Source organism: Psammomys obesus, unplaced genomic scaffold (genome assembly GCF_907164565.1).
Source record: "Psammomys obesus unplaced genomic scaffold, mPsaObe1.curated_primary_1811, whole genome shotgun sequence".
Classification (NCBI taxonomy): Eukaryota; Metazoa; Chordata; class Mammalia; order Rodentia; family Muridae; genus Psammomys; species Psammomys obesus.
Window position 1 is genome coordinate 3,274,295 of NW_026590905.1, and position 143,852 is coordinate 3,418,146.

The 143,852-nt window shown below is 47.5% G+C and overlaps 2 protein-coding genes across 4 annotated transcripts in view; one reads left to right on the forward strand and one right to left on the reverse strand.

Annotated features, from left to right (window-relative positions):
- Cracr2a (calcium release activated channel regulator 2A) overlaps positions 1–4,191 on the forward strand; it is an 89,486-nt gene extending 85,295 nt beyond the window's left edge. For both annotated transcript variants that reach the window (XM_055609469.1, XM_055609468.1), the window contains exon 18: positions 441–4,191. In XM_055609469.1, coding sequence (XP_055465444.1) covers positions 441–525 — 85 coding nt within the window. In that variant the 3' untranslated portion in view covers positions 526–4,191. The remainder of the gene's footprint in view (positions 1–440) is intronic.
- A 15,113-nt stretch (positions 4,192–19,304) lies between these two features.
- Positions 19,305–102,579, reverse strand: Prmt8 (protein arginine methyltransferase 8). 2 transcript variants are annotated; one of them, XM_055609462.1, is made up of 11 exons: positions 102,074–102,579; positions 89,700–89,756; positions 68,920–69,105; positions 61,820–61,975; positions 58,554–58,617; positions 44,733–44,875; positions 44,085–44,172; positions 36,925–37,040; positions 29,475–29,625; positions 20,903–21,024; positions 19,305–20,213 (listed from the first exon to the last, which is right to left on the reverse strand). In XM_055609462.1, exons 1-11 carry the CDS (start codon positions 102,146–102,148, stop codon positions 20,130–20,132), a joined length of 1,242 nt encoding a protein of 413 aa, XP_055465437.1. In that variant the 5' UTR covers positions 102,149–102,579; the 3' UTR covers positions 19,305–20,129. The 2 variants fall into 2 exon arrangements, with proteins under 2 accessions (XP_055465437.1, XP_055465438.1); XM_055609463.1 differs by lacking the exon at positions 89,700–89,756 and having other exon boundaries at positions 102,074–102,447.
- Positions 102,580–143,852: the final 41,273 nt, after the last annotated feature.

Below are 143,852 nucleotides of genomic sequence, written 5' to 3' on the forward strand. Positions count from 1 at the left end.
AGAAATGAAGCAAGCAGAGAACCCACATAAAGGCAAACTCGGTGCTGAAAGGACTAGTTACATAGACCCATTCCCCGAGAGCCTGCCTACACCAAAAATAAGAAATATCAAACCACACCAGGAGCCTTTTCAGTTCTCAAGCTTCTGTCCATCCCTCCATCCAGCAAGTACAGAATGCTGCCTGTATTAAACTCAGCACTCATTCGGGGGCATATGAAGATGTTTGACTTTGAGTGATTAAGATTCAAGAACAAGTCTTCTTTATATTAGAGAGCCTATGGGTTATGACATATACTGAGAGGGAAAGTTCTAGACCTTTCTCTGCCATTGACTCACTGACCACATTGGGAATGTAAGAAATCCAGGGCCAGCCCCGAGCCTAGCATTTTCTCTGCTGATGACACACCATCTTCTTTTTCCCCCAACCTCACTCTGCTCAGGTTCCTCAAGGAGCAGGAGGACACAGCGAGGAAGGACATCATTCAGGTTGGTCCCCCTGCCAAGAAGAAATCCTGCTGTGGCTGACAGTAGACCTCCTCAGCCTTCCTACCCATGCTCACGGTCACCTTCAGCCAAGAGTCCTCTGAAGCCCAAGGTCACGCGACTACTTGAACCAGCACTTGGGCTGCTATGCAGCAACACTCAGCAAAGCCCATCCTGCCTTGCCCTAGTTGGTCACTTGCCTCCCCTAATGGAAGGAAACACGTGCAGCCAGGAAGCCTACATTTTCTGTATCTTAAAATCTGCTCCCCCCTTCTCTTCTACACCCCAATACCCACTTCTGTTCTCCTTCCTCCAGTGTGATTCTCTGGAAGAAAGGAGCAGATGGGCTTTTCCAGAAAAGTCACCACGTGCCTTCTCCACCTCCCTTCTCCTCTTTCCATGCCCTCAGGAGTCTCTGTACTGTGGTTGCCATGGCAACCATACAGGGGCAACTTGCTGCTTCTTGAAGGCCCAAGATGTGCCATTTGAGTGATGCTGGCGTAGCCTGTCTTGTGTCAGCCCCTGTTCTCCAGAAACCAGAGAGCTGCTCTTGCCACAATGTCGCGGACCATGAGACATTCCAGTGTCTGCTCCAGCTCCCAGGGCTCTCTCTGCTTCTCCCTGAGTCCCTGAATAACAAGCTTCACAGCCTCTCCCAGAAACCACTGTGCCCCCTGGATCTGTGCCTGTGGGTCTCTGCAGGGTACTTCCTAATGACCCTGCAACCCTGACTCCAGGGTTAACAGTGGGTGACAACTCCATGCCTGGAGTTACACTGCAGACGTACTTCATACTTGAGTTTGACAAAGAAAACCTTAAAGGGAGGCCATCTATGGCTAAAAAATGGTAGCCAGTCCTGGAGGTTCTAAATAAGACGTGTTTCACACATGAAAGACATTTTCTGAGGGTTTCTCCAAATACCTCTTGGGAAAATCACACTTGATTATTGACGGAGTACATTGACAGGCAGGTGTGGAAGGGGGTTGTCCAACACTAAGTTTATAACTATTGGCTTCTTTTTATTTCATTTGTCTTTAATCCCAGGAGCTTATACTGTTTTTAAAGATGTCACTGATATTGACAGTTTGGTAGTGCTTGAGAAATGAGCTGCGTGCAGCTGCTGGCTTCAGCAGAGGGCGCTTGGATTCAGGGCATGACCTGAATCCTGCAAGAGCCTGTTTCCTGCTCCTGGCCAGCACTGAATGGCTGGCTGGGTCCTAGAAGGGACATTCTTATCCTAGACAAAAGATAAGATAAAAAAAGATCACAAAGGTTGCTTTTGACGAATGACTGATGTTCAGAGTGTGTAGTAGAGGAGACAGGCACCAGCTCCAGGGAATGTAGGTGGCCTACACCCAAGAAGTGAAGCTTACTAAGAGGGCAGGATTTTAGGGAAAACCTCCACTCTGCCAAAAACAGAAGGAGAAACAGCGAGCCAGAGTTTCTAGGTAGGCTTTACAGCCTCTTCTCCTAGCCCCTTAAAGAACAAGAGGCCCATAGTTACCAGGCACATACCTACCTGCTTTTGGCACGCTCTTCTTTTTTTCTGATCTAGCATTTGCAGGGGGCCGAGAACCAGTGGAGAATGCTTAATAGAATCCACCCCTGCATGCCTTGAGGAAGTTCACAATCTCCCGCAGGCCTGCTCCCATCCCATCAGTTAAAGATGGGGTGGAGTCATTGTCCTTCGAAGGCTGGCTCCTGAATCAGATCGGAGAACGTTCTTAAGAAAAAACTTTCCGTAGGGGAAGGGCGATGGTGGTAGTTACATTTGTGCTTTGAAGCATGCAAAATCTGTATAGAAGCCACTCAGACTTGTTGCTTACTCCGTGTGTTGGGGGGTGGGCCGGGCAGGTACAAGGTAGGATGGATGGCCATGGAAAGGGTGGCCAGCTCCTCTGTTTCTCAGCAAACAAGAGATGGGACTGGAATTCATAGAGCAAGCAGGCCCTACCTGTATCTCCTGGGTCTGCAGATGCCTTAATGCCCAGAACTGTCTCTACTAAGGATATCATTCCTATTCAAAAACAAAGTGCCTTGATGAGTTTGGAGGAGGGAGGGAGAACACTGATGCCTTTGGACATGTGTCCATGATTCTTCAGAGGCCCAGGAGTAGGTAGGAAACAGGCACAAGGAGACTTCGGTTGCCTCTTTCTAGAGCCCCACTATGAAGGAAAGAGAAGAATGTGGGCTTCAGTGGGCCCCTGGGAGTCCCTTGTCCCCATCTCTCAGCTTCCCCTCTTCCCATTTTGTTTTGTTTAAATACTGTGTGGATCTGAGCCATCCTCAAGGGCTCCCTCTGGCCCAGAGCCTGGCAGAGTATTCAGAAGAACCTCTGTTTCCATCCCATTTGCATCCCTGTTGATTACCCAGCTTTCTTTGCTCATTTATCATAGACTGAAAGTTCCCATGTCTTGCAATGGCTGTGAAGAACTCAGCACAGTCCCCAGTACTTGACAGATCTTGGCTAACCGGAGCCTCGTTTCATTGGTAGCGTGGCCAGCCCACTTTCCAGTCTTCTGCCCTGAGTGGGCACAATTACTGGCACCAGCTCATTTGAACATCTCTCTGCTCAGGCCGTTGCCTCGATTCCAGGTCAGAGCTGACTTTGCTCTTGACCTTACAATCATGTGTTCCCATGGACTCCCAGGAGTCCTGGGTTTCTTGCCAGGGCCTATATCCCAGCAGTGGCCCTTGCTGATTCCAGGCACCAGGCTCTCCCTCTTGTTTCATTTTCCATGATGGGGACAGTGACTGAGACCTGGGGCCAGCTCCTGTCTGTTTACCTATGTGTGACCCTGGCTCATGCAGTCCCGAAGCTCCTGCACCCTCTTGCCCTTAGCTGACTCATGCTGCTTTGAGTCTCTGCCACCCAAAACCCCAGGTTGCCAAAGCAGGAGGTCCAGCACCAAACCAGTGTTGCATGTGATTCGTTCCTGCTTAAGGTTTGAATCTTTCAGCCTTTGGGATATTTGGCGTTCCCCTGTGACAAGCTGTCTCTCCCTTCTCACCTTTCACAATCTCTCAGTCCCATTCTTTCCCCAATTCTGGACTCCTCACTCTCCCAGGAGCTCTCTCTAGCCATGCCTATTAACTTTGCCAAATGGCTCAACTGTCTCGGCAGTGAGCAGTGCCCCGAAGGGTCTAAGACCAGCCTCAAGTAAGGTGCTAACGAAAGTGGTGGCTCTGGGGCTCCCACTTCCTTTAACAAAGGGCTCCAAGAGAGGTAGTGCTTCCTGTCAAACAAATGAGCTGCTAGCGGTAGAATTATAAGCCCCTCTAGGGTTGTGGGGGTCATATATTTGAGACCATGCTGCCTTTCTCTCTGCTTCTCTCAGAGATCTGTTTGCCTCGTGCATTGAGAGCTCCACTGTGGGTTGAAATATATTTGAACCGTGGCATCTTCAGTATGCAGTGGCTTCCTTTGTCTTCAGTAACAAATTTTTGTCTTAAGGTCTGTTTTGTGGTCCCTCTTTTGTATTCAGTGTAATAATAGAAAAGAAAAAAATATTTAAAAGAAAAATACATGGTGTATTTTTCTTTCACCTTCCAACCTGTGTATCTCTAAAGAGAGTCTCTGAAACACACCCTATAGTTGGCTCATTTTTTTTAAATTATATTTTCCAGGATTTTTATTGGAAATTTTAGTTTTGATCTATAAGAAAGGATTATGTCTGCATATATATCTATATGCAATTTCTTTGTTTTTCCATCAGTACCTTCTTTTCTATTAAATGGATATTTTATCCTTCATCATTTAATTATCTTACCTGAATTATTTTAAAAATAAATCTTCTTGGTATTTGCAATGAGGGTTATCATGAACATTTCAACTTGTAACAATATATTTGGATCAATAGCAACTTAATTATAATAAGATATAAAACTCTGATTTTGTATAAATCTGTTCTCATCTCCTTTATGTTGATATATATTATCAGCAATTATATTTTTATACCTTCTGAATCTGTCATGCAGATTTATAAGTATTGCTTTATGCATTCATCCTTTAGTTTGTCCTTTAGCGGTCGTTATAAGTGGTCAAAGTGCAGAGAATATATGTCAATGGAATGCTCATTTATAAAAGGGATGTCTGTATCTCACCCTGACCCCAAATTCAAGGACCATCACAGAAGAGAGGATGATAAGATTGTAAGAGCCAGAGGTTGGGGAGGGCTGGGTCAAAACAGCATCTTCTGAACATGGCAGGACCACTTCACTCATGAACTCACAGCAGCTGTGGTTGCCTGTACAAGACCTGCACAAGATCAAGCAAGTCAACCTCCCAGCATAGGGCTGGGGGTGCTCATGAGCACCTGCCCTCAGCTAGGAGCCACTGTTGGCTTCTGGGGAGGGAGAATCAGTTTTCTTAAGGGTGTGGCCCCTGGAGGGTCAACCATGCTCCAGTGGAGGGCCTACATCCGTGAATTTATGAGTGATAATAATCAGACTCAGTTATTAAAAACACAAAAAGGACAAGAAGTTGGGAGAGAGTATTGAGAGTGGGGAATGGGTTTGGGGGAAGTTGGGGGAGGAATGGAGGTGAATTTGATTAAAAACATATGTATGTACGAAATCAAAGAATAAAAATATTTTATAATTAAAAGTGCATTTATATTCTTTCCTATTTAACTGTATAATTTTACCAGTGTCCTTTATTCCGTCATGTTTATTCATATTATTTGGCTTTCTCATGTTCTCCTGAAGACTCCCTTTACTGCTTCTCAGAGGAACATACCTACTAGAATGGAACTCTTTCCGTTTCTATTTATCTGGAAATATATTAATTTACCCTTAGTTTGGGGGGTATAGTTTTGCCAGATACAGATTTTTAGTTGACTTTCTTTTCTCCTTCAGCACTGTGGCTATGGCATCCCACTGCTTCTGGTGCCCATGGTTTCTGGTATGAAATTAGCTTAGTCTCACTGAGGATCCCCTGTTTGTGCTTTCAAAGTTCTTCCATCTTTTATGGTTGGATTCTGATGTCCGACCATGGATCTCTTTCAGTACATCCTGCCTGCATGCTGTTGAGGTTCTTGGGTTGTTGACTAGGTTGGTGATTTTCGTAAGTTTGAGAAGGTTTCTGCCACTGTTTCTTCACATGTCTTCTGTGCTTCAGGAGCTCCCATTATGCAGAGTTGGTAGTTCTTGATAGTTCCATAGGTCTTTGAAGTTCCATTCATTTCTCTTCATCCCATTTTCTTTGCGTTCCTCAGTCTGGAGAACTTCAATTGGCCTGTCTTCAACATCACTGATTCTTTTTCTGCCTAATCAACTAAAGATTTTATGTGCATTTTGTGTACATTTTATGTACAGTTACCTCCATGTCTTGGTTGACTTCCTTTGCTTAGTAAGGTATGACTCACCCTTTCTTCTAGTTCCTTGGGCATAGCTTCCCCTAGGTCATTTGGGCATAATTAAAATGGCTTACATTTAGGGTGGCAAGATGGCTTAGTAGATAAAAGCACCTGCCACAAAGTTTTGATGATTTGAGTTTGAGCCCAGGAACCCATGGTGCAAGGAAAGAACCAGCTCCTGGAAGTTATCCTCTGACCTCCATACGCATGTGTGGCATTTGTGCGCTCCAGATACACACACACACACACACACACACACACACACACACACACACAGGCAATGGATAATAATAATAATAATAATGCATAAATATTTTTAAAAACAGCTTAGATTTAAAGTCTCAAATCTAAGTCTGCAAAAAAAAAAATCCTTCCTTCTCTACAGTGCATGTATATATAATACAGTAGGAATCTGGTCTCTTCAGCTCCACCTCTGGGCTCGTGCCCAGAGTATCTCCTCTCTTCCGCATTGAACAAGGGAAGCTAGCACTCTGACATGTGAAACTTTGTGCTCCAACTGAAGCACAAAGTTGTGCTCCTGGAAGCCCTTGGTGAGGTGAGCTCCCCAAGGAAGTATTCAGTCCCTTGGGTAGGAGAAGGGCCGCTGGTGGCCTCACACTGCCCTGTGCCCCCTGCATCAGAGACCACGCCAAGCTCTGCTAGGAGAGGACAGGTGTAGAAAGGCCAAAAATCCGATCTGAAGTTTGAAGAATAAAAGTCAGTTTACTGCAAAATAATGAAAGTAGCATCTACAAGCGTGCTGAGTCTCATTCTTAAGTGGCTGTTGCTTAGAATCAAAGCCCCTTACCTGGCTTCTGGGTCTGGCCTTGCCCCTCAGAGCATGGCACCTCTCTGCTCTTCGTGCTCAGCCAGGATCCACAGGATTTGACTTTGTCAGTTAGCCCCTTCCTCCTGGATGGATGAGATGATGCAAGAGCTGCCTGAGAGTCTCCAGCACTCCTACCTTGCCACCTCTGTTGGTGTTTCTGTTAGCAGACATGCTCATTACCACACTGAAGAACCTCCCGCTTGATTCAGTGGGGCCAATTTAATCAAAATGTCCTACTTAGGAGAACATTGCTGGGAATGTTAGGATTTTGGGAAACCATATGGTGCTTGGCAGAGGACCCGAAATCAATGCGGAATCCAAGGAGCCCAGGTGAGGTGTTGCCATTTATCATCCTGGCTGAATCGGGCCCAATAACTGACCCTTGTTTCTAGCTGGGACTTCATCAGGGCTGTGGCTCAGATCCAGAGGGGGTATGCGCAGGCACTTGTCATAGTACCAGGAAGCGCCTCTCCCTACAAATGAGGACTCTGAGGACCAGTGAGGCCTGTGCCATCATGATGAATTATAGCTGGCTCCATCTGACCTATAAAAACTACCACTCATAAAAACGCTGCACTACTAAGCAAAAAATACCCGAAGACTACAGACACGGGAATGGGATTACCACTTTTAATATGGAAACAAGGACTGGAATACACAAGTACGCTATGGGTTTCATTGTGGAGTTTGGAAATGTGGTTATGGAAAAGTGATTCATTAAGCAGGTACACTAGGCCAAGTGCAGTGTTAGGTTGTGCTTCAACGTGCATGGACTCTCTCATCCCCTCCGTAATGCTGCTAGTCAAACGGCTAACCACTCTGTATGATGCTCATTCACACGCTGACCGCGGGGCTCTGGAGAATGGCTGTCATGGGACTGGGCCTCAAGGGCAGGGCTATCCATCTTTGCAGCCTCAGTGTGGTCTACATGAGCTTTTGAGAGCAAAGCATCATTTCCTCAGAACAAGCCCCATTCCCGGAGGATTGGCTGTGCTGGAGGCCCAGGCTCTACAGGCGGGGCAACTCAGTCTAGGCAGACTCAGCTGGTTCAAATGAGGTACTCCTCCTGGCTCTAAAACAACATGCTGGGGAGCATTCCAGCTGCTGTGATTCGATTGCCTTTCAGACGGTGTGGTGCCCGTCAGAGTGTTCTCTCTCATCCCCCACAGCCACCTCAGCTGCTAGTGGCAATCCATTACCCCTGGGCAGCCCAACAGCTCAATTGCCTTGGGCTCGATGCCCTGTGCCTAGCAGATGCTTCCCTGCCTAGCTCCCCTTCATCCTCCCAGTATGAAACCAGCCCTTCTTACCCCACTGTGCCCATCCTGAAAGCTTTCTCTAGCTCCCAGTGGGCCTTCAGAATAAGGCTCCACATACAAGTTTATGTGGCCTTGGACTGCTGCTGGCATGGCTCTCAGGCCACCTACACATCTGTAGTGAAACAACTCTTTCATCCAATGTGGCCGAGGGGGAGAGGCAAATGGAAACTCAGGGGGAAGGTCTAGTCAATGGAATGGCTCCAAGCGAGTCGTAGTTACTACATCTCCCAGGCAAGGGACAAAAGTGTGGTACAATAGAGGGCTGGAAAAACATCCTTCTGAATAACTAAGAGCTGTGGGGGCCAGAGGTGAAAGCACCTCCTGTTACTTCTTGGAGAATTAACGGTGCTTCTTCAAGCCCTGAACATTCATCTAAGCGCACAGTGTTTCTTTCTGCTGTGTTTTGAGGCTAAGCAGGACTGGTGTCATAGATTGCAAGGCGTCCACAGCAGAATTCTGGTCTCCTTCAGTTCTGTATTTACCAGGGTGTGGTACAGAGGAGATTCTGGGTAGGTGGATGGACTAGAAAATACTTGAGACAGCACGCTCCTAAATGGACCACCTTTATATACGTGGTGGGTAGAACACTTTCACACTGGGGTGATGAGAAAGTTCTAGAACTGGAGAGTGGGAATGGCTCCATGTGATATTATAAATGTACTGAAAGGTATTGAATTTTAAAATGCTTTAAACTGTAAATTTTGTGCCTATTTTCATCACAATTTAAGAAAAAAGAACATTTTTAGAAGCCTTTGTCTATATGACATGAAGAAAGGATTGATTTTCTTCCATCTGTATGTAAGTGAAGCCCAAGGGTGCTCATGCTTGGCCTTGGGGTACGTGAGGAGCTGAGGGGGTGAAGAGGGAAACAAACAGAGTTCCTGCCCTAATAGCCCCAAGGCCCATGAGGGGAAGACACCCTAAAACCCCACAAGGAACATGCCACGCACATGCCTCAGTGGCACCCACCTTCTCCCCACCCCAAGGACCTTGTCCAATACCTAGACTCTCCACTCCTCCCTGGACCCTGAAGCGGAAGGCCCTCAGAGCTCTTGGCAAACATGTTATCCATGTACAAGCTTCTGTTTGTGCATTTGCCTCCACCATTTCAGGGTAAGTGCCCCATCAGTGGGACCCTGAACCCTACATGCCAACAGGAGCATCTAAGGGCCCCGGAGTAGATACAAGAGAGTGTAACAAGACCTGAAGGGAGTCTTTTTGCTCCTGGAAGTCTACTGCATCTACCACGGTGGAAATGCATTCATAGGCACCCAGGAATGCCTGAGCTTTGAAGAGACTTTCATTTAGGCCATTACTGGCAAAGAAAGGCTGGAGAGGGAGAGGGAAGCTCATGCTCCAGGGACAGGAGCAGGGTTTGGCATTAAGCTTGTTCTGAGCAGCTCCAGAGGTTGGGTTAGAGCCAGGGAACAGAGCATAAGGCTGAAATATCTCCCATGGGAGTGGACCTCTCAGAGCACTGATCAGCCACAGAATACGCACTCCTGCTACTCTGCTCCTAGCAATGGGAGCAATGGACAGGATGAATACCAGGGCCCACACCCCTGCTATACCCATCCTGAGGCCCGATGAAGAGAAAGGCGGCACCCACTTCTTCCCTGTCACCCAGGGCCTCTCCTTCCATCTTCTGTCCCCTCCTTCCTGTGGCTCCCATCTTGCAGAGGGAAGCACCTGGCCCTGAGTGTCCCCCAGGAAACTCTACAGCATTTCTAGTGTGGGCAGAGGTGCTGAATCCCCACCGGGGCCCTGTTAGCCTCTCTGTTGTAGCAAGTGGCATTACCAGCTTCACACCGTGGGTCTATTTAAATCAGCCTTTCACATCTGATGGATTTAAAAATATGCTAGAAGTTGGCGTCTTGCGTGCAGAAGAAGAAGAAGAAAAAAAAACCTCACAAACAAGCAGATGAGGCCTCCCTCCTTCCTTCTTGCCTTTCCACCCCTAACTCTTTCTCCCTTCTCCACCATGCCAGCTCCCAAAAGAGTTTGCATTTGTAGGATCCATGACCCTATTTCTGCCCATCCTTCTCCTCTCAGGCACGGGAGATCTGCACACTAGGGGCTTCAGAGTGAAAGCCAGGATCTGACTCCTACCCATTACTCAACAGGAGCCACTGTAGTCTCCTCACTACTGTTATTTTCAAGTGAAGATGCAGATGATCTGCCCTCATCAGCTCCTTCAGGTCATGGAGACTGTGACCATGTCCTGTGAGCAAGAAGAGGGAACCAGCCCAGGCTGCTATGTCAGTGAGCAGCTACTGGCTCTGGCCCACTGCTCTTGCCATCCTCAGTCTTCCAGAGCCTTCATTTGGTGTTCCAGCCAAACGGTGGTGGTGCACCACGCCCAGAAGACACTCACAGCGAGTGTCACCCCTACCATCCCTTGTAAAGCACCTGTCAGTGTTCCATAGCTCCCCACAGTGTCATTGTCACTCTGTTCCCTTATCTCCAAGGATTGTATTCACTGGGAACCCTCCTAGGGCCTTGATCCACTTTACTCAGCCTAAGCCAGTTTTCACTTGCCATAAATTAAACCATGTACCCTCGGAGCCTGAGTATCATCTACGTGAGGTTTGGTGAGTGACTCCATTCCATGCCCTATGTCTGTGATGGCCACCAATGACCCAGCTAGTGCTGCTGACATTGAAATCGGGAAATGTGACCTCATCTGGACAAAACATTACTGACTCCAGTCAGCCTGCACTGTGCTTCCACAGCTCCGTCGCTTCCAGCCTGCACTGAGTCCCTTGCCTGCCTAGCCTAGGCCATGGTTCTTAGCTCTGCTTCTCAGCCTCGAGCTTATGCTCAAATCATCGGGATTTTTAACTAGTTTAGTTTTATGATACTTTTGATAGCTTTACTTAATTAAAAAGATCAATCCTTGTCATTGCCCACACCTAGAGATTCTTACTTAATTAGATGTTGGAAGAATGCCCCAGCATGATGGGGCATTCCTGTAATCCTAACATCTAGGAGGCTGAGGCAGGGGGTTAAAAAGTTCAGCTCCTGTCTGCAACTGAATAGCTAGAATCTGCCTCAAAAGGAGGCAAACCAACAAGCTGGGGCCGGGCACGGTGTCATGGGCCTGTAATCCTAGCCACTTAGGAGGCTGAGGGAGGATGACCACAAGTTTAAGATGCGCACAGGCTACAAAGTCAGTTCAGGGTCATCCTGGGAAACATAGTGGCACCCTGCCTCCAATTTTAAAATATTTAAGACTGAGAGAGTAGCACAGCGATAGAGGGCTTGCCTATATGTCTACGGTCCCAAGTTCCATCTTCAAGGATCATGCAAAAGTAAAGAAACACAGCTTGAACAGATTTATCAAGCAATATCAGTGTTGCTTTATCAAGCAGCAACAATAACAGAACGGACTAGGAGAAAATGAAAGGTCTCAAAAGCATGTGAATGTCTCCTTGACCTTGAATCTACTCTTTGATATTACTGCCCTTGTCTAGCCAGGTCTAGACCAATGGGTCTTCACTCTTTAAGAGAACATTGGTGACTCCTCTGTGAAGTACAGCAGGCGGTTAGTAGAGTAGATGCCCAGAGGGTCCTCTGCCTCCCCACACCTGCCTTGCCCACTTCATGATCAGGCGGGGGGGGGGGGGGAGGCAGTTCATTCTGACTGTGCACCTACAGGAAGGAGAGCTCAGTGCCTGCCCTGAGCTGTGGGTGCACCACACTCATTGCTGAAAGCACATGCCGGCTGCCCTTCTCATCATGAGGTGATGTCAGGCCACAGGTGTTCAGACAAATTGAATTCTGTATCACCTCTCACATGAAGGGTCTCAGGTCACCGTGTCCTGCATAGAGCTGAAGGATAGAAGCTAGCTGTGGCTTGTGCACTGGGTGGATGACAGGAAGCTCAGGTGCCTTCCACCCTGCAGATTGTTGGGTGTTGCTGCAGCATTGTGTGGGAAATCAAGGCCTGGGGAGAGGAAGGCCCTTCCCCAAAGGGAGGGTAGTGACTCTCATGTCCAGTCTTCTGTGTTGCCATGTGCACTCCACATCTAGACCCATCTTGCCTGGACCAAGTGTCCCTAACTATGCCTTCCCCTTACTCTGAACACCTTCTCAGTCTTCTGCCCTCACAGAGCCCTTGAAACTGTATCACAAGGGACCATCTCAATGGAAACTCTTGGCAGAATGACACATGAATAGCATCTAATCAGATAGGCAACATGAGCAGACACAAATTAACTCCCCACAGAGGAATCACCAAGCCCTGGCCAGCCAGCAGCCAGCATTCTTAACTCCATTTCCTCTTGGTTATTAAAATGATTTTCTCCCAGATAGCTTATCTCCATGGAGTCCAGACTAATAAGCAAAAGTCAAGGCCAGAAGAAGACTAGCATGCTAACCCATCACCATTTCCTGTAGCTATGCATCAAAACACCTCCAGGATGCCCTCTAGCAGCCCTGGAAGAAACTCCTTTCAATCTTTGAATCTTTATTGATCACCCATTCCCAGAAGAAGAAGAGGAAGAGGAAGAGGAAGAGGAAGAAGAAGAAGAAAAAGATGAAGAAGAAGAAGAAGAAGAAGAAGAAGAAGAAGAAGAAGAAGAAGAAGAAGAAGAAGAAGAAGAAGAAGAAGAACAGGAGGAGGAGGAAGAGGAAGCTCAAGATCCAAGAATCCAACATACTCCCTCAAAGTAGGATTTTTGGTAGGGACCTAGAGATCACTCCACGTTACCCCTTCATTCTCATGAATGAGAAAACAGAGGCTAATATGGTGAGTGAATAATTCAAGGTCATATAGTGGGTCCCTAGGAGAATAAGACTATGGATATAGTGGCATAGATGTCATGGTGACAATCCATCTTCTGGTTATTCAACAATATTTGAATGAACCAAGATGTGTTCAATCCTGAAAGGCAAACATAAATAAGACAGTCTGACTTGTAGAGGGAAGACAGACATAAAAACATTCCAGTGAGACAACATGGAAAATGTGGGCACAGGGGTACGGGGGCTCAGAGGGGACTCAAACCCCTGTATGGCTCAGAGGAGCAACCTGTAACGAGAGAGTAGCCACTGCATGATTGCTTAGCTTCTCATTCAGTCCTTTCCCGTACCACTATGAGATGAACAGCAGGGTCACCACTAGCTGACAAGAAAACTGAAGCAGAGTGAAGCTGTGCGGTTTGCTAGTAGTTATACAACCTCAAGTGGGGAGGACCTAAACTCAGCCTTCTCACTCTATATTCCTAACTTCCCCGTGTCCCTTACTCTGAACTGTCCAAGGTTTGCCAAGAAACCTGCCTAGTGCCTGATGGTACTAGGTGTCCCTCGTCCCAGCTCTGAACTGTGTTTGATAACCTCACATTTCCTCAACTCTGGGCCTGCTTTGAACTCCTCCAGGGCTGCAATTGAGGAACCTTCAAGGCCACCTTCAGAACTGTTTCCAAGTGGCAGAGGGTGACATGCCTTCTAGCTTCGCTCACAGCCTTTGTAGGAAGAGGCTTTCTCTATCTTGGAGCTGGCAGCTCCTCCCTCTTTTGCTGAGAGAGCCTTGAGCATCTGATTGTACCTTCTCACCTGAAGCTTCGCTTACGGTAACAGGGAGAGTTCCAGTCTATATGCAGCTGTTGTGAGCCACTCAACACATAGGGAGTGTCACTGTGCCCTCTCTTCATGCTGTATCATTTGGTACATTTGTAACAACTCCTGGAGAAAAGGGTTATGATCATTCCCATTCAACAGGGCAAGAATCCATGCAGGAGCAGACATAAAAAGCCAAGGAACTCGCTGCAGGTCTCACAGCCATGCACTGGAAGGGCCAGGCTTCTACCTCAGAACTGTCTACCTCCAAGGATGGCAGGAGTTCAACTCCTCATCCATGACCGTTAAGCTGAGCTGTGAGTCTCTGGTGCCTCTGTGCTTTGGCTACAAGCACAATGTGCTATCCAGTTGAGCTAACTGACCGTGACCGGAAAGCAGTTGTCACTGTATCGGAAACCCATTATGACCTGCAGAGCTCCTGAAAGATGCTTCAAGAATAGGTTCTGTTGGTTGAACGTGATGCCAAGCATCAGGCCTCTTTGGAAACAGCTGCCCAGGGCTTGAAGACAGCCCAGCAGTCCCCAAATGCAGATCCAGCCTGTACAGTCCCATCTGACCAACCTCCTTCTGCCTCACAGACAATAATGTCCTCTGAGCCCAGGGGAAGCTGTCCTTTCAGAAAGAACAGAGTAATGTGACACTAGAAAGGACAATGCAAGTGAAGGCATACAAATTGGCCCATCACAGATTTCCTCTTTGTAAACCAGGCAATCCTAAAATGAACCCATCTGGAAGCCATTTTCAACCCCAGTAATCAAAGGCAGCCTGGGTTGCCTCCCTCCACAGAGCCTCCGAGGTTTAGCAGCTGCTCAGTGCTCCCTTTCCACGAGTCCATTTTCTCAAGTCGGCAACGGGTTAAGCCTAGTACCAATTTCCAGGGGAAACGGCTGCAAATTGAGCTCATTAGATGGAGTGCATGTGTGGCATGCAAATCTTTTACTGTCGCATTCCTGATTAAAAACCCTTCAGTGTCTTCCTGTTGCCTAAGGAAAAAGTGTCCTTGACGTGCTTTGCAAGGCCCTTGACCTTGAAGCTCACACTGCTTCACTCACTTCTCTTGGCTCTGCTTCTGGCCTTCTGCTTGAGCCAATATGAATTGTTCCCAACATGCTAGGCCTGGGCTGGGCCTTGGCACATGTTTGCAATGGGTGTTTCTTCTCCCCCCACGTCCAACCCTGCTCTCTTTTATTCATTTTTTTGTTTGTTTGTTTTGTTTTTTTGTTTTTTGGAGTCTCAGATTAAAGCTGTGTCCTCAGGGATGCTCTCTTGATCTTATACTAGGACTCACAGCTTCATGTTCCCTCTGCCTTTGTACTTTCCTCTTTCATGATTTTTATCTGATCACTCAAGTTTCGGGTCTGTTTCCAGGACATGGGGAATCCCACGTTTCCTGGATTGTCCAAAGCTATATCTACTGCACAGGATAGAGTCTTCTACAAAGACATAGTTCAAGAAAGAGGATACTGGGAGAGATCCTTTAGTCCCCTTGATTCCAACCGAGACCGAAAACACACCATAGTGTTCAAGATAGAATAGGGCCATATGCTTTACCTGAGAGTTTGACCTACATCCCTGGGGTGAACAGCAAGAGTACTTCCCTCCTACCTCCAACTAGATCTATGCTTCCTGGTGACACTACTCCCAGGCCATCAGGCTCTATGAACAGCTCCTCTGTGGTTTAGATCTGGAGAATCCTTTCCAAAGGCCCATATGTTAAAGGCTTGGTCTTTAGCCTGTGTCGCTGTTGTGGGGAGTAGCAGAACCTTTAAGGGTGGGGTATAATGGAAGAAAGGCAGATTATTAGGGGTGTGGCTGAGGGAGAATATGGGGGCCCATTTCTCTTCCTGTCTCTATTTCTAGGCACCATAGGCAAGCAGCCTGCTCTGTCTTGTACTCCTCACCTTAGCATACTGTTTCACTACATACTGGTCCAAAGACAATAGGACCAAGCAACCATGAACCAAAACCTTAGAAACTAGGAGTCAAAAATAACCTTTTATCTTAGTAAGTTGATTGTCTCGGGTATTTTGTCACAGTGTCAGTTAGTTGTCATAGTACTATGTTAATATCACCAGGCCTTTTTTCTCTTGTACATATGTTTTCAGGAGGCTCACTCCAACCTTCCTGGCCTCCATAAGCCTTCCCGGATCATAGAGAAGACCACTGTGGTTCTGGTCTTCAGGTCTTCTGATTGCTATGTAGATGTGCCTTTGTTACAGCAATTTATGGCAGTTGGAAATTGACTGGTTATTTCCCATTAAAACTGGACAAATGTGTCTCAAGGGCTTCCGTGGTTTGGTATGACCAATCAGAATTAAGTTCTCACCTGGGTCCCTGCCCTGCTCCAAGCGATGATTTCCAGAATGGACTGCTGAGCCACTAACGCTGGGCATCAAAAAGCACAAGTAGCCTGTGTATACAAACTCCATACATTATTAACTGAAACTAAATATGCCTAGGGGAAAAAATTCCCCTGGGAAGAGCTGCCTCCTCTGAATTCCAAAGCTAAATGGTGTTTCAACACTCCTGCTCTTCACTCTAAATGACTGGGCCTCACCCCAAGGTTCTGTGACACTGGAAGTGGGCAAGAAGCCTGGTGAAAGGCTATCCTAGTCCACAGGGTCTGTGGAGGAGGACTGAGGCAGAGGCATGTCTTTTTGAAAAGGAAAGACATAGGTCTGTGGAAGCCAATCAACCCCCCACACACAGGAGGCAGGGAAGTGCGTTTTAAGACCTCTGCAAGCTTGTCAAATACTAACGGAGCAAAGCCACAAAGCAGGCCACTTCTTCTCAGGGCTCTGGTTCACTCCATAATGCTGCTCCCAACTCTAGGTCAAGACAGCAGGTCTGGGACCACAACTGCTACTGACTGAAGTTCTGCAATGCCTACTGCCCTTCCGGACCCCATGAGCCCAGGCCTCCGGACCAGTGTCCAAGGTGTATCTTACACTTGTAACATCTCTATCAGGACAGTGATAGGGACTCCTGGAGTTTCCTTTGCCTTTGAAGCTCCAGAAATGCTTTATGTCATCTCTTTTGCCAATGGTAAAGCTATTGAGCAGTGGTTCTCAACATGTGGGTCGTAACCACTTTGGGGGGGGGGTCAGTTCACAGGGGTCACCTAAGACCATTGGAAAACACGGATATTTATATTACAACTCACAACAGTAGCAAAATCACAGTTATAAAGTAGCAGCAAAAATAATTTTATGGTGTGTGTGAGAGGGTGGTCACCACGACATGGGGAACTGTATTAAAGGGTCATGGCATTAGGGAGGTTGAGGACCGCTGCTCTAGGGACTCACAGGTAAATGGTGACTTTCTAGAAACCACCTCCCCAACCAGGATCAGTGCAGGAATTTTGCTTGGTCCTTTGACTCATGTTCTGGACAGGATTGTCCTGGCTAGCATCAAAAAAGAGGCAGCAGAGTGCGTCCAGGGACTACCACACAGGGAGGATTGTCTGTCCTGCTTTCTCTGGCTGTCCAGCGGTGGGGACTAAGCCTGACAAAGGCTTCAGATCTGCTCGTAGTCTCCAGGGAAAACGGCCTCCACAGACCGTCTTATTTATGAAAGTAAAGAAAATGTCAGCATCTCAAGGGACTAGAAGGCCAACATCCTGGACAAGCCCATGAGGATATTGCATGGAGTGAGGGTCTGCTGTTGTCCTGATCCCTCTCCCCACCTCCCCGACCCTGATCTGCACTCTTCACAAATGTCTCATCCAAGGAGCCTGTAGTCTAGTTGGGGGAGGACAGACCTTTCAAACCTGAACTTCAGAGTGTGCCCAGGGGTCCTCGTTCAACCACATCCACCACACACAATGGCAGAAGACACACTGGGGATCCATGCTTATGGATCTATGAGAAGTTCTCTATAAGAATGATAGGAGAGAAAGTCACTAACCGGTTCTATGTAGCCTCAGCAACAAGAAAAGCGATGAGCTGAGGTGAGAGGTGATGAAGTGATGTCATTTTTACTGCACCTCTGCTATCACACTAGGACTATATATTATACACGTTCAAAATAGATATGGTTTACTTTTCACTGAATCAGAAAACACAACCACAACAACAACCAAACCAAACCAAACCAAACCAAACCGAAAACCCAGACAGTTCCCATTGGGGTCTTCCAGTAGCAGGAGGGAAAACAGCTGTCATTTTAATCCTTTGTGGAGAGAGTAATGGCTATGAGACAGGATCTATGGCAATCCCAGGAGGCTGAAAATGAGGACTGGGGAGGTCCCTTGGATGGCTCTCTTCCCTGACAGCAGGAAAGAATAGGAGAGTGTCATGGATACCTGTAACTCCCACAAGACGGTTTCCTGTTAGCGCCTATGAGTTCTGGCAACAATGGACTTTCCCCTGTTGGCTGGCATTTTCCCTCAAGTGGGATTCATCCGCACTCAAGGCTAGGCCCCTTGAAGTAAGCAGAACACAAGACCTCTCCAAGTGCCTTGGCAATGGAAGCTCACTAATAGGTTTCCCACCAATGTCCTCAGAATGCCCCTTTTCAATTAAGTTTCTTTTTCTGACTCAAGGTTTTATATTTTATCCCCTCTTAAATTTCTCCGTTTTTCTTGCCTGGCATATGCAGATTAAATGACTACATAATTCTCACTGATGTTTTTTCTAAAGACACTGAGAGTCTCATTTTTTAGATCAAAACTCTAAAGAATCAGCCTAGGGCAAGGAAGGGCAGGTGGAAGTGGTCTTGAGCCTGCTCCAGCTCGTACTAACTCTGTGACTCCTCACTAGACCCCGATATAAGTCAGCTACAAAGTGGATGATGAGGCTTTTGCATCTGTCTTCCAAGGCTTTAGGGAAGTTGACAAAATTGCTAACAGAGAGCTCAAGAAACCAAAGAGACACTGCCATTGGATTTGGTTGTCATGGGAGGACTCTCCATAGACTTTATGCAGGTTCGTTCCTGTCTAGGGTAAATAGCCTGTGCATTGGTTTTATGAAAGTAGAGAAAAGTGATAAATCCCTCCTGGAAGAAAACTCAAGGGACTGGAGTCTGGTGTCCTGGAGAGGGTTGTGGGAGACTTTTATAGAGTCAGGCTGTGCTGGGATATGCTGTTCCCGACCCCCTGTAGCCCATTCTATTCAGGTAGCCCCACCTTGAGCAATTCATCACAGGCATGCCTCTCCCATGCACAGTCAAGGCCCTCCTCTGCAGTGACTCCTCCTGGGCTCTGTCACTGGTCAATGAGCTCCATCTTTCAATGGATCCCTTCTCCCCAACACTTGGAATGTCTCTCCCATAGCAGGTGAGACTAACAGTCCAGAGGCCAAAGAATAATCCAGACGACTAAGCACTCCAGCAAGCCTGACAAAGCACATCCTGTGTTTTGTCTTTTCATCTTTCCATCCTGTGGAAATTGTTTCCATACTCAGACCAGGGCCGGAAGCTTCTCTCTAGGTCTTCAAACTACAAGTAGCTTCCGGTCTACATATACAGCACTATGGGTGAGTTCCTGCCCCCCTCTCCAGCACCCCCAACTTCACAGCTCCAGGACCCTCTTGCCCTCTCAAGGCAGGACCTATGGAATCTGCAGAAAGGTATGTTCAGGCTGACTCAGCTTCCCAGCTGCTTCTCCCATGGAACAAACTTTAAAGATAAGCAGGAGCTGCACTACATGATTTTCTGCCCCGTTGAGGCCTTTCGCTACCCACTCCCCCCCACCACCACCCTTATACTGCAGAGCATCAGAAACACAGGTGTCCCACATAGCTTCTCTCACGTGTGTTTATTGAGCGCCCACAGAGCCCGTGGTACTGTGCTCAGGATTCAGAGCCACAGTCTAGTCAAAACGAGACCAGAGCTAGTACAGAGAGTGTTTTCATAGCTGCGGAACATCTGTTAAGGGATCAGGATGGGGAAAACTAATCACAAAACAAACTCCTATTCAAAAGCAACAGGACCTCCTCTGAGAGTAATATAGATTCTAGGCGCACACACTCACGCTCACACATACACACACGCGCGCACACACCCACACACACCCCCTCTTCGGAATGAACACCCAAGTATGCCCAAGAAACTGTATATGTATGAATATACAGATGTTTGTGGGCAAGTAAATTAATATATATATGTATATGCTGTACGAACACACACACACGCGCATACTCACACACACACCACCGCACAGACAGAAAATCTGGCTTATGCTATCAAAGACACTATGCCTCCAGGTTCTAGCACTAGTAACCTGTCCTAGATGTCTGCAGCATGCAAAACTTGGAAGATCCGGAAAGTCAGTTTAGGAGGACAACGGGGGCACATGGGTATGCTTCCAGCCTTAGAGCCCAGCCCCAGCACGGCAGGCAACAACATAGCCTTTGAGAAGGGCTCCGGGGGCAGAGCAGAAGATTTGGAGGCTCTTTGTCATGGTGGGGCTCGGGAGAGCCCCGGGCAAGTTCACCAATCTTCAAGGCAGAGTGGAAAGCTCTGGTTGTCGACTGTGGTCCTCCTAACAGTATCCCTTGGGGCAGCGTGGCAGGCTCAAGTGAGTGCCTCTTCTCGCTTGCTCTCTGCAACTTCCCACGTGTGCTAGCGCATTTTGTAGTCATTAGATACAGATGTTTCACACAGCTGTCCCTTAAAATCCAAGTCTACTGTAAAATCGAGGTCTCGCTGTGGGGAAAGAACAAAGGGTCACAGTAAGAGTCAGGGTAGGAAATCATAGCCCTTCCCAGGCATAGGACTTCTCCTGGTGCTATGGGGACAGGCAGCCATGGGTTATTTCTAGCTAAGGGGCTTCCATGGCCAGTCCTCAGGAATCCATTTCGGTGCCCCATTATCCTCGCAGGACAGGCTCTAAGCCTTCCTGTCCTCACATGAAAGCAGTCCTGAGGTCAGTGGGTTTTTCCTGACCTTGCCCTCAGTCACCCCACAGACCTTCAGCATCTGCGCAGATACTGGGGCTTCTCAGAAAGGCCCCGCCAGGCCAGCTGGAGAAATGCCCCATGAACACTTCCCGCTATACCAGACACTTGCTTTTCCTGGCCCAGCTCACCCTAAATGAGGCAGAGCCCATTTATACAGCAGCTATTCCCAAAGGTTCTCCTGGGAGTTTCTGGGAGCTGTCCTCAAGGTCAAGTTCAGAGTCCAGAAAGCCTCTAGCCTCCAGGGGTTTGGAAGATTGAAGGTAGAGGTCACCCAATTAGGCCCTGCCACATGCAAATGCAGCTACTGTCTGCCTCCCCCAGAAGTTTTCTGTGTGTACACAAGGCATTAGACTGGACGGGTGACTTCTGAGAGCTCCTCAGGAGGCAACTCCATGTCACCCCGGCCCTAGCCATGCAGGGGCTCCTCAGACTCACCACATTTTTGGCATTTGGTTTCATGGATATGGTCCCATAGATTTCCTCCCCCCTCCGGACAGTGAGGTAATCTTCCAAGTAGAAGACAGTCTGTTTCCAGTGGGTGTAGGGGGCATCAGGGGCTGGGGACAGACATGAGAGAGGGAAGAAGAAAGAGTCAGAGGCGAACAAGGGTTGGCTAAGGCCCCAGGACCCACACAGAGGTCCCAAGCTTTCTGTGGGTCTCACTGATTGCTGTCTGTACCCCAGCACTCAAGGGGTTGGGTTCAAACCCCAAAACTCCTGACTCAGCCCAATGCCCTCCCTCCCATCCCAGACCCACATCCACAGAGCTGGTGACCTTAGTGAGGGGTCAGAAGAGAGGCAGCTGGTGCACCTCACCAACTAAGCTGATTAGCATAAGTGATCCTCCTCTCCATGCTTCTGTGTTAGTGCAGTGAGGACTCAGTGTGAGAGGTGTAGAGCAGACCATCCAATCTCCATCATTTATAGATTTACACAAACTCAACAGCCCAAAACCAGTTTCCCATCTTTACCAATACCCCTCCATCCTTTCAAACAGCTTCTCTTGCCTGTAAGTCTGCTCCATTGTTGTACCCAGCCACCCTGAGGTAGGATTTCAGCCTTGCCTTCCAAACAGTACCAGAAAGAAACAAGGGCATAGACCATAGACCAACCCCCTGCATAGTTCAAGGTCATCATGATGGGTGAACTTCCCTGGTATTTCTCATTAAATTCCATGTAGTCTCCAGCTAACTGAGAGGATCCCTGTGTGCCCGGATGCAGTGACTGCCTCTGGAGTGCTCCTCCCTCCCCTGCTTACTACATCCTCATCCTCCAAGGCCAAGCTTCCTGGACCACTCCATCCAAGAGCATCCATAATTGATGTCATCACACTGTCTAGCGTGCTTCAGAGTGAACTTTCTCCCTCGCTCCTTTACATCCTTTGCAGGCTCCTAGGGAGTGGGGCCAGGCCAGCCTTGCCTAGCACTGCTTAGTTCCCACCACAATTCAATCTAGAAGTGCCAAGTGAACACTGATGGTCGGACAGTGATGAAACCTGTGGGCTACAGAAGCCTTGTTCCTCTTGACTTAGAACTCTGTTTCCCTCTCTCTGGTGGACTTTCTTGGTTGTTTAAAACCAAAAGCAAACAGCAACAAGACTTGGAAAGTATATAAGGGCCTTTCACACATCCAAGACTGTTGCATGGGACTCTTACATGTGCCTTACATGTGGCTTTGGGAATGACTAGGACTCAGCCATGCAACAGAACTGGAGCTGTTTGCCAGTCACAGGAGTTACTGGTTCCTCCCCAGGTGTCGAGGACACCACTCAAAATGAGTTCAATTGTTATGCACCAAGTCAGACAGGGTGACCTCAAAGATCTTTCAAAACCCCAAGATCTATTTTAATGATGGCAAAGAGGCCCTTTCCCCTCCTTTGTTGTTTGTAATGAGCTGGCTTGATCAAATGTCAGTGGTCAGGTAGAGACTAAAGCAGCTTTTGGTGTGTGCACTTGGAAATCAATGAAAACTCAAGGTCACAGGAGAAAGCACAGCTTGAGCATCTGGAGGAGATGTGGGACCAAGATACCACAGCCTGTGCCTTCCAGACCCCAAGGCCTCAAGCCCACCCAACACCCAGCCTGCCAGGCACGCTGCTGCCTGCAGACCACCTGCTCTCAGCACGCTTCCTGCCAATTACCTCTAAATAAACTGTCAAAAGACAAGTTCTGGCTGTGTACGCAGAATGCTGGAGTGGGACTGACAGCACTCTCGCCCCCATCTCCACCTCCACCCACTCAGGCAGGTGTCTCTTCGTTCCTAAAGACCTTCAGTTAAGGGGACTCAAGCTGCTTCCTCTACCATCCGATCAGAGACCTTTGAGGACCTGAACTTCCCTGGCTTAAATCTGCAGGCCAGTGAGGGCAGTCTGCCTCCGGCGAATGGCCCCAAAGCATGCATGCCAACCTGAGTAGAAGGAACATTGTTTCAAAACATTAATAGCTTCTCCAAACATATCATTTCCATATTGAGCCAGTAGGCCTAACTGTCTTACGGTTTCTTATCTGGGTTTTCCACTGTGTCCAGTAGGACCAGCAGAAATTAAGAGGCTTGGCTCTGCTTTGTTTTGCATTTTTGATTCAGCAATTCTGGGAAGGTGGGACACAGAGGGGGGGATACACATGCCGAGACATAATATCTGCCCCATGGCTAAAGTGGCTGTCTTCTCTTGCATTCTCCTGGGTCGATGTTGTGGGAAGGACCATAAGCCCAGACCCTAGATTCTTCTTTGCCACAGGTTTGTACTTGTACCATGACCCTGAAAATCCCGTGGCACCATGTGGAATATAGGTGATGATATCTATCCCCTGAGATGTTGTACGGGTGAGATGGATAGTGAAGAGTGGCCATACATCCCTCTGTGCCTAGGAACATGGTTTCTGTCTGTTCACCCGACACAATCATCACTAGATTTCCCCTCTGCTTGCCAAAGCAACCCGAATTAAAAGCTGAATCATATGGACACCCCACTTGCAACCTATTAGTTATAACAAAACCACACTAGGGGACTTGTAAGCCATGGCAGCTGGTGGTGAGTCATTACATGAACTGGTGTGTGAGTATCCATCTGTAAGCTGAGGGATACCTGCAAAGACACACCGCCTGACGCTGGTGCTCTAGAATGCCCGGGGTGTCTGGAATGCTATAGTGCAAGGGGTAGCACTCAGTGTTACACCGCGCAGATGAGGCTATGAATGATGTCTACAGCTCTCTTTATCAGTGATTAAGCTTTCCTCCCTCCCCAGACCCAACCCACAACCCAGGATGGCACAGCTTTCGGTTGTTATGAGGATGAGTTGTTCTTGGGAAGATTCTGGACCCATGTGTCAGCCCAGCCACCTTGCTTGTAGATTACTGACGACTTTCACTCTACCTTTTGGGATGACTGTGACCAATACTGTTTGCAATGCTTTAAATATCAGAACATATATTCAAAGGTCTTTGGCTTAGGATATCTGTCATAGGCCAGGTATGGCTCTGAATTTGTCCAACAATGCCTAAGATGAACACAGCTTTGCATTCCCTTTCTGCAGATCCTGTACCCTTAGAAGACTTGCAGGAAGTAGTGGACAGTGCAAGCAGAACAGTGGGAGCTACGGTCTTGGGTGAGGAGTAGAAACTAGGGAGCCATGGGAGTCGATGGGATCGGCCTCTAACAAGATTATCTTCCTGTGTTTTGAGGAAAAGAATTCAGCTTCCTGCTTCACTTCCTAGTGGTTAAGTAATTAGTATTTCTTTGTAAGCTATAATAATTTTTCTAGCTGTATATTTAGAGCTGCTTTGTCTAGTGAGCTGTTTTTGGAAATTAAAGACTGTGTACTGAGAGGCTTTTTTGACCTGGAAAATGAGTCAGTGCCACAGGATGGCAAATCCGGAAAGAGGCTGCCTGAGAACCAGAAAGTCTCCAGCTCAAGGTCGTTTCTGGCGATTATCACCCTACCTTGGAAAAACTAATATTTGAAGCCAGCTTCTCTTAGGGCCGCTGCCTTCCACCCACCTCACAGCTTTCCTGGATTGCACAGCTACATCAAATCTCCTCCTATACCCACAAAGGATGAGTTCAAGGGGACAGGGACAGCTGTGCCCTGGCTGGCAGAGCCCGGAGCCTTGGGTGCTTCTGCCCGTTTGAGATAGCTTCTGCTGGGTGCTGTAAAGCAGCCAGAACCATTAGCAGGCATCATTTCCAAGCTACTGTGTATGTGATTTCCTTCTTTGAGTGGGTCTCCCAAAGCTGGCTGCACTCAGTCTGAGATGAGAAACTCAGTGGGCAATCAGCAGGGAGGTGCACATGCCAGAGAGGGGAGGAATGCTTCCACAAACTCCCATGACCAATATCTTGATTTTGCACATGCATGATTTGTGTTAAAACTCTTTTTTTTTTCCATAGCCAGGACATAGGATGGCTAGAAGTGGGACGCTTAGATAAAAAAAAAAAAAAAAAAAAAAGCAATGATCTTGATAGCATCTAAGCCTCTAAGCCTCTAAGTTCTAAGACAGGCTCACAGGGACTCCTTCCATGAAATGAATTAGTTCATTTACATTTATTAATTATAAATATAACCATGTATCATTTATTCATCCATTTTAGCTGATATTTATATTTTAATTACATTTTGCTCAACAACTCGCACACTTATATTCCAACAGAAATAATAATAAATTTATTTCTAGATACTCTTTGCATTGCAGTTAATTATTTAGTTCTATCCTAGTTAATAATTCACCTCCACCTTAGTTGTCAAGTTAGGTGGTGGGTTCATGAGTACTCATTACATTAATAAACAAGTAAGCCAGAAGTGAATCATGCATGTGTGGTTCAACTGTGATAGCACATCTTGAGCTAAACATTGGGATTTATCAAATTGTATGTGATCCTGAAAGCCAAATGAGATTACTCTGCCAGTGGCCAGGTTGAGGACTCTGAGTAGAGTCCACTGCCAAGTCCAGATGGTCTAGTAAAGAAGTCTTTGACGTATCAGATAAGGAAGCTGGGGCTAACCTCCCAAGAGGGCTAACTGTCCACATTGTTTCCTCCAGCTTTCAGCAAGAAGGATCAGAGTGTACGAGAGGTCTGAAGACTCAGTGAGTGCAGGTGCTCATCTTGCTGAGGAGATAGGCTTGCCATGCTGGAAGGGAGTCAGGCTCAGCTGAGCTCTTACTGTCTAGTTCAAGTTAGTCTTGCAGGAGGGCAGTGCCTCTCAAACTCAGGTAGGAGCCATGGCCACCTGGAGGTTTTGCACAGGTGGCTGGGACACCTTCCTTGACCTTGAGGGCTGCTGAAGCTATTGTCCACAGACTACACTTTGAGGGTCAGTACACAAGACACAGGAATCAAAGACATACAGGGCTACAAGCATCCTCCTTGAGCCCAGCTTTATGGAGTTCTGCACAAACAAGAGGGGCTATGGCTTGCTGATGTCTCCACCTGGATACGCTTCCCCCTAGGTTTACCATGGCTTTCAGCATGAGTGGGGTAACAGTAGGGGGATAGTCAGCAGACAGAGGGGACTGAGCCTGGTTTCAGGGATCCCAGAGGCAACAGCATTGAGTCTGAGCTGAGCTTTAACCAAGCCTCCTGCTCATGGAGCCATTAGAATGTCAAACCTACTTCCACAGAAGTTCAGTAGACAGAGAAGCCTTAGTAAGAGTCATGGGGCTGGACTCTGGCTTTAGATACCCAAAGTTTTTCCCAGAGTGCCCCTGCTACTGATTCTCTCATCACCCACAGGGTAGGCTCTGAGCTATCATCATCTGAAGATGGGAGAGACAAAGCTGGGTGGTTGTGGCTCCTGCACCATCAACCATCTCTCTTCGTTGCAAGAATGAGTCTTCTTTATCCCTCAAGTTCAAGGAGAATCTTACTTCTCCTCTCCAGGCTGCTCCCACCCACTGGGAAAAAGAGCTCAGCTCACCTACTTATTGGTGAAGGAGGGCAACCCTTAGCAATGGCCCAGATCAGGAAGATCTCTAGTTTTTCCAAGGGTAAGAGAGCACTAGTGCTGGCCTAGTTGATAGATCCCAGGAGACCTTGGTAGCCTTGGTAGTCAAAGGAAACAAAATCCAGAACAAGATTTTCTGAAATTGGTCAGGATTTGTTTGTTTGTTTTGAGAAAAGGTCTCACTATGTATCCCTGGCTGGCCTGGATCTCACTATGCAGACCAGGCTAACCTCAGACTTACAGAGATTCACCTGTTTCTGCCTCCCAAGTGTTGGGATTGAAGGTGTGCACCACCACACCTGGTATTGGATACTAGGACTCGTCTGCCTCCTATCCACAGGTGAAACATGAATCTCCACCCCGACAGATCTAAGAAATAAGTGTTACATCTGATAGAACATTCCTTCTGCCACTAGCACAACCTACTCTTCTCCTAAAGGCACACTCACTGTTTCCAGGAACTCATATGGAAGATACTGCACCTGTGGACCTTTGTCCTGGCAGCTCAAGCAAACTGTCACAGAAAGAAAGGGGTTTCAAGAGCCCTCTGAGAAAAGAACCCCCTCTTCCTGGATCACATCCAAAATGAACATGCAGAAGCAATGGCCCAGTGATGAAGAAGTCTCCTGAGCCCAAGGCATGGTGGGAGGGAGCTCAGAGAAGCTGTCCTGTGAGTGAGAGTGATAGGAAGAAGCTCAGGTATACACAGCAAGAAGTCTGAGGGCCCAGTGGAGGGCTAGGGACAAACCATGGAGCTCTCCTGTGCTAGGCCCAAAGGCAATGAGGCACCTCTCGAGGCAGACAAGGCAGAGGACATGGTTTGAATATGTCTGCCAAAACTTGTGTGTTGGAAACGTGATCTTCAGTGAGCGCATTAATGATGAGAGCTGAAATCTTTGGGAGTGGGGGTGATTGGTCTTGGGGTTCTAGCCTCATAGATAAACAAATCCAATCATGGGTGGATGGAGCTATGGGTTATTTCGTGTCTTAGTTACTGCTCTGTTGCTGTCAAGAGACACCATGACCAAGACAACTCTTACAAAAGGAAGCATTTAATTGGGGCCTTGCTTACAGTTTCAGAGGGTTAGTCCATGATCATCATGGTAGGAAGCAGACAGGCATGGTGCCGGAGCAGTGGCAGAGCTGTGCAACCTGATCTACAGATAGCAGACAGGGAAAGAGAGACTGGTCCTGGTACAGGATTTTGAAAGCTCAGAGCCCACTCTCAGTGACATGCTTCCTCCAACAAGACCACACCTCCTAATCCTTCCCCAAAAGTTCCACTCCCTGGTAATTAAGCAGTCAAATACATGAGTCAACAGGGGCCATTCTTAATAAAGCCACCACATCACACGAGTATGCTGTTATGTAGGAAAGCTCTCACTCATTCTCTCTCTCTGCCTCCCTCTCTTCCTCTTCCCCTTTGGTACCTTCTATCATGTCAAGATGTAGCATAGAAGCCTCATTTGATGCCATACCAATGCAAGCACCATGTTTTTGGGCTTGCCAACTTCCAGAACCATGAGCCAAATAAATGTGTACTCTTCATAAGTTATTCGGACTCAGATGTTTTGTTATGGCAACAAAAAGCAGACAAAGACAGTGGAAGTGATCTTCTGGGAACACAACCACGGACTTAATGAAGAATGGATGCAGGTGGAAAAAGCAGGAAGGAAAGAAAGAGGTCAGTTTATAGCCCGGTGAGAGCTATGTGTTGTCTTCCATAGAGGCCATCATCTCTGCACACATCTCCCACTTGTGCATATAGGCTGTCCTAGGGCCAGAAGGGGCTAACATCAGAGGCTCTATTCTGTGCTTACCCCTCACACAGAATCTTCTCAATAAATGCTAATCAGACAAACATAGAATTGTTTGAAGAATTTCCAGAGGACATGAACAGTGAGATGGATCAGCAAAGATGCTTGCCACATAAGCCTGAAGACCTGCATTTGACCCCTGGAACCCACATAAAGGCAGAAGGAGAGAATCAACTCTGCAGTGATGTCTTCTCACCGCCCCATGTACATGCATGCCACAACACACCTGCCCTCACCCAGTCCATGTCTCCTGTCTTGCCCCCACCCAGTGTTGGAGGTGAATGGGATGAGCCCTCCCTCCTACTCAGCAGCTTGTTAATGCAGAAGCTGAAACAGCAGGACTTGGGTCAAAACAAAGCAATCTAAGTCTATCTCTGGCCCCAGGTAGAGACATGACATTCTGAAATGCCAGGGACTGCCTCCATCAGATTGGCCTGTGGGTGTGTCTATGAGGCACATTCTTGATTGCTAACTGCTGTGGGAAGACTCAGCCACATCAATTAACCCTAGGCAGGTGTATCTGGGATGTACAAAAAAGGAGGTGAATGTGAACCTTCGAGCAAGCCAGCAAGCAGTGTCCTTTGAGTTCCTGTCTGTGTTCTTGCTTTGGCTTCCCTCCACGGTAAATAATAAGCTGTAGGATTAAATAGATACTTTTCCCCTCAGGTTGTTTTTGGCCATGTTGTTTACCTCAGCAACAGAAAGCAAACTAGGATGGCCTCCATACTCATGTGCTTACCCAAGTGCGCCCAGATGAGCACTCAGACACAAGATACTGTTAAGATTAATGTGAGCGTGTAAGTCAGCACAGGGATCTGTCTGCCCAGGCTTACTCCTCCAGAGTGTTTTCCTTCACAATGGTCCCATTGGTCACTGTCCATTCTCATCCTCAAAACTACCTCATGTTGTTTTATCACAGGCTGAGTCTGTATTCTGGGACTATACTATGTCTCACAGCAAGTCGTTCTTTCTTTAGAGACCACAAGGACAAAAGAGCTAAGGAGAGGCCAGAGTGCATCCCTGGGGGCACCCATGCCAGCTCTCAGCAATGTAAACTCTACCTTTGTCATGTTTACCTTGGGAAGCTGAGAGTGTGGGGGCTGTATCCTCTCCCCAGGTGGAGAAAGCTTGTGAGATGTCAAGTCAGAGTCCAAACTGATGTCTGGACAAGTTAAAGCCAGACCTGGTTTCTACTCATAAGCCTTAAGGAAGCACAGAGGGAAGGTTCTAGAAAACCAGTAGAGAGCTCACCTGTAGAAAAACCCATTTTCTTGTGGCACTTGGTAAATTCAATATTAAAATAGGTGACGAGGGCATGGACGTAGTCGTTTCGCTGTATCTGCAGGCAGAAGGCAGATGTGAAGGACAGCTCTTCCGTCTTCACAGTGTAAATGTCCACTTCCTGCAGCCCAGGGGAGAGAGAAGCCAGAGGCTTACAACCTCTGCCATGTCGAGGCCCAGTGGCCTCACCCCTAGAGAAAAGGGTTACCCACTGCTTTGGGGTAACTCCCGGGTATACCCACCGCCCTTCCAACTACCTCCTTCATCCTTTCTAAGGTAGAGGATACTTGAAGAATGGTGCAAGTGAAACTGAATCTAAATCTGAGCGGAACAGAACCAGGAAGGTCCATGTGCTGGGGGAGGAGGCCGGAGGAGCTGAAGCCTGAGACAAGCGTGAACTAGGAGACCACAGGTCACCAAAGCAAGTTGGAGTGGATTCCAGTGCCCAAACAAGCATTGCTACCTTCTCTTAGTCATTCACAAAGTGTGGGTCTTCCATGGCCAGCATCTTTATTACCTGGGAGAAAACTTTGGGAGGGGCAAAGAAGAGTCACCACAGACCTACTCAATCAAAACAGGAGGAGCATCCAGGTCTCCCATGAATCAAAGGACCCATTCCCTGACCCTGACCATTTTCCTTTTTTTGTGAACACTAAGTGTTGCCTCTGAGGGAAGTTCTGCTGACCATTTATAACAAAGTTGACCAGGTTTTAAAAAGTAAATAAAGGGGGAAAACAGGAGGCGAGAAGTCTCAGTGTGGACTGGGGAAAGCAGAACACAAAGAACTAATAATTCTTGCAAGTTCAGCGGGGGAGTGACTGAAAATCAATGTTGCACGGGGAGCGAGTATAATGGAGAGATGGTTCTCCGTGTGCTGTTCTTCCGTGTATGAAGGATGCTGACTGACCTGCTGTTGATTGGCTGTCCTGAGACAGGAAAACCTACTGGGGGCTTAAGAGGCATCCAGACAGATGCCAGTGAAACTCAAAGAAGGCCTTTCCTCGTGTTGGTGGGTGTGGCAAGAAACAGCATTTGGGGGACTCTCGAAAAGACAGCCACACACCTGTGTGTCTGGTGACTCCAGACAGCGCTCCAGAGACCCAGCAACAAGACTCATGAAGACACAAAATGGCATTGGGTAAAGTGCTACCATCACTCTGTGTTTTTAAAATCATTTAAAAAAAAAAGTGTCATAGGACTTGTGAAGAGGAAACAGAGTCACAGGAATGAAGCAGATCTCAGTCTTGATGGGGGCTGAGTGAGCCACCATGCCCCCTGGGGGTGGGCAAGCACTCTCAGATTTCCCAGGAAGAGCGCAGATGCAGGCTTAGAAAGTGAAGTTCTCTAGTAGTGGAAGGGAGAGGCTGGGCTTCAGGGTCAGGTGGAGCCTTCTGTGAGGTGGACACTGCATAGTTTCTAAAGCCCAAAGTTAGAGAGTGAGAACTACCAAAGAGTGAGCCTTGGTCCAGAGGGGCCATCATAGATGGTATAAAACTTCCTATTCGTCCTGATAAGTGACATCCTGTCCTGTGTGACAGCCCAGGGATGCTGGTCCTCTTCCCACCATAGAGTCCACCTCCCACGTCCAGGCGTCTTCAGAATCGGTGGAGAGTTTCCCACACCTGCTGCCCTGACCTCCTCCCACAGGGAAAACTGAGTGTCTGCCCCAGCTGGCATGGACCCTGTAACCTTCTCCATAGTGTGGGCTGCTCCCAGCTTCCTGTGTTTCTCTCATCATGATTTCTGGCCCCTTATCACCCTAACTTTTCTAAACCAAGTGTTCTAAACCTGGTCACACCAGGCTCTTCACCCTCCTGTTGGGAATCACAGTGCTGCAGGGTTCTGATTGCATTCAAGGCTTATCCCTACTCCATCCTGTCAGCAGAGACCCAGCCTGGGGGGAGGGGCTGCTCCATGGTAGGAAACCACTTCAGAGGACGTGTCTGACAAACTTTCTCAGGGTTCAGGGTTCCTCCAAGCCACACCTCATTGTAAGTTCGCTGTAGCTCAGGGGGAACTGAGCAGTGATTACTGGTGTGTGCAAGCACTTGGTGACTCTCCTGCCTCCTTCTCATCCAGGTCCTTTCAAAGTGTCTGCATCTTTCTCTTTTGATCCTCAGCCACCAGCCCAGCTTAACCTTCTGCTCTTCTGTAGGGGTCCTGTCGCCTCCATCCTCAGCCCCTGCCACCAGAATGGATCCTTCAGGGGACAGAAGCTGGATCTCATTGTCTGTGTGCCCTTGGTATGTAATTCAGCATCCGCAGGCATGGTGCTCAGCATACTCCCAGAACAGATCTCCCTGCCTGGAGCCTTTGCTTCCTTCCTGGCCTTTCTTTCATAGCCACCCACCCACTCAAATTGTGTCATTCTTGGTCTACAACCTCCAATGACTCCCTATGACTTACACCCAGATCTTGTAAATTTCTACATCTATTACTTTCATTTCTTTTTTTGTCACTTTTCACATGAACACATGTGTACACATGCACACATATGCATACATGAATGCAGACACACATAGATACACATACAGACGCAAACACACACACACACACACACACACACGTTACTTAGGGAAACTTATATAAGCTTTTACCTCCACACCTTCTAGGCGTTTCCGAAGTCATTAATTTGGGAAACTATGTAGGGATCAATGTGTTACTGGTTTCACACTGGCTCTGCTGTGACACTCTGAATGAAGCCACCCTGCTGTGTGAAAATCGCATTTCACTATCTAGTCTGACTACACTTGCCTGTGTCTGGCCCTCTTGGTAAAGGGGTTTTTCTCTATCCCCCAGGGTCTTCCAGCAAAGTAGCCCCTTTGCCATCTTTCCCATTTTTTTTGGAAAGATGTTTTCTATATAATTATAATTAGATGCAGAATTCACTACTCCTGGAAAAGGGAATTCAGAAATAGGAAGTCATAGATTTGTTGTGTTTGGATTGGTTTTTGTTCTTGAGACAGAGTCTCACAAAGACTGGGCTGGTCTCCAATTCACTGTGTAGATGAAACTGGCCTTGAACCCTGATCTCGTGTCTCTACCTCCTGAGTGCTGGAATTACAGGTGTCCCCCACCAGGCCTAGCAGAAAAGTTTTAATCAATAACTTTGCTTTAGGCGTGCAGAACCCAAAGTAGCCAGCGACCACAGTGAGCAGCAACCACAATACAGAGAAGACCACTAGTGATTTGTATACTGAAGTCCACGTACCTCAAAATTATGTTCATGGTTACACACACACACACACACACACACACACACACACACACACAAATCATCTAGCAGGAATCACATCTCCAGACAGTCTCTTAGACTATCCATCAACCAAATGTCAGCTGTCAAGACTTGTGTTAGCTGACAGTGTTCCAAGGGTCCTAGAGACATTTGCATCTTAATGGGGCCTCTGAGGGAACAAAAGGCTTCCAGGCAAAGGGCAAAGAAGCAAAGAAGCCATGCATTGAAGTGACAACAGAGAGGCAGATGGGTCCCATTTGTGGGAAATGAATCATACCAGGCTGGGCTCTGGGGACACAAAGGCCCAGGGCTCAGGTGCTTGCTCTGGTCCACAGCTCAGCCACAGTTATCCCCAGTGATGCCCCAGAGCTCAAGCACTATTACTGGAAGGGTTCTTTGTTTCTCATTTGTACCCTTGAGACCTCAAGGAAATTCACTGCCTTGGCCTTAGGCAACCCCAGATAGAACAAGGATCCTCAGGGAATAAGCTTCAGAGGAGCTCCTGGCCTCTGCTACCCCACCTCTCAATAATGTCACAAATAGATGTCTCCAGGCAGAAGTCTGGTCAAAACAGAGTCCTAATTATAATAAAGTGTCACACTCGGCAGTGTTAATAGCTATGAAAACAGCAATTAAGTGTGTGAAGAAGGGCAAGTGTTTTCCCAGAAGGCTCAGTGAGATGCTACAGAGAAAGAAGGCGGTGTGGGGAGAAAGAGCACTGCCTGCGGGGGCAAACATTCTCCCTGCTATCTCAGAAAACACGAATAGGAAGAAGGGCCACAGGGCAGCAGTGAAAGTGGGCAACGGGCATCGTGGCAGAGTGGAGTCCCGTAGCCCCAAGATATATTCAAAGCACTTCTGAGTTTGCAGGGGGAGCAGATGTGACCCCAGCCTCCTTCATAGTCTAGTCTGGCTGCTTGGCACAGGGATACACCCAGGTACAGCCATGGCCAAGGATCTTGCTGGTACCCTCTTGGAGAAGGGAAAAGGAGAAGGAGGAAAGAGATGCATTGGGGCTGAGAGTAGGGGGAAAAACTAGCCAATTTGTGAGGCCACAAATTGCAGGTGACATACAGAAACACCAGGGCCACACTGTGATGGGACTATGTCAAGAGCAGAAGCCACCTAGTACCCCAGAGCACTGACAGGTTTTATCTCCAACCTAAAGCTGTCTCACAAAGGTTCCCAATGGCAGCTTTGACGGCTACTGAGTTGTTTGGGGAAAATCGATAGCACTAGTTGACAGCTACATATTCTGAAATTAATCTGTTTGTCTGCCTGCCTGTCTGTTGTTTGTTTGTGGTCCTGGGGATTGAACTCTGAGCCTGGCACATGATGGGCAAGTGGTCTACCTCTAAGCTACTGTATGAATTCTTCCCTTCTTGTTTTGCTGTTGAGATGGAGTCAAATCAGGATGTTGATGATGGCCCTGGGTTCTCTATCCTTCTAGAATACAGAATCTAAAGACCTGAGCCCCAAGGCTCAGCTCCGCTTCTAAATTTTGAGGGGCATATCTTGCTTTGACAGTCAGATTCTCCCATTTTCCTTGTTCTTGTTCAGAGTTCCGAGAGGGAAAGCCTCAGAGGTAGGTGCAGGGTTTATAGGAAGTGGTGGCCATATTTCCTCACCATGGTTCTAGCCAGTACCAAGCAGAGAAGAGATGAGAAAGGAGTACTGTGAGCCTGGAGATGAGAGGCCAAGACTCAGATCTGAAGCCAAACCTCTTGGGCAGAATATCCTAAAGTGAGGATGATCAGGTGGCCCTTCCCAGTACCACTGGGATGGACAGTACCAAGGGCTGAAGTGGATCCTGTGTTTAGAAAAAAAAAAAAAAAGAAAAAAGAAAAAAAAGGGAGTCCTCTTGGGCAGACTTTGGAAACTTTCCCTCAACTTTGGAGCCTGTGAACTGGTCTCCTTTCTTCTGCTAGAAGTGCTTCAAGCCACCGGTCTCAGCCTTCCAGAAGGAAAGGGAGGACTAGGGGCATAGAGCAGGCAAAGATGCCCCAGCAGAAAGACAGAGACTGGTGGGCTGATGAGGCCTATAAGGAGCCATGGGTTTACACCAGAAAATGAACTTGCACCTTATGAAATGGGTGTCCTTGAACGTAAAAACATAGTAATAGTAGTGTCTGGTCACATGTCCATTGTGTCGCTTTCAATATACAACAGTAGCACACAGGAGTGCTAAAACACAAAAGGGGGACTGCTGGGAGCCAGAGCTATTTACTGAAGCCAAAGTCAAATAGTGAGCCAAAGCTGTTTAGTGGAGTCAAAGCTATTTATTGAAGCCAAAGCCAAATAGTGAGCAAAGGTCATTTAGTGGAGACCTAAAACTATTTAGTGAAAGAGTTACCTTGGACCCTAAGTCATGGGTGATAGATTTGTGAGGACATCCATCTGTTAGTTTTAGAGCATCCGTGAGATATCTTAAGAAAAGTGGTGGGATCTAGAAAAGATCATTCTAAGTGAAGTATCCCAGAAGGAGAAAGACAAACTTGGTATATACTCGCTTATATAGACCTACAAGATATGATAAACATAATGAAATCTACACACCTAAAGAAGATAATCAAGAAAGTGGACACAGGCGAAGGTGATTAATCCTCATTTAGAAAGACAAATGGGATGTGCATTGAACTTATGACAGGAGTCTACCACAAAAGGCATCTGAAAGACTCTACCTAGCAGTGTTTCAAAGCAGACACTAAGACTCATAACCAAACCCTCGGCAGAGTGCAGGGAATCATATGAAAGAAGGGAAGTTAGTATGATATGGAAAGGATAGGAGCTCTACAAGGACCAAATATATCCGGGCACAGGGTCTTTTCTGAGACTGACACTCAACCAAGGACCATCTATGGATATAACCTAGAACTTCTGCTCGGATGTGGCCCGTGGTAGCTCAGTAACCAAGTAGTTTTCCAAAGTAAGGGGAACACGGACTATTTCTAACAGGATCTCAAGGGCAGGCTGTTTGACACCCTCCCCCCCCAGGGGAGGAGCAGTCTGTTAGGCCACAGAGGAGGACTTTGCAGCCAGCCCTGAAGATACCTGATAAAACAGGGTCAGATGAAAGGGGAGGAGGTCCTCCCCTATCAGTGGACTTGGAAAGGGGCAGGGAGGAGACCAGGGAGGGAGTGTGGGGTTGGGGAGGGAATGAGGGAGCGGGATACAGCTGGGACACAGAGTTAACAAAATGTAACTAAAAAGAAAAATAAAATTAAAAAAAAATATTAAGAATTACAAATAGAAAAAAAAAAAGAAAGAAAAGAAAACATCCTTACGATATCTTGCAGGTGCAATATTCAAGCCTTGAAAGCACTCTTCTTATCTCCTGCAGCAGTAATTTAGCCTTCCCCCTTTTCCTGCCTTCTCCCTATATAAGCTGGGTAAAAATTTCTAATAAATGAGGCCTTGATCAGACAAACAGACTTGGCTTCTTTCCTTGTGTCTCTTGTCCTCCCCTATTCTTTACACCCCCACTTCCCCCTCTACAGGAACCCGTTGAACTCTTCAGGGGACTGAAGAGATCCATCTGGCCTTGAGCAGTGACAGCTCCTGGGATGAGCTGAGGTGAGAAAAGTGATGGGGGTGGGTTCAAAGTTTATTGTTACTCTTCCTAATTAGGCATGTTTGGGCTTTTAATAAGAAGAATGGATTAAGGGACCAGTGTAGCACAGATACTGACCAGCTAGTAATCTGCACTGAAGAAAACCTTGTAAGAAAAGATGTTCAGAGCACACACAAAGGAGAAGGCTCTAGGATGGAGCTGCAGGCTCTGTCTGTGCGAGCTAACGTGTGGCAGCATCATGAGGTCTGGGAGGTCCTACACCACATAGACAGACACTCAGCCCTGAATTGCCCTGCTATCCTGAGTCTCCATATCTGTCCTGCCTCCCAGCAGTTTGGTCTCTGACACTCCTCCCCTCAGCCTCACTCATACCACCAGGAACACTATTTTGGGAGCCCACCCCCACCCCTGCTCCTAGTAGTGCCACCCTGGAGTCACCTCAGCAGTTCTGCTTAGTAAGACTGCCAGGTTTTCACTTGTTAACCAGGCTCTAAATGAAGTGGCCATGGTGTCCTCAGTGGGGAGCCATGCAGGAACTGACATTCCTTGACTTTCCAGAGTGGCACAGCTGGGTCCTTAGCATACCCACGCCCAACCCAGATGAGTCTCCAGACCTTTATTAAACAGGCATTGGTCACCACTTGCTTTGGGTCCACGATGTCCACCAGGGGCTCCTTCATGGCAACATCCCGAATACAGGTCATGTCAAAGCCATAGACGTTCTCCCACCCTGAGGAAACAGATTGAGACATGAAGGAAGACACAGGACCCTCAAGCTCACCTAAGGTCTTGTGTGCTACAGCACAACCTGCCTAAGACAAGGTAGCAGGGTGAAACCCCTGTTCCTGTCAATCAAAATACTGCAAGCATCACTCACCGGCAAGGGGAACCTTGCAGTGAACAAAGCTCATTCACACCTCTAGAAAATGCAAATCCCAACCTGGTCAGAGAGGTCAAGTAGGCTGTGTACTCTTGAAGTTCACACATCTATAAAGCAAAAAGGCTAAAGCCATTGCCCTCAAGACATGTGAATTTTTCTGGCATGTGCTTGCTGCCTTCTCTCCAGGCCGTTTACTTTCCTATGTCTGGGCCTTTGCTCAAGCTTCCTGTTCCCTAAAGGTCCATCTGAACCTTTAATGCAGTCAAGAGAAACATGTGCTCTTCAATGAAACAGGCTCATGTTTGAGTACTGGCACCATAGCTTAATCTCTGAGCACTGGATAGACTCCCTCTCCTTCTGGTCTCTCAGAAGCCCAGCTCTCTCAGCACCTGGATTCAAGAGGGACCTCACCCTACCACACCCCCACACCATGCCATCAGCCTGAAAAGCACTCATGAGGGCTTGTACCATTAAAAAAAAAAAAAAAACATTTTGTATGGGTGGCAATCATTCTTACAGGGCTCCGGGCCACTTTGACCTCTCATGAAATGTTTCCGGTAGGAGGAAGACTTAGGGTGTTGGAGTGAGTATGTGAATTTGAGCCTGGGGGCCTCACCACCCTCCAGTGACGATGCTAATTGCTATTGCTGATTAGTCACTTTTGCCTAATGTACACAACAGCCCCCCCGAGGGTGCCAGGCTACAGATGAAAAAACTAGCCTGGGGAAATTGGCATCTGGCTCAAGTGCAAACCTCGACCCAAAGTCACACACCAGCCCAGGGACAACAACATGGAGCTAGGAATAGAACCACACTGACCCTTAAACCTCCAGCTGTGTCCCAGTGCAACAACATCCCAGCATGCAAAGTTCTCTCTGCCAAGAGGAGGGCCCAGGCAGGGGCTCTGGCCATAAGCAAGCTGGATCTCATTTATCTGTTTATTCTGAGGGGGTTAGAAATGCTTTGAAGTAAAGATGCTTTTGTCTAAAATCTTATTAAATGTAAATTTTCTTTTAGTGTTCATCACACAAATGGTGCCTTAGGGAACTCAGGTCCCTGTGTGTTCTGAAGAGAGTGGGTGTGGAAGAGGAGGTGTGAATGGCCAGCAAAAGAACTTCATTCCTTTCAAAGGTACACAAAGATCTTTGGGGTGGTGGGGGAAGCAGTCAGGGAGAACAATCATTTCCCAGAGGGTGAGCACTGCTGAGTTCCTGCTTTCAGGGAAGAGGCCAGTCGTGGTCCATTCAATCACAGGAGGCTGGTGCCAAATTCCAATGTGTGTTGAAACCCACATTGTGGGGGCTGGGGAGGCGGCTCATCTGTTAGAGTGTTTGCCTGGCATGATGAAGCCCTGGGTTCCAGCACCAGCACTGCATGAAACAAGGTGTGGTGGTACACGCCTCTGACCCTCATGCTCAGAGGTGGAGGTGGGAGAATCAAGAGTTTAAGGTCAGTCTTGGTTCTGTAGTGAGTTGGAAGCCAACCTGACTTTATGAGACACTGTCTTCAAAATAGACAGATAGAAGATAGATGATAGATAGATAGATAGATAGATAGATAGATAGATAGATAGATTATAGATAGAGGGATAGATGATAGATAGATGAATAGGTTATAGATAGATGATAGATGAATAGATGAAAGATAGATAGATAGATAGATAGATAGATAGATAGATAGATAGATACATACATACATACATACATACATACATACATACATACATACATACATACGTAAAATCCACCTTGTGGGAAAGAAGCCATCCAGTGGGCAACACAGTAGGCCTCAGAGCAAAACACTTTGGAGAATCTGAAGGCAATTATCCATCCTCTTCCCAGATGAATGACACATATATACCGAGACACACTACCTTAGATTTAAACACCTCCTTGAACAGCTGTGTACCTGTCCTTTCAGTCCATTACTCCGTCCCTCCAGGAAAATTTCTAAGTAAGTGGTCAGATAAATAAAAACCTTGGAGATGTCACGTGTAGGGGGTGATGGCCTGGGTGTTTGGAATTCAAACCTGAGTTCTTCCGCTTATCTGCTGTGAAACTTTACGCAAGTATGAGACGCCTCTGTGCCCTACTCTCTTCTTCTTTAAAATGAAGCTGTTGGTGATAATCCTCCAGGGCCCTTCTGAGCATTGATGGGTCACTATATGCAAATTGCTTGCGACAGTGCCAGGCACAAAGAAAGTCCTTGGCGTGTGGCAGTTGTCGTTATGTGGTTTGAGCACCAAGCTGAGCAGCCCTGTGTAGATCGAACCTCTTCCCCAGTCTTATGAGTAAGAGGGAAGATTTGGTTCAGTGGCTATGTGTTCTAGAATCATCTGCAATGCTTCTTAAAGTGCAGGTCCTGGGCTCTGAACTGTCCCACTGGACCAGAATCTCCAGATGGGAGACTCAAGAAGCTGGACTTCACAGACAGGATTGTTCCACCCAGAGTTTAGAAACCTCCATGCTGCTTGGTCTTTGAGGTCTTCTCAAGTCCTGAAGCCATGGACTTAAGGTTCCAGGACCTTTGTGACCCCCCCTTCCAGTTACTGTGGGCCCTTTCATGTCCTTGGGAGCCACAACATCTGGCACAGCACAGGCCTGCAGCTGACGCTTTTCAAGCTGCAGGTATTCATAAAGAGAATGCTGGCATCTTTCTTGGCAAGTGCCTGGTCTCGTCCTCTAGTTACCTTTACTGAGGTTAAATAATGCCTTATGTCTCTGGCTAGACTGTCTCACTCCAGTCATTCAGGGGGGAGTACCCAGCACCTTCAGAAACTCATTTTCCTGGTTCTGCTGACCATTTGTTCCCTACTAGCCTCTTTTGGTGGACATGAAGCAGAGACGGGAGAATTGAATCAGGTGTGTTAACTTTCTATCGAAACAATTTACTGTCTATTGGAGTATGAGATAATTCCTTATCTAAGTAACATTAGAGGGGTCTGAGGATCTTTTGTTGATGGATTAACATTAATTCTGAAACAGACCATGATACCTCATAATAAGTGCTGTTAAGGCAACATCAAAGCCTGTGACTACAGGCCTGTTGACTTGAGGCCCTATTCCAAAAGCCTGTCAGAAGAGAAAGTCTCTTTTCTGGGTTCAAATATCCCTCATCTCTCTGCATTGCTGTGTAATACACAGTGCCCAGCATCTGTGAAGAATTACAAGACACTGAAAGGGGTAAAATATGATCTAATATCCAAAGGGAAAGAATAGGCCAGACTCAGCTATAGCTCAGGCATTGGGATTGCCCAACAGAGACTGTAAAGTAACTGTAACAAACACATTAAGGAATCCAGTGGGAAAGGTAAAGGATGTGTAATAGATGGGGAGAAAACTTCATCAGTGAGAGGGAAACGGTGTCTTTAAAGGCCAGCAAAATTCTCCAAACCAGAATCTTGCTGTCAGAGAAGAGGAATTCCTGTAATCAGCTTGGTAGTGGAGTAGACGGAAACATTGAGGAAATAATCAATAAACCTGAAACCAGTTCAATAAAAATAACCCAAACTTAAACACAGTGAGAAAAAAAAATCCAACATCCACAGTATAATGTCAAACACATTTATAATGAAACTCCCTAAAGATGGGAAAGACCAGACAGAGAAAAATACACATATGTATAGTTAAATTTGTTCCAGATTAATGAGATAATCAACCTACAAATCCAAGCATTGTATATAACCCCAATCAGGATGCATGCAAGGAAAAACACACCCAGATAAATCAAAGTAAAACTTGAGAGAGGAGGTGGAAAGATGAGAGGGGGGACGAAGAGAGAACAAGACACCTTGTCCAGAGAGACACATACCCAGAAAGAGATGACGTCTTAAAAACAGCCAAAGAAACGTAAATACAAATTCCTGGTAAACAAACAGAATGCTTATTGGAAAGCAAGGCAAGTTACTCCTTCTCTTTCTCTGACAGGAATGATCTGAGTTCTTCTGTGAGGGCTGAGGCCAGGGCTGCTGGCCCAGAATGCCACCAGGGGGAAACAGGGGTTCTTCAAGGCTCCATTTACAGCGTCTCTATGCCTAATGGGAGGTGTTTATGGTATCCTCATGCATTTTAGGCTGCCAGGAGCAAAGTGAGCAATGGGGGAAAATTCTTCATATAAAAATGTATAGGTCCAAGAGCAGAGCTCTGGATGTAAGGAGCAGAGAGTAGAAAAACCAAACAGCCTCCTCAAAGAGTTTACCTGGCAGCCTTCCAACCACAGTGTAGGTGTCTCTACACTGATTCTGGTTCTCCACCCTCTGGCCCTCAGCTGGTTGCAGAGTCTAGCACTGGGCGATTTGTGACGGGAGTGAAATGGAATAGATGACCCAAATTTGAGACTCCGTACGTAAGCCTCTGAAAGAGGGGACTGTTTTTTACTGATTGTTCCTGTCTCTGATTCAAACACATTCCCATAATGGGTGATTATTTATTTTATCCCACAAACCACACATCCCCTGAGCCACTGCAGGCCAGGTACCCGGCTCTCTCTGCCCAGTTCCCCTTTAGCTGGTCAATAAAGTAAGGGTGAGGCCTATATTTTGTTGTATGAGCATGGCTGAGAAAGGGAAGGAGTGGGGAGAGTAAGAGAGGCGAGGGCAGAACACGGAGAGGGGATGGGGAAAAGCTTTGGTCCTCAACAGTTTCTTTAGGGTGGACAAGCCCTACTCTTCTGCCCCACACTTACATTGTCTCATGTGAAATTTGTCTGTGACTGTTCCCTTGGCAACCAGCAACCGGAAGCTGTTGTTTAAAAACACATTTACCTAGATGGTCCTGTTTTCTTTAACAACAACAACAACAACAACAACAAAAAAGTGTCTTAAAAATAAAAAAAAAATAAAAAAAAAACATTTAAGTAAAATACTTAGCTGTAGACCAAATAAAATTTAAATGTTAGAATCTTGTTCTTTAGGGATTTAGGGTTTTGTTGTTGTTCGTTATTGTTTTTGTTCTTTGTTGTGATGCTGGTGGTTGAAGCTAGGTAAGTACTCTACCACAGAACTTTAGTCAGCCTTTTAAAACAGACGCTCCGAAGTAAATGCTTTAAAAGAAAAAAAAAGGGGGGGGGGCTTGACTTTTGGTTTTGTTCGTTAGTTGTTGGTTTGGTCTATTTGTTTGTTTTTCTCCTTCCCAGAGCTGCAAACGCAGCGATAGGAACTGCAAGAATAAATTACATATTCTCCAGTTCTGGGCTGGCGCCTGAGTGGCAGACACTGTCCCTTCCTCTGGCAGGTTCAGAACGGCTCATTGCAATGTGCCTGCTCCAAGGGCTCCCAATGGGTTCCAGGGAAGGACGTGGGGAGGAGGTGAGTTTGCTCTGTAAACTACAAGGCAGCTCCATACAGAGCTGTCCTAGATGGTCAATAAATATTTAAGTAGATAGGAGTGCAGAATGGTCCTGACTGTTCTCTCCACATGCTGCCCAGTGCAATTATGCCTCACGAGCCCCAAAATATGGTTCCAGGGTGATCTGCATTCATTTGCACACACATCTGACCACTGTTCACCTCTCAGTGGCTTCTTCAGTCTTTGTAGAGAAGATGCATGGCCCAAATTCCAAGCCACCAGAGCCCAGCCGGCTTGGCAGGGTTCAGAGAAGAATAAGATGAAAGTTTGTTCCTTCTGAGGCTAAGCCTGGCCTATTCCTACACACGCAGCAAACTGTGGTGTTCTTTGGCATATATGGTCTGATTTAGTCCTGGTGAATCATTGAGATTGACGGCATCACCTCTCACTGGGGCTCAAAGTCAGGTAACTCACTCAAGGTTACTCAGTCAGTAAATGGCAAAGCCCACATTTAAAACTCTGGGGTTGGCAGGTATCAAAGCATTCACCCTAAGTCACCCACATCTCCTGAATTTCATTCAGGGAGCCGTGTCCCTCCCTTCTTGAGGTCAAATATTAGAAATGGCAGTGACATGGGAGGTTTCTGGGGCATGGATCTTCAAGCCAATCCTTCATTTCTACCTCCTGAACTTTGACTGTAAACATCACCCTTTGACCTTCAGCTTCCACAAGGGTGTGTGAACAGGCTGTGAACCCTCCACAGCCATCTTGCCCAGCAGGTGCAAGCAGCCTGTGGGTGGGAATCCTGGACATACTGGCTGCTGTGCATCTTAGAGCTCCTTCCTCCAGCTTCTGTTTTGAATGCTGGTGTGTTGGGCTGTTTAAACGGCTCTATGCTCCTTTGTCACATGCAAGTTCCAGGTGACATGGCCAGGTCTCACCTGACATAAATATACTGGGTACCATTCCACCAAATACAAGGTCCATATCACCAAGAAATATAATATTTTAAATGAAATAGAATAAAGTAGTCCTTTAGAACAGATAAAATACTGGCAAAGGTCTTTTTAAATTTGTTTTTGTTTTTACCAACATGCAGAGCTATTTTGCCTGAAAGAAGTCACTATTCTAACTTGTAAGACATTATGGATACATATTTACACGAGCTCCTACCCCATAGACATACACACATATATACAAACACACTCTCTGATCCTATGTATCCTTAAAGGAACCTAATGGAAGAATCCATATTTTACCTAATGTGATGAGGACTCAAGGTGATTTTGACCAATTCGACTGGCATGGAGGCAGGATTCAAAAGGACTGGCTTGATGTGAGACCTGCTAATTATGGCATGACACTCCCAACCACCTGCCCCACTGTTCTCTGCACAAACACAACTCTCACCACCCCAGTTCCGCACTCCTTCTCACCTCCAAGAGATGTTATATTTTACAAGCTGCATTGAAATAAAAAATAGAACTCCAAAGAAGAATCCAGAAAGGGTCATAGAAAAACTCTCCCAGGACAAGGACTACCCACCCTGAAGTTTCTCTCACACCCAGTACACGATGGAAGTAAGACAGAGACCCAGAATGTGACTTACAGTGGATTTTGAAGTCCTTGTACTGTCTGTCTTCAATTGCTACCACGTACAAAGCTGCCCGGTCTGGAAACATAAGCCCTCCAGGTTTCTGTTGATGAATTGTGGGGAAATGGGTCTCGTAATCTATTCACCTGACAAAGACATCACATTTTGAACTGCACATAGAGTCGCCAGACAGGCACCCCCTTGCCAGCATTTCTCACTCAGTGGCCTGACAGCTTCGCTGGACGTGGCAGTAATGGCCCATGCTGGGTTTGGAGCAGGGAGAATCTGAGGGGCTGTGGTGGAGCTGAGAGGACAAGTGATGTGCCGAAGGCAAACCAAAGAGGGACGGAAAACCAGCCTTGTGGCTCGGAGAAGCCATGGCAAACAGTAGGTACCCCCAGTTCTCTGGCAGTCTAAACAAGAGCAAATGAGCTTCTGCTCTAACCAGAGAGGACAAAGTTAGACCTACTATGGTTCTGCATTCTGACAGCAGCTGTGTTGGACCAGAGTTGATCGCTCCCCTGAGGCAGTAGTGCTTTGAAGAGAGGGCCACGAGACAGGTGATCATCTAGCCCATTCCTCTCTGAAATTCTTAGATCGCCCCCCCAGGCTGTGGCGAGCCAACCCTCAGAGCAGTTCAGGGACAGCATGCGGACCACTTACCAACCACTTGTCCCTGGCAAAGATCACGGTGTTGAGCATGGATTCATAGAACAGGCAGTAGCCCATCCACTCGCTGATGATGATGTCCACTTTGTCCACGGGCAGCTCCACCTCCTCCACTTTCCCCTTAAATATGGTGATGACTAGAAAACAAGAAGCCGGAGCCATGCTGTGCAAGGGCCCATGCTGCTTTTAGGATGTGACTTAACCTTATACGTCACCAGAGGAATTTAATCGTTGAAAAGTGACTAAAGGCTACTTGACTGTGCCTCTCATCAAAGATACCGGACAGTTACTGTGTGTCCAACTCTGTGTAATCTGCCTTAAGAATTAAGCATGTTATTATTATCATCTTCTCTTACAGCTAAGGAAACAGAGGTATGGAGGTGAGATGGTGGCAGTAGCCACAGAGTCCAGATAGAACAGGCCTGCTGTGCAGCCCCCATGCTTCGTGTGAGAGCACTATGACAGCTCAGGTCCAAACTGATCAAAGGACACTGAATGGGCTGCTCTTGCATCTGCACACAGCCGAGGCCCCGCACTCAGTGGGTGTCCATCTAGGGTCTGTGAAGGAAGCAAATTGGTGTTTTGACAAGACCATGGACTCAGCAGACAGAGAAACCCGGGGTTAAATGCTGGCTCTTCTAATTAGCTGTCTGATTTTACACACATCACTTGGCCATGCAATTCCCATCCATTTCCCCGAAGAATACCAGAGAGCAGAGAGCAGAGAGCATGAGGTCCTTGCCGGGGTGGGGGTGGGGGACTGGTATTGAGGAAATGAAACAACACCTAGGCAGCGCCAGGCCTGAGGCTAAGGCTCAAGAGAAAGTAAAAGAAACATTCCTTATTTAACAATAGATGGAGGAGAGAAAGAGATAAGCACCCACCCCATCCCCCCACCCCGGAAGAAGTGAATCCTACTGCAAGCAGGAGAGGGAGCTTTGTTGGGTTTTTGATAAATGGACACAGAAGGACACATGGTCACGTGTTCTTTGATGCAGAGATGGAGAGAAAAGGTGACCACAGTGTGTGCCGTGACACTGGAAGGGTGTCATGCCAATTGCCTGGTGGTCCCTTCTGAACATCTCTGCTGAAAGGCCACACACTTTCACGCTCTGAAACCCTCCTTCTGTGACAACCCCCAGGCAAATTACACAATACCCGACCATTGCTAACACAGCCGGACGGAAGCCCAGACTCCAGAGCCACAGACCAATTACACCACATCTGTCTTGAACTCACTGCAGTTATTTGGGCCTTGAGGATCCTCTGTAGAAAGGGCGCACAGGTCGAGGCTTTTGTGTGGTGTCTCCAGAGTTGAGGGTGTCATTGGCCACCTGAGGCTAGCTCCTTCTCCACCTCACGGTTAATCAAGACTTAATCGGACTTTATAGTGCCTGACACTGCTCAGAGCCATCCACCCTCACTGCTCAGTAGGTACACCTGTGTGCCCTACCTGGTCACCACTGTGAGCCCTATCCCTAAGAAGGAAGAGCAAGTGTTGAGCCTGTGGTTCTTTGGGGTCCTAAGACCCCGAAGTGCCACACAGTCCCTAATTTTTTCTTGTTCTGAAAAAGAATCAACAAGCACACTCTTGACTTTCTGCCTAACTATTAGCTTGCAAAGCCTGGCTTGCTTTTTTTTTTTTGTCAATAGTTTCGCAGTGTTCAATAGCCTTCCTTTTTGGTTTTGCATTGTTTGCTTGTTTGTTTGTTTTTCCTTACGAACCTTTCCTCATGTTTATATGCAGATGTAAAGCTTTGGGTCATCTTGTTGCCTTGGAATATAGCATGGTCTCCTTATAGCCAAGGATAAGACCCCCTATCTGCCTCTGGGATCCTACACCTCCACTCTGGGTGCTTAAAGGCAAAGCTCTATCTATGATGACCTCAGAGATACTTAAAGGAGGAAAGTGTACTTAAAGAGGGATACTTAAAGGGGGAAAAAGGGTTTATTTTTGGCTCACAGCTTGAGAACATAGTCCATTGGCGGGGAAGTCATGACGGCAGACACACGAGGCAGCCGGTTACTCTGCATCTACAATCAGGAGTCAGAGATGAATGCTGGTTCTTAGTTCCCTTTCTCTTTTTATTCAGTCTTGGATTCTAGCCCCTGGGATGGTGCTGCCCACAGGTAGGATGGGCTTTCCACATCAGTTAGTCTAATATAGAAACTCCCTCAAAGATGTGCCTGGAGACTATCCCCCAAGTCAAGTTGACAGTCAGTAGAACCATCACCCATGTATGTCTGTATATAATAAATGTATTATCTATGTATCTATCCATCTGTCTGTCTACCTATCTGTATACTTATCTATTATAACCCCATACTGATCAGAAAATAGTTACTAATGAGTCAGCACAGGGAACAGGGGAGACACCCAAGCAATATCCCGTCACATGCATCTGTCAGGCTACACTAAAATCATACATAGTCTGTTTCCACAGCTCCATCACCTGCTTGATTTAGAATCAAGAACTGTGCCTCCTGATGCGTCTATAAGGATGTTCCAGAAATAGTTAAGGGAAGAGGGAAGACCAACCTGGATGTTGGCAGTGTATCCTAGGACTAGGTACCCTAATAGATGAAAGGGGGAGTGAACACCAGCATTCATCTCCCTCTGCTTCCTGACTACAGATACAACATGACCTCTTCTTTATTCCACCACCATGCCTTCTCAACCAGGACCGAGGTGACCCTCAAACTGATTGCCATAAACTCTTTCCTCCTCCTTAAGTTTGCTTGTATCAGCTATGAGGAAAGTAAATAGACCCAAACAGAATTCACCAGAGACACTCTCTTGATGTCCACGGCCAACACCTGTAACACCTCAACATCCATGTTTAGTTTCACAAGCTGTAAGGTGTGGCCGCCTGGGACAGGGCACATGTTGGCTGCTTGGGGGCTACTGGCTCTCACAGAGCATGTGGCTGGCCTTCTCTGCAGAGAGACTTTTTGAGGGGTGAATGCTGGTGCCCCCAAGGCTAAGAACAGCTAGGCTGCAGAACCCCTTGCCCAGTCTAGACCCCACATCACCGGGGCAGCATCCGTTCAAGGTGGCTTTGAGGTCACTGTCTGGAGCTGTGTTTCCAGGCCATAAGTATGATGGAAATTTTGTTCGACTAGCTGCGACAGGACCCCGGCTCATAAATTTTACAGTGATTAATCATAGCTAAATGTACCGTGGGGAGCCATCAGCTCTAACTTGGGAGCTTTTACCCTGTGGCTTCAGTTGGAAAATTAGAAAACCAGAATTTAGTCGTTGTTGCTTTTTTTTTTTTTTAATTTTATTTTTCTTTTTAGTTACATTTTGTTAACTCTGTGTCCCAGCTGTATCCTGTTCCCTCATTCCCTCCCCAACCCCACACTCCCTCCCTGGTCTCCTCCCTGCCCCTTTCCAAGTCCACTGATAGGGGAGGACCTCCTCCCCTTTCATCGTTGTTGCTTTTAATGGGATCTTTCTTTCTTTTTTATTTGAGTGATTATTACAAAGTAAATCAGGCTAGCCTAACCTTGTTTGGGATTTCAATGTATCCATCAAAATCAGATGGCCCCATGAGGCCTGGGGTTCATGGTCTGCCATTTAATTTTAATTATCTATTTGTGTTTATTTTTATTTACTTACAGTTTGAGATATGCTCTCATCCTGCAGCCCAGGCTGGCCTGAAACTCACTATGTATCCTGGACTGGATTTGAATTTATAGGGAACCTCCTCCCTCAGCCTCGCAAGTACTAGATTGTAGGAATGAGCAACCTGCCCATCAAAGAGCTAATTCTATCCCATAGAAAAGTGACCAATAAGTCACATTGCTCAGGACAGAAAACCCATTATGATTCATGAAGCTCCCATACCTGTCACTATAACCACCACAAAAATCCCTCTTCGTTCGCTCTGTGCACTTTGCTTGATCTCCTTTTTTGGTGACACCTACAGTCACCACAATGTTCTTTAGGCATGAGCCCATGACTAAAATAGTTGCCTATTTTAGCTCCTGTTTCTAATACCTAGCAGAGTACTTGACTCTCCACAAACATTCTAAACTTCTTATGTGGAAAGGTAGATGACCAAACAATTAAAAAACAACAACAAAAAAACCCCTGAAGATCTACAAACCAGTCCTAGGTCTATGAGGAAAACATTATCAGCATTTGGAAAAGCAGCTTGAAGAGTGATTTCACAGGTATTCACTTAACCATCCTCCAAGAGACAATGTGGCTGCTTTCACATGCCTACTAAGAAAACTGGAGTTTAGAAGAGTCAGTCAAGTTATAGAGACAAAACCTGGCCCACTGAGTCACCTGAGAAACTCACACAGCCTCAGTGAGGCTCCCTTCCCTACCTCCCGAATGAGGACCACCGTTTCCAGGTGATCCCATCACCTGGGATCATTGTGCACATCCAGCAAGTACATGAAAGGCAGAAAGGACAGAAGCTGAAGAAGGGAAGGACTGTCCTGTCCTTCTCAAGGCTGCTCATGTAAGCCATGGAAGGAAAGACAGAGCAATGGCAGGCAGCTAGGCTTGGCCAGAACTACCATCTTGGCATCAACCCATACCTTGCCTCTGTGCCCTGTGTTCTCCAGGGCCCAGGTATGCAATAAATCTCTCTCACAGAATCAGAGCCTGCACACTACAGGGCGCTGGTAACAGAGTAAAGAAACCATCAGTTTTTATCTTTACCCAACACACTCCATTACAAGTGGCGTAGGTGGGCCTTGGTGTACTGCATACGGCAAAATGGTACTCTCTCCTGGTCCAAATCCCTATTCAGCTGAGAACTGGGAAGTTGAGATTCCACCCCTCCCCCAGGGCATGCTTCCTGTCCTAAACAGCTTTGGATCCCTGCAGGATTTGGGGAACCAGTCTGCTAAACTGGGGCTCCAAAGACCTATTGACCTTGGCCAGAGGTGTTTTCTAACGGAGACAGCACCCACCATGTATCTTACTTGAAGTTTTGGCTGTATTAAATACTCTCTCCGACAAAGCCATCTGAGGACTCCTACCCACCCCAAGCCATCCATGAACACTGAAAAGCACTGGCTGGCTCTAATCTGCTTAACACTGAACACAACTGGCCAAGGGCAGATGACTCTGCAGGCCTGGCCCTCATGGATATTAAGAAAGAAATTACACTGCACAGAATGCCTTCTGCTAGGCTCAAGTGCCCAGAATATCACCCCCCCCCCCAGGGCTTATTCTTACCCTCTAACCAGACCAGAAGCCTACAAGGGACAGAAAAAAAAATGTCCCTCACTTCAGGGGATTTACACAGAGGGCCCTCCACCGTAGGCTTTGCATCCACAGATTGGACCACCCAGGAATCAAGAAGAACTGAAAAGTAGGTGGTTGTCTGTGCTGAGCTGTGTTTGTTGTCTTTATTCCCTAGGAGGCATCGGCTAACAACTATTTACATAGTGTTTCCATGGCGTTAGATGTTCTAAGGAATGTGGAGAGGATTTAAAATATGTAGAGGGTAGGCACAGGTAACATTCAAAATCCACATACATACTTACATACATACATACATACTATGCCACTTTATTAAAGGGACTTGAGCACGATTGGTTCCTGCTATCCTCAGGGGGTCCCCGGAACCAATCCTACATGGGCATTGAGGAACAACTGTACATTAGTTCCCCTATATAAAATGCTTGTCCTGTTCCTTCAACATGGCTGGCCTCTGCTCTCTCTCTCTCAAGCCTCTGCCTCAAGGCCCTTTCTTTAAAACAGTGTTCCTTTACCACCAGTGCTTGTTGATACTTAACATGGAAGGGATCATGGAAGGGAAGCAGGAACACAGGGAGAGCGGGGATGTGGCTAGGGGGCGGGTGGAGAGTTGAGAAAGAAAGAAGCACTAACCTATCTATCTGCTAATGCAATAGATATGCATGATGACTAGGTTGTAAACCTTTCCCCTGCAGCTGACTGGGGACAGGCGACCACTCGGGCAGAGTTAAGAGAGGCTGTCTGAAGCAGGCCCCTGAGCTGCTCCCACACACCTGCATGACTGTCCATGCTTATGTACACAGGAACACGTGTCCCCCCCCCAACTTCCTCACTTGTTCTCTCTAAGCACATTCACGACCTCTAACTACACAGTAGTCTGTGTTCCCTGCTTTTGTGACCACGCATCTTTGTGAGGCTAGAAGCTTCGTGACAGCAATGATTTTTGTTTTCCTAGTCACATGGTTAACTCCTTTAATACCTATCACGGGGCCTGGCATATGGGACGATAATGTTTGAAGGGATGAATCAATAAAATTACTAATGGATCGTTTCTCTGCAGTTAGGAAAAGGAGAGGCAATTGCCTGAAGCTATTGGTACAGGTTCATTCAAAACAGTTTTACGTGATTAATCTCATTTCTTCTTTTGACAGCATTATTTGTCAAGCTAATAAATGAGGTGATAATACTAAGAATGGCTAACAGATACTGGCTTCTGCCTGCCCACCAGCGCTGTTCTCTTTCATACAGTGGTGTGCTAGAGACATTTGACTGGATCTCCAAGGAATAAAAATGGGGTCCTTAGAATTTGACAGTATGGGTGGTGGAAACGCATAAGGACCAATTCCCAGGCACTGAAGTGACTGCACCTTTTCCTCAGGTCTGTTGTTTATGGCTTTACAGGGTCTCGTATAGAGCTGCTATGGGCTTTGTCAGCTTTATAGCAGTAACTGCTTGGTGACACCATGAGGTCTGAATCGCCATTACATGTTCCCATTTCACAGAAGAAACTGAGGCTCACACAGTGACTCATCTTAGATGCCTAGCTGCACTCTCCCAGATGGATGTGAGTCAGAAATAGCTCATGCGGTGTCCCAACATGGGGAAAGGTAAGTATCAACTCAATGGCATTCAAATGGAGTCAACAGCAAGTTATCATGCAGGCTCATAACCAGTCTCATATTCCATTCCAGAGTTGATCACTATGGAGATGACTGTAGCTATCCTGCAAAAACTTCCATGTTTCCTATGGGATGCCACCAAACATGCAGCTAGCATGCTGTGGGGGCCAGGACCCCAGGGAAGGGATGAATGAGAATCTTGCTGGTTTGTAGTGGAGACTAAATTGAACAACTCAGACGTTTAAATGAATGGAAAGTATGTCTCTCAGTAAGCCTTCCACCTAACCGAGCATCCAGTAGGTAGGAGACATCCAGTAGGTAGGAGACAATTCCTGGCAGCAGCCTGTGAGGAGCCCCCCTCACACACACACACACACACACACACACACACACACACACACACACACACACACAGCCATTGATCACCAGCTGGTAACCATTTGACACAGACTCTGCCAAAGTGCCAGTGGGAACTACAGAGCACAGTCTGTCTGACCCAGAAGAAAGGGGCTCAGCCAAGGCCCAGTGACGCACAGCCAGGGAAAAAGTAGGATAAATAGCCTGAGGATGTGGGGGAAGGGAACTCTTGGCTTGTGTGGTCCAAGAGAAAAGAAACAGAACTTTAGGAGGACAACAGGGAGGTAGAATCCACCTCAGTGGACCACTTTTCGATGACCAGCAGCAGCCCAGGTGCCCGACAGGGGGGTCTTGTCAATAGAATCATCCCAAGATTGCACACGCGCCGAACTCAGAACTGACTCACAGTTACAGCAGGATCAGCTCTGTACCTTATCAATTTGAAAACCACACAGCTAACATTTGCTGAGTACCTGATATATGCAAAGTCAGGTACTTGACATTTGACCTGCCTCATTGTTCCTCTCTTAACAACCCTTTACTGTGCCTCAATATACCCACTCTACAAAGCAGTTAGCTCTGTGGTGTGAAATGATGCAGGAAAGTCCTCACAGTTAGATTGCAGAGACCCTTGTATCCACTGCCACAGTGTTGTACCAGCTATCCTAAGATCTCTTCCATCTGTGACAAGTATCTTAGGCACATGCCCAAGGTGAAGAAAACAGAGAGGTACCTTCGGTTTTATGGAGAGTAAACGGATTATTCTTTTGTTACTGTTTTTTTTTTTTTTAAATTATTATTTGTTTGTTTTTGTTCACAGAATTATCCCTGCCCTGAGGTCAATCTTCACAAATGAGGGAATTTTCAGAAGTGCTTCTTCAGCCACACAGTTTCTGTGGTGAAGGAGATAATAATTCGCTAGCGTTTAAGTCAGAGGATAGTGACATGAGCCACGTGTGGATGGAGACACGTGAAGGTGGCCTATCTGTGCCAGTGGCTTCCTGTAGGTGTGTCTCCATGTGAATAAGCCCACCCCAGGAGCCCCGCAGAAGTGGTGCGGGAGCAGGTATTTTGTGTGAGTGTTGTTATTTATGGCCTACCGCCCACACTGCTGACACTCATACAACGGGTGGCGGCGGCATGTCTAACTCATCTCCATGGAAGCACTCATGCAGTCAAGCTGTCCTCTGTAGAGGACGCACGCCAAGGCTGAGTAAGCTGATGTAGGGGGCATGGCCTGCTGCGATGCCACCAGCCCCGCCTACATGTTCTAGAAAAGAAAGAAAAGCAATGAAGGCCACTGGGCCCAGGTTCGCTTGTTGGTGCCGTGTATATGCGGCATAACCCTGAGACATAGGGACGGTGACAATGTACTTTTGGTGACAGCAGTCTAGCTTTCATAGACCTTTGCTTTAGTTAAGCATTAGACCAAACAGAACCAAGCATGAGCCATAAAAATCCAGAGCATGAAATGGATGAGCTGGGGCTGAGCAAAGTACATGTCCGTGATGCTGGGGAAGGGGGAGGTAGAGACGTTGCAGGGCTCAGCATGGACTGCGGAAGCCTGATTTGGGAGACAGTGACCCAGCCTGGCCAGCCTGGCCATCCAACACTGAGCTGGAGAGGACGATATTCCTCAGAGGACTCTACTGGGTGAGACAGTGGTGCCCTACAGCGGAAGAGGGCCCTTTAAGGTGGAGGAGGAGGGTGAGAGTGGGGAAGAAGTACAAGGAGCTGGATTTAAGATGCTTTCAGGGACCCAATCAGGGATGACTAGAGTATCAAAATAAGTAGTGATAGCCAGGTAGAACCCACTAAGTACAATATGGGTGCACAGTAAAAGTGTTAATAGAAAATAAATAATTATAAAAAGACATGATAACAAGATGATAGATGAAGGACAGATAGATGATAGAAATGATCATAGATGGCTGATAGATTATAGCCATAGACAGCAAAAATAATATATACAGAAATAATAGATAGATACAGATGGTAGATGAAAGATACATGGTAGAGTTATATGATGTATAGATGATACATGATAAAGATGATAGATAGATAGATAGATAGATAGATAGATAGATAGATAGATAGATAGGCAGATAGACAGATAGATAGGGAGATAGATACAACAAACGGGGAATGGAATGTTTACAGGATTTCAAAGTATCTCCCCAAGAACTAACTTGCTCCAAATATGTTGTGACAATATTAAGAACAATAATCAATTCAACCAGCAGCAAAAAAAAAAAAAAAAAAAAAAAAAAAAAAAAAAAAAAAAAAAAAAGAAGAAAAAAAAAAAAAAAAAAAAAAAAAAAAAAAAAAAAGGAGGGGGGAATACAGGGGGAAAGGCAGTTCCCAGAGGTTGGGAGTTACCGTACAAGGAAGTCTACAGAGGGCTAATTTAGTCAAAGTGGAAGGCTCCTGGAGCCAAGGAATGAGCCAGTATCCCTGACAGCAAATCTGAGTCTGCTTCTGTCTAACCTCACCCCGTTCCCACTTCCAGGACTGTGGGTGCTGAGAGAGCTCCACATCCACACACAGAGTGCAGGACCAAGAGTTCAGGCTAGTGTTCTGCCCTGACCTTCCTTGGCCCTCACTGCCCCCTGCCTTACTTTCCACATCCATTAACTGGGAGGAATCACTTGCCTATTTCAGAAGAATGAAGAAGGGATGGGGGAGGGGGAGGACAAGAGAATGGCAGGCTGCATCACCCTTATACAGAAAGAGTGGACTGGCTTCCTTTCTCCATACTCAGCAGGTAGACAAGACACTTGTCCTCCCTCTGTCCAGGTCAACCGCTTTTCAGAAGAGACTTGTCCCCATCCCTGCTCAGGGAGCTAAGAGATGCTAGACACCAAGCCAGAGGTCAGAGGTCCCAATGTCTAAACGACATTTGCCCTGCTCAGTCTGAGGTCATTGCTAATGGCTATGACACTTACTGCTCATACAGTGCCCCAGCCTTGGCCCCGTTGCCAACATCTCCCTTCCCTTCGCTCTGCTTCCTTATAGAAGGAAGATTCTTTAAGGAAGAATCTAGATTCCGCCACAACTTGAAAATGGCTGATGTTTCCCCAAATGCCCATGTGTCAAAGGCTTGGTCCCCAGGGTGGCATTAATGTAATGTCCTTTAAGTGGACAGCCTTAGGTCACTGGAGGCATCAGCTACTTCTCTTGGACCTCTGGGTTCTTGCAAAATGAGTGTCTCAAAAGGAGGGAGGCTGGCCCCATGCGTCCTTCCCTTCTGCTTCCTCATTCTTATTTTTAACCTCTAAAATTGAACTACAAACATCTTCATAAATAGTTGGTCTCCATATTTCATAGCAGAAACATAAGCTGACAGAAACAGACTGTGTCATCAATTTGTTATCATTGTTTTCTGGATGCTCTCTCACTCTGCCTTGTCTTCTCATCAAAGCCAGGCAACCTTCAGTGCCTCACATAGGAACCAGTGAGTGTAGAAAAGAAAAACGCCACAGAACAATGAGGGCTGGGCTCTCTGCACAGCGGGGTCCACAGCTCTCTAAGAGAAAAGCACACTTCCCAGCAGCCCTCACTACCCAAGCAAGCCCTCCAAAGAGCACCCCAGCCTTTCTTCTCTCCCTTCCCTCCCTCTGTATCTTCTCTGCCTAAAACAGCATTCACATCATGGAGCAAATAGAAACAACAAACTAGAGGCCTTGGGCCACCAACCACCTCCATCTAGATGGCCCCCTTACTATGTCTAAACTGTCCCTACTCCATGACAAAGGTCACTGTCTTCCTATAATCCGCAGCTAGTCCTTCAAGGTTGATGTCTCACACAGCTCTTCCTGTATTCCTGTTGAATCACACACATATTCCCAGCTCCTTTCCCTTCCTTGATCCCTATAGCCTCCATAGCTACTATTCCATTTTTTCCACTGCCTGTTACTGGAAAAAAAATAGTTCTGTGATCCCCACATCATAGCCTCCCCTAATCCTACTCCAACTGGACTCTGGACCCTGCGACACTGAGTACTCATTGGTAATGCCTATCCCGACTGTGTGGCCAAATCCAACTGCTGCTTCTCTAGCATTATCCTGCCTCACCTCTTAGCATTCCCTGGGATGCTCTTGAATATTCACCCACCTCCCAGGTAGCATCTCCTCTGCTTCTTTGCTGGCCCTTCCTCCCCTGCAGAATGTCCAAATGATGCGTGGTCCTTCAGCCGTATCCTTGTCTTTCCTCCTAAATCGTTTGAGTAACATCACCATGTTGATGACCTCAAATGGAAGTCTCCTCCAGTGACTCCCCCTGGAGCCCTAGACACATAAATCCAAGTCTTCCCCAACATACCCACTTGGATACCCAAGGTGGGCCACCTCAAGCCCATCACCGGCAAAATGAGCTCTTGGTTTCCCTCTCACTCCTGCTGCCCCTGTGAGCCCTCTGCTTGCAGACAGCCTCCTTCGGTGTGGTCTGTTGCTCCCCACACGGTCTCTCCAGCTCAGCAGCAGCATTTGGCCTCTGCTTCTGAGGCTATGACAGAGCTCATCTCTCTCCACCTCTGCGGCTTCCTCTCACGCCACACACCTCTCTCTGGAGCCTCTGCAATATGTGTTTGTGTTACTTGTGTCTGCATCCCATCCCAATGTGTCCACCATCAGCAAGACTCCTCCTCTGCTTAAAGACCCTCCAACATGATCTCCTGGCCCGCAGAAAGAAATCCAGCCATGTCTGAGCTGGATCACTCTGCCTCCCTCTCTCTTCCCTTCCCTCTCCATGTTGTGACCATGGGCCTTTTTGTTCCCTGAGCATGGCCAGTTCAATCCTGCACAAAGTTCTTCTCCTCTGAACTTGGTAGTTTGGGTCGAGCATGGCCTCAAATGTTTATGTGCAGGATCCTTGATTTCTGAGTATGACAGTGTTAGGACATGGGGCCCAGCAGAATGTCAGGTGATGGGAACAGACTACCAACAAATGGATTAGTACTATTCTCAAGGGAAGTATCAGTCATGCTGAGAACAGACCTCTTTGCCCTCCCACATTTCCACTGTGAGTTGAAACATTACAAGTCCCTTACCAGGTACAGCCAGCCACTCTGGGACTTCCAAGCATTCAGAATGGTGAGCCAAATTAAACATCTTTCCTTTATAAATTTCCCAGTCTCAGATATTCTGTTATAGCCACAGAAAACAGACAGTTGGTCAGCCTGTTTCCTAGCATGCCCTACAAACTTGAACTTGAATGTGCTGCCTCAGAGGGCAGATAGCCTAACATGAGTGGCAGGTCCCCAGAGACCCTACCACCCAAATGATCAGAAGAGCATTGTTACCGTGTGCTTTTTCTCTGACCGGTCACTGCTCTCTTTAGCATGTGTAATTCTGCTCCCCACTGGAAGCAGACTCAGCAAGGTCAGGGACCTCAGCTCTCCTATTCCTTGCCCTGTCCCCAGAGCCAGGCTCATGGTGACACATGGAGAAGCTTGTGGAACGAATAATGCTCCCATCTTTAGTGGAGTCTGCAGCAACTGGGTCAAGCAGCAAACAGCACAGGTGGCGGGCTGAAGCCACACTGAAGTAGGCCTGTGACCTACTTCAAAGTAGTGTGTCGTGAAAGCAGTCCTGGTCTCTCAGGTCAGCCCCTTAGGGACATTTCGCACCCTATGGGAGGGCAGAAGAATTCTGGGATCCATCAGGGCTCTGTCCTTGGTCTTTCAGGATAGGAAGCTTAGGCTAGCCAACTCCTCATTACCCAGGCTCCCAGCCTCTTATTCCACCCTGCTTCCAGGCCTGCCAAGGATCCCAAACTACTTTTCTCAGAAATGCCCATCCCTCCATGATCCTAATTTCTTGACCTTGCCCCAGATGCTGCACCCCAGTACCATAACCCCCCTGCCCCTGCCAGCCTGGCCTCTGTTCCAACCCACTCCTCACAATGTGGCTCCTGATCTACCTGCCGCTCCCCTCCTCCACCTGCACCCAGCACCAGGTACGCTCCTATAATGGCGAGCACACTGTAGCTCAGCGCTGAGCATGGGGCCTGGCAACTGTCATCAGTCCTGCTGGTGGAGAAAAATTGCAAGGAGGTGGCCTGGTCAGGGACTATTGCAGGTCTGAAGATGGGTCACTGAGAGAGGAGGCTGGGAATGACACAGGTCATGGGAAGGGAAGGGAACACGTCTCTCCTTGTAAACAGAGTCTAGCCTAAGCAAAGCCTCACTCCCCAGCACAATCTAATGGACAACAAAGCTGTCAATACCCAGGTTTGTGGCAGACATTCTGGACAAAATCCCTGGTACAGGTGACAGAGGAGGATGAAGGGGAGTGTGGAGAGCACAGAAGAAAAAGAACATCAACTGCCACTTTACAGACTTGCCAGCCTACAGCTGGCTCCAGCAGAAGGCATGATGGCCGGAACTCAGTCACAGACAAGGCTAGCTCAGGTGGGACAGGTGTAACCTGACTAGCATGACAGGGGCTTGCCACACTCCAGGAACAGGTTCTGTGAGCTGGAGTTTCAGTGTAAGGTGTACCTCCTGCAAACCACATGGTCTGTGCTCGCCCCTCCTGTGCCCACCAGTGCTGCCTGAACTGGAGAGCGCAAGCCACTAACCCACCAATGTGGAAAGGCTCAGAGGTGGGCCTTACCATTGTCCAGGTGGTTGGCCTTAATGATCTTCTCTGAGTAGTCAGAAATGCTGGAACATTCGATCTAGAAAGGACACAGAACAAAAGAGACAGGGATTTTAAAAAGTACAGCTGCCTGCTACACTCTGAGCCTTTCAAGTCCCCAAAGATCCATGTGTTGAAAGCTAGGAAAAATTCCAGTACCTGGCATTCCTGGGAAACAATGGCATTTAGTAAGAGGAAGTTAGGTAATTGTAGACATGTCTTTGAGTGGGAATATGGAGACCTCAGTTTCTCCTCTTCTTCCTCTCTTTGCTTTCTGGCCTCCATGAGAGAAGTGGCTTTGCTTCACCAAATGATCCTACAACGATATGCTGCCTCACCACAGGCCTGGAGCAACAGGGCCAATGACCATGTACCAAGAACTCTAAAACTGAGTCAAAATAAACCTCTCTACCTTTTAAGTTGATTATCTCAGGTATATTTGCCACAGTACTGGCAATCTGACACAACACCCAGAACCAACTGAATAGATGGAAAAGTTGATGTCCAGAGAGACGCATGGTCTTGGCCACAGCCACACAATAAATATGTGGTAGCTACAAAACTAAAATCTGGCCCTCTGATTTTAGTGGCTGGTGTCATGTTACAAAATTGACCACTTTGCCTAGAGACCTAAATCCAGCTGTGGAGACCCTATGTCTATGCTGGAGACTAAGGAGTAGTAGCTGACTGTTCTCACCACACTTCAGAGAGAGGGATGGGAAAAGGGAGGACAGACTAAGGTCCTGAGGAGGGGTGGAGGCAGGGCTAAGCCTCCCTCTACACCCCATCACTAAGGCCTGCCTGGGTAAAGTGGGCACATTCTTGGACAGGAAGTTCAGGACAGTTCTCTGGGCTGGTCCTAAGGTTCCCCTCTACTAAGGCAGGCACGCAGGCACACACACACACACACACACACACACACACACACACACACACACAAGCTAACTCTGAACAGTGAGCAGATTTGGACAAGTGTTCCCTAAAGGTCCTTGTGTTGACAGATCAGCCCTCAGACTGTTGGTGCTGCTGGCACTGATGAAAGCTTTATGAGGTGGAACTTGGTTGGGAGGAACTTAGGTCATTAGATTCCTGTCCTTGGGTGTGACATTAGGATTATATGCCCTTCATCTTCTTATTTCCTCTTTTGTTTCCCACCAGAAGTGAAGCCTTCCTTCATCAATTGCTCTCATCACAGTCTCAAACCAAGGAACCAACTGACCATGAATTAGAACCTTTGAAACTGTGAACCAAACAAAACCTTCCATCTTTTGAAATTGATTGCCTCCAGCCTGGAGAGATGGCTCAGAAGTTAAGAACACTGGCTGTTCTTCCAAAGGTCCTGAGTTCAATTCCCAGCAACTGCATGGTGGCTCACTACCATTTATAATGAGATCTGGTGACCTCTTCTGGCACACAGACACACATGTAGGCAGAATGTTGCAGAAATAATAGATAGATAGATAGATAGATAGATAGATAGATAGATAGATAGATAGATAGATAGATCTGATTCTTAAAACAGTTTAAAAAAAAAGAAATCGATTTTCTCAGTTATTTTCCTACAGTAACTAAAGCTGACTCACACAACCCTGCTGTGAACTCTTCTTTTTGACAGAATCTATTCCCTTCTGCATAGAAGTCTTTTCAGGGTCCCAGAATCTCTCAGAAAGGACAAAAGTATTTGAGAAATAAATTTATCATCAACTGAGAGCAGGACTTCATGAGAATGGTTGGAGTCCAAGACCCATCCCAGGGGCTTAGGCTGTGTTGTCAGAGGAGCAGAGGAGCATTTCTCAAGACCTTTCTGCTGCTTTGTCTGGCTCTCTGACAAAGAGCTGGGGATAAGGCCCTGGGGCTCAGGAAGAGTCAGCTCTCTTGAGAGATTGCTGCAAAGGGTCACTGAGGGTTAACCTGATGGTCTCTGCCAATGTCTACCTTTGGGACAGGAAATAAGTAAGTGATATATAAGTGATAACTAAGGGGACGGGTGCCACTGGCTGTGCCCTGAATGGACTGACCCTTCCTCGGTTGGCAGGCCCTTGGCTTCCAGGTTCCATTCCCTGTGGGTGGGCTTCCTGTCTTCTTCGTGCTACCCTGGTACCCCATGCACACATGGCTCCTGATGCTAGCATCGAAGAACACATTAGCATCTTCAGACAGACAGCTGGTCACATCCTAACTGCCTCCCAGGCCTCTTGCAACAGGCTGCGGCCCCTTTAAGGTAGTTGGATGACTGACAGTGAGCTGAGTCCAGGGATATCATGCGTGGAGACCACCTACCCTGGGGAACCAACTGGCTAGACTGTGGTCCTCTTCTTTACTCTTGGACATCACCCTTTCCTCCTCCTCCTCTGTTTCTAGTCTCACTGCTCACTTCATTCTTTACTTTCTACTTCATTTTCTTTCTTCTAGCTTTCCTCCAGGTCTCTCTAGCTTCGGTTTCTCACCTCAAATCCACCTAATCCTGTGTTTTTTTTTTACAGCTAATCCCTGACCATGGCTTCCAATGTTCCCCACAACATCCCTCCCTCCTCAGAGGAGTGGACTGTGGACAGAGGAGGAGCCTGGAACAGGAGCAACTGAAATGAGCTATTGGGAAAGAAACAGGTTAAACCTGGCAGGGCCAGAGCCAGTTATGGCAGACAGACTATGACAAGTCAGCACTGGGAATTACCAAGCAGAGCCCTGGCAGAAACTGAGCTGTATCCCTTGATGACACAGGTACCAGGGACAGTGTGTTGCTGTCCCCTGCTGAGCCTCACTGAGGCTGGCACTAACTTGGCTCTCAGCCATACAAGGGACAATATAGGGTCACCAGATGGACTAAAAGTCACTGGGATTCATGGCACTGGGGTTCCATGCTGATGAGGAGGTTTGAGAGAAGCAAGCCTGAAACAAGGAAGGCTTGTAGCAGTGATGGTCCTGGTGTTGCTGTTGATAGTGATGATGGTGATGATGATGAGAGTGATGGTGGTGATGATGACAGTTGTGATTGTATTGGAACTGTACTGTGATTGATTTTCTTTGATCCTCTAGTAAGAGAGATGGACTAAGGCTGGGGAGGTGGCTTGGTGGTACAGCACTTCCCTAACATGCACAAGGCTCCAGGTTCCATCCCAGCATACCACAAAAATAGAAAATGAGGTGGCGGGCCAGGATGGGTCTTTGTAGAAAGGTCCTGAGAAAGCCAGCGGCAGGGGCAACTCTGCAGAAGCCAACACAAAAGAGGGTGACATGCTTACCCCAAACACCTTCTTGGCCCCTGCTTTGGCAGCAAACATGGAGAGGATCCCTGTGCCACTCCCAACATCCAGCACCACTTTGTCCTTGAACACATGCTTATTATGGTACATGGAGTTCCGGTACGTGAGTGTCCTCACCTCATCCTTCAGCATTTCCTGCAGGGAAAGAAAGACAAAGATGCAGTAAAGGGGCTCAGGGCATTCGGGAACACATCTGGGTCGCTGGAGCACATCTGGATAATAGGCAACTGAGTCATCCCAGCAACGTCTTCTGGAACTACTGACGTTGCTGGGCAGTTAATGAGGATACTGTGGTATGCACAGGTCACCTGCCTCATGCCAAACGAAGCAGGTTTCAAGTCCGCTTGAAAGACAGCTGACAATTACAAGAAAAGACGTTCATGTCCAAACCTGCTCAGGCCTGCCTAAAACCACGGGGAAGATCAGCATAGCACAGCACAAGAGATCCAAGAAGGAATCGTTAAACTCATGTCCTCCTTAAGCTTTCATCAACTCCGTTGGCTGACAGCCTTTCACATCTGAGAAACTTAGTGTCTTGGGTCTTTTTATTTGTAGCAATTTTAGTGCATAGGATCCAACAACATTGTGGTTTCAATTTGTATTTCTTGTATGATTCCTGGTATAAATCACTTTTTCCCTGGTTCTCTCTCTCTCTCTCTCCTTCTCACTTGTTCTCACTTTCTCACTCTTGCTCTCTCTCTTCCTCCCTTCCTCCTTCTTAAATAGTCTAGGTTAGTGTTATTAATTTAATGTTAATTTAATTTGTCTTTGAAAACTAACTTTTGAGTGACATACAGCAAACTTATTGCCATAGTATGTTGGATAGGGAAATTAAAAATTTTTCCTCTAAAACTCGAGAATAAGCCCAGAACGATATCTTCTTCGCACTTATTCAGAATGATGCTTGAAATCTCAGCTAGAGCAGTAAGGAGAGAGGAAATATAAAAAGGAACAAAAATAAGAAAGGAAAAAGTCAAACTATCCCCATCTGTGGAAGCCATGATCCTCTTACTGAAAGATGGTAAAAACTACAAAAATCTTTTCCCTGACAAACACGTTCAGAGTGTAAAATCAATGTACAAAAATAGGTAGCTTTTTTAGACAGCAATCATGAATATGAAATGCAAAAAACAATATCATTCACAATAGCCTTAAGAAAAAAGTATGTAAGGAAGAACTTGACCATGGACGTAAATGACATCTGCAATGGAATCTACAAAATACTGGGAAGAAATCCAGGGAAACACCCAGAAAATAAAAATATTCTCATGGGATAACAACTGTGAACGTGGCCACATTAAAGTAACCAACAAATTTAATACAACTCCCATTAAAATCCCCATGACAATCAAAAAACCAGAAAAACAAAAACCTAAAAGTCCCTGTAACAGCACAAAAATAAATCCAGAATGCAGAGTAATCTTGAGCAAAAGAGACAATGCTGAAGGGATCACATAGCTTATCTTACGCTACACCAAAGAGCCACAGCGACCAAAACAGCACTGTGCTAGTACAAAACCCAACACGCTGACCAAAGGAATAGAACAGAGAACCCAGAAATCCATGACGCTCTGTAAAGTGAGAAAAGAGATGTTGGCGAAAAGATAGCTCTTTCAACAAACAGTGCTAGGAAAACTGGATATTCGCATGTAGACGAATGTAACTTGATCCCTATCTCTCACCCCGTACAAAATCTAACCTAAAATGGATCAAAGATCTTAATGTGTAAGACCTGAAACTTTGAAAAGAACACTTCAAGGCTTAGGCACAGGCGAAGACTTGCTAGCGGGGCTTCCGGAATGCGGGAATGGCAGCTAAACTTGACAAATGAGATCGCATGAAATTAAAAAGCTTCTCAGAGCAAAGGAAGCAGTAGAGTGAGAGGAAGTTCTTGCCAGCTATACATCTGGCAGGAGATTAATATTCAGAATATATAAATAGCTATGAAAATGAAAGCCAAGAGTACAAATAATCCAATCAATAAATGGGCAAATGAACTGAACAGACACTTCTCAAAGAAGAAAGACAAAATGTCCAACGAATTTAAGGCAAAAGAAAGAAAACCAACATTCTTAGCAATCAGGGAAATGCGTATTAAAATCCTCACCAGTCTGAATGACTATTGTCAGGAAAACAAGAAACAAAACAAACAATGCTGGTGAGGGTGGGGAGGAAAGCTGGTGAGAATGGAAAGCAATGCTGTCACTACAGTCATCAGTACTGAGATGTCTCCAAAACCTGCAAGTAAAACTGACATAGGATCCTGCCACCCAATTCCTGAGCATATGCCTACACAATGGAGCACTACTAGCGCAAAAACAAGAAGAAAGCACATCGCAGGAGGGAAACTGGAAGGAATCAGAGGTCACCATGTTAAGCACAATAAGCCAGACCGAATAAGAAAGACATGCATACTTTCCCTCATAGGCAGAACCCAGTCGTCTATAGAGACGTGGAAGAAGAAAAGGGGAGGTTTGGAGAGATCAAGGTGGGCACAAAAGTGGGTGGCTGGGATAAATGAGATCAAAACGAACAACACTCACTGTGAAAATGTCACGGTGAAATCAGTTACTTTATATAGTTACTGTGCACTGCCAAATTCAAAACTTTGGGCTTTTATGGTTTCCGCTATCACTGAGATATCGCTTCTGTTTCGGCAATGGGCTCTCATGTGTGCCGTTTGTTTTCTTTGACTTGAGTTTGTGTTCTATTTTTCTCTGCTTTTGTGAGGTGAAAGCTTTGATCTTGGTTCTTGTTTTTTTTTTTTTTTTTTTTTGTAAGATTTGTACCTAATAGAAGCATTTAAAGCTATAAATTTCCTGCTCAAATCAGTGATTCTCAATCTTCCTAATGCTGTAACCCTTCAATATACAGTTCTTCGTGTTGTGGTGACCCCTAACAGTAAGTTATTTTATTGCTACTTCATAACTGTACTTTTGCCTCTGTTATGAATAAGACTGTAAATATCTGAGATGCGGGATATCTGACACACAACCCCCAAAGGGGTCATGACCTACAGGCTAAGAATCATTGTAAATACTACTTAAACTGCACCCCACACATTTTGATGGGTCGGTCTTTTACAGTCATGTAATCTGGAATGCTTTCCAATTTCACTTGTGTTTTCTTTTCTGTATGTGGATTGTAAAGAATAATAGTTTAATCTCTGACCACTTGAGGGCTTTTTGCATAAATTGTGTTAGGTTTTTTATTTTGTTTGTTTCTGTTCTGGGGTTGACTCTATGGCCTCACACAGGTTAGATAACCACCAACGCTGGCTTTTTCTACTCCCTTTCTTTCCTACCCTTTATTATGAGGCAAGGTCTTACCAGCTTGTGCAGGTTGACCTGGAATTCACTGTAGCCCAGGCTGGCCTTGAACTTTTGACCCTCTTTCCTGGGCCTCAGGAGTAGCTATGTTAGGTGTGAGCCTCCAGGTCTGGCTCTAATTTACTTTCATGAGTAGTCGCTGTGATTTCTGTCTTTTGCTGTTGATTGAGATTTGTTGAGTGATGGCACGTTCAGGTCTTGAGGGTTTCCAAAGACTGCTGTGTTGAAGGTTGGACCCTAGACAGTGGTACTAGTGAAGACAGTAGAACCTTTAAAAGGTGGAGCCTAGTAGAAGGAAGTTGGGTCAACAAGGGTGTCTCTAGAAGGGACAATTTGGGACTTTTATCCCTTCCTAGTTCTTCATTTCCTGGCCATTCTGAGGCCAGCATCTGTCCCTTCATGCACTCTTACCAGGACTACTACCTCCTTGAGAGCCCAGATTCTTAGATTACACACTTACAAACCACAGCCTCTAAAATCTGAGCTTTTTCCTTCTAAGTTGACTTTCTTGGGCATTTTGTCACAGTAATGTAAAGCGAATAAATCCTGCACAGGATGTATCTCAACGACTATTTTCACGTGTACTTGAAATGCGTACATCTCCCGTAGCTTAGGGATACAATTCTCCACAAGTAACAAACTAGGTCAGATGGTTTGTGGGTTGAAAACTACGGATATCCTCATTAGCTTTTAAATATATTTCTGTTCTCAATTAGCAAGTGTCAAAGTATTTGACTATGATTGGCCCTGTGTCCTCTTGTCTATTTAGTCCTGCTGGTCTCTACCCATCCTCTAAGAGCTCTGTGCACAGGTACTGTAGCGATGTACCCCCTTGGCTAGGCTGTACAGTTTTGCCTGTGTTTCTTTCTCCTGTGTTTTTATTTACATTAGATCAGAGAAAAATACGCTCTTGAGATGTGGAAGGCAAAAGGAATCAAGAAACACTCTGAAGCTCAGCTGCCACATCCTCTGCTGCCCCAAGGTTGGCGGCTCCAGTGCCATCAAGTCAGGCTTTACTTGGACCGAGTTCCTTTCTGGCTTTTACTTTGAGTTGAAACCTCCCTCTGCAGGAGACCCCCTAAACCCCAGTGTCTCAAGTGTGCAAGGTCCCATCCCCAGAACAGGCAAGAGTACTCTAGACATGCTCAACGAACCAGAAGACAGCAGAGTAGAGCATATGGCCATGCACACAGGTGCTGAAGCCTCAACCCCTGCCTTCACACCACTGTTGCTAAGCTCTCTGATCCAGTCCTGCACCGTGTGTCCTCTACCTCAGCTTCAGTGTGCAAAACAGTACCATGAGTGCACCTACTTTCTAGAGCTGATGTGATGATTAAGTAAATGCAGAAAGTTTCACAAAAGTGTCAGGGATAGGCTAATGGGGTAAAGTTGGATTCCCCAAAACTGCCTATTATAGAACCTGTGGAAGGCATTTAGCACACAAGTACTGGCCAGCTGTCAGGCCTCATAGGCAGGGACTCTCTTTCAGGCTGCTGTCCCAGACCCACCGCTGACCAGCAAACAGATGCTGAGATTCCTGCTGGCTCTTACGGACCTGGAAGATGCCCTCCCCTTTGAAGGCCTCAGTACCAATTCTGGGTTCTGTTGGAAGGTCATGGTTATCTTCCCCTGGACACTCCCTGAGTCCTCTTTAAGTGAAATCATGGATGGAAAGAACCTAAAGGTCCAGGATCATCTCTTTCAGAGAGGGTCTCTCTCTCTCTCTCTCTCTCTCTCTCTCTCTCTCTCTCTCTCTCGCACACACACACAAACACACACAGTTTTGAATTAGATATGAACTCTCAGTTACTGGTCTAGCATCGTGCCTGTCTGCTTCCTGCCATGATGACCATGGATTAACCCTCTGAAACTCTAAAGTCTCCAGTTAAATGCCTTCTTTTAAAAGTTGCCTTGGCCATGGTGGCTCTTGACAGCAGTAGCATAGTAAACTAAGACAGCACGTGTCAGCGGAAGCGGGAACCAGAGCTACAGGCTCTAAGAGTCTGCCACATAGGTGTGCCCTTTCTCTGGGATGGAGGAGTCTCTTCTGCACAGAATCTACATAGCCCTAGCTTGTGTTATTGCTGGATGGGAAATCCAGCAAAGGATGATGCAAAAGAACAGCAGCATTCCTGAGTAGACATCTCCCTTTCTGGGACCAGGACCCTTGGAAAAGAGGACTGATCCTCGTCCTCCCTACAAGCCCAGACTCACCACAGAGAACCTCCAACCTCCTTAGACTGGGCAACACTAAGCCCCTGATCTTAAAAAAAGGGGAGAGGGCAGAGAGTCCTCCTCCTCTACTCTCTGCCTCTGTGAGTTCTGCCAAGGATCTAGCAGAAGCAACTGAGACCACTCAACCCACAAGATTTCTGTGGGGGTCAGGAAGCAGGGAGGAAAGAAACACTCCAAAAGGCATGTGACAGGACAGTTAGGCATGAAATCCCTGAGCCCAAATGGAAAGGTTGATTTTCTAGCTGTCTTCACTAGCTTCTAGTCTTATGCAAAACTACGATTAGGACAAGGGTTGGGCCGGTTTAACGCCCTGGATCACCTGTGAACACAATAGCAGCAGCAGTATAGGGTTAAGCTGAGGAGCAGATGAGCCAATGATGCAAAATGCTTGGAACGACACCCAGAACACAATAAGCATATCACAACTAAAAACCGCTGACTACTCATGTTAGAAACCTCCCCAGCAGCAGCCTGGCAGACCTTCCAGCACCATTTCATCGCCAGGGAGCCACAGGAGCTGGTTTGCAGAGACATCGTCACAGCCAGGGAGCCAGAGCCAGTAAGCATTCGCTCCCTCCGAGGTACTTCCCTCACTCTGTTTAGGGATGATGGGCAAGCCTTCCTCATAGGGTTCTTAAGAGGATCAAGCAGAAATGATACATATGACGTGCCTAGAATTGTGCCCAGCACTTGGCAAGCAGCAGGCAATGCTAACTGCATTGGGGTCAGTTAGACAATGGTAGGGAATTACACAATGAGGTGTGGCATGGGGCTGGGTTCTGTACCCACAAAAGCCCAGAGGCTTGCTTCTGTCCTGGGGCTGATGCAAGGTTTCCCTCTTGGGAAGGGGCCTGGGCATTCACCTGAGGACTTCCAAAGATGGAATCAGAGTATCAGAGGGGTTCCTGTCTGCAATGTCCCACTCTTAGCCCTTGGACAAATGATTAGGCATCACAACCTCCAGGAGAGACGAGATCAGCCTCAGCGCATTGGCTCTGAGCATTGCAACTCTTTGCCAGTAGCAGTGACGTGCAGGCTACCCAGGGTGTCTGGGACTGGTGGTTAGAGATGGACACAGGACCGGAAGGTGAAAACAAAGAACCCCAAAGCGCTCCTTGGTCACTCCCCTCCCCCTCCATTTCTTGCCGTTCATTTGTTTTGAATAGAAGTTCACTTTGTAGTCCGGTCTGACCAGGAATCCACTAGGTGTCCTGGGCTGGTTTCAAACTCTCAGCAGTTCTCTGACCTCACCTTAAATTCTCAAGGGCTGGGATTATAGACAGAATACACAAACACCCACCTCTACCTACTCACCTGTTCCAGGCCCTGCCTTAGCCATGACTGTTCCAAAGGCAACTACATGATAGAGAGAGGGTCAGGGTTTAGGGGTCTCAGAAGGGGTCACTTTGAGGAAGTACGAAGTTGGACATACGTGCTTTGCCACCCCTGAAAACAAGAATGAAATGGCCGGGCTACACCTGTCCCACTTGCTTGCCCCCAGCCTGGATGTGTTACCTCGTGGATCCCAAAGTGAGCATACGAGTCGAAATAGTAATCTCTCGATGTCATCTCCTCAGGATTCAGCAGCTTGGACATCTTGCCCCGTCCTGGGCAGCTGGGCTGTGTGGACACGTGGTGGACACATTGCACAGGCTTGGCTGGGACAATAGGCTGAGGGGGCTGAGGGGGGGCACTGCTCACCTAAAGGGAGAGAGAGGGCCCAAATTAGTCCTGCTTTGGAGCTTTCCGTTCTTCTCCCCCTTCCCTCTCCCACCAGCCCAGCACTGATTGGCAGTGGCTTCCTGACCGCGTGACTGACAGCAGGCGACTGATGCTCCAAACAGACCCTGATTGACCTCAGCTCCAGCTCTTACAAACTGAGTCATCGAAACTGATATAGGCCTCAGTTTCCATATCTGTCAAGTTAGGAAAACAGTATCTTCCTTTAGTGGGTCCAGAAGAAAACACTCAACAAAGGGAGGTATGGACACGTGGGGAAGGTAGAAGGTTGCATTGGCTCTCAAATAGCAGGGGTTTTGGTTTGGCTTATTCATGAAGGGCTCACATGTTTAAGGCTTGCTCTGCATTGTCATGAGGTGGGAGGCAGAGGTAGAGTGGCCAGGTCACTGGGAACATGCCCATGAAAGTCATTAACCTCATTGTCTCATGGGGAGCTGATTAGTCCTCAAGAGGATCTTTATGAATAACCTCTTTCTCTCTCTCTCTCTCTCTCTCTCTCCCTCTCTCTCTCTCTCCCTCTTCCTCTCCCCCTCCTTTTCTTTTCCTCTTTCTCTCTCTCTTTGTAACCAGGCTGGCCTCAAACTCAGAGATCTGTGTAGTGAGAATGTTCGTTTCTTTAAAAACCCAGTTGTGTGAATATGTTTTTGTTTTAATCCCAGATGTGGGATATGGGGCTGCTTCAGATTGTCCACAGCTGTAGGCTATGATTGTCTCATGCTCTAGGAGAGGCGTGGTTTCTGCCAGCTGCAGATGGTTAACATTTGAAATCCTGGGGCACTCTTGAGAGGGTATAAATGGGAGCATCATGAGAGGTCCAGTGTCGGCTGCTGCTCCACAGTTGCTGTTGTTGTGGTGTGTCAAGTGTTTGTGAGCAAAGAGATGAGAAGAAGAAATTGGATGTCCTGACAAGGAAGATTGGACTTGCCCCAAGGAACTCAATGCCCCTAATCAGCAGGAAGTAGTCTAATAAGATAGATGCCCTCTTTCCCCTTCTAACCTTCTTTCTCTCTTACCTAGTGTTGGAGGTTGGAAGGGATAGGGGTGGAGTAGGGTGGAAAGCATGTAGAGCAAAAGAACCCAGTGAAGTAGCCCTAAAGAAGAATGCCTACAGTCTGCCTGCCTCTGCCTCCCAAATGCTCGGGTTAAAGGCGTGAGTCACCACCAACCGCTGTGCTCTTTTTCAAACATGTGTGTTTCTGCTGTCAAGAGGCTTTCATCAGAGCAGAAGACAACATCATGCCCTTGAACCTTCAGAACCATAAGCAAAAGAAATCTTTTTCTTTGTAAATTACCCAGCCTTGAGTGTTTTATTACAGTAGTGGAAAATGACTACTACATTAGTTATACAATGTCAGGCAACGTTATTAACCACTCCAGTCTGTGCCAAAATTCCCCACCACCAAAAGGAGAATAAAGCTTAGGAAATGAAGCCCCTGGGCATCTCTTACCCACAATATCTCACTAACTTACGCTCAGACCTGCTGTCCTCAAATATGGGTCTCTTGTGTTCGGCTATGCTAGGGCTGTTCTCTCAGCCCCTGGATTCTGATTCTCATTTTACCTTGAATGAGCCCCACATTGGCTTACCTCTTGCCTGGACACTGCCAACCACTGCTTCTCTGGGTCTCCATCCTGACAGCTAGCCCAGCCCTAAGCCCCTACTGCAGCTAACTTGGCCTTCATTCCTCAGGCTGAGGTGGGGCACAGGGAGTGAGGGGAAGATGGAGGCCAGAGGTCATCCAAATGATGCACAGTAATGCCAGAGGATTGCCTGTCTCTAGAATGTGTAGACCTCGATGCTGGGCCCAGAAAAGTCCTCAAAGCGAGGCACACATTAAAAACTATGGAGACCAACAGCCAAGTGGGTTTCTCCAAAGGCTGGTTTTCTTCAGCTGGGAATTGGGGCTCCAGGATGCACTCCTAACTCCTGGCTGTGTGACCTTGGGAAGTTATATGTCACCATGACTTCTCTGTTCCCCCCCTTGATAAATACAGAGCCTAATGAAACCTTGCAAGGAGCTGGCAAGATAGCTCAGTGAATAAAGGGCTTTTAGGGCAAGCGTGAGCTCAGTCCCTATTGTACATTACATTTAATGAATGTGAAAATGTAGGCATAATCCTAGCACCAGGAGGTGGAAACAAGAGAATTCCTGAGCCTACTGGCCAGAGAGTGTAGCCTAATAGATGAGCCCCAGCACCCAGTGGGAAACCCTGCCTCAAAAACAAGGCAGATGGCTCCTGAGGAATGACTCTGACCTCCAAACATATGTACACACATATATACATAAAATGCATATATGAGAGAGAGAGAGAGAGAGAGAGAGAGAGAGAGAGGAGAGAGAGAGAGAGAGAACCTCTCTGAAAGAATAGCCAAGGTACCAAAATCACTTTCTCTTAGCACTGGATGTCAGCATGGTGAATACACAATAAGGGGCTCATTATTATTGCTAATAGCATTACTACCATCTGAAACACATGCACACACATCCCTGCACTGTCTTAATTTGCCCCTCCATGCACTGAATCAGCTTAGACTTACAGTCTAGGGGAAAGGTGGCCCCTGGGATAGAGCAGAGGGTGAAATACAAGCAACACTATCCCTCTCTCCCACCTCAGGCATAGCCTCAAGACTGCCCTGTGCCTGAGGCTAGACAGGACTGAGCAGCGTGGAGCCAGGGGTGATGTCCCATTCTCCTGGTGCCTCTGGGCTGCTGCCTCTGGGAAATAGCAGACTTCCCAGTTTAGCAAGCCAGGCCTTCGGGTCAAGGAGAGGCCAGGCTGGCTGGCAAGCGGGGCTGCCTCATCATAATGCGGCAGGTGTGGCCACCCTCTGCTTGGGATGTTGGTCACGGTCTCTGGGAGGCTAAAAATAGATGGTGTCAAAGGCACACTCCCGTGCAGGCTGCAGTCACCTCCACAGCTAAAGACTGCTGTGCACACAGTTGACCCCAGTATTGACTCCATTTAAATACATTAAGGAGGCTGGTCCAGGCGCTTGAGTGTCAAGGTCATAGGGTTCCTAGTGCCCTTCAGCTATCATTCAATTCTGAGTCCCAGGATTTGTTTTCCTCGGAACTCCCTGGCTTTCTATCAACAGTCAACTTGTGAGGTAACTTCCACATGTCACACATTGCATGAGGCGATGGGATGGATGATTTGGCCAAGGACAAGGGAAGGGCGTTGGATTAAATAGCCACGAGTCATGAGGACAAAGGGGCTATCGTGGCTCGTGCTTAGTCCCAAAGGTCACTCATCAGCCCAGCTCAGCCTTTTGCAAAGGACCCTTGTACTCTGCCCCGAGACTGGCAACTATGCCCCTCTCATGGTAGCCTTGAGTTCACAAGCATTAAACTACATGAGGGCTGCTTTGAATTTGAGAGACAGCTGCCAAACACCTGCTGCTGTGAGGCACTGTGTAGAAGAAACAGTCCTGAGGGGAGGAGTCCCCCAGAGATTCTGCTTTCTAGACTCTGAGACCTTTAGAAACCTCAGCAGAAGCGTCAAGAAAGCACACTCTACAAAAAAGGCCTAAACACAAAAGAGGTGAATTCCCTTCAACTGGGAGTCAAGAAATCCTAGCTGAGTGGGCCATGCCATGATCAGGGAGCTTTGTTGACAGGTTTTTGAAAGGTCCAGGTGACAGGAGTGAATCTTAAGAGGAAGGGATGGTTTGAGCAGAAAGGATAGGGGGGCGGGAAGGTGGTGAACTGCTAAGAGAGCCAAAAAGGTCATGATCGGGCTCGGAGGTTTGAACTAAACCCGGAAGACAATGGAGAGCTGTTTTCAGGGCCCCATGTTTGAGTACTGCTGAATGTGAACAGAGAGTGCAAGAGGGGGGCAAGGAAGAAAAAGGTGTCCATGCAGGAATTTAGGAGGCTATTTTCAAAGTCCAGTCGAGAAATAATGAGTGTCTGAACCCCTGGGGTGTTGGAGGGGCTGCCTGCCAGCACAGTACAGAAATAGAACCTATAGGGGTTGGCAACCGGCAGAACATGGGGGAGGAGACAGAGCCAGAAGCCGAGATGCTGTCCACATTTCAAGCCTGGATGAGTAGGAAAATAGTGGTGACATTAACAGAAATAAGCAAGTCAGCAGGAAGAGCAGGCTGGGGTGGGGGAAATAATGAATCTCAATTTGGATATGTGGAGTTTGAAATGCCATCGAGCCATACAAGAAAAGATGTCAACCAAGCGGATATGAAGGCAGTCCTAGTCAATAAACACCTTCTACAAGACTGAAAGGCACACCCTAACATATGCGGCGAGGAAAGGTTAATGCGTGCTTACATGCTTACGGAGAGGGCTCTAGCAAGCCAGTGAAAAACAGGTAAACATCTTTAATGGGGTAAAGAGGCTTCTCATCTGTTCATGTGCAAATAAAGACCAACGGCAAATTACCACACGGTGTAAATGTTGGGCGTTCAAAGTAGAATAAAACCTCATCTTATCCCCCAAAATGATCAATCTCTGCATTTGCAAGATTTGAAGGGATAGGGGAGGGGACTGAAGGAAGGAGAAGAGGTACTTTTGTTCATGTCTTGTGGAAATGTAATTAAGTCCAAGACTTTTTAGAAAGCGGTCTGGTAAAAATTCATTAAACGCATTAAAAAGCACAAATCTTTTAACCCACAATTGCTTTCTTGAAATTTAAGCATCAGGAGAGAGCCGTTTATCATACTAAGTATGTAGCTCTCTGAATTTCATGGTAACCAAAGCAGGAGTCAATAGATACTTCGCAAAACAGAACTGATTACAATTTATGGCAAGCATCTTGCCCTAGAATGCTGTGTAGCCCCTAAAAAAAAAAAAAAAAAAAAAAAAAAAACTGTAGGAAAAGTGTTTAGTGTTTAAGACCACAAGCATGTGAGCACAATACATGGTTGGTTGAGGAGGAAACACAGGAGAACAGACTGTGTGGCTGTATCTTAATTAAAACCTGTTCATGCTGGTGCATGGAGAGAGGACACTGAGGGAAGGCACTAGAACTGGCAGCAACTGTCACTGGGTACTGGGTCGTGAATAATTAATTCTTTCTGGTGCCGCTTTTGCAAATAGCAAAAGCTAATATTACAGATGACTATGAAGTGCAATTCCAGACCCATAGAGGAAAACTGAGGCTGGGAGTCTGTCTTGCAAGCCATTGGAAGGACTGGGTGAAGTAAGGGCTTGCATGGGAGAGACCACAGGGAGGCTTAGGAGAAAAGCCATAGTCACCACCATTTGAGGACCCGAGTGGTCTCCGGGGACCCAAGGAGACAAGCATGGAAACAGGGAGGCAATGGAGAGAGAAGATGTGTCTTCAGTCTGCTCTTGTTCTGGAGACATGTGACCCAAGCAGTGACTTCAAGGAGGGGACTCTAAAGCAAAGCCTTCTTTCCTGCAGCCTGGCAGGGCCCTCATCTACCCAGAATGATAATGAGTTCAGAGGGCAGCCTTGAGTCAACCCCAAAACTCAAGGAGCCCCTATCCAACCAGCTGTCCCCAATATTGACCATATTTAAATACAGTTAAAAGAGAGACAACTCCTAGCTTGTTCGAGCATTACACCTAGTCAAGGCTCTGTTTCAGGAGGCTCCCTGAATCTCTTTCCCCAACAACCAGGTATTTGTCATGTGCGAGCCCCCAGTGTACTCCTGAGACAAAGGAATTCATGAGTGACTACAGTGGGTTAGCTCTGGTTCTGAAAGCTGCCAGCCTCCTGCCGAGAAGACCTGCATTCAGCCTGTGGGTCAAGAGGAGGTGCGTCCTCTTCCAGGAGGCTGAGGGTTAGTGGGCATATGGGGTGTAGCTTCGCCTTCCACAGCTGCCTGCTGAGCTACAGTGTGTGTGCTTGGAAAGAAACGTGACAGAGGGGTCAATGGAGGAATGCAGACATCCGGTCTAGAAAGATGGTTCAGCCACAAATGAGGGCTCGCTCTGGGAGCTTGGTCAGGGAGCAGGCTCACTTGCTTGCTTATGTGGCTCTGGAAACATGGAAGACAACATGCCATTGATTGTGGTAGTTACTTCCGTAGGGTCAGAAGGCCTGACTCCTCCCTAGGAAGGAGGCTCAAAGAGGCTCCGGAGAATCCTCCCAACTATTTAGTAGAATATATGGCTGAGAAGTCAGGAGGAGGATTTGTGGGTACACTGGGGTGTGAATGCTAGCTAACCCCCAACTTCAGCACATCCGTCTCCCATCGCTGTGGCCATTAAGCTCCAGTGTACCTCCTTACCCAAATCCGTTTCCCATACATTACTCCAGTAGGGATGGAACCCAATCTATCCTCCGGTCCTGGCCTTATCTGTTCGAAATGGCTGTCTTGCTCAGGGATAAAAACCTCTGCACAAGTGGCCCTCATCTGGTCCTGCCCACGGCTGAGCCCCAGAGCATACAAAGAGCCCTGAACTGCCTATTTCAGCTTCTTCCAAGATGCTCAGGGTACCAGTATTTCCTGAGAGTCTCTCCACACAGCTTATGAGCCTAATGTGCTAAAAACCATGCCCACTGTCTGCTAAGGCCAAGGAGAAAATGGCTTCTGGAGAAGAGGTTTTGAGCTGGTCCTTCAAGTGAGAGTAGGATACAATTCCCCATGTGGGATGGGGGCATTTCAACCTAATCCTATCTCCACCTAGAAAGGGAGGAAGGTGGCAGGCGTTTGGGGGATGATGGTTAGCTCTGATCGAGGGCTCATTCTGCTCAGCACGTTGCAAACATTGCTAGGTGGTGGTATATCAGCTCAACAAGGTGCTGAAATGCAAAACCAAACCTAAATCTCTCAAGCTCTAGTTACTGGTGAGAGTCAGTAGACCAGTATCTGCAATGATGCTAGAGTCCATGCTGTCAGTACTGGTGTCACAGCAAGCTTGGTTCAGCCGTGCCTAACCCAGCAGCCGCCTAAACCAAGTCAGGTTAGCCCAGGAAGGAAGACAGGACTGAGTGCAGAAACAAATCAAAGGCAGTGATCAAAGGCAGCTCTGGGAACATGCTTCAGGAGAGCTAGGTAGACACTTCTCCATGGTTTCTGGGTTTAAAGAGAATCCATGGCAGTTTTAGGTTATAGATGGAGAAACTGAGGCCCACATAAGGACAGGAATCTGTCTAGGGTGACCTGGAACTGGAACTGTGAGAAGCAGAAAAGGCAAGGAGAGAGGACAAAGAAAAACACATGATGGGAACAGGAAGAGGAAGGAGGCTGCAGGACAGAGGACTGTCCATGTCTTCTGCATCTGGCGGTCAAAGCTGACCTGCGCCCTTTGGGCTATAAATGATTCCTCCTGGCACAGGCCAAGCTTTCAAACAGTCCCTGAAAACAGAGGCCCACTATAAGATCTGCCTCCTGCTATAGGCCAAGAGAGTTTCTAGCATCACATTCCAAATGGCCTACATGGTGTGTGGTTGCCACCAAAGGAAGGGGTAGACTGTGGAAGACACGACCCTATAGGTCATCCAGTCTTCTCTCTCAGTTGTCTTTGCCTCACCCTCCTTGCCCATCCCCTCACTAGCCCTGCCACCATAATCACCCCTAGATGTCCTTTGCACCCTTCTGCCATTCCATACACACTTCTGAGGCTACGGTCTAAGCTGTGACCGACTTGTTGATAATGGCATAAACAGCTGTGCTGGCACCATTGCCATCATTATAGGGGTACCAGAGTTTCACATGGAGAGAGAACATTCTCACGGTGAGCTTCTGGACTGCTCCTGCTTCCTAAGATCATACCAGAAACGGGGAGCTTTCCAGACCACACAGAGGCATCCAGAGTGCATTCCCCATGAGCTAGCCTGCGTCCATGTTTCCTGACAGCTGGACTACAAGATAGAGCTCTTCATGCCGGTAGAGAAACCTTGTGGTCTGTGAGCCTGGAGGGAGTAACGTTTCAGTAGGTTGGTTTCACTGGCTGCCAGAACCCCAAGAGTCAGGGGCTGTGGCTGGAGTGGCGACGTACAGGGGCTACAAGCCTCTGAATATGGGTCCCATACCACCAGTACAGGAGCTTATAAGAAGCACTTCCCCATACGATCCAGCATGTTACGGAACAGTGACTCTCAGAAAAAGAAAATAAAATCCATAGTCAAGCGTAACTGAGCAAATAACCTAAGGAGAGCTCTTTGTGATGTTTGTAAGCCTTTAATTCACTACAGTGAACTGTCACTCGCTGAGAAAGAGGGTAGGATGTCCATGGGCACCGAATGCTCTTTTCCCAAGAGGTGAGTCAGCCTGGTTCTGAGGGAGCCAACTTGGGCTGTGATTTAGATTAGTCTCTAGGTACCAGCCCTGTGGACTCTCACAGGCAGGTCACACTCAGGCCCCGATGCATGGAAGCAGAACTCACGGGGTGAGCCCTACGGTCTTCAAGCATGCCACACCCCCAGGTGATAATGCTCATGAAAGCGGGCACTGACCGTGGAGAGTATGGCTACCTGCTTTCTCTGAGCTCCTCAGATCCTACACGGCCCTCAACACCGAAGCTGTGCACCACCTGGGAGCTACTGGAATTGACACAAGGCAAGAGCAGGCCACAGACCTCTGGGAGACAGACAGTTGAAGGTTCTAGAAAAGCACATTAACTCTGCAGCAGGCGATTGGAGATTGGATGGGTTCCATCACGTTTGGGCTGTGTGGCCCGGACTGACCCCTGACTGACTCACAGTCACCACGAGAACCCCTTACAGTGCAACTGCAAGGCTGTGGTGCTGCTGTGCGCTGTCCTGGTGCTTCCTGTCAGCCCCTGGCTGTCTCTTTGTGGCATAACAGCAATGCCTGCCTCAAATCAAAACCACACTGCTCCCACACAGCACTCCCTCTGTCTCCTGGATCAGGAACCGCTGGAAAAGCATCGCCTGGATTTGTTGGGCCTGACCTATTTTTTTTTTAAATAAACTGGGGCTGTTTTCCATTCTTAGTCACTTTTCTCCCAAGCCTCCACCTATTAAATTCTCTTCTTATATCCTCAGATATTTGGGCTGCAAACAATGTCAGGTTAATTGGATGCTTGGTCCTGGTTCTTCCTCTTCAACGGGCTCGTAAAGTAGATTTCCCAGGCTAGCATCCCTACTCCTCCCTCTCCCCTCCCGAGGGTAACAGGATCCTCCCTCTGCTGTGGCTGGAATGAAACTGCTGCTCACCTGCCTTCTCCTCTGCTACTATGGGCAAATGGACACCTACAAGGACAGTCTCCTCTCACCCTTCTCCCTGACAGGGTTAGGAAGCCCCTTCACCTCCAGACTTCAGTCACACCATCCCTGTAAGATCTACACTGGGCTCCTGACTCTGTTCCTCCCGGCCTGGGGTGTCAGCAAAGGGGTCTGTTCTGTGTCCTCTTTCTGTTCACGCAGACGCGACACCTATGGATTCTTTCATGTCACTATGCCAAAGCTGTTTCCAAGCCGTACCCTTCCCTTCCCCTTCTTTGTCATTATAATGCATTCTGCCTCTCCCCTGGGGCCACTAGGGTGACTAAAATACTCTGAATGTGCCAACAGTTAGAGGAAATTCTCGAGTGTGACATGGGAACATGAGATAGCCAGTTCTGGCCACCTGATTCCATACTGTGGTGATATTTTTGTATGTTCCCTGGGCCCTTCAGAGGCACTAGGCACAATGTCCCTGGCTGCTTTTTGTGTGCTATTGTGACAACTATTTCACACACACACACACACACACACACACACACACACACGCACACACTGTCTGCACTCTGAACATTCATTCCATTCTCCATCCTACTTCTCACCGCCCTCTGAACTTCATGAGTTCTGTGGGGCAGATCGCCATTTGACTCCATTTGAAACAGACCTTTCTCTCTCCCATTCCTGGGATACCTGCACTTCACCAGCTTCCACCCCGAAACCCCAAGGCAGCCACTGGCCCAAAGCTACGACTGTGCCATGACTGTAGCTGTCACTTCTCCAAGGAGGAACGCCTTCAGATGTTCAGACCTATTTCATGTCTCTGGTTCCCTTGCCACACTGGACACGATGTGTTGGTGGTCCCTCCCTTCCACTAGTCAGTCAGCATGGCTATTCATCAGTGAGACCTCCAGACCCAGCCCTTCTATTAACTGAGATCCATGAGCTCTGCCTGGTCCGAAGAGAGTGGAGGGGGCTTCCCCTCCCTCCTGTAACCAGACAGCACATACTCCTTGAAAAGGTGGCGGGGTGGTTGGAAGAGAGACGAAACTGAGCATCGCTGAAATGAGGCCAGCGATGCACTCGAATCCCTTCAGAGGATCCACGGCACTCAGGTGTTCTTACCACAAGTGTCCAGGGGAAGAAAATATCTCAAAGATACAGCTAGCTTTGACTAAGACTCCTAACTCCATCCGTGGAGACTGCAAGTGTCCTCAAGTGCAGACTCAAGTGCATCTGTTAGGCAGATTCCCAGCCATCTTTTCACACTCCAGTAGCACAGGCAAAGAGTCACTGCCTGCCGGCTCAGCCCGGGAACTGGCTCCTCACACCCCTCAGGCCCGACCATTTGGGTGTTACTCTGATAGCTTGGATTTTACTTTCTTTAGGTGCAGGGCTTTTGTTTTGATTTCTGGTTTATATTTAGAGACAAGATCTGAGTACATGTCCCTGGCTGGCCTGAAACTCCTTATGTAGATCAAGCTGCCCTTACGCTTACAGAGATCTGCCTCCCGAGTGCTGGGGTTAAAGGTACGCCATGACACCCCTGGCCAATTAATTTTTATCACATTTTAGTCTGTGTGTGTGTGTGTGTGTGTGTGTGTGTGTGTGTGTGTGTGTGTGTCTGTCTGCTGAGAAGCTGACAGTGAATAAGAAGAGACCAGAATTACTGAAGTAAAATCCAGGATTCTTTCCTCAGGTTTAGCACACAGACATTATGTCCCAAAGGGTCTTGGGGAGCAGCTGAGGTTTGGCACTGTGAGACACCATTGACGGAAAAGCAGCCTCAGTATCAACTGAAGGCTTCCAGGATTGAAAGGGTCATGGAGATACACTGTAGCAGGACTGGCATCCCTAAAGAGAGCCCAGTAGAAGCTAGTCCAAAGGAGAAGCTCAGCAGCAATGGAGAAGCAGCATTTTGAAGATGTCAGTACCATGAGGCCACCACCAAGGACAGCAGCAGGTGTAGAGAGGAGCCGTTCTAGGCCCATGAGGTGAGCTGCACGTGCTGTAGATGGCATAACTGAGGAAGAACCAGCTAGGCCCTTTGGAGCCTGAAGGATTGTGAGTGGGTCGTAGAGGTCAGATACTGAGTTTTGCACTGTTAAACTTTGGTTTTGCTTTGATTTAATTGAGACTGTGCCCCGGTTATTCCCTCTTGGAGTAAGAACGTATATAACTTCTTTGATTTTTAGAGGAGTCAAGAGATTCAGAGTTTTAGAGATACTTTGAATTTTTAAAGTCTTTGGAGTTTGGAGGGAAACTTTGGATATTTTGGAGACTTTGGTTTTTTAGAGAGGCTTTGAACTTTAAAAAGGACTTTGGATGTTTTAAAACAACTTTAGACTTTTAAGTGTTGAAATTTTAGACTTTGGGATTTTTGAAACTCAGGAAATTTTATATTGTGATAGTGGTGTTAATATGAGACCTTGATGACAAACAAGAAAACAAAGGTTACAGCTAAATAGTGATGTGCTTGTGTGTCAAGTTGACAAGGGGTCAATTGTCCTCATTGGGTTTGTTTGTTTGTCAACCCGACAGAGTGGTAATTATCTGAGAAGTGAGAAAATGCTTCTACAAAATTGACCTAGGCAAGCCACTGGGCTATATTTTCTTGATTAGTGATTGATATAGGAAGGCCCATATGTATATGTATACACACACATACACAGAGAGAGAGAGAGACATATACTCTGTGGAAATCAGTAAGAAGTTTTTTTCCTGTGGCTTCTGCTTCCATTCCTGCTTTCAGGTACCTGCCTTGAGTTCCTATCCTGACTTCCCTCAGTGATGGAAAGGGGCAGCTCAGACCTGAGAGCTGTAAACTAAAATAAACTTTCTTTCCTAAGTTGCTTTTGATCATTGATGTTTTATCACAGCAATAGAAACCCTAAGACAACAGTGAACCCTAAAATGACATGCTATAAAAGTAAATAGTTATATTAGGTAGATAAACAGTCTCCCCAAAAGGCAGAAAAGGGAGAATTGGGGTAGCAAAGAAGCAAACAGCAAGGTAATAACTTAAACCTAATTACATCAACAATTACATTAAACATAAATGGTTGAAACAGCTCTATTAAAAGGCAGAGGTTAGCATAATGGATTTTTAAAAACAACCAAATGCCTCCCTGTTTGAAGTGCATATTCTAATGTAAAAATATGTTAAAAATGACGGGATGAAGAAGTTATGCCACGCTGATGCCAACGAGAGGAAAGCAGCCATTCTAATAGCAACACATACTTCAGACCAAACAGCATCATGAAGAAATAAAACCGTTTCATAGTGAACACTTTATCAAGAGGACAAAGCAGTTCTACACATCTATCTAAAAAATGTTGCAAAAGACATAAAAAAAAAAAAAAAACCAAACCTGACATGATCATTTAGATGAATGTGAATTGAAATGCAGCAGGGGCTGGGAGTGCATTTCAGGGGTCCGGAACTCCAATAGCGTGAGCAAGGTCCTGGGGTTCACCCCCAGCACTAGCAAAATAAACAGCAGTGAGTTACCCTCTTGCAATGGAGACAGCAGGCAGTAAGGAGCCTGGGAAGAAAACCTAGTGTGCTGCTGGTGAGGAAGGAAGATGGTATTGCTACCATGGAGAACAGTGTAGTGGGTCCTCAAAAAATTAAAAATACAAGTATGTATAATGCAGTGATTCACTTCTGGGCGTGCACTCAAAATAACTGAAAGCTGGTTCTGAATGAGGCATCTATGCATCCATGTTCCTTTTAGCATCATTCACAATGGCTAAAATGTAAAAACCAACTAAGGGCCTGCTCATGCGTGCGCACAAGCACACACACACACACACACACACACACACACACACACACACACAGTGGAATATTATTCAGCTTTTAAAAGAAAGGGAGTCCTATCCAGGGAATCCTGTGTGGCTCAGTAGCAGAGGGCTTACCTGGTATGGAACATGCCCTGAGTTCAACCTCCAGCACCATTAAAGGCAAAACCAGGGTAATCAGAAAGGAAACCTCAATGCATGCCACAACACAGAGGAATTTTGAGCACACTTGTGGTCTGCCAACGGTCACATATGCCAAGCACTGTACCAGGCCACCAGTCTGGGTAATTGGAGTAATCAATATTATAAAGACAGACAGGAAGACAGTGGCTGCCAGGGGCTGGGCAGAAGTGAGATGTGTGGTGTCAGGGGTACGATGCTCCTGTTTTGCAAGATGAAGAAGGTTCTAGGGAGAGATGTCAGTGATGGCTGCAGAGGAAGATGAGTGAGCTTGGTGCTGGGGTGCCCCAAAAGTGACAAAGATGGTGAATGCAGTGGCCATGGGTACTTCACCAAAACAGAAAAAATGTAGAGACAAAGTCTGATGGAACAGCAAGGAAAGGTAGAGCAATCCCATTACCACAGTGGTGACTTAAAGACACTTAAATATGCCAGTCTTGGACAAGCGCCTATGAGCTAGCATCACCCTTTCTATCACTCCCAAGCTCCTCAATTTAAGCTCTTCTTAATAAACACCTCAGTGGGACCTCACTCATCAGGTCTCTTTTCTGAACAGAGTGGGGAAAGAGACCAATTTCAAAGACCGTTTTTCTCAAGGAATGGCTCAGCTCCTGAAGGGTGGGGAAGTCATAGGAAGTGAAGTAAAGCCAGTGCTGAAAAGACTTAGGTAGGTCAGAAGCCTGTGACAAGCCTTGGAGTGCTGAAACCCTAACTGCCTACCCAAACTCCTGTATCCTCTACAAAAATCTTAGGTGCTCCATCCTCTTCAGCCCTCCGGGGCTTTTGGCCTTTGTTACCCTGACCTGCCTGCTCAGTCTCACACACGACAGACTTGTCCTCCCCCAAGGGCTGAGTACCAGCTACTGTTCACCCACTGAACAGTTCACCTCGCATTCCACTTGGGTGCCTGTTCAGATGCCACCTCTGTAAACACTGTCTCCACACCGCCCTGTCTGCAAACACGGCCACCTCCAACTCTGCCGCTTCCCAGATCTGTTCTGTTTTCCTCAAAACTCCTTTTGGTTCCTGACACTGTTTCATGCACTTGTTTGTTGTCTGTCTCCCCCGTAAAAATGAAAGTTCTGTGCTGCCAGTACCAGGCTCTTGTACCTTCACACCGGTGCTGAGTGCTGTGCCTTGTACTGAGTGGGTGTTTGATAAATCCCTGGGAGATTCATGGATGGATGAGGGGATTCCTTCACCGACTGCCAAGGAAGATGGTGCAGAGAGGAGCTGGAAGAGAATCCTAGAGACATGTTCTCGGCGTCAATAGGAGGAAAAAGGAGTCTCTTCCATGCCCAAGCTAGACTAAGCCCTGCCTCAACACAGCCACCCAAGCTAGGCTGACCCTCATCCCAGCAGAGCCACATCCATGAGGTCAGAGACGAAGCTAAACCCATGAAAAACCCACAAGCAAAGTTTAAGTTCATTAGCAAAGATTGTAAGCTGGCTCCCACCTGCTCCCCAAGTTCTTTTGCAGGCTTATTCTTTCCCCAGAGGCATGCCTTTGGCTTTCTTCTTCCCAGACACAGGTCTCAGGAAACGAAGTCTGACTTTAAAGTTTCTGAGTCTTTTTTTTTTCCTCCTAAGTTTTTGAGACAGAGTGGCTTGGAGTCCAGGCTGGTTTTGAACTTACTAGGTAGCCAAAGCTAGCCTTGAAGTCTTGATTTTCCTACCTCTGTCTCATGATGGCTAGGATTAAACATGTACATCACCAAGCTAGGCTCAGTTCTGAGTCTGATGTTTTTCCCCTCTCTCAGCTCTCTTCTTATGTGTTTTGCAATTCCCCTGAGACTGATGATCTCCTTACCAAGCCATCTAGGCCCTCCTAAAAGCATATGCTTTCCAAAGGCAAGAAACAACAGATGTGGTAGCACACATCTATAATCCCAGCAGTTGGAAGACGGAGGCAGGAGAGTTGTCCTGAGTTTGAAGCCAGCCTGGGTTGCAGAGTAAGTTGCAGGTTAGCCTGGACTATAGAATGAGCCTATCTCAAACACACAAGCATGCATGTACACACACACACACACACACACACACACACACACACAGTTGGGGAGGCAGGACCTTGTCTTCATTTTGATTGCGTCCTCTCATCTTCATAAGTGGCACGGGACTAGCAGCCGAAAATTCCATTTGTTGAGTACACAAATGGGTGAGTGGACACATAGCCCTGAGGACGTGGCTAAGACTCTGAGGTCTAAGTGCTTTCACCCTGAATCCCTCTTCTTCACAATCTACCACCCTTCTGTCCCTCATTCCCTGGGCATTGTCGCAGAGAGCAGGAGCTGAGATTCTGCTCTTTGCTCTCTTTGGGCTTACTGTTAGCTTGGGAACTGGAGCTGCTTTTCAGGTTTCATAGAAGAGGCAAGCATTTAGCCACTCTCAACAACTGTCACCACTACAACCCGAATGTCAGCCCACCCTTCTTTGAGCAGCCCCTGTGCTAAAGGCTTTGTTAATGTTTCTTTCTTTGATTCTCATATAAATTTTTTTTTAAGAAGAGGGAAGATGAGATCCAGAGAAAAGAACTAACTAACTCATAGAGTTAAAAGATAGGAGAACTCAGACTCCATCTTTAAGAAACCACCCTCCCGTATTTGACTGAGACATAGATGCCAGGGCTGTTCAAAGGTCATAGGCATAAGTGGTCAATGACGACAGCCTCCTGCCTGGAGCACTTCCCACCAAGGTTCCCTTTAGACCCTTACAGTAGTGTTCTGGGCTCTTCATTAAGTACCTCCCTGCTCTCCTAATTGGACACAAACTTTTGACCTTGTGCATGAATCACAGCATCCATGATCACGAGAAAACCTTCGTTAGTTGGACTCATAAAAGATCTTAAAGAAAGCTTCTACTTGGGCTGTTCTAGGGTCTCTGGCACAGAGATCTTCAGCCTCAAGACCATATTGGGCCGGGGTCTCATTTCTAGTCTCAGCTTGGCCCCTGACTCTGTTAGTGTCCTTGAATCTACCTTCTTTCTCACTGGGCTTGGCTTCCTATCTATTGAAATAGAAGGGACAAGGTTAGCTACTGTTATGCATAAAGATCAAACAAAGCATTTCCAAGGGTGACATGAATGCAGTGAGAGGCGGAGGTGATGCCATCCACTTTTGGCAAGTAGGGTGACTGGCAAGATGGGCCCTGCCTCTATGAGGTGGGCAATGACCCACACTTTTATCTTCTGATCACACACCAGTTGATTTTTAAATGGTAGCTTCCATGAGACCAAATGAAACATGTGTGGGTAGGCTTGACCCATGCCTCCCCATTGTCTAGCACCATTGCCTTCATAATTAAGGAGAAAGCCAGTGAGAGACACATCTACGGGCAAAAAAGGCACACAGTTCTAAGAAGCCAACCACAGGAACAGCCCAGGCTCCTGGATAAACCCAAGTTTCAAGAAACTGCCAACGCCAAAAAGCTGGACCTTTAGGACAGCTTGTTCCCTTCAGTAGGCTAGGAAATGCTATAGGCCCTGATCAATGGGCTAGGAGCCAGTGGCTTCCTGTGAAGTCTAATGATAGTTGCTGATAGGCGGCAGTTCAGTGTCCTAGGCTGACTGTCAAGTGGCCATAAGAACCACTTTCAGAGAGTACTGACCCCACCTCTAGAGCTTTTGAATCCAATAGGTCTGCTCTGGGGAAGCTTACGATTCTACAAGCTCCAGAAGTGCTGCTGTGACTGATACGGGGGATGCCAGGGCAACCAGGGGTTCTAGAAGGTGACTGGTTCTCCTGAAACCAACCATGTAGCTGCCAGACCTTGAGAAATTGCCTGAACCTGTCTGGGTCACAGCTTCATCCTCTTCTGTAAACTGGGACTGAGATGCATAGCCGCTCGGGATTATTTAATAAAGATTTAATCTGGATGAGCCCCACAGGCGCTTTGAAAGGTGACTGCTCCCAGCACACAGTGTCCTAACATGGCTTAATGGAAGCCACAGCTGTAGGAGATCCACAGTGACCCCTGGGTCTCACGTGAGAAGAGAGAAGTTGCCCACATGCCTTGGGGAGAGAGCTAGGTGGCAACTTCAGTTCATAAAAGGAGCCTTGGTCTGCAGGGACCCCACAGAGAAGGAACAGAGGGATGCATGGTTGACTGTACTCTCCTCCTTCCCTGATGCTGTCCCTTCCCCAGGCCAGACTTGGGCTGTCAGGGGCCAGCTCTCCACAGGAAGTTTCACAGAATGTCTTGGGACAGATGGAGGGTAACCAGAGAGCAGGCTTAAGATTCCCAACCTGCTTCATTTCTTTCAGTGAAAAAAAAAAAAAAAAAAAAAAACCATAGTCAGAGAGTTGCCAATGGCCTGGCCAGCAAACTGTCCCCATTCTGCAGCAGCAACAGCCAGTGCCAGGCTGTTCCCTGGCATTCCTGGCACCTCTGGCAAGATGAGCCAAGAAGGTCCTGGGCCATAGCCAGCTCCAACACTAAGCCAACCAGCTGCCAGCCCCTTTGTTCCTCAGGAAGGGACAAGCCACCTCCTTGCAAGGAGCAATAAGGCAGGGTGAGTCCAGGGGAGCCTGGAAGATGAACACAGCTCCTGAAACAAGGCCCCAAAGCCAACTATCCAACTCAGATAGGACAATATGTCATCAAGGGACAATCATGTCCACCTGCCCCTTCTCCATCCAGACCTTCTTTGTCCTCTGGACAGAAGCTGAAGAAAGATCTCAAGATCCACTAAGTCACTTTAGGCTTCTTAGAGAAAAGCACTAGAGCAACACAATACAGTGCGGTATTCATTATCTGACGCTGGATGGAATAAAAGCCTTTTGAAAGCTATACGATGGGACGCGGGTCTATGGGAGCCAGAAACAGGACTAAACTCACCGCCATTATTAAACATATTCCCAAAGCTGCTGCCATTTGATGCTCTCTTTCTTCAGACTCCAGCTCCCTTTGTCAGAGTGCTTGAAAGGGACTGACAAGTGGGGAAATGGCATGCAAGAAGCCCAGAGCTGGATTTCCAAAGATATCTGGGAAAAATGAAGTACAGGCGATCTGGTAGCTGTATCAAGAAGAGATGGCTGCTCTACGGGGGTTTTAGTTGGAGTCACCAAAAACTGTATTTGGAAGAAGAGATTAATAAATGGGAACTACAGAAAGGACCTCCAAAAACCATGGGACCCATCCCTTGCTCCTGGGTGAGATGATAAACATGACTATGGGATGAAAAGTTTCTTCACCTGCCGAAATGTAAGGGAACTTAACCAGTACAGAGGACACATGCTCTACTGGGCACTGAGGTAGCACCAGAGCTGTGATGGCCACCATGACCCCTGGCTTCATGGCACCTGGAGGACAAACAGTCTCAGCAAAGGCCTGCCAGACAGCACAGCAGTTGCTGAGTGAGACCCTAACTCCAAATTTTGAATCCCGGGAACTTCATCCTAAATTTATTTAATTCCCATGAAGGCTTTAGGAGCTGGAGCACACTGATCTCCCATGAGGGCACCCTTTCAAACCGTTCTGACACCATTGTGCCTGGCTATTAAAGGGTCCCTCCGCAGAGCAGGATGGATAGGAATCTCCTTGCCTGCTTTATACAGAAAAGCCACCACGGTCCCCGGCCGCTAGCCTCCAACAACAAAATCCAGGCCACCAGACCACAGCTTCTGCATCTAAGTTGGTTGGTTCTCTTCTTTGACTACAATATCTGGTATACGGGGACTCTAGAAACTGGAATGAATGAACAAGGAAAGGGGAGGCAATCCATTCTTGTGGCTGTCAGGGCAGGTCCCCACTGACCTCACCAGATCACGTGGCTTACTTTGTGGCAGTATGCAGGCTCAACAAAGCCTCTGAGTCAAGCCACCAGTGGCCTGCGGCAAGAATCAGTGCTCTGCAGTGCTATCTGCCCACGCAGTTTGGGTCTCTTTCCATTGGAGAGTAGCAAGTATCTATTTTTAACTGTGCAGATAAAAGAGTGAAAGGCAACGCTGAAGCAGGAGCAGGTGTGCATCAAAGGAGCATGGACCAAAGCAGAAGCAGAAGTCCGATGGCTTCTGTATGGACTGTACCCTATAGGCTCACGTGTTTGAACACTTGATCCCCAGCTGGTCACGCTGTTTTGAGAGGCCCTATTTCGTAGAAGTGGGTTGCCGCTGGTATCCCTTGGAGGTGATATTTGACTTTTACTTCCGAGTTAGTTCCCTCTGCTCCCTGACCTAGGCCCTTATGTGAATACCTTGCCCATAGCTCCCACGAGCACAGGACTATTCTACCATGCCTTCCTCACCACTGTGGGCGGCAACGCCGGCAAGTATGAGCCAAGACAAACCGCTGTTCCCCCCGACTGTCTGTGTCAGAATGACAAGGAATGTGAGTGGTGCAGGATGTCACATCCAATTCCCTGTGCAGAGGCACTGTAGTTAGAAGTCAGAGCCACAGGACAGTTCAGATCCCCTTACTGCAGACATCCAATCTCAGAGCAGCCAGGGGTGACAGGTCAAGTAGGGGAAACATACTGGTGGAGCCCCTTGCCTCCGGCCAGGTTTTTCCATGGCCTCTCTGGTTTTCTCTACTGTTTCTTTTTGTGGCGAAAGGGTAAGGGAGTCTCAGTCCCCACAGACAAAGCCTTGGCTCCCTAGATCTTGCTGAGTCTTGTGTCTTGACAGTTCTCCTTATCACAGTAGACCTGGAACATGGAAGACAGACCTGGGGCAGTAAGGTGACAAGAACCTAAGATGCCTAAATGGGGCTGGGGAAGTGACTACATGGGTGACTATATGCATGTCCTATGCAAGCGTTGAGGACCTGAGTTCAAATCCCTTCCGTGTAAGACGTCAAGCATGACTGCATGACTGTGCATGTCTCTAACCCCAACACTGGAAGGGGTAGAAAGGGATCCTGAGAACTCGATGGCGAGCTGCCTTAGCTAGTGAGCCTCCAGGCAGTAAGAGGCCTTACTTCAAGGGAAGAAGGCAGAAAGGGACAGTGGGAGATACCCACTGACCTGTCTTGCTCTGGCCTCTGCATGTTCAGGCACCCGCACATTCACATGCATACACCAAACAGACCTATGAAACACACACACAAACATGCATATACAAACATGCATGTACACACACATATGCCCATACATATAAAAGACTTGAGTACAGTCCTCAGGCCTTGTTGAGGAGAAGGAAAAGGAAGGAGAAGATTCTAGGTTTGTTGCTTTGGTGACTTAACACCCAGTGAGATGAGGACGCACAGAGCAAAAGAAAGTGTGAGTTAGAGGGAAGGGGGGACACCGGACATAAACACGTGAGGCATTTGGGGTCCCAATGAGACATCTACATGAAAAGGTCCTGTAGGCGGTCAGGCATGCGGGGTGAACTCAGAGGAGAAAGCTCAGTGGCAGCTCTGAGCTGGAGAAGCAGCCGCAGATGAACCAGGAAGGACGCTCTGGCAGTCAGCATCACAGTATCATCACAGAACACTGGAGGCAGGGCTACTTACAAATAGGGACTTACACAGCTCACGGTTTCAAGCTTCAGAGTTTGAGGCTGGCTGCTGCACTGGCTTGGCCTCTGGCGAGGGAAGACAGGTGGAAAGATATTATGGCAGTCGTACACGTAGAAGTGAACCAACCATCTCATCTCAAATCAGACAGAGTGGGAGCACAGTCCCGTCTTCTGGGCTGAGAGGACATCCCCTGAGGTCAGGTACCTTCCGCTCTGCCCCACCTCTTTGTTTCTATCACCGTTACATGGTACTGCTACTTTCGTTTCTTTTGTTGTTCATGAGGACAATTTCTTTCACGGCTGTCATGTGATTTGATCGCCTTTACTCCGCACCCCCTCCTCTCAAAGGTCCACCTTACATACCCACCATTCTGAGCACAAAGCTTCCAAATGCATGAACCTCTGCACACTGACCACATACAAACCAAGGGGAAGCCAGGAGCAAGGATGACATCACCGGGAGAAAGTATGGGCCTGAGAGGAGGTAGCCCAGATCCCAGCCCTCACAAAGACCATTGCACCTAACACACGGTGTAGATATGAGGCTGCAAAGCCTTTCTAACCCCAAACTCGGCTCTTTCCATGAGAGGCTCTGCCTCCGCTGTTCCCACAGCTGCCTGTGACAGTTCATCTTGACTATCAACTTGAGCAGAATCTAGAACTACCTAAGACATCACCTGGAGGGTCTTGAGGGAGTTTCCAGATTTTTTTTTTTAAGTACGGGAAGCACCATCCCAGGGGCTCTCTTTTTCCTGACTGTGGATAGTGTGGCCAGCTGCCTCTTTCCCCTGCCCCTTCCCTGCTCCTCCAATCCTGCCCCCCTCCACCATGAGGCGGTACCCTCAAACCATGTGCCAAAACGAACTTTTTATTTCCCCTTAAACCATTTTTGTTGGATATTTCATCACAGCAATGGGAAAGATAACTAATATGCCAGCATGATACATGCTACCGCATGCTGAGACACTGCCTCTATCTCCAAAGCTCCTGCCAGCAATTAAATCTGCCCTCATGTGAGACGAATCTCAAGTAACATAGGATGAGTGTGTAAGGATGTGAGCACGCTTGTCTGTGCATTTTACCTACCCCCGCAGACATGGCTACATGGCCCCCTACAGAAGCACCCACCCCCCCACTCCCACAGCCAGCCAGGATTCTCTCATTCCTATCAGTTCTTCCAGAACATTAGAGCTGTTCCAACTCTGACTGTAAATTTTCCACTAACGGCAAAACAAAAGCTGGGCAAGTAAAGTTCCAACAGGAAGGAAAAAGAGAAAACATTCGTCAGGCTTCTTTAGGTCTAAAGTCATTACTAAATATAATGCTCCCAGCTACCTTATAAAATGAGTTTTGTAATCGCACAGGGATGAAAATAAGACAAAAACTCAAAACTGATGCCCCCAAACTACCCTGTTCTACATTGGGGCCTTCAGCTATCAAAACATTCTAGCAAAAGGAGATTGTGCCAAGTGTGCGGGACACAGGCGTAACATTGCTCAGCTATTAACTAGCCCTCAGTTTTCCTAGACATGCACCTCCAGGCAAAAGTTGAAGGAATGTGTATTAATATTAACACAGGAGAGTCCTCAGTTAAGATCCTGTCTGCACTTGTGATGGGCTGTGATCATTTGTGGATTCTCTGATTGAGCCTCTTCAGAGAATTGCTGTCATAACTGCTTGTCAGGACGGAGCCCTTGAATTGAACACATCTGTGGGACTGCCAGCCCTTCATTTTGTGGGAGCCCCAGTCTTGAAAGGCTACCACTTTACTTCAGGAAATTATCTCCCACAATACAGCGGCAAATGGGGCCCTAATTGATAAATTTGCTAATTGACGCTCCCTTTGTAGTGTCATTAGCCCAATTTGGTTCTACTTAACGAGGCTAGTCTGGGTCAAGCTAAGCACACAGTATCTTCTCCTAAGGGATTTATGGGCAAGAAGAGAGAAGGTTTGACTCATTAATTAACCATCCAATCTGGCCTGAGACTGGGTATCTCTCTCCTGTTAATCTCCTTGAGCCTCAGTTCTCTCTGTCAAGAACATCAAAGTGCCACATTTTCACAGTAAAATTACCAGGCAGGGGCTGCTTACTTATTTACTTATCTATCTATCTATCTATCTATCTATCTATCTATCTATCTATCCATCCATCCATGTACCTATCTATTTACTTTTAGGAGACAGGTTGGGGGAGGGGCGCAAAGGCACCTGCGCCATTGTGTGCTTCCTCTGGCATGTCATAGTCTGGCAGACTGATGACCCCATCTCCATTTTCCTCAGACTGCGGGGATGAACCCGGTAGAGGTTACCAGGTACCAGAATGTTGACCCTCCAGAGCTGAATATGAGCTCCCAGTGCAGTAGCCTGGCCTGTGCGTCACAGAGAAGCCGCATCCTCCTGTGGCAAGGCTGTTGTCATGGGCCCAGTGGACTCCAGAGTCCTCTCCCCAGCTGTCTTCGGATTTGAGTCTTTCCTCGGCCGCTCAGCTCCAGCCTCTGCTGCACTGACTGCATGATGTCATCAGTTAAAGCTCTTTATTCGTCCGCTCCCACTTTAAGACTCTATCAGATAAGCCCAGGTGATTAATGATAGCTCTTGTTCCCGAGCACAAACCTCATGCTAAACACTGTGCTTGTATGGTCAAGCCCACAACACTCAGAATGGCCCTATGGGATGATCACCGGTGAATGCCGGGCATGGATACATGGAGTAACCTGTGAGAGCTGACAAGCAGCAGACAGATAGCTAAGGGCACACCTTGTGCAGAGAGGCCAAGCACCCGTATTTGACCTTCACTCAAGAAATCAGTAGCTCAGGCTTTAACCTTCAGTAAATATTCCGAGGCTGATCCTTGCTGAACAACTCAGAGAGCTCCGAACTCTGTCACTAAAATAACTCTACTGGCAAATCAAATCAAATCAAATCAAATCAATCAATCAATAAAATCCCCCTTGAGGAGTAAGCCAGTGGGTCAAGTTATGGGTCTGCAGATTTTTCAGTCAGTTGTGAGCTCTTTCCTGTACGTACAAGTTTATCTGGTAGGTAGGAGCTGGTGTGCAGCAAAAGAAGACTGAGGTGAGGAGTGTCAATAAAAGAGAGAACAGAGTTAGGAGGAGGAATCATTGGTAAAGCTCTTGTCATCAAGGCATGAGGACCCAAGGTTGGAAACCCAGCACAGAAGTTAAAAAGGGGAACTGGAGACAGGAGGTTCCCTGGGTTGATCTTCCTTATTGGCAAGTTCCAAGCTTAGGGGGAGCGTTTTCTTCAAAACTAAGGTGGAGAATTAAAAAGGAAAGACACCTGATACGGACCTCTGGCCTCTGGAAGGCTCATTAAAGTTGGAGGGCGGGGGGAGACATTGAAGAGCAAAGAGTGTTTGGGGGTGTGGGAGTTAACCATGGGAACATGGGAGAACAATTGACAACATACTTGATACACACACACACACACACACACACACGCATACAGCCCACAAACATACTAAAGAGGGAGGGACAGAAATGGAGAAAAAGAGGTGGGGAGAGAAAGAGTACATTCCAACTCAAAGCATGACATCCTAGCTTTCTACCAACTGTATACTCTTGATCAAGATAACTAACCACTGCAAGTTGCAATTTCCTAAATTAGAAAATGCAGTTGATAAGAACTTCCATGTACTGCTGTTGTTAAGGAACGCAGTGTCCACAAAGCATTTACTGTGCCCAGTGGAAATAAAAATATTAACATTAAATAACCCTGATAGTTCTTGTGATAATTGCTATGGCTCAAGGAAAAAAGCCACAGTAAGAGACCCTGGGTGAGGTGGGTAGCAAAGGGAAGGGAAAGAGATCAGTGGGAGGAGAAAAGGGGAGAGGGTTGATAAAGTAAACTGCATTTGGGTAATCACCCATCCAGTCATTCATCCGGGTTCTGTATTCAGGCTTACGTTGTTGTGGGCATGATGTTGGGTTATCAAAAGATGTTCTATACACATGAGCCCCAGTATTTATGAAAGTGACTGTCCTGGGTGATTCTTGGTTTTGTTTGTTTGTTTATATTTTGTTATCTAGCTTGACACAAGCTAGAGTTATCTGGGAAGAGTAACCATATTGCCTATAGGCACATCTGTGGGGCGTTGTCTTCGTTAATGATGGATGTGAGAGGGTCCAGCCCACTGTGCGTGGTGCCACCCTTGGGCGGGTGGTCTTGAGTTATATAAGAAAGCAAGCTTAGCAAGCTGTGGGGAACAAGCCAATAAGCAGCGTTCCTCTATGGCCTCTGCTTCAGTTCCTGCCTCCAAGTTCCTACCTTGAGTTCCTGCCCTGACTTCCCTGTGATAGAGTATGACTAGGGATTTTTAAGCTGAAATGAACCCTTTCTTCCCCAGGTGTATTGCTTTTGATCCTGTATTGTATCACAGCAAGAGAAATCCTAACGAAGACAGTGGCCTCATTTGGGATTGTAATCGTAGCAGAAAGGATCAAGTGAAGATGAAGTCATGAAGTCCACTCCAGTGGGGAAGGCTAATCCAATGTGGCAAATGGCCTCCTAAGACATTGCATGTGCGCACACACACACACACACACACACACACACACACACCATGACAGAAGACCCTTCAAAAATGATGGCAGAGATTGGAATGCTGGGCCTACAAGCCAAAGAATGCCCAGTTCGCTTGGCACCCTCGGGAAGCTAAGAGAAAGGGAAGGAACAGGAAAGGATGCTCGCCAGAGCCTCTAGACTGAACCAACTCTACTAGCAGCTGGATTGCAGGCTCCTGGCTTCCAGAACTGTGAGAACACAAATTTATTCTATTTTAAGTCACCCAGTTTGTGGTACTCCACCACAACAACACTAGGAAATGCAAATAAGTGGTGAAACCAGGAGTCCAGGTGGCCTTGAGTTTAGCTGCCGAAGTGGTACACTTTATTAGACAGGAGGGCTTTTTACTGGTCCCTCAATGCAGCCTCCAGGGAAAGTTGCATATATGCATGGGGGAAGGGGAGATAGTTGTCTCCACCACAAATTATGACATATTCTTGTTACCCACAGGGTAGTACTGAGGACTATGGAGGTGAGGTTGCTAAGACAGGGGTGGCGACAACAAGAGAACACCTAGAAAAGAGAAAGTAGGACTGAGGTCTCTTTTCTGTTTGTTTCCCAAGACCACAGGTCCTTGTTTCTTCCGTTGATTTTTTCCTTTCTTTGTCTTCTTTTTTTTAGTTCTTGATTTGTTTTTTTGTTTTGTTTTGTTTTGTTTTGTTTTCCCATGTCTTGCCAGACTCATGGGGTAAAGAAAATGTGGGTCTTGGTGACTATAGAGTCAAAGTTTGAGGTCTGGCTTCCATCACATATTCATCTCAGGGCCTTGGTAGGTCACATTAGTCTACACGGTGGAAGTAGCATGTGTCTCACAGTGTCCCATAAGAAGGAATTTATAACAGAGCATCTAAGGGTCATAGAAGATGTGCACAATTTCCAAGGTCTTTGTGGAAAAAAAAATTAAGCTTTGAGTGATGCTGTGGGTCATGATAAACCAGAAAATATACACAAAAAGTCAGGACAGGAAGTCTGATGCTCTCATTAAAAGGGGCAAAAGCATCATTGCTCTAAGACTGAAGACATGTTTACCACCAGCTGCGATGTGGAACAGTGTTCTCTCTTTTATCTACATTTGAGAGTTTTTTCCACTTTAAGATTGCGACATTATATAAATGTGCAGATCAAACTGTGTGAGTTTATGAAATAACACTTTAAAGGACATGGATCTTTACTTATGGGTAGCCCATTAAAAATCTGGGGAAAGCCGTGATGCTTGAGAGAATTCTAATAACAAGTGAAATATGAAAAGACATTTGGTGTGTGAAAGAGCCAGCCATTTGGATGATACAGGATAGAATAGCTTCCTCAAATGCTCCCATCTACATGACCCCTATGAGAAGGCTGATCATTGAGCAGCAGAGAGAGACGTGGGTAGGATTTGAACACAAACTAGAAAAGAAGTTAACAGGCTTAGCATGATGGGGTATGCCTTTAATTTCAGCACTTGAAAGACAAAGGTAGGTGGATCTCTGTGAGTTCAAGGCCAGCCTGGTCTACATGATGCGTTCCAGGCTAGCCAGGAGTACATAGTAAGACCCTATCTCATAAAGAACATACATACGTGTGTGTGTGTGTGTGTGCGTGCGTGTGTGTGTGGCTGTAGCTATACCCTTAGCTAAAAACCTAACCACCTAGTTTTACAGAGGTAACTGCAATGAGAATGTGAGCTAACAGGCTCAGATTCTAGGAAGAACATCTCAACTCCTGGGATAGCTGGAAAATTAGGGAAACCATTTTCTCTGAAACCTTTTGACAAGAAACCACTAAGAGGGGCAACTAGGCATCTTGAGTAAGAGTGTCTGGAGGCAAGAGCAATGGCAAAGCAACTTTTTGGAGGTCCCTATTCATCTGCTGACTGCTTCTGTTTGCAAGGATGAACCCCCCTGTGTCTCATGCACACAATAGCCTCTTGCAGTTACCTTGGCAGCTCCCATATTGTCAGGCTGCCCATTTCTTCCCTGCTGGCAGAGTATAGTCCAAGGTGTAAATAGTGTTTTTACAGATTTATGTGTGCTCCACACTGGTATGTGAGAATCACTTCACATTGCAGTTAGCAAAGAAGAGGAAATGAAGCTTACTCCAGAATTGGAGACAGGAGTGTTGTGTTTTACCCTCCTTGACAGCCAAAGCCGATTTAGGACTCTCTACAAAGCCAAATTTGCCAGGGGGGAGGGGAAACATGTGAGTGTCTTCTTAATTCCCCTGAGCTCAGTTTGGGGTTGAAATCAGTGTTTGCTGAAGAAGGGAAATGTGTCTGATTATGGATAGGGGTCTCTTTCAACAAGCGAAGCAGGGCAGAGTCCACCCAGACTGAATTTCTGTCAAGATTCTTATAAGCTAGCAGGATAATGGTCAAACACTGGGTGCTGGCAAGGCCAGGGACAGCCCAGTATTCTAAACCCCGTGCAAGCCTGAATGTATTTAATCATCACAACACCCTTCTGAGATGGCTGGTTCAACAGAGCAACACATGTAGGGAGCCCAGAACTGAAATTCAAGCCAGCAGCCTGACTCCATGGCCTGAGCAGGTAGTTGGTGCCTACATCCTTCAGAAGGAGACAGAGAGAAAGAGCATCCTCAGAGAAGCAGCTACCTCCTGCCTCTTAGCCTCACCTCTCAGTTCTCTGATATTCGTATAATGGGGCCATGTTGAAAGTTAAGCTGAAGTTAGCCTAACCTACCCAGTATATACAGCACTTGGAAGTCAGCTCAGTTGTCCCCAGAACTCCAGCAGTGCCCATGGGTACCCACACCCCATCATCACTATAGGATCTTTCTCGGCCTGAGATGACTCTCTTTCTGCACCAGCAAAACCCCAGAACATCCAAGAAGCATTCTTTGAAAAGGTTATTGTAAAACTATTTTTTCTAGCCCTGGTGTTCTTTCTCCTTTAGGGTGATGGATTCCCCAATCAAGGAGTCACCAAGCATTAATAATGCATCAGGTTTCCACCAAGAATCAGTAAAGCAAAGAAAAACAGAGAAGGGCCCATTAACCTCCTGGCTTGTAATAGGACCTTGTGATGAATACATTTATCTTCTTTTAGATGCATACCCCATAGAAAGAGGCAGTGATTACCAAGTATTGAATAGGCCCATGAATAACCAGAATGCTTTGAGTGGTTGCAACATCCGGATATCCCAAGATATTTGTGAGTCCATTGTGAGTTGAAAAGCTCTGCATTAGCTCAAGTGCAGCAGAAGAACAGAGATGGTGCAAGGAACCATGGAGTTGGCCTGGCCTGTCTGCCTTGAGAGGCATAGGTTTTCCAGGTTAGAGTCCATGGCTCCCAGGGCACAATATCCCTTTCAGTTCCTGAGAGACTGATGCACTTCCTTGGGAAGTGAAGCATTCAGGCCACTTTGTTTCCTCTGTATGGTCCCTCAGAAGTCAAGGACACATGGGAGCTTGACAGGAAAATTGGATTTAAGACATTAATGTGTGTACCCTGCAAAGTTTGTAAGCATCATTGTATCCTGGCAACTATAACTGTATTGATCCTTGCCATTGTCATTATATTCTGTTTCTGATATGGGTATAAAAAGTCTGATTGCTCTAAGTAAAATTGTCACAGGCTTGCTGTGGCCCCTCCAACCTGCCTGGTTTAATCCCTCACAGTCATATCAGGTGACCTTGGCTCGGTAAGTAAGCGAAGGTGTTTACAGATGGAACCTTAATTTTTAGAAAAGCAGAAGGATCAAAAAAGTCTTACAACCTCACAAATCAATTCAATCTACATATTATTTATTGTGTGACAGACACCATGCTAAAAATAAGACCAGTAAAAAAAAGTTACCTATTGAATTGAAGAAATAGACATATATAAAAGACAAATGCCTTGTGATAGGAAAAGCAAGAGGCGGGCAGTCCAAAGACCTAAGAAGATGCAAAGGTTGCTCTCCCTAGGAGAGAGGTTGAATGAGAGATCTGGGAAGGCTGCCCAGAGGAAGCAACATTTGATTTGAGCCTTGCAGGTTGAGGAAGACTATTTTTTTCTCCAGAGATGAGAATGGGAAGAAGAATCATGGACAGAGGGAAGAACATAAAAGCATTCAGGCACAAATTCAGCTACCTTGGGGGCTCCTTTGGCAATCTAGTGTCTAAGAACTCCAGTGTCCTTGTCTAGTGTGCTAAGAACCCCAGTACCCTGTAGGAAATGGTGGAGCTCCTAAGTTTTCAGAGAGCTGACCCACCCCAAGCAGATTTAGCCATGCAAGGATGGTGAGACTGGACCGGACATGGCCAGCTTCTGGGGTGTAGGGTCCTAGCATAGAGATAAAGGGCCTGCCTTGGGCACTGAGGGTAGCCTGCAAAGAGTGTGGGGGTGCAAAAGACACCTCAGCAGCATGCTAAAGATGTAGCTCAATTGGTAGAGTATTTGCCTGATATTCACAAAGCCATGAGTTTGATCCCAGCCCTCAGAAAGCAGAGGCAAAAGGATGAGTTCAAGGTCATCCTCAAGAGCTCAAGGCTTGCCAGGGGTACAGGAGAGACTCTGTTTCAAAAGAAAAAAAAAATAGTGGCCCTAGGAGATGCCGGAAAGCTGAAGAGAAAGCAGAGAGCCAGGTCAGGAACTTCCCTGGTATTTTCTTAAACCTCATGCAGATTCTATGAGCAGAATCAGTTCAGATTAGCCAGTTAAGAGACCGAAATCAAAGTGGTTGAAGCTGCACTCAAGACCAGCCGTAGCCACAAAGCCTTTCACTGGAGGCTCCATGACATAGCTTCTTATCCTCCAGCCCTGGAAACTGTGGCCACTGTACATACAGTTATACCCCACCCCCATGCCTCACCATCACCACCACCCTCTGCCCCACAACTGCCTTCTCTTTCCAGATCCTTACCCTGTAAAAAAAACCTCTCTCATCCTGCCATCCTCTTGGCCTCCCTCCCCATTGCCTCTTTCCTTTCCAAAATAATTGGCTCCTCCCACTCCCCATCCACTCCCATTCACACTTGGCCTCTTGCTAGAAATAGCAAGAGTGGGGCAAAGAGCAATGAATCGAAAGTGAGGGCAATCCATATTCCAAGCCTGATTTAACCCACCAGCTGGCTGTTGTCGCCCTCAAGCTACTCTGTGGCCTCAAATAAAAAACGAGAGGCAAATACTAACCCTCGCTTCTCCTGCGGCCTTAGTGTGAGCAGGGAACGCAGGAGTGCGCCACCGCCAGCAAGAGGCAGGGAAAAACGCAACAGGGCTTTCCAGACCTGTGTCCACTAGTTTGTGAGTTCTTTGAGGGCAAGAGCCAGGCCACTGGAGTCTTAGGGACCTACTGTTTTCCTGGTACAGAGTACCCTGCTAGAGACTGGACAAGAACCATTGTCACCCCGACCCCCACAGATCCACAAGGGTGCTCTTGCCACCCCTACGATATGCAGGCAATGCACCCCCACAGTTCCCCACTTTGGAAGCACTGCTTTGCTCCTAGCTTATTCCAAAAACAGCCCGTTCCTGGAGAAAAACCAAGCAGTAGTCACGAGGCCTGGATGCCTAACTGGGCACGTTTGACCAAGTCTGTGTTCCATCCTTTCTCCGAGGAAGCTGCTGAGAGCTGAACCTCCTCTGTACCCGTTTGATTCATTGTTCCTCTAAGGGGCCCCAGCTGGGTCTTTTCCTAGCAAGCTGCCTCCTCTCTCTCTCTCTCTCTCTCTCTCTCTCTCTCTCTCTCTCTCTCTCTCTCTCCCCTTTCCCCCCTCCCGGTTGTCCCTCCCCACTGCCACCGCCGCCTCTACTGCTGTTTTCATTGATGCCTTGAGCAGAGCTGGCATGTGCGGCTGCTGAGAAGGGGGAGCGCGGAGCAGCGGGGGAAGCGAGTAAAAATAGCCTGTCGCGCGTCGCTCTCCCTGCTCCGGACGCCTTTAACCCTCACCGAGGTGGAGAGAGCCGCAGCCGCCACTGCACACTGCGGAACGTGGCCCGGGTCTGCACCAGAACCCACGCGCCAGTCCGGGTGCTAGTGGACGGCGACCCACAAAAACTTTATTTTTATTTTCTTTTTTTTTTTTTTTTTTTTTTTAAGACAAGCAAAGATGAGGTGGGATAGGAAAACAGCGGGGAAGAGCTACAGCTCGCGACACTTTACCAGAGCCTGTGGCCTTGATACTCCAAGTTATTTTTAGAAACTTGTTCCGCGAGTGGGGTGGGGGAGGTCAGAGGGCGGCGGAGGAGGAGGGGAATGCTGAGCGTCTGGTGCTACACTCAGTTTCAAAGGTCCGCTCTGGGGTTAGGGGTGGGAAGAGGATGGGCCAGGGGACGAGGTGCAGGCTAGCTTCGCTCTAACTCAAGGAGAAGACGTTAGCTGCTGAATGCCCCGCGTCTTCAAGCCCCAGAGCGTGTCTGTTTCAAAATCGACAGTTGCCAGAAACATGCTGCCTCTAGTGCCCAAGGAATGGGGATTCTGTTCTTAAGCTTTGCTGCCTACACTGTAGGGGAGGTGGGGGGGGGTGACCTCTAGGAGAGGAGGCCGGGGTCTTCACGTCGCTTTTGCGTCCCCGAGAGGCCGGGATCGTCTCCGCGCCACACCCCCATCCCCGCCCCACGCTGCATATGGGTTACCGTATGTGAAATGTACGGCAGCCCCACCAGACACCGGGCTATTAATAGAGCCCCGGAGTTCGCTCTGTGTCTTTTTTCTGCCACCGAATAAGGAATGATCACACACACACCCCACTCCGCCCCCACTTCAGTGCAAGGTTCCTCCGCGAAGGTAAGGGGGGCTGCCCACGCCGATCCCCTCCACGACTACAGGTGCCCAAGAGCCCGGGGAACAACCCCATTGTAATGACAGTGAGGTCAGAGCGAGGCGAAAACAACAAGACCTGCTCGGGACGCAAAGCCCCGCTGGGCTCTCCGCAGCTCGGGGCCAACTCTGGAGTAGAGAAAGGGCACTTATTGGGGCGGCCTATGGGCTGCTTGAGACGGTGGGGGAGGTGTATGGGGGGGGGTCAAGAGTATCATCTGAGGAGCTAGAGCGGCCTCCTTAAAAGCCTCTGCGGGGCGAGCGGCCACAGACCCGTTGGGCGCCGCAGCCCCCGTCCGCCTGGGCGGTCTTGGCTGCGGCAGGCGCGGGCGCTGTCCCTGGTGCTGAACGGGGCCGCGGTCGGTGCGCCTCCCGGGGTTCCGCTCCCTCGGCTCCCTTAGCCCCTCCCCCTCCCCCCGAGGACCGCAGCCCCTCCGGTGCGGCCCCAGCGTGGGCTCGGGGGGCGGGCAGGGGCGGGGGGGGTGGTCTGGTGGCGCCCCCAGGTTGCCCCCAGCCTGAGGCCGGGAGCTCTCCGCGGTGCTGCAAGGACCCGGAGCTCGGAGACGGCCCGGAGCTTGAAGGGTAAAAGCCCAGGAAGCAGTGGGGGACCAATCGAGGCACTGCAGGGAGCAGACCCGGACCTGACGGCAACCACCCGGGCTCTCCATAAAGCCGAGATCCGGGTTCACTATCGGAATCCAAACGCACAGGGACAGGGGATCAGGGTTGCTCAAGGTTTGGGACTTGGGGGTACGAGGAGGGGAGCAGCGGGTGATGGCACAGGAGAGGGTAATGGGGCCGAAAGCGACTCCTGTGATTTTCAAGAGGGAAAGGAGCAGAGACATGCACCGTCGCCCCCACCCCACACCTCTCTCTCTCTCTCTCTGTCTCTCTCTCTCTCTCTCTCTCTCTCTCTCTCCCTCTCTCTCGGCAGGGACAGGCGGGATAGGGAAAGTTTGGCACGGCAGCGGCGGTGGTGGCAGCGGCCGGCAGCGGCCCCAGGGGGTCCCGGTGGGGCGGCGGGGTCCCCGAAAGCCCCGGCCCGGTCGCCTCCTTACCTCGGTGCTTTCGGCCGCGTTCTCCGCCATTTTCCTCCGGAGGAGCAGGCAGCGGGAGGAGTGTTTCATGCCCATAAGAGCCAACAAGGGTTTGGGGATTCGAGATAGTAAAGAAAGGGAGAGGCTGGCGCGGCTTTAAAAGAGAGCCAAAGAGCGCCGGAGGAAGGTTGGGGGGGGGGGATCCCAGCCAGCCCCTCTGCCAGGGCGTCCTCCGCGACAACCGAGCTCGGTGGAGTCCCTCCCGCGGTCGCCACTTTGTTCACGTCCCCTCGCTCTTCATCTGCCTCGCATCCCCTTCGCGCACTTGCAAGTTCTGGTCGAGCTGGCGACCCCCTCCGCGCCCCTCTCCCCTGCGCGGCGGCGGGCTGGGCGGGAGGGAGGCGCCCCCCTCCCTCCCCCCGCGGGCTCGCCGGCGGGGGGTCTCCGCGGTTCCGAAGTCCGGTCGGGCCGGAGGCGGACGCCAACTCTCCCAACTTCTGCCGAGCCCGGGCTGAAGAAGCAACACGCGTCCTGCTCGGCTCGCCCGGGGGGCTGAGCGGGTGAGTGGGGGCGGGGCGGGGCGGGAGGCGCGCGGGAGCGGGAGGCGGCGGGGCGCCGGGGGCGGGGACCCCCCCGCACCCAGCCCGCACCCCGTGCCCGGGACCGAGGGGTCCGGGGGCCGCCTGCGCTCCCGCTCCGGGCGCGCCGCACACCTGGCGCGGGGGCTAGGGCTGCGCGCACGCCGGCAGGGCCGCGCGCCAGGCTCCGGGCGGCAGGCGTCCGGGAGGCTGCTGGAGGCTCTCAGCCCGGGTGCGAGTCCTTCGAACGAGGGCAGGCTCGGGGCACTACTCAGCCGCCGTTACCCTCCCCCTTACCCCCCCCCCCCCCCCCCCCCCCCCCCCCTCGATCCCTGGATCTTTCCTGTGAGGATTACGGTTCGGGGCATGAACGGGTGGGTGAAGGGGGAGGGAGAGGTCCTTAACTCCTTCAACTCTAGGCAATCTCCAGCTAGCCTCTCCTTCACTCTCAGGGCCCCAACACCGGAAGGGCTTCAAACCCCTCTCAGGAGGACCCGGGTGGGCCTTAAGGTAGCGTCCGCGGTGGCTTGGGAAAACGATCAGGAACAAGTCAAAGGTCTGCGGTCTAGCTTCCCCACCCCTGTCTGGCCTGTCGGCACCCCCTACCCCGTGCCCACACGTTTTCCCCCCTCCCCTTTCCGCCCCTCCCCCCACACCACCAGATCTTGAAGTCCCTTTTATGGGAGAGAGCTGGGAGGATGTCACGTACCCATTAGGATTCTCTCGATCCTTTTTTTAAGGGAGTTTGGGCGGCAGCGGGGGGTGTGTGTGAAATTTTATACAATGCATTCCTGTCTTCACTTTGAGAGCTTTTTTCTCTCTTTCGGGCCATCTGTCAGGCATTGGGGGATAGAACAATGGGGGGAGGGAAGCCGCACTCAGGACACTTCAGCGGGCTGTCTCAGGGAAAACGGAACCTTCAGGCTTCCCAGCCCACGGGTCAAGGTCAGAGACCTCACAGATGACTCCGGAACATTCTGCCCTCTTCATCTCCTTTCTTTTATTTATTTTGAGTTATTTAATCCAAATGCCCTGCTTACCCTGATCATAACCTTTGATAGCCAGGAAGTGTAAGAGTGACTGTCCTCAACTAACCCGGGTCCATTGAGGAAAAGGGCCAAAACCAGGCCCAGTATGATGGATGCTTCTATCAGACCAGAGTCTCAGGCAAAGAGAAAAGACACTGCCATAAGCGGAGGTGAGGAGTGAAGATCAGGAAGAGGAGAGGATGAAGAATGAGAAGAATTAAAGAAAATGCTGCGAGATGCTTGAGCTGACCGCATTTACATTCTCAGAACCAGAGTAAATGCAAGTGGATGAGCCAGCCTTCCCAGTCCGCAGACCTTGATTCGAGTTGGCGTTCTGACATTCTGCGGAAAGCTGTATGGGGGAGGGGCATAAGTGCACCTAAACAGGGACTTTTACCCCCTGGCACCCCCTTTTTTCCCCTAAGCATCTTCTCTCAAATAAAAAAGACTCTGAGATGTTGGATCAAAAGAGGCTTAGTACTTGTGCAATCAGATAAGACTAGAATAGCAAGATCCCCACCCACACATTGGACCAGTCCTCTTGCAGGTAAGGACCCCACATCAGAGAGGACATGTGTCTGAGATCTCTCTACAAGCTGTGGGAGCTTCTGAAACCAGCTCCCCAGCCTCCCGACTTTCAACCCAACGCTCTCCCCACCCCACACTCCTTCTGCTTGTTCATCCATTCTGTGACTAACAGGGGAGGAGGGGAGCTAAGGCAGGCTCCCACCGAAATAGGCTGCTGTTGTGCGTGATTATGTTGCTATGAGAACCTCAGTGGGGGTGTTTCCTCAGTTCCCTGTTGAAATCTTTTGCTGTGCTTGGCTTCTCCCCAAGTACAGACACAGCTCCTGTTGGAATGGGGAAGGGACACGAAAAGCACTGTTTTTACAGCAGGAGTTTTCTATTCCAACTCAAAGGCAGCCTGGGGCACGGAGTGAGAGATCTAGGCCACTGGGGTTGCTCTGCTGTGACCGGAGGAAGGCATGAGTGACCTACCATGGTTGACGCTCCTGCCCCTCCGTGAACACTCCTGGAACGGAGACACCTGCGGTCCCTGCTGTGCACCCACCTAATTACAAATTCACAAATTTGTTGAGAGGTGGAGTTTGGGGTAATTTGTTACTCTTGAACATGGGAGGCAGAAAGATGGCTCAGGCCTCCACCTGCAACCCACACACTGGCACACACGCACGCACGTACGTCCACATGTATGCATACACCCACCTCCTAGGGTTACGAAAATCCTTGATGTAGGAAAAACAGTAGGCCCTTTCAAGGACTATTAGAAGCCAGCCCTTTCCCATCTCATTTGCACGACTACGAGCATATTCTCAAGTCAGCTTAATTGTTCCACATTTCTGGAACAATCCTGGGCATTTCTTGGGTACCTCACTCATAAGAGGAACCGGGCTCAACAAGGCAACAGAATGCACCAGACTTCTGACGAGGTCTCATCTTGAATGCTTGGAACAGAATGTAAGGTTTTTGAAGATAGTTTGGTGTCAGGTAAAAAGACATGGGATCATAAAGGGGTTCAGCATTTGTTGTGGTGTCTGATGTGTTCTGTGGTCAAGTGGTCCCTAAGACCCATTAGCTCATTTCCATCACACTAGACCTTCAACAGAACACTGTGTTGAATGACACACATAATGTACTCAGAACAATGCTGACCTGATGGTAAGAGTGCAAATATGTGAACACTTGCTATAATTTGTCTTGAAGCAGTTAAACTTCATAGAATGTATTTTGTGCTCTATAGTCTATCTGAACAGATATGTTTGTAATCCTTTTGGCTGTCCTTTGAGGTACTGTCCCCAGCGAACACAGGGAAGATGCCTTGGAAGAGACAAAACTCAATTGCCCTTGGAATACAGTCAAAATGGAAGTCCAGGATGCCTGATTCCATACGCAACTCTGGAGAAGTTAACTGAGCTCAATGAACAGGACAGTGGCTCTCAGCCTCGGCTGCATGATGGAACCATTGAGAGGCTTTAGACATGACAATGCTTTGGTTCCTCTTGCAGGGACTGTTGAGTGGATTCTGGGGGAGAGCCATGTTTAGGAAAAATGGATAGATATTTGGAGACAAGAACTGTAGATGGTCCCCGAGGCATAGAAAAGACCCTCCAAAGCCACAGGGGCTGCCCCATTATAGAAAGGTTTGCCTCTAACACACATACCTTTCCCTTTCCTCTGGTGCTGGGTTTCAATACCGGCAGGTGCCTAGGTTAGAACTCTACCACTGTGCCACATTCCCAGCCCTTGGTTTTTTGAGATAGGGTCTTTCTATGTGGACCAGATGGGCCTGGAGTTAGGAAAACCCCTTCCTTTGCTTCCATGGTCCTGGAACTGCAGGTGTGTGCTGTGGCACTGATACCAGTACTGGTTCTTGAGGTCTGTGGAGTAGAGTGAAGCTGTGCTGGTACTTGGAGTGGCATGTAGGATTGGATTGAGACCCTTGGGGAAGGGCATCATGGGAAAAGGCTCTCTAGTGTTGTGAGATGCCACTGAAGAGGCGGTGTTCCTCTTACTGGGTTTAGTTAGACTCGTTCTGTGACAAAGACATTGAAGAGGTGACCTGTAATCACAGGGGGCCTCTACGCTCCCACCTGTCCGACTCTGGAACCCTATAATTGTGCCCGGGGCCCATGCTGGGATCCCAGAACCAAACATTTCCTTGCCTACCTCTCCATTCCCACTAATCCAGTGGCCCAGAAACAAGGGTACAGCCTCCCTAGCCTATGGACCATGCCAGTTGGGAAGACGTGGACTCTGGTCTGCTCAAGCCTTTCAGTCTGGTCTGTGCTATCCTCTTTTCTGCGCACACGTACCTGGGGCTCATAGAGGACCACACCACGCTGCAGTGAGTCCATGCCTCCTCAAGAATCAGGCCACAGCCATTATCCATCATTACACAAGGCAGCTAACCCAGCAGCAAGCGTTCTGACTATTGTCTGGGCCAGATGGACTCCAGCCAAGGCTGCAGCAGCCAGCTACCTGGCTAAGCTTGCAAGCAACCCCACACCTGGGTGGCTGTCCTGCATACAAGCCTCTGCAGCTCTTTCTCCCTGACCTAAGGCCCACTCTTTTTTAAACCACATTCCAAAGAACAACTTGCAGAAGTGCCACCAGGGCCCACACAGCAATTATGTATCCTCCCCTTCCCCCCCCTTTTGATATCAGAATATAATTTCTTTCTTCCCCTGATAGTGTCTAAGTCATGGTTTTGTGTTGCAGGTGACACTGTTTGGCTTGGTACCTCAATACTTGGGAGGCATTTTGGTTATAGTTCTGCACCGATAGAGTAATCTTTGATACTTCATGCTCTTAAAGGCCTGCTGCTCTTGGGCTGAGGTACAGCTCAGGGCAGAGGGCATGCTCAGGCCCTGGCTCCGGTCACCAACACTACATAAAGAAAACTCCTAGAGGTTACTGAGACGCTTCACTGTACAGTGCTTATTATATAAGCATGGAGACCTCAGTTCGGATCCCCAGAACCCATGTAAAAGCTGGGAGCACTGGCAGGCATCTGTAACCCCAGTGTTGGAGGAGAGAGCTAAGAGAAACAGGAGGATCCGTGGAGTTCAATTGAAAGGCAGGCTAGCCAGCTGATGAGCATTAAGTTCTAAACTCAAAAAACAAAAATACAAAATAAAAAAACTGTCTCAAAAAATAAAGTAGCAAATGATTAAGGAAAAGATCCGATATCAACCTCAGCCCTCCACACACACATATATACACATTCATACACACACACACACACACACACACACACACACATGCATGCACCCCAATGACCATGCATGTAGAACACACCCAAACCACATATACCTCCCCCTGAAATCTAATACCCTGGTTACCTACCTTTTTTTCTGGATGAGAAGGGCCCAAAGATAAATATTCATTTTTTCTCAATGGTCTATGATGGAGTCTAAACTTCTTTGAGGAAACAGAAGAGCCTCAAGGCACCAAAATATTCCAAACTGCTGTCACAACAGAATTAGCTTTTTCTACTTGCTAAAACAGTACATGTCTTCCTTTTCAAGTCATCCATATTTACCTTTTTACAGCAAATCCCTTCCAAGCACCCCCTATCACCACCAATGCCAGCTGGCAACCATTCAGCCTCCCCGAGTAGTAGCTTAGTGTATATTTTTCCCAAGAACCCTTGTGCAGAAATGACTATGGGTCATGCATGTGTGAGGCTTTCTGAACCAAAGGATGCAAAGCTGAACACCTGACCTGGTGGTACTTATCTGGGAAGACTTGCTCAGATACTTCTGGAGCCTTGTGGCTCACAGGTTAACTACAGCGACGATCAATGGCTTAGCATCAGATATTAAGATGAACATGCCCTAAAAGCTGCAAGATCTGCACCAAAAACCTAAGCCTCCATGCCAGCAAAGCTAGGAACCCATTCCATTATGAAGATGCAAGTCTGGGAAGTGCCAAGGCCTTCATTCTCCAAATGCACTCTGATTTCACTTGACCATAGCGCATGCTGCATGCGAGTCTGATCTCAGGTAGCCTGAAAAAGTCGGTAAGCCCATGCAGCCAACTAAAGCCATGAACGAGTTCACCCATTTTCTTCATGGACCATTTAGCTAGCATGATCACTTTCTTCTAAATGTTAGATTTCCATTTAAGACTTCACCAGGCCGGGGAGATAACTCGGTGAAGTGCTGCCTCGCAAGCTAAGGAGCTGAGCCTGATCCTCAGAAGCTGCGTTTAAAAGAAAGAAAAAGGGCCAGGCATGGTGTCATATGCTCATGACCTCGCACTGCTGGTGTGAAGACAGGAAGACCACTTGGACTCACTAGCAGCCAACCTAGCCTACTTTGCAAGTTGTCCTCTGGTCTTCGCACACGCACACACACACACACACACACACACACACATACAGACAAGACCCCTCATCTCTCAGTGTCACTCTTGACATTTTCCTTGTGTGGCCTTGGAGTTTTGCTCCTGCCAAGCTATATAATACATGGGCACGTGTGTGCATATACACGTTGTGTGCATATCTACATGTTCTGTGCATGTTGTGTTTACGCACGTGTGTTTGTATATGCATCTATGCATACGGGTATTGTGCATTGTGCAGTGCACGCTGTTGCTATGGCAATTGAATCATTTGGAATTTGTTCCCTTTATTAAATAAGCCTCTTTTCAGGTTGTCACACATACAACCAAGTTAATATCTAAAACTGTAAAGCTCTTGCATGGATGAACCCCACTTTTAAAGAAACAGCCCCTTATTGACCTTAAAGTTGTTCTCGGTTTCCCTGTCATTCTGAGACATGTATAGTGAATGTTTCTTTTATGCATATCTTGTGAACAGGAGCCTTTATTTCCATGTGATGGTTTTCCCAATGTAATATTGTCTTAGTATATATTATCAAATCTTAACCAACGCAGAATCTAGAGGTGTAGCCTGAATCCTCCAAAGACAAAAAACTCCACCTTCATTCCCCTATCTCTCCTAATGTCATTTACAAAAACACCCTCTGTATTCGAAACTGGGGTCAGGCTATGGAGGCTGCAGATCCATGATGTCACAGTCACAGTCCCATCTGAAAGATGTGTCCATAGCACCAGCCTTTCTGTGCTAAGAAAATTCAGGAGAGACATTAAGATACGCAGTGCTTTTCAGTGGCCATCTTTCTAGAGCCCCAAGTGCTCCCAATACAGGTTTCGGTATTTCCAAGTCCTTTTATGATCTGGAAAACAAAACAAAACAAAACAAAAGCAACCCTTTTTAATTGGCAATAATTGTCTATGTCAAAAGATAGCCAGAACTAATAGTCATCCCTGGGTCCCTTTTCTTCTAGGCTATGCTGTGGCAGTGTCTAGATCAATAGCAGCTCCCACTGTTTGTCTTTACCAGCAAGAAACCACTCTCTGCCCCTGGGAGAGCTGGGCTCCACTCCTCTTTGGAGCAATGTTCCCGTATTCAGGGTTGCCCTCTCAGATATGACTCATCTCTAACTTTTCCACACAAGGAAAGCTCCCAATTTAAAATTCTCCACTTGAGTCTATGCTTCGAAATATGAGGCCAAGTACAGAAGATGGTAAGAGGAAGGGGAGTCAACAGAGCCTTGGAGAAGGAGTTTGTAGCTTAGGCCCGCTAGTCAGCTGTGCTGTCTGTGCTGTCTGTGGGGAAAAATGGCAGACAGTGGCTTGGAGTGTGGCTCAAGGCGCAGAGAACCTACAGGGTAAGGCATACAGTGGCAACCCAGTTCCTGGTTGCAGTGTTTCAAGGCAGGAGTGTTTCCTCCCTAGTCTTGCTTCTCAGAAGATGTCTACTCTGAGATCAGAGGACGTCAGAGAAAAAGCAGCTCCTTCTGATGGCTAGCCCACATGCAGGCTGAGTCTGGAGAAAGCCCCTTGATAAAGTAGGACCCATTTCCTGCTCTTTAGAACAGAGATGTCCCTGAGAAAGGCCTGCACTTCATTTCTGCTTTGTCACCTTGTGCAATCTGTGACAACTACCACTCTATCACCATGAAGATTGTCCAGACACATCTCACACTCTTGAGTCAATGCCAGTAAGCAAACGAGAAAAGATTAGAGTACCCACTCTATTGCGCTAAGAGAGCTCGTAGGCTCCTATGACTTAGCATTTAGTCACCAGCTGGTGGCGCTGTTTGCAGAAGCCTTGGAGCCTTGAAGTGGGTCACTGACATTAGGCCTTGAGGTCTACCATCCCCACTCCCCATTCCATCTTTGTCCCATGTTCTGCCGAATGTAAGGCGTTCCAGCTACAGTATCCCACTGTCATGGAGCTACCTACAACCAGGCCTTCCTCTCCATGAATAAAATCGCCCTCCTCAGTTGCTTGTCAGTTATTTGGTTCCAGATGTGAGAAAAACCAACCAATATAGAATGGAAATCCAATCCCTATGTGGTCAGTGACTGGTGGAGGCCCATTGTCCTATTAGCCAAGGTGTGTATCATCAGTGAGTCACACCTTGGCCTTTCCAGTGGTCAGAAGCCGTTTCTTTTTTACTAAGAGCAGCCTCAATGACAATAACCAAACAGCTAGTATCACAGCTATTATATTTCCCTGTGGCTGGTCAAGAGCAGTGCTCAGTAGGGAAGCTGATATCAAGGGCTATCGGACCTAAAGACAGCTCCTGATGACACACAACTCACAAATATCCACAGATTAACCCGCTTTAGGTATCGAGATACATAAAAGAGTTGTTGCTTTTTAAAGATCTGTCCATGATTCTTGACATCAAAACTCTTCTAAATGTATGGATTGCCCTGGCATACACAAGGGTCTCCAAAGATGTTCCCAAGAGCAGCCATCCGGTGGCAGGTGAGGCTGTCAATAGGCTTCCCTTTCCGGAAGCAATTCACTCCGGAATTGCAGCTAGCCTACTTGGTTGCAGAGGGGTGGGGTGGGGGCAGACATCACTAAATGGCTCTCAACCAGTACTCCCACCTGTGGGTGGCTCAAGTCATTCCCAAGAGAAATGACACAATTATGTGAGGACACTGCAAAATCACCCAGCAGAAGAGAGGGCATTCTGCTTCTTGGACTTACCAGTATCGATGGGATCCAAACGCAGCTTCGGCTCACCATGGCCAAAGACTGTCTTCTCCTAGGATGGAAAATTTTCAGGTAGATCTGAGCTGTCTTCCGTGGCTGGGGCTCTTCCGCCTGGAGTGCCTTAGGGGCAGAGAGTGCCTAGTGCCGTTACCGTGAGATGCGCAGGATTCTGTGCCGCATGTGCTCCATCGCTCCCCCTCCTCCCCAGATCCTCTTGACAGTCGGTACCATCCAAAGCCCCATGGTGTATGTCAGGGGCAGGTGGCTGAGAAAGGCTGAAAGGAGAGGCTTGAGCTAAAGGACCAGGTCACACTCCTGTAGGGGACTGAATTTCACCACCAATAGAGGGTCACAGACTCTGGACCCACCCTGGCTTGCTCTTCAGTTTGGGCTCTGTCATGTAACTCTGACCTTGGACACCTCGCTTAACTTCCTTAAGTGCCGCTAGGCCTGTCTACAAGAGGGAGTAGAGGGCTGGCGCAGCCTGCTGTTTGGGGCTGCTATGACGCACAGGACCCAGAACCAAGCTCACTCTAGTCCCTAATAAAAGAGTAGTGACACATCAGCAAAGCTGCAGCTTCTGCTGGACTCTTGGGTCCAGGGACAGGTGCAAAAAGTACACCCAGTCCCCAAGGCCAGAGGACCTGTCAACTTGGGAATGGCTATAGACAGAGCAACTGCACCTAACTGACACCTATCAACCTATATTCCTGCTCTCAGCGCTGTCTGTCTCCTCTACTTAGGTGTCACTCGGGTTGCATAATGCCTTTGCAGGTATGGAAAACATTGCCTTTTTTTTTTTAACTGTTGGAAAAATTCAGCTTACACTATGCCCAACCAAAGACACTCAAATTTAACTAATGCATCCTTTAAAAAAAAAAAAAAGTATGTATTTCATCACAGGAAGGAAGAGAAAGATCCAGCTCAAAAGGATGTGCTGGATGTCAAAAGGATGGTGGAAGAATGAGGGTGACGGCATGAACAAGGGTCAGGACAAGTTGTATGCGTGCCCGTTTTCCAGCATGCAAAGATAGTCCTGTTGTTCTCTTATATATTCTCTCATCTCCCTCTTCATTCTTTTCTCTTCTCCCTCCTTCTCCTCCCCTTCCCCCTCTTCACTAATATATTGCCAGCCATTGCAAGATACCTTATGCTACCCTGAGATTAACTGAACTCAGTATCTGTAACTTATCTTCTCGGTCCATGAGTATACCTTGGAACATTCAAGTCATAGTTTCCAACTGAAACTCTGCAAATCTTGCCCTCTCCCTTGTGCCTCCTTTAGTCTCTCATGAACTAGGTCAAAGAGGAGCTTTTTCTTTTCCTTCTTATGCAGTGGCTTCCTTGAAACCATTCTCATCACTCTCCTTTCCCAACCTTGCCAGACCTGCAGAATCACAGCCTGCCTTTGGGTGTGTGAGAAGTCATATGAGTGGACCAATGGACCTCTGGGTCATTTTTGTCCAGCAACTCAGGTAGAGATCTGAGGATGTCACTAGGATATTACAGCCTGCATCACACTGAGTAGCAATTCTCCAGGGTCCTCCCTCAATCCCACTTCTGATAGGATGCCTGTAGAGGTACTCCTGGGGGTTCCAAGGAGATCCATGTCATGTGTATTCACAGTGGGTCTTCACCTTGAATTCCCTTGAGTCCCCTTCTGGTAAGCTTAGGTTGCCTGGCTGCCACCTGCATTGACAATGAACCTAGTGAGAATGTGGAGGGCTGTGCCCAGGGCTGTTGAATGCTGTGCAGAGATGTGTGTGGGTCCAGAGAGCCACCAGCACCCATCTGTGTTCCAAGTCCCACTGAGTCTCTTGTAGAAACAACCCATTTCATCTCATTTCTACCCCTAACCCATTCCTCAGAACAATCAAAAACCCCAGAAGATGTACAAAGAAAATATTGTGGCCTCTGCCATCTATGTCTCTCCTGTCTTCTACTCACAGAATGCCAGTATAAGCTTTCTCCCTCCTTCATCCACATAGCCTTTAAGGGTTCATCTATGTTGTCAACTTGACTGGATTTAGACTCAGCCAAGAGACACACCTCTGCCTGTGTCTGTGAGGCTCTTTCTAGAGAGGCTTAACTGAAGACCTACCCTTAATATGCGTATCAGCATCCTATGGGCTGGGATCCGGGACTGAACAGGAAAGGACAAAGGAGAAAGCCGACTAAGTGCTAGCTAGCCTTCACCTCTCTCTGCTTCCTGGGTGTGGAGGCAATGCCACCCACTCCTTCACACTCCCCCCTGCCACACCTTCACCAAAATGGATTGCACTCTCAAAACCTTTCCTTAAGCTGACTTTGTCAAGTATTTTGTCACAGAAAGTTGATACAGTGCCCATACAGGACAATTCATGAAGAAGGAAGCTTTGGGTTGAGCGGAGGCCTGGTTCTTACCAGACCCCAGACTCGGTTATCCAGGAGACAGAGCAGCCTTGGGCAACCCCTGGTGGCCACTCCTTTCCCTTTGGGTTTCTGGCTTGCTCAGGTCTTGTGTAGGATTATCCTCTCCCTGGGCCCCCTGCCCACTGCTGCCTTCCCCCCCCCAAAAAAAAAATGTACCTGGATTACATGTGTTATATTTACAGCTTGGCAGGTGACAGCATTTGTGGAATATCTGCCACAAAGCGGGGGACCCATCCTCTCTTAAGTCCTGAAACTATCCTTATTACAACAAAACCTCCTTATAATGGCTTCTCCTCCGTCTCGTCATCACCAAGGCTGAGTGACTCTGGGGGAAACAATTCTTCCCATCTGTGAGCTCTTCCCATCTGCTGTTTGATTTGTCTACATCTAATGAAGACACTTTGGAAGATTGTCCAAGCTCCACAAAAGAATGAATCTCTAATGGTGGAAAGTCAAGCATCCGATACTGGGTTGTGCAACTGTGATCTTGGAGTGGTTCCAAAGGTGCTCCCAAGTGATTCCAAACCTATAAAAATCATTCCACACTGGTGTATAATTATAGTTATATAATTCTAACTCTTTTACCAACTGCTAAGTTGTACCCTGGTAAATTAGCTTCAGAAAAAGCATGAAGCTATGGGAAGGAAGGGGGCGGGGAAAGGGGTGTTTAGGATCAGAAGAATGTCAAATTCTAGTCCCAGTTGTACACCATGTTGCTGAAAGGGGCAAGGTAGTGAGTGGGTTAGTTAAGACAGAAGGACCCCTGAGAAATTGGGACTGGTGGCAGCTACAATCTGGGTTTGCCATTAAGGTCCTCTGTGCCACCAAGTTGCGCTTCCTTTGGGCAAGCGAAATTTGTGGGTCTTACTCAAGTCTTCGCTAGTATTAATATTGTGAGTCCTATGGATGATGTTCAAAGTACAGACACTGTCCCTAGCTCTCTATGCAGGCAAGGGAAAGAAGGAATTTAGGAAGCTTAAATACCCAGGCCTCAGGTATTGACTCTCAGGAATGTCCAGCCATACTTGTTTTCAAATTTTATTTTGAAAAACAAAACAAGTAAAAAAAAAAAAAAAAAAAAAAAAAAAAAAAAAAAAAAAAAAAAAAAACAAAAAAAAAAAAAAAAAAAAAAAAAAAAAAAAAAAAAAAAAAAAAAAACCACAGTAGAAACAATATGAAGACATGTTGCCTCAGAACTGGACCATTACCCATGGACATTAGAGGGGATGTATTGTAGAAATGCATCTGGAGACTAGTACTTCTGGGTATTCATCAACAAGGTAACCCCTTTCGACTTTCAACCCCATTTTATAAGTCTCACCCACTACCACACATCTACCATAGTTTCTTCTAGCTGTATTCAGAGGTTTTTCAGTGGAGATGAGACACATGAAGCATGCCTAAAGAGTCAGAAAGCTGAATTTGACACTCTACAACCGTTATAATAATCAGGAGGGCAACGATGGCAGGAGGCCGCGTGCATGTCATCGCTGTTCTTGGACGGATGAGATAATCCTGATGCTGGTCCTATCCTAAGTCATAGTGAGTCTTCAGGGGAGATATGTAATTTCTTGATTAACAGCAAGAAACACAGGTGAGTTTTCCTGGTGTATACTGTAGCAACTGCCTCCTTAGGAGTATCTCAAAGACAAAAAAAAGCAAAGAAAGATGATTAGCTAAGGAGACTGCTTTCAATTTGATACTTCTTGGAGCCAGGACAAGACATTGTGGCTCTGAGGGCCTCCTTCTCCAGTGTACATCCATGATTACAATAAAGGGCTTCAAATTGGTGGCCAGGGTCATGGTACAAGTTGGAACACAATCAGCTAAGCACAGCATCTGCTATCCCTCAGATCTGCAGAGGTGGGGACAATGAGGAGCAAGTGGCAAGATGACAAGAGGATAAAGTGGGACTCTCTTCTGCAAGAACCAGGACCAGCTATGAACTGCAGACACTACCAGGGAAGCATAAACTCAAGCTGGAAACACAGCCTCACTTGGCTTTTCCCAAACACAACAAACAGTAGGCGAAGGACAGAAATTTGAAGGTGAAGAATTATTTTAATAAAAAAAAATTGCTTCTGAATCCTACTCTGTGGAGGGGTTTCCCCTAAGGGATCCAGAAGGACTTCCTGTACCTTTGTGCTGGGACCTTGGCATATACATGCAGCTAGACCAGCCTCCTTTCCATTCACAGCCCCACCCAGGAAGGCTGCCAAAGGGGAGTGCTGTAGATCAGCCCTGGACTTCCAGAAGCTACAGCCTCCCAAAAAAAGCCTCCAAGTCTGCCAGAGCCTCTTTCTGACTAGCCTCCTGCCTCCATCCATCAGGGCTGACCATGCCTCTAGAATGCTAAGAAACTGGGTGCATTAAGAGGCCTGATCCATGCCTCCCTCTGTTCAGTGGGGTATGTGCCTATGGTCCTGAGCAATCCAGTTTGCCTCTGTTCTTCCAATAAGAAAAGTTACTGAGGTGTATTTACAGCAAACAACAACTTCCATTTGAGGAGAGACAATTTTCCCAGTCTCACTTCTAGGTGCTCCAAAGTGAATTTAAGGGACAGCAAACATCTAACAAAGGGGTACAATTCCAGGCAGGCAGCCAGAATGCCTTTTTTTTTTCCAAAGATTTTTTTTTTAATGATGTGTACTTGTGGGTATGGGTATGTGCATGAGTGCACCAGCCCTTGGGAGCCAGAGGAGGGCATCAGATCTCCTGGAGCTGAAGCTACAGACAGTTGTATGAGCCACACGATGTGGGTGCTAAGAACTGAGCTCAGGTCCTCTGCAAGAGCAGCATGCGATCTTAAAACACTGAGCTATCACTCCAGACCTCCAAAATAGCCGTAAACGTCCCTCAGGTGCAAAAAAAAAAAATTTGAGACCCAAGCATGAGACAAGTCTATATTGCACTTTAAATACATACAGTGCCCCTGCAAGACCTCTCAAGACTAAGAGACTAAGGACTAACCGCTGCTACAGTCTAGCCACTGATCTCAAAAAGAACTCAGTTCACACATCCTCAGCTACCCCTTGGCTGGTGAATACAGAGGGCTGCCTTACGCTGCTGTCTGTAAAGCCCAAGTGTATAGAACTAGCAGAGTAATTTCTTGACTCCTCTTTCCATGGCTTTGCTTTAAAATAATGACCTTTAGTGATGTGTGTTTATGTGTGTGCATGCTTGTGCCAGTCAGGGAATAATGAACTCTGACCCCATGAGACCCAAAATAACTTCTCCGCCACGCATATGATGATCATTTTGATGGCTATACAGCACCGGCTGCAGTACCTTTCCCACCTCCATAGATTTCGTGGTTCCGTTGCTCTTTTGCATGTAGACTGCTAGAGACTGGTTGTCACTCTTGTACTTGTTCCGTATGGCATATTCTTCCCCATTTCTCTGCCCCAACCCTTTCTTTCTCATGCTGCCTTAGTACCATGATGTGTTTGGTCATGGATGTTCTCTCAAGCATACTACTTGGCCCTTGGTCATGCTATTTAACATTTGGGTTTTTGTTTTTTTATCTTGTTTCAATTCTATTGCTTCTGTTTTTACTTACCCCCCCCACCCTATTCTCTAAAACTCTTTACGGAGAAATGCTGAACTGGCCAGACACACCTCCCATCTCAACCCTTGACTTTCCAACTCTCTTTTCTCCCTGCTATCTGGATGAATCTGATGGTTTTAAGTGTTGAACAATTTGGTTCCCCAGGCCTCTTTGTGCATCCACTAGCCACGTTTCAGAGTTGCATTCTGCTTACCCTGTCACCTTTCCTTTGCTGTGAACTGTTTAGTCAGTACATCCCTGATTCCTCATACGCAATGTTCACTAGTTTGTGAAAAAGTCTCTGTGATCCTGGCAACCAGGAGATAGGTGCCATGTATGTACTGTGAGCAAGTTTTGCTTCCTTCTGTCCAATATGGGGAAGGTGTCTGTCATCAGTAGAGTGAGGACTCAGGGATGCCTTGTCTTTTGGCTTGTGTAGACCCTGCGACCCAGTCACCCGAGAAGTCTTGAGTCAATCCCAACGATGGAACAATCACTTTGACTATCTGGTTGTCCTGGCAGCCACGGCCATTCACTCCACCATGTACTTTGGGCAACCCTTCACCCTCCATCTGCCATGGAATAGCTCAGGACACATTTTCCCAGCAGTATTCATAGCAATGCTTCCTTCAGAAAACTGACTCCACTAACTCCATGTTTCAGAGATTTCTTCCACATTTAATGCATCAAAAACAGTTTCTGTTTACTGGCCCCCGTCCGTGGTTTTAAAGCGTACACTGTTCTTCTTCGGGAATCTGAATGGAAAAGTGAGATTGTCACTTTCGCTTAATCCCTCCTCTTGGGACAAAAGACACGATATGTTCTCAATAAATAGTTGTTGGATGGATGAATGGATTTAATGTTTCGTTGCTATTTAAACAATTTCAACTTTGAAAAATAGCTGTTACACCATCAACCTAGTAAACTGATTTCTTGCCTCTTCTGCCACTCAGCTTGAGTGCAGAACTTAATAGGACCCTAAGGCCCCGGTTAGGCAGAGATTTGTTTTTCAAGAATCTTTAGAAATTGTTCAAAAAAAATTCTGGATTCCCAAAGGATATCATGGCAAGACCCTAAAGGCTTTATCATTGCTCGCAGCAGTTGACCCCTACATGTTGGCTCCTGATTGCAAGTCCAGCTTCTAAGTTTCCTAAGTATTAGGGACATTTTCGTTCCAAGGGTGACGATGGGTCTCTGGCAGCACATGAAGTAGATGAAAGCAGTCTCCAGTCTTCGCTTTTGAAATACACATTGTGTCTCATATTATGTCATCTGAGTAAAAGCCATGCACGAGCTTTATTCCTGCCATTTACCTTCGCTGACCAGTCAGCGTCCAGAGCCAGCTAATGTGCTGTAGCATGTCACAGAAGGTATAAGGGCCAAGGACATAGAGCACTCAAAAGAAGACAGACACAGACACACACACACAGAAATTTATAAATTATATATTTGAAATATATTATTATATTTGAAATTATATATTTGAAATATATAATTTATAAATTTATAATTTATAAAGGAAGCTTGCTCAACAAAAGTGGACATATAACTTTGGTGGTTGTTGTTGCTGTTGAGGTGAATAGAAAGTGGCATGATGCTTGATCGACGCAAACCTTTTTCTCCCAGAATCTAGAAGATGAAGGTTGGCATGGAATGGCAGCAAGGGGGTACGGTATCATTTTGGAGCCCCATGACGATGTATATGAACATCTCACATGGATGCCATCTGATTCCATTGGAGAGTATAGTCCACCCTTTCCTTTCGATTCCTCTCACAGGTCATCCGGGCCCTATGCTGTCCCCAAAGCCCAGTTAAGTTTCATTTTCATAAATCCTTTCCTAGGCCTTCCCAGCGCATGAAAGTTCTTTCCTTGCTCTCTACGGCCAGTCACTTTGACACATCGAGTGTTAGGGAGCCTTAATCTAAAGTCATGTCCTTCAGCACTGATTACAGAGAACACGGAAATGAGGGGAGGAAGGGACACACTGGCAGGAAGGTAAGGGTAAGGCTATGGATATCTACAGAGCACTCAATCACCGCTAAACCAAAGCTCTTAACCTGGAGCTGGATACAACCAAAAGCGGGTCTGTCCAGTCCAGTCACCATTTCTCAATGGGGACAGTCTGTTAGGATGTAGCCACAGTGAGAGCCTTAGACAATAAGGAGTGACTGTACTTTTAGAGCTCACAGAACCAACTACTACAAAATAGTTCAGGAGCATCCAAAGAAGGATTGAAATAGGCCCAAATCACCTGAAACAGTTAAGATTTGTGTCCTGAGAATTTTTTTTTTCCTAAGGCAGAGTGGGGCTGTCTTTTTAAAGGACCCATCATATGTCTTTATATAGAATGTTTTTGAACTTGAAGACAATAATATCCACTGCAGAAAAATCAGATGCAAGTGGAGATGAAAACCAAGCCACCCGACCCCTTCCCGCACTCACTTGTCACTGTCTCAGCTGCAAACTCCAGGGGCAGAGCTATGCCTTCGTTTTAGTCATCTCAGTACTCACGCCAGCATGAAGCACATAGTAGTTGCTTTTAATATACTGGTTGAATGAACGAATGAGTGAGCACATATCAGTAGCTTAGGCCCTCCGCTTCTCCTGGCTCTAAAACATTTTTGGACTAGGAAGCCTTGTTAATAAATCAGCTTTAAGAGCATTGATTTGAGGACCCACCCCACAGCAACAACCACCTCTCTCAAACCAGAGAGGCTGGTGATTCTCTCGAAATTGTTGCTCCAGGCCCCCCCAGATGGGGCCCTAAGGACCAGCTCCCACAGGGCCTTTTTACCTCCATCATCCATCAGATAGACTCTCGGCCCAGCTCCTGTTAGCACACAGTATGGCTACATCCGGAGCCACAGCCATAGTTGCAGTTGCTTAACGTGTAGAAAAGAAAAGCTACTCCAGGGGTTGCTGTCAAACGTAATGTTCTGTCTTCAGGGCGTCTGGAAGGACTCTGCCTAACAGAATGTTTTTTTCTGCAAGGACTCGACCGCTCTGCCTTGTCTTATGAGTTTCCAGAAGAGCACTGAGTCCCTTACGTTAAGAGATTATGGGAAGATAGGGAATGTGTGTCCTTAGATAGGAACCCTTAGGCCCTTCCACCTAGGTTCTAGCAGGCACTTCCCTGGTTCACTGTTTATAGACCCCATGAATGGAAGAAACCAGACTTCCTGAAAGAAATGGTATGCCTAGGAGGGGCCGACTCAGGCACCCAGCAGGCCCCACATGTCAGCCTGGCACCCCGCCTGGAAAAGAACTTTATTAACAACCTCCAGAGAAAAGGCCTCGCCCACGGGCAGACACCTGACTGCTCCAGCAAGAAGAACTGGTGTGTGTCTAAGGTGTGACAATCCCTTAGGGCTGAAATCCCTTCCAATACTAAAACAACTTGGCCTCAGAAGAGACTGGAGAATGTTTGGGTCTCTGTTCTGGACATTCAGAGTGTTGGGAAGGAAGATGAGATAAATTTGGATTAGAGCTGGTCTTAGGAACAGCTACCCAAAGGAGGAGCTCCCCTCGAGATCCTTAGTGTTTTGAAGCATCTAGAACTGTCTCGGTTTTTAGCATAATGGAAGATAATAAAGCTCTGACATGGAGAAAGGTGTCTAAAAGGAGAACTCGAGGTACAAAATTCCTGACTCTTCAGCCCCTCCTCCCCCAAATCCCTCTTCCACCAGTAAGACTTGAAAGAGAATGAGCATTCCAGAGGACACTGGGCTGAAACCTGATGCCCTTTCCTAGGAACCAGCTGCCCTCCTGCTTCCAGGGCAGGAGGCAGCTCGGCCTTCCTTCCCACTGTGGTCAGAGGCTATCTCACTGCTGGGGCCTTGCACGACAGTAGACATTAGACATTAAGGCAGACAATGTAGATCAAGGCTTGCCATCTGCCCCCCACTTCTGCGAGAGATTCAAGCATCAAAAACCAGTCATGTCTAGCAACATGGAAGATGATATAATTGCCCCCATAGGGTGAGGGTCCGGCAAGGAGGCTCAGCCAGATGGTAAAGCTGAAGAGATCCCCAAGGAGCTAGGCCTAGCAGTGGTTAGACAGCAGAGACTCTTGGACATTTTAAAACAATATCAAAGTCTAGAGTGGCAGCTTAAAAGCCTCTAGGATAAATTGTCTGACTGAGAACATGGGCTCATAAAGGACACCCACACCTCCTGGGAACCCCAGGCAGCTAGAATAAACAGCCTTACTCCCTCTTTAATGTTGCTCAGCCCTCCTCTCCTCTCAATTTTTCTTACTCCAACCCAACCTCCATTCATGACCACCACCTTCCTCCAACCTCACTCGGGGCCCTTTAAGGCCAACCCAGGATCCCTCTGGAGCCACTGGATTCAATTGGGACAAAGATTAGATAGAACTCAGTGTCACCAATTAGGAGTCCCCTCCTTACTGGGACTAGCCAACCAATCTGTAATAGGTGACTGAGTTTACCATTCCTAGTTCTCCAGGTCACCATGCCACAATAGGCCCTGCCTTGGAGAACTTACCCGTCTAAAGCTGAGCTGACAGTTTCTTCATCTAAAGTTGAGCGGACAGTTCCTTGCCACCAAGAGGAGCAGAAAAGTGAATAAGAAACAATTGAGCAGAAGTTTGAATGCCACCTAGAAACATTGCCAAGTTTGAACAGGCTCATTTTCAAGTGTCTATGATAGCCTAGCATGTTCAAGGACAGTGCCGCGTGCCCTTGGGATATAGAGATAAATAAGACATGATCCTTGTCCTAGAGATTCTTTGCCCAGGGAAGAACACTTGACTGAAAGGTAATTGCCAGAGAGTGAAGTGAGGGTCTTGGAAGGCTGTCTAGGAACAGCACCAGGAGAGCCTTTCATCATGTAACTCCTGAAAACCTCCTTAACCAGTGAGTGCAGTTAAGTCAAGACAAGGAAGCTGCTGGGCTAAGCATGGGGGATGGGATGGGCATAGAGCACATGGGTGGGGATGGGCAAATGTCCACTCCTAGGAAGGACCAGCCCGTCAGGGTGGAAGTAGCAGAGGGCAGACATTGGGTGCAAAGCTACCAGGAAGAGTGGACAGGAGAGTGGAGTAGAAACAGGGGCCCCACTCGCTGTGTGCCTACAAGTGAGGCAGATGCCAACAGAGTATACAGAAAGACAAACATGTATGTGACTTCATTTTACTCTCTGGACACCCAGGGAGGCAGGCATTTTGTCCTTATTGTCTGCATGAGAACACAGAGGCTCATAAAGGTTAAGTAGCTCCCTAGAAGAAACAGCACAAGAATGAATAGGTTTAGAAATGGGGTCTCTTTGAACCCCATTCTCAGGAGCACTGTGTGATGGGAAAGGCCTCGGACACCCCACTGAGGAGTTTACACTTTTATCTTGACACCTTGGGAGCCCTAGAGGATTTTAAACAGAAGGAAAGCACGATCAGATCTGCATTCTTAGTCACCCTGCCAGCTGCGCAGGGGAGTGGGTAAACCGAGGGCCCAAGGAGGCAAGAGGCGGCTGTTGTAAAGAGGCTGTGAGTCCAAAGTGAGGTAGTGCAGATAGGCAGACAAGAACAGGCCTTACAAGCAGTCAGAGGGGGGGAAGCAGTGGGACCAGTGACTAGTAAGAGGAGTCACCAAAACGAGAAGGAGCTGTGAAGGTGGCCAACTGGGTTGAGCAATGGTCAAGGTGCCATATAAGGTGGACCCCGGGCGTTGGAGACGGTATTTACCAAGACCACAGGTAATAAAGGAAAAAAAAACGGAGGTGCGGAGTCGCCCAGACCCCAGGCAGGAAAAGCAACCTGGATTCAGGTCGCAGCGCAAAGAGAAGCTGCCGGCAGTGTCCATTAAGATGCCCCGCAAGCTCCAGTCTTCCAGTGGGGCAGACAGAAAGAGGAGGAGGAGACTGGAAACTTCCAGCTCGCGGAGCACAGACAAGGGCGGGGATGGCACTGTCATGGAAGGCAGAAGAACATTGCAGGGGCAGAGCAGACCATAACCACCCTTCGAGCAGCCCCTCCTGGTTTTTGAGAACTGAGAAGCGGAGTCCACTGGGCTTGTGATGCGAAAGTGATGCGAAAGCCAGTTGTGATTCGGTCCAGCAGATTGACAGATGGTGCCTGAGTCATAAAGGATGAGAAGAGAAGGCCGGGGGTGGGGGTGGGGTCGGGGGGGTAGGCTGGAGGGATGCCCCAGAGATACTAACTGCGAACAGTATTTGTGAGAACAGGTGACTCTAAAAGGAAGGGGTATCAGGCCAGTGTCATAGAGTTGAGAGTGGCTAGCCAGAGCCTGGAGAAGAGCTGGTAGTGAGAAAAACATTTAAAGGTGGTGGGGGGGAGCAGTGGTCTGCAAATGGCATAAGCTCCCTAAGGAAGGGTCAGTTTTAGTGAAAAGAAAGAGAACTTTCTAACAAATAGTGGAAGGAGACCAGCAATGAGAAAGCTCTTCCTCTTACAAGCAAAGCAACTTTGACCTTGGGATCAGGGGGTAGATTTGCTCAGATCAAGTTGATAGAAAATGAGCTGAGAAGTCCAGTGCGAGTTTCCACTAGCTAAGGTGGGGGACAGATACAGAGTTGCCAGATGGGAAACGAAGGCTTTGAACAATACTGGGGGAAGCCAAGGTCACAGATCTTGTGTTGGCCAAAGTTCATCATACTGTGATCTTTAGCAGCTCTCAATCACCCCAAGAGAAAGTAGACAGTATTTGGCTACATAGGGCCCAGGCTTCACTGATGGCACTATGGGGTGGGGTGGGAGGAGAGGGCCCACTGTAGACACAGAGACACTACAGGTCAGAGAGAAGCCAGCCAAGATCTCAGGGGTCCTATTAAGAGTCTAAGAAGAAACAAAGGCCAAGGCTTTGACATCGGAAGAGTACTCCCAGTGACAAGGTGGGGAACTATGAGAATGAGAAATTGAGATGAGGAGAACTTGGCATTGCCAGCTTCAAGAGGAGAGGCAATTGTAGGCAGCAGGTGGGGGTGGGATGGCTTTACAGGACAGGGGGATCCAGAAAGCCTTTGTGGCCAAGAGTGCAGCACATGGGGCCTGGTGGCCCTGCTTCAGTAGGCTTTCAGTGAGAACTCCACCGTGGAACTGCTCTCAGCTCTCTGTGTCTTTCTCCTGCCCACACTGAGGCCCACTTGGTGTGCAAGAGTCTGCTCGGAAACCTGCAGACCCTCATGGAACTCCAGGGCAGGATCTTTAAGTAAGAAGAGGTCCGACTGATCTAGGCCTCACACGTTCTCTGCCTCCAACCTAGAGAACCACCTTTCCCTCCTTGCCCAGCCTCTCAGCAAACTGGACCATAGGCTTGGGCTCTGCCTCTAAGCCTTCGTGGATGCCACAGAGGTTTTGATGCCCACTGCTGGCATTGTTGTGGATGGTGGTCTGATGTGTTCCCCAACCCACCCCCTCACTGAATTCCCCCAAGATCTGGCTCCCAGAACACACACACTCTCTGCTGCCAGACACCTCAGTCATGCCCTGGTTATATTCTTAGTGCTTCTGTCTGGGCCTCTCCAAGTCCCTGAGTGGTGAAGATCAGACATGTATATCTAGGAAATGGACATACCCTCAGATCCCCCCTCCCTTCCCCTAACTGTAGGCACTGGGTAAGTAAGTCTCCATGTGCTGAGGAAGCTGCTCCCAGTCTCTGCCCTCTTAAGCTAGCCCGTCACTACAGTTCTGTGTAACAAACAGCCCCATGCTAGGGAATAAAGGTAGTGTCACTTGGACTTCCCAAGGATCTTTGGCATGGACAAAGTTGAGGAAAGGGAGGCTCAGAGAAGTTAAATAACCTGTTCCTATATCACACAGCTTGCAAGTGGCTGGCCTGGGATTCAAACCCAGGCCTGTCTTCTACAAAGGCAAGCACTGTGAACCTCACCTCCTCCACCTGCACCCCCAGCCAGAGCTTATGACAAACTCATGTCATCATTCATCTGTCCATCCACGTATCTGTTGATTCATTTGTCAAGGCTGGGCATTTCTGAGGCTGGCTGCAAACACTATCTTAAGACTCAGAATGGTCGATGCTCTGATGAACTGAGGTCTGAAGGAGAGCCCATTTCTTAGAGCAATCTACACATTACCTTCCACGGCCAGAAAGGACTTGATAAACCCTTCCAATCACCTTTGCTTTTCTTTAGATAATATGAGAGAGAGAGAGAGAGAGAGAGAGAGAGAGAGGCTCTTTTTAGTTGTGAGCTTGTAGGAACTGTACTCTACGGTGCTGCTGTCCCCCATGCTCACTGTGGAGGCCTTGCTCAGCACCCTCTGGCTTACACCCCACCGGCCCCTCCCACCACCAAGACATCACCATGAACTTCAGTCCTATCCACATAGACTGGGTGGGTCCCTGAGGCCCTCCTCTCTAAGCTCAAAGCTTCTTAGACAAGCTCAGAGAAATGCATAGTAGGAGGAGCCTGGGCATCAAAGTGGCTCCTAAGGCAGAATGTTGAAGAGACTCTGTTCCAGAGTGAGGGAGATCTGGGGAGCATCAGAAATCACAAAATGGAGAAAGAGTGGCTGAGAAGTGCTGAGAAGCAGGAGAGGCTCTTCGGCTGTTTGTTAACAAAATAACCTTGTGGGGTTTGGGGCGAGGGTTGTTTTTTCCCAGAAATCTTCCCCAGATCAAAGAGTTGCTTCTGTGAAGTTTCTGCAGCCACACTGGCCACACTTTGGCCCTTGGGAATACACACTAAGCTAGGGAGGGCTGCTCTCCCAGCCACACTATCTGCTGACCTGCTCTTGCTTTGCAGGGACCACTTAGTTCTACTTCAGGAAACCGCCCGTCCTGAGAGAGACAAAAATCTGAATTTGTTGCTGCTGGGCTAAGTGGGACTTGGTCTCCCTACCCGGTGCACACATTGGGGTCATGCTTAATGTGGGCATCAGGCTCAAGGGCACCTGCCAATGCATTGCCTATCTGCCCTGGATAACTGTTAGACCCACCTGGGTGGACCCAATCACTGCCCCTCCATTCGACTCGGTGTCATTGGAAATGAAAAACGTTCAGGAACCTGCACCAGAAGAAGCCACTTGAAACATTGTGTGGGGTGGGGGTGGGGCATCTGTGCTCATTATAGCGACCTTAGTTCCCATAGCAGGTATTAATACAAGCTGAAAAGATAGACTGCATTTGGTTCTGATCCTGATGGCCAGCTGCATATAGGACACAACCTCTGTTCTAGGAGGAAACAAATTGGTTTTGACCCCATGAGCCAGAGCGTGGCTGATCACAGACAGTCATGGCCCTTTGATGCCCCTTAGGTCCCGGAATAGAACCCTCTGCTCCAATACTTCCTGCTGTTCTCATATCAACATGATAAAGTCAACATGACACTAAGTAAAACTAGAATAGAAGCCACCTGGCTCTCTAAAGCAGACCCAGATGGGTCCTGAAAACAGTTTTGTTCCCTGACTTTTCTGATTTGTTGGTCCCTGAAGAGTGGCACGGGGACGAATCACTGTTTTGCTTCTCATAATGGCCTGTGTTGCAATGGGATGATACGTGCTGTCCAGGGTCACTAAGGGTCAAATCAGAGAAAGTCAACTCTCTCTACAACAAAAGCCACCAAGAGTTGGTCCTGTGTTCCATACTCTGGAATCACTTCTGGGTTTTACGACAAAGCATTAGCTGTGGTCAAGAGCTGGATGTCAAAGGTGAAATGACCCGCAGCGCTACTTGTCTCCCTTGGCTGGGGCAGGGGGAATGGGGTGGTAGTGGTGGCATTCATGGGTCTGTTTTTTTGTTCTTTTATAAAAGCAAACAGAGGCTCGGAGTGATAATGTGGCCTGCAATAAGATCTATCAGGCAAACGGCATCTTGTTGTGGGGTCTCCCTCATCATCATTGAAAGGAAGGAAAAAAAACTGGAGATTCCCCCCCCCCCCCAGACCTGCCATGCCAAACCCGCCAGCAGCCTCACTCAGGACCATAAGCCCACAGACAGCATTAGGCAACATTAAAGGGTGTCCAGCCTCACCTCTCCGTTTACAGATAAGGGGACTCAGGCCCCAGGAAGGAAAGTGACTTGTTCAAGGTCACACAGCAAGTTAGCGGCAATTCCCAGGCTTCAAGCAGAGTGTGGTACACGTCAGCACCCTGCTCTCCCCTCCAGCAGGTGGACCCAGACTCTGTGCCTAGATCATAGTGTGGTCTGTTTCTCTGTCACTCCTCTTAGGAAGGAACACATCTGTCCTGGAGTAGGTATGGCTTCCCTCTCAACCAGGTAGAAGCTCTCTCTCTCTCTCTCTCTCTCTCTCTCTCTCTCTCTCGGCATTTTAGGTACAAATGTTTACATTTTTTAGGTGTCCAAGTCTGTCTTAGACCCAGAGATAAACCATAGAAGAATCCAAACCCTCTTTTGTTCATGTTCACAGCTGTCCTGGTGGCACAGAGGGAGAGGAGGTAGGAAATAGCCATTATAAATCAGGGTGACAAGCCGGACTGCCGCACCCCACTTAACATCACGTCATCCTTAAGTCCTTGTTACCACTTAAAGTCCCCTCGCAGAAACCAAACCAAATTCTAGATTTCATGACCTTATGTCCCACTTGACAGTGAGGCCACTTCCCTGTCCAGAAAATGGAACCTACTTTGCCTTCAAATTCAAGTTGTGTAAGGCCTGGCATGTGCTTTAAATGCCTCCCATAGCACTTTCATGTTGGGCTTTTGTGTCTACCAGATATCCTAGAAATTGCTACGGTTCCTTCTGAGCCCCCCCTTCCCAAATTTTTTATCTCCCTCTTGACAAATCACTGTCTACCCAAAAGCAGACACTGGGATTTTTTTTTTCCTCCTTAAATGCAAAGCCTCTTTGTATTATTATTATTATTTTTTTTTTACCATTCCCACTTAGCAGAGAGCTCAGAGCACATGATAGTCCCAAATAAGTGAATGAGTGTGTGCTGTGGAAAAAATACATTCTCCCTCTACCACTCAAGGCCTGGGAAGAATCAACTACTACAGAAGAGAAAACAGGTGTGGGAATCTACAGAAGAAAAAAAAAATTCAGATGAGAGAGCAGGCCAAAGAAAAGGCACCTTTTGCTTGGTGCCAATTTTAATCTTTCTTAAATACTTTTAAGAGTAAAAAACAACAACAAAAAAAATCACTTGGATTGAAGAGGAGGAACAGAGAGGTGTAGTTTGTGTATTTTGTAACCAGCATTTGTGGCTGAGGAAAGAAAAAAAAAAAAAGATACTTCTTCGTCAGCCAGATTCTTTCCCCTTACTTTCTTGCTTTTAAATGAGGCGAAATGTGGTGCGCATCTTCTGTGGCTGCTGTTTTGTTTTGTGCTCCTAAACCAAAGTCACTCCCTGTTAACAATGCTCCCAAGCATTGAGGGAATCTACCCCACTTCTTCATTTGGCTCAACAGCCAAGATCAACAGTGCACAAGACGGAACTTGTCTCTGCCCCATCCCGTGTCTACTGCAAATGAAGCAGTAGGTGGTGAGTCTCATCAGACTGGGCCCATCATCCCGCTAGAAAGAAGTCTTTCCTCTAGGAGAGACCACACCAGGGTCTTGTGTGAAGATCACCACCACTGGTGGGTGGAGGGTACGCTTCACAATTTACACCTTTTTTCCTGGCTATTCTCCCTCTTGACCACTAAAGAATCTTTTCAGAACACGGCTCTCCTAGAGTGTATATGCTTAGCTGAGCCAAGAGGAAAAGTTAAAACCAGGGCTTTCCCTCTGTGTTGCTTTGAAGCCACCACTAGAATTTCGTGGAAGTCCAATTTCTTCGGGTTAGGAGAAAAAGCAACTATAACCTTCCTTGATATTTTAATGTACCTCATTATCTCCAGCCTGGAGAGAAAGTCTCTAAAGGACAAGACAGGTAAGGCAACATTAAAGGGCATCCAGCCTTACCTCTCTGTTTACCAGTGTGCCAGTGTGTGTGTGTATTTGCCCATCAGCCTAGAGAAAATGACTAAGATGATATCTCGGGACATCTTCATCCGTCATCATGAAGTCTACCTTTCAAAACCAACCATAAGGAGAGTTATGTCTCCATTCTCCCAGATGGCTCTGTCTTAACATAACCAAACCCTGGACCCCAGAGCTTTTCTTCTGCTAATTTCACTCTTTCTATACACATTTCCCCATTTGTGTGCCACTCACTGCCTTCCAAAGGGAACTGGTTCCTAAAGGTTTGTGGTAATGGATACTTTCATCAGCCTCCAGTTGAGGCTACAAGATCTCTGGGGAGAAGAGTAGCCAGGTCTGTTGAACAAATATATTCATCTGACTTAACTGGTTCCCACTTCTCTCAGCAGGAAAGTCAACAAAGCTGGTTGAGGATCAAGAACAAATGTCCTAGCTCAGCATCTTTTTTTTTTTTTCTTAATTTCTTTGTGTGGCTTGTTCTTTTGTCCACTCTCACCAGCCTCTCCTATAGGGATCATCTGTAATACTTGGTATTAGGACAAAGAAGTCCTTCATAGGAATAAATGAATAGCTAGCTCCTTCTCTGTCTAATACTTGGATCCTACACAAGAGGACTGCCTACTCCAAAGATAGTTGGGGAGGCTGCTTCAGAAGAAAGAGGAGTTGCTATCTGCTGACAAGGTGGGTTCTATCCAATGAGGTCAGAGGAAGGCTGTTGGCAGCTTCCGTTAAATTCTGTTGGGGCAGGCAAACAGCACCTGGCAGTTAGTTCTGAGGTGGAGCTAAGGATGCTGGGATAGATTAAGTGAGCAGCTGATCCTTACATCATGAGCCTCACTTAAGTGCCCAACGAAATGAAATACAAGAGTGAAGGGTGGTCACAAATCATGCCAAGGCCTCTTGTTAGTCTTTGGCTTCCATATCCTTCCTCAAAAAGTCAACCCAAGTACTCAGAACCCAGCATCTCCATCTCCTGACAAGGCCTTTGTGGTAGGGGTTCCTGTAGGTAGAGCTGAGAAGCAAGGAAGACAGAGGATGCAAGTATTGCCCTAAGCTACAAAACACATTGTGGTCAGGAGGCAGAGGCCTGTAAATTAGTACCCTCGGGCCAGATCTGCTGAGAAAATGCAGTCTCTCAGCTTCAGTAAAGTGGGTGGGTTGAAGTCCTGACTGATTCCAGGGGACATCCTGTACTCATTCCTTCCCATCTTTCCCACTTAGTGCCAAAAAGTCTCATGAGGATCAGTCAATCAAATAGCCAGAGATGAGGCCATTTAGACACGTCTTCTTGGGAAGCTGGTTAGGTTCTCCACCAGTGTGTGGTCCTGGAACTCTGGCTCCAAAATAAGAAAGCCCTGAATTTATGTTCTGGATCCTGTTTAAAAACAAGAGACAAGACTTTAGACAAGTTACTTAACCTCTTTAAACCTCAGTCTCCTCAATCTGTAAAATGGGGATAATATTGGGTAAAACACTAAGCTGTGTGAGGAATATGCATCATGTTCAATCCATGGTTACCTTCCATACTCCTGTGTCCCACTCTGATGCTCTCTCTTCTCTTCCTCTCCACAATTCCTATCAACAGCATTGCCTATGGATAGCAAGAAGAGTCCCTCGTCACCCCAAATAGGCAGTGTTGGACAGTCTAAAAATGTCCAAGCAGGCATGACAATCCAACTAGCTGCCTGGTTTCTTGAAAAGCTTAAGAAGCTGGCGATGCCCAGAAGCTTCCATGATTTCCTACAAAAGCCCGTTAGATCTTTTAGAAAATGACCCTCAACCCTCCCTCTAAAAGAACCACAAATACATTTTGCTCACTGGGTATCTGAGATGGGAGCTAGATGGTAGAAGGTCAGCTGGGCAATGAGTGATGTCACCCAGCACCCAGTCTATGTCTGTGAGCCACTTCAGAGTGCCTTGATGCCTTGATGGGAAGAGTCTTCACACTTCAAGACTCCAGGTTTAAGTGCTTCAGCGATGGCCAGATGCAGATCACAGAAAGACAAAAATCCCAATGGGGGACTAGGAATGTTTTCACTGAAAGTTAACTGTGAGGCTTGGTTTCATGAAAATGTGATAGCAGGAGCACTTCTCCCCCTCATCTTCAATACAGTGGGCATGGAGTCTAGGTCCCTCTTCACCCTAGCGGAATTGGAACAAGGGCAGGGCAAGGACTCTTGTCAAACCTCTCTGCTCTTTCACTGGTTCAAAGTGAAGGAAGATCCTAACCATCTGGCACTGCTGCAGATGCCAGCTGAGTCTCGTTTCCCCCTTCCTTGCCTCTGTTTCAACGTTTACCAGTACCTCTGTCCCAAACAAGGCCCTGCTAGGTAACAGTAGTGCTTCACCTGCCAAAGGCCTTCCTTTTCCAAATTTACTAAATCTGTGAGCAGGCAACATTTAAGAGACCCTGATTCTAATTCCCTAAGAGAAACCACAGCGGCAACGTTCCCTATCAAAGAAGGTTTTCAGGAGACTCTGCAACTTGAATGCTTGTTGCCAGGCACACTCAGTGGCTTAGGCTGATCAATGATAGGGACAGTTTTATTTTCTGCGTTTCTGCCTTCACCATTCAGGAAATCTCAGCCCCCTCAGTATTGGCTTGAAATGACACTTTGGAGGTAAGGCAAAAGGCTTCAGGGAGAGACTGATAATATGAGGAAGGTTCAGAGAGATCCTGGTCTTCCACCCCAGAGTAAGTGTGGAAGGGCAATAGCAAACTCAACTCTTCCCAAGAGCGAATGTCTGCCATCCTCATCCAGATGTTCTTAAATTTCTAGCTTGCCTAACCAGGCTCTGATTTCTGAAGTAAGTAAGGCCGGACCCAGAATTGTTTGGGAAATGAGGGTATCTAGTTAAGAGAGTCAGAACAGCCACTTTGTCCGCAGCTCTCAGGTCCTCTGCCCATTCATTGTAAGAGTGAGCACCTGAAGGGTAGAAACATCCCGAGTGAAAAAACAAGCAAATAACTACCAACCAAACAAGACTAATCAGCTAGATGTGTAGAGCCTCTTGAGCAACTTGGAAATAAAAGCAGGGCTCAGTGCCCTGCCCCCCTCCAACAAAGCTGGGGTTAAGCAGCACCTGAAAAGGGGGAAACTGCCTCTGGGTCCCAGGCAAGGATGACTGGAAGGAGGCTCCAGCCGTGGGAAACCTCCCAAAGGCCAACCCAAGCAGCTGGCAGTGAACCTTCAAACTTAGTCTTTTCCCCACAGACTCTTCTCACTCAGAGAGGTCATGGGGCCTGTCTGAACCAAATGCAAATGAAACAGTATAGAAAAGAAGGAGGGGGGCCGTCCACAGTTCTGATTGACTCAAAGGATGACCTACAAAGGCATTTGGGACTGGGCTTGCATCATAGCTGCACAGGCAACTCTCTCGCAGGCGAGTCTTTAATAATGTTGCAGGGTATTTTGAGCCTTCCAGGGGGTTGGGGGGAAATTTTTGCTTTGACATTCAGTCCAGTGAAAGGATTCCTGAGGGTTCTGGGGATGGGCAGGCTGCATAGCCTAGGACCCATTCCTTCAGCTCTCATCCCCATCCCTTTCTCTGTGATGGATGGTGAAATATCTCTCCTAGGCAAACATTGGCTAGCTCTTGATAGCAGGAAGCTAGGAGATTTTCTCCACAGTAGAACAAGGACAGAGAGCCTCCAGGTCCAATAGGTTCAAGGATGCGTGATTAAAATGCTAGTGAGTGGAGGAGAGGTAGAATTAGAGCAATCAATGCCAATAGTATCTATTGGAGTATTGCAGGTAATGTTTATTCTCTTTTCTGTAAAGTTTTTTGTGTTATTTGGTGCACCAGTCCAGTGTTCTAATATTTTCCAAGTTTTCTACAAGATGTGGTCTTGAACTCATATTTATAACTTTGTTGATACAGCAAGGATGAGCTCAAGGTCAAGGCAGAGATATAGTCAAAAGCATGCTTAACAAAGTCTAGACATTGTCCTAGCCCAGGAGTCAAACAGTGCAGAGCTTGAAGCTGAATGGAGGCCACTTGCTGGCCATAGCCCAGGGTGTCAATAAAGCTACTAAAGACTGTCTCTCTCTCCCCTGCCTCTGGGAGCACAGCTATGCCCAGCCTGAATCTGGGGACTCTCCACACTCATTCTTAAAAGCTCACTCACCTCCTGGTTGATTAAAAACAACAACAACCGAATCACCTCTTCCTCAAAAAAAAAAAAAAAATGATCTTGCTTTTAAAAAGAGGCCACTTCTGTTTTCCAAAATTGGCCGCAGCACAATCCTACGGAAACCCTATTTCTGTGGCCCTCATGTTGCCATGGCAGGCCCAACCAGGATAGGCAGCACCCGCCTCGCCGTGCCAGGACCTTGCTGTGCCAGCATACTGCAGGTCTGTCCCCTTTTGTTGGGAGCCCCTGAATTAAGGGAGCCTGCAGCTTCTGCTCTGTCGTTTACTTACTTTCTCTGTTAGAGGATTTAACTTCCTTTGGCCTGTTGACATATTTTTTTTTTCCTTCTTGTACAATCCTTGTTAGAAAGTGTGGCCGCTCTGGGTGTTTCGGCCCCTTCTCAGCTGATCCTCGCTGCTATGTCTCCTGGGAGGTGGGTTCATACAACCCCAATCTGCAGCCTTCTTTCCAAGGCACCTTTCTGACCCTCTACTTGCACGCCTTACTTTTTGTACTCACCCACAGGGTCACTGCCCCTTGCTTTTGATGCTCACTATATCAAAGTCACACACCCTTTGCTTTTGATGTTCACTGTATCGAGGGTTGATCCTCTTGCTTTTGGTGCTTACTATATCAGGGTCGGTCCTCTGGCCTTTGATGCTTACCCCGTCAGGTTACCTCAAAAGGATATATCACCCAGCCAGTTAACAGGGAAGGCACTGTGAGTTGGGGTTTCACGGGGTAATGTAAGTCAGGCACTAGCTGCATGCCCGCATGGCCTGACATTATATCTGGGACCAGAGTTTCACAGACGGTTTCCACATTCTGGGAGTCCCCAGAGTTCTGTTGAAAACAGTGTGAATAGCAAACTTTTGTGATTTTTGAGTGTTTATTTTCTTCTTGGCAAGAGAGGGGCATGATCATTAAATGGTTAAGAGAGATCTTTGATCTCCTTATAAAATGCCCAGAACACGTCACTGACGGACTCTGTTCTCTGATCACTGAAGGAGAAATTGTAGAACACATGGAGGATGGGAACCAGAGTGACACAGGGACGGCTCTCATGGAGGTGCGGTGGGGAATGGCTTCCCTAGCATGCTTGGATTAGACATAAGGAAAAACGCCACCCAGACTGCACACCCAGCTCACAGCCTCCGCTCCCTCTTCACCTGCTCCCATGCAAGGCAGGCAGCCCTTATTATCCTCATTTTACAAATGAAGAACTAGGCTCAGAGACATTCAGGAGTCCCTTTTATGTCACGACGCTAACAAGAGACGGACCTGCCGGGCTTGGAAATTGGACTGGTGGACCCAAAGGTTCATGATCTTTCAGTACCTTACAAACCAATCACCGAACACCTCTCTGCAACTGGTGGGGCCGGCAAGGTGCAAGTGTCATAGGCCAGTCCTGCTCCCTCAGGGGTTCACATTCTCATGTCTTCAGTGGAAACGCTGTACGCTCTTCTCCCTGTCTGGCAACTTGCCAAAGAGTAATTAAGAGAAGGCGGAAGAAGCTAGGCTTAACTCCAACCTCTTTTTTTGCAGACAAATCGACAAAATGCTGCAGGAGAGGGGTGGAGGTGAATGCCATTGGCCAGCTATGTACTCAGGACAGAGCTCAGAGGGCAGGCTGCTTCATCATCTCCTCTGTGAAAACTGGGGTGGTGGACAGAGCATGAACTGGGGTGGTGGAGAGAATGAGAACCAAGGAAGCTGGAGGTATGCAGGACACATTTAATGTAGATGTTGTCCCTCCAAAGACGAGGTAGAATAGAGAGTAAGGTGTCTTGAGAGCCCTTCACACACAATCAGAGAAGCCAGTGTAGCCACTGCTAGGGATCTGATGAACCAAAACGAGCTTCAGACCGTGCCTGCTACCAGAGCTGATGAGTCCTCAAGGAGGCTTTGGCCCTCCTTGAGGGCAAAGGTGCCCTGGGTCCTGCATCTTTCACGTCAGCCTATGGGCAGCCTTTTCTTACAGCCATGATGATGTCTCCAACTCTAATCTGATGGCAGCACCAGACATCCCTTAGACACTGGTCACCATGCTTTGTACCCTGTGACACCACCACCCTCGTTACACAGATTTTCTAGTAGGCAGCTAGCATCCCAGAATACAGCAGCCACTCTGAGGTCAACCCAGCAGAGTATCTTTGCCTGAGCATCTACTCTACAGTCCCCAACGTATTCTCCCTCTTAGGAAGTTGCAAACTGAGACCCAAAAGAGTAGCGAAGCAAAGCCCAAGAGGGCCAGTGGAAACGGCAGGCTGTGGGGTTTAAAGGCCAAGAGATGACTGTGCTGACAGCACAGCTAAAGGGCTGACTCAGAGGTAGTGTTATGGTGCCTAGGGTACCCCAAGGTTCCCTCCTGAATTTCCTTGTTTCTGTCTATATCCTTTCCATAAGCCCTCATCACTTGAGGAGACTTAAGCACATCGCTGCTTTGTGATAATGGAGAAGGCCCCTGAGAGTTGCTGTGAGAATCCCACCATGTTGCCTGTGAAGTGCCAATGACAGACCTCTGGAGTAGATAGAGCAGGTGCTGAAAGACAGACCAGGTGGGGTAGGGGGTGGGGGAGGGCAGGTGAGGCTGTAGAAGGCAGTTAATGGACAAGAAGACAAAGGTATTAAGTGCTGACCAAATCAGAACGCAAACTAGAGGGGCCCCAGACGAGGTATGAGCAGAACAAACAAGGACAAAGGTGCCGACAACACACTGGAGATCGGGGGTTCCACTTGGGCATTTTTGGGAAGCAAGATTTTCCCATGAGCTGGACACTGGCTCTCCAGAGCATGGAAGGGTACACTGAGAAGTGAGTGTGACCAGTTGGTCACCCAGACAAGTTACTCCCAGCCCATTTCAAAGTTATGCTGGCACATGAAACAGAGTGTCAGGATTCCCCCAGGGAAGCCCAGGTCTGTGAGGTCAGAAACCTAGACCTAAGTCTACTCCAAGTCTCATAGTGGCCTCCAAATGACCCACTTGAATCCAGCAAGGGCCGATTCAGGAGTCTGTATACACAAGCATTCTCTGCTGCCTACACTAACAACTCAGTGGACATTTGCCAACCTATGCCCTTAGGAATTAGCCACTGGATTTGCATCAGTGCTCATTGAGGCATCAGGTCTTCAGGAGCTTTGAGACAGTGAACATGTAAGGTCTGAGATTAGAAGGGAGTAAGAGGCAAGGAATGGAAAGAATGGCCTTTTTACCCTTTGAGAATCTTCCATTCCTCTTGATGACCCCCTTAAATCTTCGAGGCTGCCTTCCTCAAGGCTGTTTCCTTCCCTCTCCTCTCCAGCCTTCTTGCTACAACTCATTGAGTCTTACTCTAAATTACCCTGATGTTTGTTTGTTTGTTTGTTTGTTGTTTGTTTGTTTGTTTGTTTGTTTTTCCTGTGGTAGAAGTTTGGAAGCTCTGGATAGGCAGGTGTTTTGTCTTCCATAGACCAGCTAAGCTGCCATCCTGCCCGACCCCCCAGTCTATGGAACTAGCCCAGGAATGCTCTTACTTTTCCTTTTGACCCTGCTCTTATAAAGACAGCTTAGGCTTCTCCACAGTAGCCCCTAGGGGGGCCATAGAGGCTGAGGCCATGAGACTGTCTTCTTTAAATACCCTCCAAGATCAAAGAGTTTTGCAGTCTGCCTCTTTACCATTTGGGAGACCTGTCCTAAGGAGGCCAGTTTAATAAGGCTGAAGTCTCAGGACAGCAGTCCCTGTTCCCAGATGCAGGGACTCTAGGGCCAACTCCAAGACAACGTGCTTCAAGGTACAAGGCTTGCCAAGAGGTGGGATCCTTAGTTACCAGTACTAGACATGTCCAGAGGAGTTCACTTCCCCTAGTCTTTACCCCCATAGATGACCCTTGGCCCAAAAAAGTTGGTGAGGACATCTAGGACTCCTGGATCTGTGTGAAGAGAAAAATGCTAGAAAAAAAAATGTATCTAAAAAGAAGTCTCAAAGTTCTCTGTCAGTTTTGCTTCTTTTAACACTACCTGCTACTTAATTCTCTAATCATCCACCATGAGGGTTGATGTTCCTATGGCTGTTGTCCCCGAAATACTGGCTCCAACCTGAAGCAGAATGAGGATAGGTATGGCTCACTCCTGTTGCAGCCTGAGGTCCACGTTTTAAAATTTGCTCTCTCTCCTTCCCATTCCATAAGTATACTTAGGGCAGGGTGCGCACTGGGATCCATAAAAGGGGCCTGTTTGGGAATGCCTCAGTGGAGGCACATTTATTTAAACCGTTTGTACAGGCCCACCAAGAGGCCTAACAGCCATAGAGCATTGTTGCGGGTAAGAATAACTGACTGGGAGAGTAGAAAATTGACCTAGAGAGTGGAGTAGCCAGCATCAGAGTAAAGGGAGGACTCTTTAAGTAAAAAAATCCTTGATACCAGACATCTTCCAACTCCCGTAGGTCTCCCAGGTTAGCTTATTCGGCTCCTCCCAGTTACAGTTGTTTTACTTGTTGGTGGAATGATGGCCCTCTTTGGTCCCTATCCCTATATAGTAACTATATAGTAAGGGGGTTGAGGGTTCAGCTACAGCCAGCAATCCTGACCGATTCCCAGCTGGGAGTCATTAAGCAAATAGTGAACCTTATAAAGAGGAGAGAAATAGAAGAAGGATTCCCAGCCCCAGTGCTGGGTGGGGACTAAGGTGTGAATATTTCCAGTGAAGATTGAGGCCATTATCAAGGGAGGATCTGTTGGCCAAGGTTGGGTCTTTCCCCCATGGATGGGGTAGGCGGTCTCTGTTGGGTCTGAGGGCCTGGGGAGGTGGCCTCCCCTGAATGGTAAACTTATCCATTGGGTATCTTGATAGCATACTAGAACCTTATTTCCCAGGCTCTTTCAGGGTCCCATAGAACTAGGCATCCCCATGCTCTCTAGTCAGTCTTGCTGGGGTTTAGAAGGAAACCCTCTTTCCATGTATACAGTTGCGCTTCCAGGAGGCTTCAGTTTAACAACCCCATTTGGCACAACTGAAAATTTCCCCCATTCCTCGGCCCCTGACAGTGTGGGGGTTCATTCACAGGGCATCAATAGAACTGGATTTCTTGTGCTTCTCAAAAGATAGGTCCCTACAACCATCCTTTATACAGGATTCTTTACAGTTTAACCAAACTCCCAAAGTAGACATAGAAGAACAAGTGTCTACATGGAACCAGAGCTGCTCATCTGTCAGATTAGCTATCACCTTCCCTGTGTCTATTATTCCTAAATCCAGATAAGGGGATGAAGGTTATAGGCTCCATATAAAGAGAAGGGAAAAGGATGAACACAGTGTTCTGGGTTAATGATTTCAGGCCAGTTTTTAAGGGGTCCAAAGTCCATCACTGTCTTGGTTAAAGTTTCTATTTCTGTGGTGAAACACCATGAACAAAAAGCAAGTGGAGGAGAAAAAGTTTTATTTGGTTTATACTTCGGTATTGCTTTTCACATCAAAGCAACTCAGGACAGGAACTCAAACAGCAGGGCAGTAGCCTAGAGGCAAGAGCTGACGCAGAGGCCATAAGCAGTGCTGCTTTATTGATTCGCTCAACCTGCTTTCTTAGAGGACCAGCGCATCCCAGGGATGACACTACCCACAATGGTCTGGGCTCTTCCCCATCCATAACTAATCAAGAACATAGCCTACAGCCTGATCTTATGGAGGTATCTTCTCCACCGAGGTGCCCTTCCCACAGATAACTCTAGTTTGTATGTTAACCTAAGCACAGCCAGCACAGTCATTCTTAATAGCCTTTGATTGGTAGTGACAAATTCAGGGTCGACACTAGTTCTTTCACACATTTTTCTGGTGGTGAGGATAACAGGCTAAGGTCCCTTCCTGGCAGGGTTCAGAGTCCAGAGAGGTATCCTCTTCATCTGAACAAAGTCTCCTGGCTGAAACTAATGGGTGGGTTTAGATGGGGGAGATGACAGGATTCTCTTTTCAGTCTAGTCAACGAGCTTCCTGCAAAAGCCTGAGAGGACTTGAGAAGGGGATAATTAGACGTTTGTACCTCGAGACTCTCTCAAGAGTTTGGGGAGGATTGAAGATGGTCTTCCAAATATAACTTCAAAAGTAGTAAGCCCCTGCCAGTAAGGAATACATCAGGCCTTGAAGGACAGGGTAAAGGGAAGGAAGTGGGCCCAATTTTCTTCAGTTTCCAAAACCAATTTGGTCAGAGTCATCTTAAGAGTTCTAGTCATCCTAGCACCATGTAGTTTCTAATTAATATTTAATACCTTTGCCAGATTTTGAGACACTTTGGCCATGAAGGCTGGACTATTGTCAGATCCCAAAGCTAGGGCCAGTCCAAACCTAGGAATTATTTCCTGAAGAAGTTTCCTTGTAACTGCTGGAGCAGTCTCTTTTGGGTGGTGTAGGCATTCACCCATCCTAAGAAGGTATCTATAAACACCAGCAAATATTTATAGCCAAAACCAACAGGCCTGGCTTCAATAAAGTCCAACTCTCAGTGCTCCCAGGTCAATTTCCTCAAGCCTGGATTCCTTGTAGAATCTTCCTTCCTTCCCTCTTTGGGGTTTACTTGAGCACAGGTGGCACATCTAAAAGTGGGGTCCTTAATCAGACTTTCCTGATTCAGAACATAATAGCAGGGTCTGAAGAGTCCAGCTGTTTTCCTGGCCCCTGGGTGAGTGGCTTGGTGGAGATCTACAACCACGTGTTTTACCCAGACTCCCAGGAAGGATGGGTTTGACGGTAGAGCAACATCCACCATCCTCATGTACCATGTGTGGCCTGTCTTTGTTTTGCCCAGCCAATATCACCCAGGTGTATTTCAAGTGGTCTGGTAAGCTGGACCCTAGCAGGGCTTCCAACACTTGGAAGGACCCCCACAGCTTCTAGGACCATTTCCTAGGCGGGCCAAGGCAGCTGCTCTGCTGTCTCTGCTTCTGGGGAATCTCCTATTTGGTGCCCTGTGCGATGGGCAATGGTTACCCTCTGGGGTAACCAGATAAAGCTCAATAGCTCTAAGATTTCTTCTCTATTTTTCTTTTCCCACTGAGGTTAGCAATCCTCTTTCCTTATATGGAGCTCCGTGGGCATGAGCCATAGCAAAAGCATATCAGCTATTGGTGTATATGGTGATAGCCTTGTCTTCTCCATTCTCCCCCCGACCAGCAGAGTTGCTGAGGCTAATGCTAAAAGCTCAGCGCATTAAACTGAGATTCCCCTGCTTAAAGACTGTGCCCACAGTCTTCTCTTGGGTCACCGCCACCAGTGCCACTCCACACCTGATCCAGTCTTTGACAAAATCGTTCCCAACTGTGAACAAATTGTAATGTTATGGGACAAATTAAAATAATGATGATTAGACATACAACAGATCTTATATATAAAAGAGCTTTAGTAGGTGGAGATGTAGGGAAGTAGAGAAGGGAGAGCAGGGAGAGCAGGACATGATGGGGGGAAGAGAGAGAGAGAGGGAAAGAGAGAGAAGGGGAAGAGAGAGGGGGCACCCCAATAAAGGGGAAAAGGCCAAGAGGCCAGGAGCAAGAGAGACGGAGAGAAAGACCAAGAGAGAGACCACGTGTTGGGTTGTCCCTTTGAGGGGCAAGGTAACCACGCCTTCCAGATGTGGTCACCTGGCTGGCGACACATGATGACATCATAAGTTGCTAGGCAACCCAGAAGCAGCTTTTGTTGCAAAATCCTAACACAAATACCTTGTCTGGTGTCACCATCAGATCAGGCCTGATAGACTGGGTCAGGTGAGTCACCTGAAGACAGTCATGCAGGGATCCACAGGGTCTTTATCTGGCAGGAACCCGGCAGGATTGAGGGCTTACATCTTGTGGAACTGAGCGCAGGGTAGGCTTAGTATTGGGTCACTGGGTGTTAGACATCCACCTCTTGAGTGTCCCCTCAAGAGGACTTCAACAAGAGTGTGGAGCTTCCAGAAACAGTTTGTGCCCTAAAGTTAATTTGTCAGCTTCTTTTACCAGCAGGGCAGTAACAGGTATGGCCCTTTTACATGCCAATCATCTGGCAATGACTGGGTTAAGTTTCTTGAACAGATATGCCACCAGAATTTTTCAGGGCCTGAAGGTTTGCATGAGGAGCCTTTAGGCAATATCTTTAGCCTCATCCATGTACAATTAGGGTAGCTTAGTAATGTCTGAAAGGGCCAAGCCAGGGCAGTCACTAGGACCTTTTTCAAGGCTTCAAAGGCCCCCTGCTTAGTCTCAGTCCATTCCAAAGGCTGCCTACACTTGTATGCAGGTCTGACAGAGGGGTTTGCCTATCTCAGCAAATCCCATTATCCATAGTCAGCAATATCCAACTGCCCCCAGGAATTCCCATACTTTTTTTTTTCAATATAGAAACAAAAATTTGCTGAAATACAATCATTGGAAACCTTCCTGTAGGTTGTAGCCTACATATGTGACATGAGGGACCCACAGCTGAGCTTTTTTGGCTGACTCTGTACCTCAGGACATGGAGGTTTTTTCTAAAAGGCCTTCTCTTGCCCCTCTACATTCTTCCTCAGTGGTGGAAGCCATGGGGAAGTTGTCTAGATACCCGAGTAGAATGCTTGGTGGATATTTTTGTCTAAATTCCATCAGATCTGCACTCAGGTTTTCATCAGACGATGTTGGTGAGTTTTTGAACCTTTGTGGTGACTTAGTCCATGTGAGTTGACTAGTTACATCCATTCTCTAGGTTTGTCCATTCAAAGGCAAATATGGGTTGGTTGACTGGGGCTAGCAGGAGACAAAAGAAAACGTCTATTCTATCCGAGACTGTGTAGATCTTCTTTTCAGAAGAGGAAAAGGTGGGGGGAGGGAACAATTTTAGAAGAGTATAAGGTTTGGTACTGTGGGGTGGATGATTTCCATCCATTTGTTGACATCCCTTAAATCCTGTACCAATCAGAAATCTCAAGTGTTGGGTTTCAGTACAGGGAGCAAGAGACTGTCCCATAGGGAGTGGCAGGTGAAAGAATTTCTGCCTCCCTCAATCAATTGATGTATTTGGTGCTCCCTTGCTTGGCTTCCTGGCCCACTGCGGTATTATTTGACTCATACTAATGTTGCAGAACTTAAAATGAACTATGATGGGTGGCCAATGTGCTGCTAAGTCTGGTGGGATTCTTTCAGCCCAAACATCAGGGTACTTTGCTTTGAGTTCCTGCAGGTAGCCTGGGGGTAGCTCTTTCTTCATTGTGGCCAAGTCCTTGTATAAGAGGTACTCCTTGGAGAGAGGACAGGTGACCAGAATATTGCTAAAAGCTTGGCCTGAGTCCAGAGTTAGACTGGCCAAATTCTCCCCCAAAAGATATGGTGACTCTGAGTTTTTGTGCTAAGTTCCTTCTGATGAATGGGAATGGGCAGTTCAGAATAACCAGAAAGGAATGAGTCACAGTACCTTGCCCCTAGGTCTATATTTCTGGAGGTTGTTCATGGCAGTATGTCACTGCATGTTGCTCCTTGGACAGCTGTCTTCCTGGAGGAAAGGGGTGCAAGGGACTCTGTCAAGACAAGAGTGTGCTGCTCTCGTGTCTATTAGAAAGTGAATGGTTTTTCCCCTATTCTCGCTGTCATCTTGGGCTCACAGAGGCTAGCTCACATGGGAGCCCTGGCCCCCTCAACCTTCAGCTAGCTGTAGAATTGGGAGGCTCTCCTTGTCTTTTCCTTTCCTGCTAGGATGCTCATTCTTCCGGTGACCCTTCTGCTTACAACAGGCACATTGGTCCTTTTCTGGACATTTTCTTTCCCTTTCTCCTGGTCTATTTCCCCTATTTCCTCTCCTGTCTGTTTCCTTAAGGGCAGTGGTCACCACACAGAAGAGTTTCTTTCCCTGTCTGTCTTCAGCTGAATCTCAGCTGTTGTAAACTTTGAGAAATTTTCAGAAGTTGAGAGCTGTGCATCCCTTCAAATTCCTGTGGTTTCTGGAGTTTCTTATGTCTGGGGATGACTGCATGACAAAGGCAGTCTTAGTGGCTCTCGGGTTTAGGGGGAGGCATCTGGGTCTATGATGGTAAATACTCAATTTGCTTCACAGATCCTTTCCGGAAACCCAGCAGGTGATTCATCAGGTCCTTGAGTAACCTGACTTACCTTGGGTACGTTGGTAGATTTTCTGGCTACTACTTTTACTCCCCTCCATAATGTCTGGTGAAGAGTATCTCTTGCCCCCTTACCTTGACTGGCATAGAGATCACAACTGGGAGGAGTGAGGGATGGTTTTGCTCTAGCTGGGCCTCTGTATCTGGAAGTGTCCTACTCCCCGGTCCCAGGGCCAGCTGTCTATTTTCCAGCTGAATTGGGTCTTTCTTCTTAGCTTGAAGCTAAGCTAACTGCTTAGTTAGCTTGCCGTGAACTGCTGACAATCATCCCAAACCAGCTGGCTTGTATAGAAAACAGTCTCCAACAGGCTGACAAGGGCTTGAGGCTTCTCTGAAAAGGGAGGGTTTTGGATCTTCAATTATATAAATCATTGGTGGAGAAGGGGGGCATACACCATAACCAGGGGCAGCTCTTCCCTTTCCCTCATCTTCTTCTTATGTGTAGCAGGGTTCCAATTCTTCCCTCAAGGGGAGAACAAGCAATGCTCCTGCAGCCTTGGACAAAGCCTGTCTGGCCTCTCCATAGGCAGAGTTGCTCCTTGTGCACAGGGGACAGAAGGGGAAATGGGTGTA

What these genes read in the sequence shown, in the direction of transcription:
- Prmt8 (XM_055609462.1), bottom strand. Translation starts at nt 102,148, where the DNA reads ATGGGCATGAAACACTCCTCCCGCTGCCTGCTCCTCCGGAGGAAAATG. An exon ending in AGCTTGAAACCGTGAGCTGT is followed by an intron (nt 69,106 to 89,699) that starts GTAAGTCCCTAT and finishes CTCTCCCTTTAG; the next exon opens with GTGAGCAGTGCCCCCCCTCA. An exon ending in AACCAAATGCCAAAAATGTG is followed by an intron (nt 20,214 to 20,902) that starts GTGAGTCTGAGG and finishes CTTTCCCCACAG; the next exon opens with CGAGACCTCGATTTTACAGT.